General features: G+C 43.4%; 2 protein-coding genes across 5 annotated transcripts; both read left to right on the forward strand.

Moving 5' to 3' along the window:
- The first annotated feature begins 17,863 nt into the window (after positions 1–17,863).
- On the forward strand, positions 17,864–80,683 carry LOC147619479 (putative L-ascorbate peroxidase 6, chloroplastic/mitochondrial). 4 transcript variants are annotated; one of them, XM_086773160.1, is made up of 11 exons: positions 17,864–18,256; positions 18,575–18,724; positions 19,019–19,139; positions 35,249–35,349; positions 35,483–35,570; positions 35,656–35,723; positions 35,811–35,897; positions 75,461–75,535; positions 75,716–75,793; positions 77,139–77,243; positions 77,344–77,541. In XM_086773160.1, the coding sequence occupies exons 1-11, from the start codon at positions 18,080–18,082 to the stop codon at positions 77,374–77,376; spliced, it is 1,083 nt and encodes a 360-aa protein (XP_086629286.1). In that variant the 5' UTR covers positions 17,864–18,079; the 3' UTR covers positions 77,377–77,541. The 4 variants fall into 4 exon arrangements, with proteins under 4 accessions (XP_086629286.1, XP_086629287.1, XP_086629288.1 ...); XM_086773161.1 differs by lacking the exon at positions 75,461–75,535; XM_086773162.1 differs by lacking the exons at positions 75,461–75,535; positions 75,716–75,793; positions 77,139–77,243; positions 77,344–77,541 and adding exons at positions 80,210–80,283; positions 80,553–80,683.
- A 24,802-nt stretch (positions 80,684–105,485) lies between these two features.
- On the forward strand, positions 105,486–108,517 carry LOC147619480 (NADPH:quinone oxidoreductase). Its single transcript, XM_086773164.1, has 3 exons — positions 105,486–105,794; positions 106,699–106,887; positions 108,025–108,517. Exons 1-3 carry the CDS (start codon positions 105,614–105,616, stop codon positions 108,324–108,326), a joined length of 672 nt encoding a protein of 223 aa, XP_086629290.1. The 5' UTR covers positions 105,486–105,613; the 3' UTR covers positions 108,327–108,517.
- The last annotated feature ends 35,662 nt before the right edge of the window (positions 108,518–144,179 follow it).

Genomic DNA, 144,179 nt, shown 5'->3' on the forward strand with positions numbered 1-144,179 from the left:
GAATGCTTGCTAGCAACACTATCAACTTTGATAGTGCTTGCTAGCAGCACTATCAAAGTACCAGACATGCTAATCTACTAACATGATCATGTATAGAAGGATTATATTTACACTGCGTACAATGAATGCTTAATCATCATGTGCATAGTTTGCTGACTTCTTCTTTTCAGCACTTGGTTGTGCTGATGCATTAGCCACCACAACCATGCCTGACTCTTTTGTCTTCTCCTTCTCCAGTCTTTTTCTACATTCATTGATGTAATGGCCTCGATTCAGTAGAGTTGAATTTGCCTTTCTTCTTAGGCTTATCACCCCCCTTATCGGCATCCTTTCCAGAAGACTGAGTTTTTCTAGTACGCACTCTCGATCCATGGACTTCCGTCCATATTCCCATTATGTATTCCCTAGTTGTAGTATCATCACCTAGCAAGCGCCTAGACAACTCCTGACTTGAACACACACTTTTTTCTCTACTATTAGCAACACCCCTCGAAGGCGTATTGCCCATGCGAGTTGTTTAGTAGCACAAAAATTAACTCATTGTAATGGAGTAGAATAAATAACATCTAAATCACCAGCATCCTTATTTGACTGAACACTTTGGTCGATATCTAAAGAGGTCGCCATCACTAAAATCAAAGGAATACTACAACTAAGTATTCCCTAGCTGTAGTATCATCACCTAGCAGGCATCCAGATGGCTCCTGACTTGAATACACATGTTTTTCTCTACTATTACTGGCACCCCTCAAAAGCGATATTGCCCGTGCAAGTTATTTAGTAACACAAAAATCAACTCGTTTTAATGCAATAGAATAAATAACATCCAAATCATCAGCATCCTTATTTGACTGAACACTTTGGTCAATATCTAAAGACGTTGCCATCACTAAAATCAAAGGGTAATAAAGATATCTTGATCTTTTTCTTTTGATAATAACTTCTAAATACATCAGCCCCAGGATCCCTCGCACATTCACATAAGAGTCTTGCTTCAGGACTAAGAAATTTTATCATGGGAAATGTGCAATTAGAAGAGCCTCCCCCCCCAGGAAACAAGCATGGACCACCAACTAGAGAGAACTGTCACACCCCCAATGGATCCAAGACCAGAGATGGGACAGGACTCAGATAACCTAATCCAAACCAATCTAACAATTTGGGGATCTAACAAGGATTTGGGTAAGCTAACCTAATATGTAGGAAAAATTAATGTTAATTAATTTATGGACATCCTTATATTAATTAATTCATAGACCAGTGTGCCAAGCCTAGGTAGAGAACCAGCTAATCCAGGCCCTGAAACATCCTACCAAGGAGAGAGATCCCACCCAAAGCACCCTAGCCAACACATTGCACCCATGTATAGTAACTACCCACCTCGAGGGGTTTACCTTGGATACCATACCAATCCCTACAGAGCACACATTGGCCCACTATTGAGACATGATTTGCAGATGGAATATTACCCTCCAAGCTTTACCTTTCCACCTACTGTACCTATAACTGCACGCCAGCTCTGGCTACTGTGCAGGGTTGACACCTGAAATGTTGAAGTTAGCCATGGTGGAAATAGGGAGGAGGTAGCTTTGGGGATTGTACCACCAGTACCCACGCAACCGATGCTGTTGCCAAGACTATAATGGAACAAATCGACCCATATGTCCAAACTTATTACTAAGTTTATGGGTCAAGGGATCCCATTCCTCATCTGGAGATGTTTAACCAGATCTATGAAGCATTCATCTATGTAGAATATCAGAGTAAGTTGAGCGCCTTTGGCCTTACCCCTTAATGGAAAAGCAGGACGGTTGTTTCAATCACCAAAAACAAAAGACAAGGCTACCTTTGGTACCTTGAAAGAGGCCTTCAAAGTAGGGCATTCGAGATAGGGAACTCGATGGAGTCTGGTCGAACAATTGCATAATGTGAGGTAGAAGGAGGAAGAATCCATTGGAGACTATATCAACCGGGTGAGATATCTTCACTCTCATTGTAATGATAGGGATAAGTTCTCTCATGAAAGACTGATTGATCGATTCCTAGAGGGACTTGAAGATGTGGCCTTGCATAATTCCCTATATTCTCTTGGACACACCTCCTTTGAGTAGTGTTGTACAAGTGTCATTGATTTTGAAGACAATTTCAAGGGGAACTCGTTCCCAAGAATTGCACGAAGGACCTTCTAAAGCTTCCTTTAAAACCACAAGCATGAGGCACCTCAATCGGGCCATGAAGTGTCATTGATTTTGAAGACAATTTCAAGGGGAACACACCTTGCATAATTCCCTATATTCTCTTGGACACACCTCCTTTGAGTAGTGTTGTACAAGTGTCATTGATTTTGAAGACAATTTCAAGGGGAACTCGTTCCCGAGAATTGCACGAAGGACCTTCTAAAGCTTCCTTTAAAACCACAAGCACGAGGCACCTCAACCGGGCCATGAAGTGGCCCATCGAGGTATCCTCAGGGTATCTGGCCTACCCTTGCCACCTCCAGTCCTTCCACCACAACCTCCTTTACCTCAAGTGACCCCAATTCACTAGTTAACCTTGACATAAATTTTTAAAGAAGGTGAGGAGGGGGAGGCAACTAACAACATCGTTTTCAAGCCACGTGAGCCAAGTACCCCACCCTCCCAAATCCTGAGTCATTATGTGATAAAGAGCGAGCACATGTACCTCGTATACATAGCAGCCGCAAGATCGTGAGGGCGAGAATTAAATAGTATGTCTCAATGACCACCTATGCAATGCTATCACTGCGCTAGACCCCCCACCAAATAGTACTCTTGTGGAGTATCCCTGCCTTAACTCCCTTATGCACAGGTTGTGGGATAGACCACATGTATAAGGATTTTCCATTGAGAACGTAAGGATTTCCCATTGAGAACTGGTGTACTTGGAAAAGGGAATGAAGTTAAACCAAGCACCCGCATTAACTTGTTAAGTGTGCGGGATGGCTTCATCCCCTCACAGTGCCTTTCAATGTGACACACAGATGCAAAGCAAGAGGAGAGATGATGCTCATGCTGCTATTACCACCACTGAAGCATCTACGTCGCACAAGCAAGGGGACCTGGGACAAGCAAGGGTCTTGTCTTCTAAAGAGGTTCTTGAGCAAACATGGATGACTAGGCACACTCGAAAGAAAAGGGCCACAAAGATCGGCAAGGGAGACAGCCATGTTACTATAAAAAGTGATCTGACAAGGGGACAACTACAAATGTGTCATCATCCTCATCTAACAAAGAGAAGATACTACCATCCTCCCCTCAAACAAGGGAGTATATAGATCTCGTCACATGCCTAGGAAGTTGGCTAAATACCCAAACCCACTTAAGGAGAAGATACTACCATCCTCCCCTCAAACAAGGGAGCATATAGATCCGTCGCATGCCCAAGAAGTTGGTTGAATACCCAAACCCACTTGAGGAGAAAGGTAGGCTAAAGACTGCAGAGCTAGTCAAGGAATGTCAAGCTCAATTGGAGGAGGAACTTTAGGCAGTTTAGGTTGTAAGAAGTTCCTTGATGCCTAATATAAAACCAATTAAGGAAACCCATGGGCTAAACAAAGGACTTAACCACCAGGTACTCTTCGGAGATCTCCCTTAAGAGGGTGAACCAAAACTAGTAATGGTTCCACTTCAGGTGATCCTATTTGCTACTTATCTTAAGGATCTCAAGGATGACTACCCAAGAAAAATTGGACACTGATGTTTATGTCCCTATACCATACACTTTGAGAAGCCTAAGCATGAATAGGGATTATCCGATTCACAAGCCCGCCCTTGTTCCAAGAGACATTGCTACTCTTTCTTCGTTTTTGTCTTCACAGGTCCAAATTCCCATTCGCACCTTGCTTCAAGGTAGCCCAAGTTTATGGAAGGATTTGAAAGATTAGATGTAAGGAAGGCTTGGAGCTAGAATGGAGGAGCAAGTGGAACTAGGGAGTCCTGATGAGTCCAATGACAAAAGATCTATAGAACTAGACATAACTGCATGCATACTACGATATGGGTAAATAAGTTAGTGCAATATTTTGAAGGAGATGAACTTAATGCAGCATTGCCCTTAGCTTTTGATGAGCTTCAAGCCACCGCGCCATCCTAGATAGAGGCGCATGAGTGAGCATTGTTACTAAGTAATGCTATAGTTTTTGATGAGCTTCAAGTCACCCCATCCTAGATAGAGGCGCAGGAGTGAACATTGTTACCAAGCAATGCTGGGATAAATGGGGTAAACTTCCTATGAATGACACTACAGTGATTATGTAACTAGCTGATGCAGCCACCATGAAACCCATAGGTCTTTTGTGGGATTTGAAAATTAAGACTCTTGGAACTAGTTTTTGACACACCTTTGTGGTGATGAACTTTGTCCTGTAGCTAATTTCCTATAATTGCATCCTAGGACAACCCTTCACGAGAGAAACCAAGATGATCCATGATTGGGACATGGATCACACTTACATTCAGAAAAAAGACCAAATGCTAAAGGTGAACCTATGCACTTAGAAGATCCATCCACAATGAGTGGGGACCCGTAGTAGCAGAAGATTCAAGGACTAATGTTAGGTCTACAGCAGTACACTTGTGCCAAACATGTAACAAAACGTTGGAAGATGAAAGGAATGGTATGGAATTTGTAGCTCTCCCAGAGCTAAAAGGCTCTAAGAACTAGATGCACATTCTTGCCAACCATGGATATGCTTCCAAAATGAACTGGTACAAGATTTGCTAGCAAATGGGCAAGACATTATATCTCTCTAGATGCTAAGCACCGCATACATACGGACCATGAACCCATGAGCATAAGGCTATTATAAGGGAAATCTACCCATATGACCCCTAGAACAAGTGGTTTTAAGGGAAAAGAAGCTTATGTCTTCTCGATAGAATCCAAAGAACACTTGGTGAGGTATGTAGAGGCTATTAATGTACATTCCAACTTCTGCCAAGTCTGGGAAAAGAAGCTTGATGAGTTTCCCATTTTGGGTAATAAGATAATCACTAAAGAGGAAGAGTCACTTGACTCACAATCAGAACCCCGAAAACTCTCCCGCTCCGCTCATAGAACATGAAACAAAAAGTTGGCGGTGTAAGACGAGCGAGAAGCCAAAAATAGGATGGATAAGGAAAGCGCTAAAGCAGAGGAGACCAAACAGGTTCCAGCACTTCAAAGCCTACAAGGTGGGTGACTGCTTTGTACAATATGAGAATGTTCATAGGATCCATGATAGAAAGCCTAGAACGTCTTCTGAAGGTCCAGTCGAGGTTAAGGAGATTGCCATAATCTTTCTACCTATTCCGTTTCACCTTTTCCCTTTTTAACTTTTGACTTTTTTACTTTTGCGATTTACCGTTTTTTATTTGTGGTTTGTGGTTTTCGGTTTCACAACAACTACCTGAAAAGGGGTGGTCAGGGTTTTTGAAGTTTTTCAAGATTCCCTTTTTGACTTGGGGCCTTAATCTTGCACGCATAAAGATCCATCTCCATGGGGATTTTCTCCTTCTTGGATAGGTGACTATGGACAACACCCAAACTCATCCTTCTATGGAAAATTCCTCACTAGATGAATCACTAGTTACTCTTGGATCAAAATCATTGTTGGCTCCCAAAAGGGATGCTGCAATGCGCATGAACAGGGAGGTGATTTTGATTTTTTCTACTCGTGCAAATCTTGTTCTAAGCTTTTGTAGAAGAGTTTCCATGGTTGCCAAGGCATGGATCCAATCCTCAGAGTCATTAGGCTCTAGGAGATAAGAAAGAGCTCTCAATGCCTAGATGGAAGCAAAATGGTCCGACCTCTATTACTAATCTTAAGCAACTATGTACACGGACCGCATAGACTTTCCCTATTTGACATTAAGCACATGGTAAGGCTACTTTATATGTTGTCTTACAAAAATTAAGTGCATGTTCATGATGCGGTTAAGATGGCAAAGCACCTTAGGGTAGGTTAGGCAGGCGAAACCATGTTAACCAATGGAGTGGTTAATAGCCTCCCAAATCTTAGTATCAAGCCCATCATACTAAACAAATAGAATATTTGTTTGTTTGTAATTCATCCCCACGTGTTGAATTTGCATCCCTTCTTGCAATTGGATCTTCCCATTACTTATCATAGAACATTGGGAATTCCTATACAGACTCAGATTCCAAATAACAAACCATTGAGGCAGAAGTATCACCATTAACATTTGCTCCCAATTAACTTCTAACTATTTGTGGTTAACTATATTGATGATGCAAATTCACATAGAAATCATAACTAGCACAAACACATGCTCATTAACTTCGCTAAAAAGGAGCAGCATGAAATGTAATATAAAACCCAAATTCTTTATGGGCCCTCAAAAATAATGTAAAACTGCTAGTATGATGTGAATAACAATACAAAGATTAAATTCACTCGACAAAAAAGGGGTGTAAACAAGATCCTTTGCACATAATCCATATCCTTAATACACTCCAAATGCCATTTTGGACAAGAAACCCAAAGAAAATGACATTCCTCACGTGCATATACTTGGTTCAATAGCCACGGGTACACACATTAGCTCCCTTTTAGTACGCCAAGTTTTAACAACCCATTGTGCACACAATATGTCATGCTAAATGCCTATATTAATTGTCTAGAAGGACCCAAATGGGCCTTAAGCTTGCATGTACACAAAAAAGATACCACACACCTTTCATACTAAATGCCTATATTAATTGTCTAGAAGCACCCATAATGGCCTCAAGCTTGCATGTACACAAAAAGATACCACACAGCTTTCATGCATTTGGAGACTTCACAAAATGTGAATCTATCATGTGCTTTTGATGAAAGGGATACTTGTTGAAAATACAAGTGAATAGGGTGTGTGCGGGAACAAGCCCTTGGTTAGAGGATGTAAAAGAGAAGATGTAAATGTAAAAGAACCTGTGAAAAGGTGAGGAGAATCTACTAGGAGAGAATAAAGGGTAGCATGAGAAGATTTAGGAAGTGTGGAGATATTCTGGGAAGTGTGGAGATATTCTCGGAAAAGTGAAGAGGTGGAGAGAATCAAGGAAAAGAGGTGGAGTGAATCATGGAGAAATCAATGGGATTTGATGCTTGATGTAAACTCTATAAATTGAGGCATTGCCCTAATGAGAATTTGCTAGTTTTTGAGCATCCATGCCTACATTAATCTATTTGTTAATTACCCACTAATTACGTCTTAATTATTATCACTTTGTTAATGATGTTGATTCTAGTGTTTGATCCACCATAGCTCATCACAATGCTCAAATTTCAACATGGTATCAGAGCCATGCTAATTTGTGAGCCCATTATCTTGCTAATTATTTTGCTAATTATAATTTTTCCCTCTTTTTTCAACTCACCTCTGTACCCCCACCAGCTGGTGGAGGATTAGTAAAAAATTATAATTTTTCCCTCTTTTTTCAACTCACCTCTGTACCCCCAGCTGGTGGAGGAGCTTTAGCTCCTTGCATACTCAATCATTGGCCAAACCATTCTAGCCCAAGGTAGCTAACCCAAAGGAGCTTCAGCCAGTTGAATCTACGCAGCAAACCGCCGACGCATGAGGGAGAAATTATGAATTTGGCCAGTGCAGACTTTTCTGATGAAATTGTAGATCTTGTGCTCATCAGATTAAATTACTTCAATTCCTCTTAGCCCAAGGTGTTTTGAAGCATGCTCTACAAGCTGTGAAGACAGAATTCAGTTTCATCAAGTCTACAGTGAGATCCAAGCTCTTCATAAAATCTGCAGGTGACTTTGGTAAAACAGAGATTAAGCTTTTATTATTTGGTCAAATCTTGTGTTTCTTGGCTTAATCCTCTACTAGACTCATTGCTATTGATGCCTTTGAAAGCATTTGAGCTCATTTGAAGTCTAAGACACCAGATCTGGACTCCCCGCATACTCTATTTTTTGCACACAAAATAGTGGATTAATTTGCTAAACAGTGATTAATTTACTAATCAATGATTAATTAGTACTAATCACCGTATTTTGGTGCAATTGAGGGTTCAAATTAACCATTAGGTATCTGATACAGATCCCTATAACTTCAGATTGCAATTCGGAGTTGGTTTGATACTCCAACCATCCCGTACAAATTGGTTACCCTTGATTTAATGTAATTTCTGGTGATTTTATGTTGATAAATTTGTTGTAATCATCTATTAAACACCAGATTGAGTTGTAAAAGGGTAGACACTGCCCTTGAATCTTGAAATTGGATCAAGAGATAAGACCCCCTTCACATCACCATGAGTACAGCACAAGAAATAGCCAAATTTAATGGGGAGCAGTTTTATACATGGCAGACGAAAACCATGTATTTACTCATGAGAAAAAATCTGTGGGGGCTAGTTGAGGGAAGAGATGAATGCCCAGAGAGAGGGGAAAATGAGTGGATAAGCAGGAATGAAAAAGCATTGGGACTTATTGCACTCAGCTTAAATGATGAAATCATTCATCACATCACAGGGATACAATGGGCAAAAGATGCATGGGATGAACTCAATAAATTATTAGGCACACAAGCAAAAAAATCAAAGATAAATCTGTTAATGCAATTCTACAAATTGGACATGAAGGAAAGTGAACCTTTAATCACACACTTGAACAAATATAAAAGCATTAAGCAACAGTTGGCAGCTATTGGCAAAAAGGTAGAAGATGATGAAGCACTAGCTGTACTTCTGAAGAGTGTGGACAAAGGTGAATATGAAAATATTGTAGCAACACTAAAGAATGTACCTAAATTGAAGCTACACGAGATAGAAGCAGCTCTACTAGAGCAAGAGAGCAGAGGCAAAGAGAAGAAATGGCTCGACTCAACAACAGGAGAAGAAAAAGCATTCTTCACCCGAGGAGGATTCTCTCAAGGACGAGGACGAGGAAGAGGCAGAGTAGGAGGAAGGACCTTCACTTGCGACAACTGTGGAAAGCCAAGACACATGGGCAAGAGACTGCTACAGCAAACCCAATGGAGAAGGAACGACATCGGCAAACTTCATGGAGGCTCCAAAGGAAGTGGAGTCGAATCATCTTTTCTAAGAGAGAGAAAGGTCGCAGGCAACTATAGTAAGCCTTGGATACATAAAGAGAGAGAGTGTCAAGGACTATGAGTTTAGGGACTCGAGGCACTAGTCGCAGGCTATCAAGTAAAAGAGAAACTTGATATAGGGTCCACATGTGCTAAGATAACTTAAGGGGAGGTGTGCTAGACACTAGTCGCAGACTATCAAGTAAGGGGAGGTGTGCTAGACACTAGTCGCAGACTATCAAGTAAGGGGAGGCAAACTTGGTATAGGGTCTAGGTGTGCTAGGATTATTCACTTGAGGGGAGGTGTTGAAAATACAAGTGAATAGGGTGTGTGCGGGAACAAGCCCTTGGTTAGAGGCTGTAAAAGAGAAGATGTAAATGTGAAAGAGCCTGTGAAAAGGTGAGGAGAATCTACTGGGAGAGAATAAAGGGTAGCATGAGAAGATTTAGGAAGTGTGGAGATATTCTGGGAAGTGTGGAGATATTCTGGGAGATATTCTGGGAAAAGTGAAGAGGTGGAGAGAATCAGGGAAAAGAGATGGAGTGAATCATGGAGAAATCAGTGGGATTTGATGCTTGATGTAAACTCTATAAATTGAGACATTGCCCTAATGAGAATTTGCTGGTTTTTTAGTATCCATGCCTACATTAATCTATTTGCACTAGTCTTAATTATTTTCTAATCACTTTGTTAATGATGTTGATTCTAGTGTTTGATCCACCATAGCTCATCACAATGCTCAAATTTCAACAATACTAATCCTACGAGAGGGTAGAAAGAGGCCTTATTTTTTTCAACACATTTGAGAGCTTGTGAGGGTCCTCCTTTATTTGTCTTTGCACCTAGTGTGTGCTCCTCCATGCCAGGTTGCGTATTGCTAGCCTCCTTGCACCTTGGTTGCCTTCAGCTTGGAGCTCCCTTCTTGACCCTTCTCCGATTGGATGGGGATCCTTTCTAGTTTGATACACGTCATAGGCTAAATATTTCAAAGAGAAACATTGGTGATGTGAATTGAACAAAGCACATAGTGATAGAATGAAAAACATAAGAGACTCTATGGCCATCAAACTACAAAGGAGAGGGCTACCCTTAATCCTAGAGGGACTTTTCTTCCATGTGAGTTATTACCCATAGCTTGAATGCATTAATATTATAACCACATTTTTATGCATGCCCCATCATGCATGAAAGCTATTTTTATCCACCCTCTTAGGCACCATAAATTTACCTAAGCCTTGCACACCTTACAAATTCATAAGCCATTTATTGATCCCCTTCTCTACATAAGGGAACATTTCTATGGTATATTCCTAGCTATGCTAAATAATGCAAACTCCAAAAGACGAGCTGTTTAGCCTACTAGAGTCATGCCATTGAGGGGCACATTATAAGTTGTAAAACACACCTAACAACAAAATGAACAATACACCTCCAATGTCTGGTTGCTCTCAACATGGCCTCAACTCCTAGTAATGTTTCCTCTCACACTAGGAAATAAACTAGAACAGGAACTTTAGAGCAAGAGAAAACAAGAGCACAAGCTTTAGAGTTAGAGTAAGAAGTTAGAAGTGGAAACTTTAGAACAAGAATTTGAGATAGGAGCACAAACTTTGGAACAAGAACTTTAAGTACGAACCTAGAATAACTCCTCATCACATGGGTGGCTTCATACAAAGTATGTTAGGATAACCTTAAAAGAATATTCTTCTTTTATGACTACTATACCAAGACTCTTAAGAGCTATCAACTACACAAATGGTGTCTCCTAGGTTTAAATAAACCCTAGTGGCATGTATATTAGTATCAACTCGAGAATATATATATATATATATATATATATATATATATAACATCGTAAGTTAAGGATCCATTTCCTATATATTGCCTATACTAGAAGCAGGAACGTGTACTTCCATGACTTTGAAATGGAACCATAGAATTCTCATTGGCTAGGGGGGCCTTTTCAATGCATGGGTAGCACCTCAACTTCCCCCATATATATATATATATATATATATATATATATATATATATATATATAATCTAAGATGTGAGGAATTTAGAAACACTTTCTTTAACAAAGTTATAGCCCATAATGACACCTATCTTCCCACAAAATCTCAAAACCACCAACAAGATTGCTAGTGATATATTAACTCTATAAACAACCACAGTCTTGCAATAGTCTTAGCCATAATCAACTCCCATCAGTTAACAGGGGGATATATATATATATATATTGCATCTAAGATGTGAGGAATTTAGAAACACTTTCTTTAACAAAGTTCTAGCCCATAATGAAACCTATCTTCCCACAAAATCTCAAAACCACCACCAAGATTGCTAGTGATATATTAACTCTATAAACAACCACAGTCTTGCAAATAATCAACTCCCATCAGTTATAGGGGGATTTATTTATTGAAATAAGTGATACTAGAGTGCCAAGTCACCTAGCCAAAGGAATCCCATAAAAGACAAACCAAGCAAATCCATGTACCTCGCCATATAAAAAGAGTCATTTTCAAGCAATGAAATGTGAAGCAAGATCTCGAGTCTCTTTATGAGAACAAGTCTTAGTCTTGTAACCTAATTGTGCTCGAGTCTTTTGCTTAATTAGTTTAGCGACTAATCATCATGATTATGCTTAGGCATCATCCACCTTAGATTAGCTTAGTCACTAGATTAAAGATTAGTACTAATCACACCATAGCCATACATGTGCACATAGTACCCATGTTTGCCAAATTGCCCTCTCCTCACGAGCTTCTCCATTGTACTAATCTCAGCTTTATTAGCTTAATCACATTATTAGTGTGCTTAATCCATATCTTATATCCTTCCCTCTTCTTGTGGGGCTGATCTATGAGTGGTCCATTCTCTTCATCCTCTCAATCATTTCCCACCAAACTTTGGCCACATCTTCCCCACTCCAAGGCATTCCTCTAGCCCAAAGATCGCGTCGAATGTTGTTGCTGCTCAAATTCGTCGTTGCCCTGTCCTTTACAAAAAACACTTAAATACATCGTTGTCATGTCCTTTCCAAAAAACGCTCCAATCAGCATGTGTACTTGCAATTTGGTCAAGCCCTCTTAGGGCTAGCTTAGCATTGGTAGAAGCTCTCCACAAATAAAATCTTGGTAGACTTAATTACTAAAAATTGAAGTAAGTGAGCTTCAAAATTAGAATCCTTGGTATTTTGAGGTTCTTTTGTTAAGGTTAAGCTCATCATTTGCATTGCCTATCTAGTCCTCTCTTGCATTAGACATAATCTCAATAAAATTGTAAGAAAATTGTAAAAGGGATAGACACTGCTTGAGTACTAAAATCAAGGCTCAAGGTAAGACCCCCTTCTCATCATGGAGCATGTAGAAATTATCTCAAGGTTCAATGGTGATGGTTTTTTTCATGGCAAAGTAAGACCATGTACTTGTTTATGCATAAGGGGCTTTGGCACCTAATTGAGGATGAACAAGTGGAGGTTGAGCCACATGAAAATAACAAAACATTGGGCCTTATTGCTCAGAACCTTAATGGTGATGTGATTAGTCACATTGTCGGCATCAAGGATGCCAAATCAGCATGGTAGGAGCTTAACAAGATTTTCAGCACTAACTCAAATAAGATAAAAGTTGCCATTTACAGAGGGTCTCTTTTGACACTTGCCACACCCATCCTACTCCAACTCCCTGTTAAGTAGATTAAAAATTTGGTCCACCTCTCCTCCTCCCACACAAAAGATGAATGTTCCTAGAAACATTATAACCCAATTGCATACATGCCATAAGTAGAGAGTTAGAGGTACATCCCTTAGGAGTCTGTTCTTCAAAATAATCTCCCTTCGTCCAAATTTTCATAACTTGTCTCATGCTCAAAGGATTTCAATCAAAGCCAAAAATGTGTACACCAGTTGCTTCTCCTTTTCGTACCATCTTCTACTTTTGGGTCCAAATTTAGGGTACTTTGACTTCAGATCTTTCCCTGTGTAAGCTTGCTACATATCAAAAAATGTTAGGATGCCATAGTATGTGCTAATATCCTAGCAGCTTGGACCTAACTCAACCTATCCCAGCTTCTAAGGCCTGAATTAACTTAGCAAAAAGGTAATCATATAGTTTATTTACTTAATATACAGACCAACATTGATGCACACCTATACATAAACTCAGACACATCTAGACCTCGATTAAACCCTTCTTGAAATTTCAACAAATTTCTGGAGTTCCATATTCCCAATAGACAACAATATCTAATAAGATTGAATACTAAATTAATAGCCCCTCCCTCTTTAGTCAGTCTCCTCAGCGCACAGCCAGTCCCCCAAAGTTCACCCCATGCACCCTACCACCCATTTGTCAATCTTTCCCTAGAACCCTCTAATAGCAGGGCAATCCCAAAAGGCATGTCTGCCCTCTTCAATTGCTGATCTACATCTAGGGCATAATCCAACTCTGAAATTCCTTTGCAATAGTTTGTATCCAATGGGCACAGCCCACATACAGACCCTCCATAAAAAGGTATACACTTTCACAGGAACATCCAATTCCCATATCAGTCTCCATCTCTTCATCCAAGTGTTTACTTTCCAAATTTTACTGTAGTACATCACATTAATATCACTCTTGCTCATCTCTTCATACATTGCCTTGGTAGTCACCCTATCCATTGAACTAAGACCAATCCTTCAGCCCACTACAAGCCCCATTGTAGGCAGTAGAAATCGAGTCCTTCTCGATTTCCTCTAGGACATGGCTTACACCTTGAAGATCTCTTTGCTGTATCCCAAACTCGTCTCTAATCTGATTCAATTATTTTCAGCCCACGTGAGAGCAATCCTAGCAATCCCCCAATCTTCTAAGCCCTCTGTTATTTAACTTCCTAGATATTCTTACATCAGGCTGAACCAAAGGGGGAGTGAATTTATGAGTCCACCAAACGCCAAGACTAAAGAGGGAATTCCCTGATGCCCTAGTATATCCATCCCAGTTTATCAAGCCCATCACTTCTTTCCAATTCAGACATAAGAACTTGCAAAAAAGGGGAGCTCACAATTTTCAAAGGAGCATAGGACAATAACTTATCTTTCTAATCTAGCCCAAGCCACTTGCCTTTGATATGAACATCAGACTCTTCAATCACTTCTCTGATCATTTTGGCCCCTAGATCACCTCTTGCTGAAGACATTTAGGCAGACTAGTTGCTACCCTTACTTTAGCATGAGTAGGCAAATGCAAAATCCCAAGTCCTCCCACCTTTTTGCGCAAGCCTACTTTATCCTAGGCCAGCCATGTAGAAACCTTCTTGGCATCATTATAATTTTTCCAAATAAATTTCCTGACTTGGGCCATGATACTTTTCCAATGACACTTTCCGAATTCTATCACGACAAAGAAATAATGTAGGCATTAAGGTCTGTGTTAGCAATGAACATCCTATCATGAAAAGGTACTCTGATCCCTTCCCATTTCTTTTGTTAGAAAACATGGGAGCTCAAGGATGGATTGAGCACATGATTAGAGCAAGGATTAAGAACTAGGAAGCAAGACTATGCTTAAGCATGGCTAGATTAGCTAAAGACAAATCATATGAGCATAATGACAATGTGAATAAGGCAAAAACTAAAGTATCTTCTTCATTAGATGAGGAGCCTTTAAATAGGCTGAAGTACAAAAGGATTAAGGAGGAGATTAGGATCTAATCCTAATCAAGATGCTTATCACTTGCCTAGAAGTGAGCACCCAAAGCCTAGAGTAGAGAGCAAGAAGTAGAGATTCTCCACTAAGGCATATAAAAAAGCTGAAAATAGGACCATCCAAAAAGGAGCTACTAACCCTTAGAGAAATAATCTGCTAAGGTCCAAATCTAAAGCCAAGCTACTAAACCTTAGAGAAATAATCTACTAAGGTCCACTACTAAAGCCATGTAGAGGGGCCATAAATTCCAATATCTTTATCTTGTCAAGGAACCTTTCAATTTCTCAATTTTGTTAAGTCCTTGCTTGTCACTCCAACTCCAAAAGGAACCCCCAAATGTTTGATGATCTGTCCCTTCTTTATAACTTCACACCCCCATCTCCCCATGTCAAAGCTATCCTCCTCAGTCAAACTGATAATCTTGGACTGGTGTATATTACATCTAGAACTAGAAGCATCAGCAAATAACTGAACTATTTGCAAGGCATTCCTTACATTCTCGTTATCAACCTTTAAAAATAGTAGAGAGTCATTAGCAAAACACTGAATCACTAATCAACAGCTCTCCATTCTTCAACTTCAGCCCAGTCACCATCCCTCTTTCACAAGCTTCTTCCAGAGCCACTATCAAGGGGTGAGAAGTAATAGCAAAGAGCAAAGGGGCCAAAGGACATCCATGCCTCACATAACCCTTGCTACAAAGGACCAGTGAACCCTGTCATAAGCTTTATCCAAATCCAATTAAAAGATTACACATTTTTTACTAGTTCTTTGAGCCACTTCCTTCCCTAGTGTTGCTGAAAAGATGTTGTCATATATGGATCTTCCTTTAATGAACCCAATCAGCTCTTGCAAGGCTGGACTGATCCTCAATGCAACGAACTTTGCTAGTACCTTGTAAATCACTGTAAGTAGGGTAATAGGTCTCTACTGGTTGACATATATTGATTAATATTTGTCTCAGATAGACCTCCAACCTGTCTCTTCCTCTATAAATGTTCCAATAGTTCACCCAAGACCTTCCTCTCGTGTCTCTTCTCAAAACCCCCAAATTTCAATTTCAACTCTATCTCTCCCAACTCCCCCAATACTTAAATTTTGAGACACTTGATTTTGGGTGTTGGTGGATTATTACTTAATTCTGTGAAACACAATTTATTTGATTTTGGGTAGATGACCCAAAATATTGAAGGCTAAAATAAGCATGTCTAGGATCAAATCCCCAAGCCCCCAATTCCCAACCATCAACAAGATCCATCTTGCCTCTAAGGCTTTCCCACTTCTTTCTCTCTTGACCCATCAACACTGTACTTCCTCCACACCTATCAACATGCTTCTCTACCATATTGAAGTCCCCCATAATGACACATGGGCAATGAATATCTAACCTAGCAATCTAATCCCGCATCTCCCCTCTAATCTTATGATTATAAGCTCCATATATATTGACTATCCACACCTTCTCTTCATCTCCTTGAGCCTCCACAACTAAGATTCTACCATTGGGATGATTAGCTAATACTGGGGTTTAAGTCCTTCTTATTAACAATAGTCAAAACCCCAATAAAGCTTGAATTCACTCCCCTATACAGAACAATCCAATCCCTAAAACTCTCTTTTCTCCAACACTTCAAACCACATATTATGTTCCTGAACTGCCATTACTAACAACCCCCAAGCCTTCACTAACCCCCAAAAGGCTGAGTTCTTCTTTTTGTCCCTTACCATTCCAAGTGCACCCCTTCACTTCACTTTTCCTAATCATTCTAGGGCAGTGGCCAGAACCATCTCCACTTCAGCCTTCTCTTTCCTAGCTGATCTTTCCCTTTGCCCCCCCACTCCTCGTTGGATATCCCTCCATGTTGTGTCAACTTGCCAATTAAATCCCCCCATGGAAGATGTTTCACTATCATCTCCTCATAGTGGACTAAGTGGATTGGAGAGATGGACTCAGGGATTCCCCCCCCCCCCCCCCCCCCCCAACTCCCTTCTCCTAAGTTCTGGTTTTATTTTTCCTAGCCTCCCCTTTAACTTGCCTAAGACTACTTACCCTTTAGCTCTATCTCTTACCTTAGTCCACCCCTGTTCCTCGATCTCCCTCCCTCTAGGCGTCTCCACCAGAGTGTTCCAGGAGATACACACTTTATTCGAGTGGTGCCCATTGTCATTGTCCCTCAAGACAAACAACACAGGGCCTATTGCACTAGCCAAGTCCCCCCAGGGCAGGCCTCAACCAGAGCGAAAGTCCCATGATATCGACCCACATCGGACATGCTTATTATTTACATTGAAAGTGGGGTCAAAGGGCATTGCATGCACAAGTTTTGTCCCCATGAAGAGCAAAGTCCTTCAACAACAGTTTGCCCCTTAACAAACAACACGTTAAAAAGCCTTTCCCTAAATAAAACACTGTTAAAGAAGCCTTTCCCTAAATAAAACACTTGGGACACAACTTTCTTGTGAAATACTTCATTTTATAACCATCTCCCGAGCTCCTTCTTGCTTGGCGGTTTCACTGGGCATAACAGAATAGCACTACACATAGAAAACAAACCTATGTGTCTTCTGACCAAGTCTGGGGAGATATTAGCACATACCTTCCCACTGTGGAGGTTTGCTTGCTGAGCTTGAGCATTTAGACACGAAGAAATCCAGTCTTGTTGCAACTCCTTCGCCACTCTATCACATTCTTGCTCCTTGCGATTCCTTTTCATCTCCTCTTCTGGCTCCCAATCCTCCCAACCACCATCTCCCGACTCATCGCGTTGTTGCCATGAATTTGGTTCCTACCGCCCCGCCCACATGCATGCGCGAGATGCACGTCTGCCACCCACCCTGATACGAGCGCAGGCAAACCCAATGTGTGAGCTTGAAAAGTCTTAAGCTCCAACCTGGTTTTCGCATCAAAAAAGGTGAGTGGCAACAGCACAGTGTTGACCTTTTTTCATAGTTCTATTTCGAGGAAATGAAATCAAATGAAATTAAATAAGCTTGAAAAGTCTTAAGCCCCACCCTGGTTTTCGCATCAAGAGGAGGTGAGTGGCAACAGCACAGTGTTGACCTTTTTTCATAGTTCTATTTCGAGGAAATGAAATCAAAATATAAAGAATGTGAGCTAACATCATCCGTGACTCTTACCGCTTGCCCTAGCCTGTTCTGTGCTTTATACAATAACAGATAACAGAAGAATTGTCTCTCTTAAGAACCCATCTGTTTGGTTTGCGTGAAACCCATTTGTTTGTTCTTTCTGTGAAGCACTTCTGATCGATATTTGGTGCAGAGAAAACTCTGATTTTGCATCTTTCCTGCATAGGCTTTTCTGCACATCTTCTATGGCTGTCTCTATAAAGGGCACTTTCATCACTTTACCCTGGCTACCCACCCACAATGGCAGCCCAAGAACTAGCCCCATTTCTTTTCTTTCTCTTACCAATGAGAGTTCAAGTTTTGAATCTCTCAATAGCTCTTGCAAGCTTGTAACTGACTTTGTCCCTAGAATGCCAAGCCTGGTAATTAGCCAACATTAGCATATGAATGCCCCAAACCTTATAATTGATCAGTACAGATATGAATCACGAATTTATTTTTGCAGTTTTACACACACATGCAGGGTTGCACGCACACACATACATGCCTGCATAAATACCTATATACATACAACAATAATTTGGAAGAATGTATGTATGCATGACCTATGTGTATGTGTGTGTGCATGTGCATCCACAGTTACACTCATACATTATGTATGTATGCATGTATGAATGTATACAGAGTGTGCACATGCGTGTGTGTACATATGAATGTATGTATGTTTAATACATGTGCAGATTTTGAACCCCGAAAGAAAGGGCCTTACCAAGGGTGTCAAAGGAAAAAGCCTTGCCATCAGCAATTTTGCATCAGACCCAGAACAGCTTAAGAATGCTAGAGATGATATTAAGCAGCTGATTGAGAAGACCTTTTGCAATCCAATTTTGGTAAATCCATAATTCCTTCAGAGTCAATCCTGTGGCTGCTAGAGTGATCTAATAATGAAATTAAATAAATTTTTTTAGCTGCTAGAGTGATCTAATAATTCCTTCAGAGTCAATCCTGTGGCTGCTAGAGTGATCTAATAATGAAATTAAATAATTTTTTTAAAGCTTTGAGAAGGAAATTATGACCATTCACAGGGTATTTTCTTTGTCTTAATAACTATGGAGGCACTGTGCAGAAGTCTAATAAAAAAACCAAGCAAAGCTTTTGAACAAAATGGCATTTTGATTCTGCAGATAAGGCTGGGTTGGCATGATGCAGGCACGTATGATAAGGACATAGAAGAGTGGCCAGCAAGAGGTGGTGCAAATGGTAGCTTACGATATGAGATTGAATTGAAACACGCTGCAAATGCAGGTATGCCTATGCTGAAGTTAACACTCCACTGTGTGTGCATGCATGCATATTACGCATAAATGCACACACACATGTATATGTATATATCTATTCAATATATCTACCTCTTTCTCTCTATATGCGTGTGTGTGTGTGTGAGAGAGAGAGAGAGAGAGATTGATAGATTGATTAATGACCACATGGCCAAGGTAGTGGCCTTAGAAACATAAACATAAAACATAAGAAAACATACAATATTTCTTTTGAAGGCTAGGTCATCATGCAAGAGACTTGACATCATTTGATGTTGGTTTGGGGCTGTGGAACCTCTGGATGACGGTCCTTTCCTCCCGATAGGCTGCTCACTTGCCAGCCTTGTGGACTGCTTGGACTTCTATCCAGGGCAGCTAGGTCTTTGTTTTCATTTTGTGCCCAACTTTTGTTTTCACTAGTGGTCCATGTCCCAGGCACCTCCTGCTTATTGCCAAAACTGCCCAGATCAGGCCGTACTTTGCCTAGATGGCAGCTGCAAGCAGGAAGTATGTCCACATGGCACTCACATGGTGATGCATGTGGGAGTAGAAGAGCAACTTGTTAGTGGAGGTAATCCGTCAATCCATTTTGGCGAGTGGCTGGCGGTTTTTTTAAAGAGTGAGCGGAGCCCCGTGAAGGAGATTCCCTTCTTACTTGTCTCCATTGCGCAGGTATGAAGTCCCGTGTCTTCTGTCCACACCCAGATGGGAATCAAGGCTAGGATAGGTCTTTTCCCGCCGAGCTGGAGTCAATCGGATGAGCTGATAGAGTTGGCAAAGACCAGGACCCAAGGAGCCACTGGGCTTGAGGAGGGTACAACCTGCAGTGGGCTGTAGCGGGTGGACAGTAGAGCGAAATAAAAGAAAATTATATCAATGTCTATGGAAGACCCAAAGGGTGTATGAGACCCAAAAGTGATGCATGTATCAATGAATAAATTGGATTTAAAAAAAAACATGAGAGATATATTAAAATTTAATGTCTTCAAGGGTCTATGAGACCAAAAAGGTAGTACAATGTGTCCATGATGAATATTGCACATGGAAAAGAAAAAACTGTGTGAAACTAGAGAGAGAGAGAGAGAGAGAGAGAGAGAGAGAGTTATATTAAACGTCTACAAAAGACCTAGGGTCTATGAGACCAAAGAGTGTACAATGATGTCCATGGAATCTCATCATCATGGCAAAAAAGCAACAACAACAAAATGTATACAATGATGTCCAGAGCCTGAGTGATGTATATCCAATTCTAATCTAAAGCATCAATCTATCAATATACATGAGTGTTACATGATGAGGTTTGATCGCAGTAATCATAGCCTTAATTAACTTACTGTAGAGATGAATTTAGATGAATGCAATGCAACTATGTTAATGATGCAAATGATTACAACTGAGATGAGATCTATGAACAGATCTATGATGCTGATGCTGACGTTGACTTCATGCTGAACTTCTGACTTGATCAACTTCTGATGGTGAACTTGATCATGACTTGATATGATGACTTTGCTCATATATTATGCTTGGGATGCAATCAGCTAGCTACATATGCTGTCAGCCTGTTGTGTGGACAATATTCACATTTAAATGCTGAAATTGTTGCGCTTTTACTTGCTAATCTTGTCACACCGGCAGCCCACTGTATGAGCACCTAGCCGCCTGCTACACAAGGTCTGCTGCCATATGACAGGGTATTGCTACCAGCCGACAGCCCCTTATGCCTTCCCATGATGGTAGTGATGATGCTATTGATGTTGCTGATGATAATGATGATGATGCTAGCTTGTCACTGTGCCACTCGGGGTGTGCACAACTCGGGGTGTGCACATGACAATGAGCCTCTCTTAACATCGGCTGAATAAGTCACCCCTGTGGTATTTGGAGCGGCTTGTCCAGGATATCCAGCATGGGAGAGAGAAGTAGAGTCAACAGTGTGTTTGGGACAGTGGGCAGCCCTGTTTCACCCCAATGGTGCTGAAGATCTCGCTTGATAATCCTCTTGGGCATCTCACTTGTCCAATGGATGATTCATTTAAGGCATTGATACCCCAGAGCATGTCAGATGGGACCCCTAGGTTCTTGAGGCGTTGGAGAAGACAGGCATGGGGCACCGTATCAAAGGCTTTGCAAAAATCCACAAAGCAGCAATAAATCTGGTGGATGCAGGCTCTGGCCTCTTGGATGATGGCAAGGAGGGTAAAAATGTAGGTTGAAGAAGATCCTGCGTGTCTAGGTGCTATGTGCCCCTCTCTCTCCACTAGTGTGTTGAGCTAGAACTCAAGTAATGACCCATAGAATTGGCCAATGTGTGACCAATCATGATAGTCCAGTATCCATGGGGTCTCGAGCTCTATGGATGGGGGTGATAATGTGGGATCACACGAAACTTAGGATACAGAAGACGGTGTGAGCATTTGTGTGACAGGATCCTCCAATACAAAGACTTCCGCTGCATATTACAAAAGAGAAGGTACCTTCGGGTCCAACTAAAGAAGCCCGGGTGAAGGTAGAGCTACCAGCAAGATCAGTCCAAAAAACAGCAAAACAGGGCTGGAAATCTTAAAACATAGAGGTAAAAGGGGCAGATTCTGGAGACGCAGAAGTGAAAGGTACCACCAAGCCTTAGATAAACCAATCGACATACCGACTACTGCAAACCACCCGTAGATGAAGAAACACAGTGCCAACAATGCTGCTGCCCTGAAACAGAGCAGGCCAACAGCTGTACAGGGGGTCTCAAGGGTCAAAACTGATGATGGATGATGACCACAAGCTACTGTGGAGAAGCGCCTGGAAGAGGCAGACTGTCCGGTAGCAAAACTGAGAAAAAAATGCAGGAGGGAGAGAAGGGAGCATCCAACACTGCTGGTCACCGGCGCTCTGATACCATGATAGAATGCACAGCGGAAGATGGAAAGTGGAAACACAGGAGAGAGAGTGAGAGAGTGAGATGGAGAGGAAACACAGGTGTATACCTGCTCTCAACATCACCAAACAAGGATACAAGTCCCGAGCAAGAGGGGAAGAAGACCTCGTATGTGAGGGACTGTAGCAAGCCAATATGCAAAGGCACTAAGGCATGCAAGAGGCACAAAGCAAGCAATGCAATGCAATGAAAATGAAGTAGGGTATGAAAATGGGAAAATAGGTGGGTAAATGATGTGAGGGGTGACCAGCCCCTCTAGCTAACATGGTCAGCCCTAAAGGCTAAAATAGGACACCACACAGGAAGCCAACAACAAGGGGATGATGTCTATGTTGGTCATGTCCACTCCTGGCTAGTTCAGGTGTGAACACAGCTTACTCACGGGCATTTTTTCCCTGTGAGTGGACACAGGTTTTTTTCCCATGTGAACACGCTTATGTGTGTTGGGCACTTTGCCCTAGGCTACTTTATGTACTCACTTGTACTTTCATGTCATTATTGAGTACATCTTTTCCAGCTCTCACGTTTCTCTATGCTTGAGGTTGTGTGTGTGTGTGCAAGCTAGCTACCCTCCTACCCAACATTGGTATCAGAGCCTAGTTAGGGTTAGGGTTACACCCTGCTGCCCCCCAACATTAGGGTTAGGGTTTGCCTCCCACTTCAGCCTATCGTGCATACACGCCACACTCTCTCTCTCTCTTTTTAAAAAAAAAACAGTCGTGTTTTCTCTCCCCTGCCTGTTGGCGACTTGTGCTGCCCGACTGCCTGGTACCTATTGCAACAGCCCAACTGTACATTGTTGTGCGCCGTCCGTACGTTGTGCTATGCGCCGCCCTGTACCGCCGTCGATTGTCAGATCTCTGCCGCCCTCGCTGCCCAGCGCCACCCGTCGACTTGTACTGTGCCGCCTGCGCCAAATCTGATAGATCTGCACTGCCGCCTCAGATTTGCACGCCCAGCCTGCCGACTGTACTCGCCGCCCTGGCGCCTCAGATCTGTGCCGCCTAGTTACCCTTGCTGCACAGTCATGCCTTGCTGCCCTGCGTAGCTCTGCAGCTGCCATCGTACAGCTCAACAATACCTACACACTGCATAATTTGAGGTATTTGAAAATTTTCAAAAAAAAATCAATCCCATACAAGTTTACATGTTAACTTTGTGAGATTTGGTAGTTTTTGACCTAAAATTGCACATTTTGCCTGTTGAAATTTGGGGCTTTTCACCATTGAGCTTGCAATTGCAACATTGGCACACATTGGCATTGATTTCAACAGATTTGGTGCATAATTGCACTAGAAATTTGGGGATTTTGCAAAATTGGCACTATTTGCAGGCATTTTGGGTATTACAGGCACATTTACTTGGCATTGGGGTATTTTTTCCAATTTTTTGGGTATTACAGACACATTTACTTGGCATTGGGACATTTCCCCCAATTTTTGGGCATTACAGCATTTGGTACAGGTGACTTCGGTTAAGATTTGGTCTAATTGGCTACCCTTAAATTGGGGCTTTTCTACATTGAGTCCATCTTTGCAGCATTCGACCAATTTACCTTTGATTTTGCCAGGATTTGAGTACTTGCCGCTTTTACAGGTGTCAGTTGATCATGTTTTTCATGGCACATGTATACATTTGTGGTTTGCTGCAATATATGTATGCCATTGTGGACACTTTGATAGATTTGCATCATCGTGCAGTACACTTGCAGATTTGGGACATGCATATGTATTTCTCATGGTGAACGAGTTCCCTTTCAGTCCATTGATTATCCTGCTATTTATCTCCCGCATTCTTACGGTTTTGCTGGGCATTGCCCACTCGTGGTGACTTGTGACAGATTTGCTATGTTATCATGGCCAATAGTAATAATGATCTCTTTGGAATGCTATCTCAAGAGGACAAGCTCAATGGGGATAACTACCCTATGTGGGCTTATATGATGCGTCATGTATTGGTTGCCAAGAATGTATGGCTATATGTGGATGGCACTGAGGAGCGTCCTCTTGCACCTGCTGCTCCAGCGGAAGGTGAAGTGATTCCCGCTCACCCTCTTGCAAGTCCACCTCCTCGTCCTCCTACTCAGCAGCAACGTACTTGGGATGCTAGGGATGCTCAGGTCCATGCGTTGATTGCTCTCTCGTGCCGCAGGCATATCATTCCGCAGATTCGTTCCTGCACCACTGTAAAGGGTGCTTTGGATACCTTGGCGGCGTTGTATTCAGGTCGCAATGAGGCTTGTGTAGCTTACCTTCGGAGCAAGCTTGAGACTGACCGCATGCTTGAAGGTGACTCTATCGATAAGTACCTTGCGCATGTGAAAGACCTACGAGAGCAGCTCATTAACATTGATGAGGTCTTGACAGATGGCTATCTTGTTCAGACAGTTTTGCGTAATTTGCCCGACTCTTATCAGACATTTGGCACCACTTTGCGGTTGTTGGCTGGCAATGCACCTAATGCGGTCATTTTTGACAACCTTGTGACTCTCTTGCTCAGTGAAGAGCAATCTCGTTCCAACAGGAACAACATGATATCTGTTGAGTCAGCAATGGCTGCTCCCTTTCGTGGAAATAGATCTGGGCCTAAACCTAGCCCATCGGATCCTCCCAAGACAGAGGACAAGCCTGAAAAGAAAAAGCGCTATAATTATTGCAGGAAAACAGGGCACACCATAAAGGAATGCAGGAAGCGTATTGAGAGTGAAAAAAAGAAGAAGCTGGCATCTTCTTCCACAGGTGCAGATCAGGCCAATTTGGCTACACATGTATCAGCCTTGACCCTTACATCTTCATCATCTACAGAGATGTCTTCTGATGCCATTGCTTTTGATGACTATGCTCTATAGTCTGTACTCCTTGGTATGCATTGTCTGGTAGATGCATTTCGGGGGGGGATTTTACTTGCCCACTTACAGTCGGTGATGCCTCATGGTCACTTATGCTTGTTGACCCTTATGCTTGTCTATGCTAGACGCTTTCTCTTATGTGATGTCTACTGGAGATGCCTTTTATGCTGTTTTCCCTTGCAGTGGGATTGTTTCTACAGTGTTGACATTGTCACTTTCTCACATGTGATGTTTACTGGGAGTGCCTTTTACACACTTGGCCAGTGTTGGCTTGCTCTCATGGTTTTGACATGTCAGCACCCCTAGCCATCCTCACCTCTCAACTTACCACTATCATACACATCCGCCGTAGCCACCTTCCCACATACTGTACCACCCAACAAACCTCCCACACATGCACCACGCCGCAAAATTGCTGGTATGATGATGAATGTTGCACCACACGTGACTGTCTCAAATGTGAGCAAGCTATTGATGTCAAATCCAAGAGCAAGATGCTCAATGGATTTACCAATATCTTACTCGTCACAAGAAACGAGCAAACTGTAGACGACGTTGGGATGAATTATACCAACTCTTAGAGCTTGGAGGATACTCAAGGAGCACTACCCACCCACCCCCATCACTTGCCCTCAATCCTGGCACTTCTATGCACAATCCCTTCACCAAATACCTCATCAGCCTCCCCTCCCACGTCCTCCACAACCACGCCCCACCACATCCACCTTCTTCACCTCCGATATCATGACCAAAGCCATCCGCAAGCTCAAAAATGGCAGATCTCAGGATCAAAGGAACCCATGGCTGAACACACTCTCATGCGGGAGACACTCTTTCAACCGAGCTCTTTCGGAAGGCTTTCCACCCACCTGGAGTTTAGCAATCCACTTTAATACTTCAAACTTTAAAGAGATGAGAGAGAGATATATGAGAAATGTACACTAGATTGGGTCCCAAATTACCCACTCAAGGGCCCCCTACCCGATAAGGAGATAGTATTTGCTTTATTACTTTAGAGAGGATGACTGTGGACTGTAGATAAGCCAAACGCAAGATCTCGGAGGATCGGAAGCCTGGCTGAACTATACACGGCTGTAGAAACACCTCAATGAATTGATCTCGAGCCTATGCACTCTTCCCAAGGGCATAAGGAAGGGCTGCACACCTGAGGTTGAGAAAGGACTGCGGTGGACTGTTCTAAGCTATGTAACTATGCTGTAAATGCTTATGAATGATATGTTACCTTCACTGGAGGAAGATAACCTCCAGTAATGCCTGCTTGAGCCTTTTCCTCAGGGGTTTTCTTAGGCTTGGATACCTTACCCCCTGAACTAGAGCTAGGACTGTTGTCTGTCTTAGTGTCTTTAGAAGACGAATTACCCTTCCCATGTTGGGGTTTGGTACTGGACTGTGATGACTGCTTGGGCTTGCCTCCGTTCATCTTCATTTCTTCATTCTGAGCGAGAGTCAAAGCCCGGTCATATGTGCTGGGTTCAAAGTTACGAACTGTGAACCGAATGTTAGGATCCAATCCACGAATGAATTGCTCCATCTTGGCCTGCGCAGATAACCCTAACTGCTGTGTTAAAGTGATAACCTTTCCGAAAAACTGAAGCACTGGGGATCCGTTCTGTCTAAGTCCATAGAACTCATCTTTCAGACCGGTCATGTACTGGGGCGGGAGAAATCTGGTCTTCAGGTCATGGACAAAGATGTCCCAGTCAAAGGCTGTGACACCTGTGGCCTGGTCTGTATGAATACTAGACCAATGCTGCCACCAAGTGACTGCCTTACCAGTGAGATGGGGAGCCGCTTAGTGGACTTTTATCTTGTGGGTATGTGATCCTAGCTCATGGAAAATGAGCATTAAACTGATGAATAAATTAATTAACTGATGAATGATCACAGTTACCATCATACTTACTTAAGTTTGGTTGATTGCAAATGACGGTGGTTGATGCTGCTGTGGACTGCGGGCTGGTGACACCTATGACTGGGGAGACTGAGGAGAGCTGCTGGTACCTCAAGTGTATGGCCTCCTTTTCCCGTTGGTGCTTGAGTAACATACGTTCTCAATCAAGCTCACGTTGGTGTTCCCGAGCAGCGAGTTCAACCTAACGCCGGTCTTCATCGAACCTGCGTTGGGCTTCCTCATAGTCCTGTCTTTCTGCTTTTTTTTCTTTCCTTCGGACCTCATCCTCTCTCCTTTGTTGTTCCATCTGAAAGAAGAGGAAGATGTAGTCGGGTGCTGTTGGAGGCGGAGGAGAACGTGTTGCTGCTGCCTCCAAGAGTTGGAGACGCTCCATGAGCAGCTGGTTCTCAGCTCTCAGCAGAGCTATGGTGTCTGCTGTAGGCGGAAGGACATGGTCTCATTCGGGGGAGACATCTTCCGACTGATGAGTACTCTTTTTTGTAGACATGATGCTGAAGTCGGTGGTCGTGCCGGAACGCAATCTAACCATCCAAGGATGCCCCCACGCTAGGATACGGTGTGTGGGGACAATCTGAATCTGATACCAATGTAATATGCAGCGGAAGTCTTCGTATTGGAGGATCCTGTCACACAAATGCTCACACTGGCTTTCGTATCCTGAGTTTTGTGAGTTTAGCAATCCACTTTAATACTTCAAACTCTAAAGAGATGAGAGAGAGATATATGAGAACTGTACACCAGATTGGGTCCCAAATTACCCACTGAAGGGCCCCCTATCCCGATAACGAGATAGTATTTGCTTTATTACTTTAGAGAGAATGACTATGGACTGTAGATAAGCCAAATGCAAGATCTCGGAGGATCGGAAGCTTGGCTGAGAAAGGACTGCGGTGGACTGTTCTAAGCTATGTAACTATGCTGTAAATGCTTATGAATGATATGTTACCTTCACCGGATGACTGTTGCATGTATGGATGATGCACATAGGCGGAGAAACTGATGTAGAACTGCCCTATGCACTCTTTCCAAGGGCATGAGGAAGGGCTGCACACCTGAGGCTGAGAAAGGACTGCGGTGGACTGTTCTAAGCTATGTAACTAAGCTGTAAATGCTTATGAATGATATGTTACCTTCACCAGATGAGTGTTGCATGTATGGATGATGCACATAGGCGGAGAAACTGCTGTAGAACTGATGCATGATGCAGGACTGAAAACGCAGGTAGGACTGCTGTAGAACTGTAAACGCAGGGCTGGATTGGACTGAATAGCTGCCGGCTCTGATCTGTGCACAAACGCAGATGTATATACTGTTCTGGGGCGTGAAAAGGTGCTGACTGGCTGCGCTTATGACCTGTATGGCTGCGCCTAGATCTGCAAGGGACTGTAGAGCTGCTGAACTGCTATATGAGACTGCTGAATTGCTGCGTTAAACTGCCGTGGCTGCTGGAAGCAAAAACGCAAGCTCCCCAGGGTGGAGAAGCAAACGCAGAAGCTCCAATAGGGTTGGATTAGTCTAGGGCTGAAGGCGGGGATGCTCCTAAGGCTGAGGATGAAGGCACCTAGCTTACTGAAGATTGAATGGGAGAACTAAGCCCTATGCAAGCCTATTTATACTAACTAGGGGCTGGTCAAGTTGGCTGGTCATTTATTTAATAAAGTTTATGTTTATAAATGACAATAAATGCTAAATAAATACCATAAAATATGGAAAAAATACCAGATAAATCCTAGTAAATTCCCTAAGGCTTTTGAGATGTTCTAAATGATGCACAGGCCTATGAATGCATATTATGCAAAATGCAGAGTGCTTTCTGATGCAAACCCTAAGGCTTCTACTGACTCTACATGCATGAATGATTCTCTCCAAGTGGGTTAAGGGACTTGATTGACTGACTGACTGATCCGCTAAGGCTGAGGAATGACCTACATAGCTCGTGCCTGACTTATCGTGGACTGAGGATATACAATGGGGTCACGACGTACGACAAATATCATCCTATTGGGTTCTAATAATGTACAAATGTTGCACTGCTGATGATGAGCCATCTTGTCACCATGCACTGAGTGCAGAGTGCATGTGACATTCCCTCCTGCTTAGCTTGGCGGCAGGTGCATGGCTTCCAAGTAGTCCACCAACAACTGGGGGTACTCCTTGAAAAACTCCTCGTCTAGCCATACGGCTTCGTGGGTATCTCGATCTCGGAATTTCGTATAGAACTGACGTATCCGTCGACCGGAACCATGCTTCCATCGATGAAGAAGGATCTGCTCGAGCTCAATAACTTCTGCTTCATCTACCACGTTTGGCTGCTGTTCATTTGAAACATCAAACACTTCTGGACCAACATATGGTTTTAGCCAAGAAACATGGAAAACATCATGCATTGTCCAACTGGTAGGCAAATTTAACTTCATGGAGACATCACTTAACTTCTTAACTATTGGAAAAGGGCCAAAACTACGGAATGAAAGCTTGGGACAATGTTTGCCCACTTGTTTCAATCTTTGTTTCATGATGCACTGATAGACCCAATCCCCTTCCTGGAAGTGGATATCTTGTCTAAACTTGCTTGCATGTCTGTGAACTGAATAATGGCCAGGCTCAAAATTGAGGGCCAAACTGGGTTGAGTACCAAACTCTGCGGAATTGACATACTGATCTTCTATGCTTGCTAAGTCTTTTCCAGAGATGTTGAGAATGGTAGACTCCTGACTGGACGGGATGCTGGTCTTTCTACTAAGAACATCTGCTACTGGGTTATGCTGACCAGGGATGTACTTGATCATTTCTCCAACCTGGTGGAAGAGCTGACCCTGTCTAGTGTGCTGAGCACTCCACTGGGCACTTGGCATCGTTGGGAGCCACTTAAGTGCTTGGTGGTCTGTGATGACTGTAAAAATGCGTCCATAAGGAACAGGTTTCACTTGTTTGAGAACTGACTGCTATTCTAGCTCGCCCTTGAAAGTCTTGGAAAGACAAGAGGGAAACTTGCTAGGAGGTACTGCTAACTGTGGGATACTGAGTGGGAGATCATCCTTAAAAATGTCTGAATGAGAAAGGAGATCTGCCAACTGAGGGACTGAAGAAGATGTGACAGCGGTTATCGATGAGATAGAAGCTGTCTGAGCATAAATCAATGCTCCTTCTGCTCCCTTGTGGATAGCTTGTTGATGCCAAGAATGCTCCTATCCCTCCGAATCATGACAGGCTCAGGAAAACCTTTAGAGATAATAAAGGTGTCCTGCCCCCAATTGGGAATAGGTTCATACTGACGAAACCATTGGATTCCTAAGATCATGTCACATCCCAAAAGAGGTGAGACAATGAAATCTCGCTGGAATGAGGCCTTTTGAACTTGAAAAGAAAACTGTTGTGCCTTCTGGGAAATGTGGGTGCGGAAACCAGGTGTGAACCCGTCTACCTCCAAATGATAGGGCACTAAGGTACAGCTCATGTTGGTAGCCAATTGGGGAGAGATGGCGTCCTCAGAACCGCCCATATCAAAAAGGATGATGAACTGTTGACCCTTGGCAGAGCCATAAGCTCGGATCAGGCTCTTCTGTGTGGTTGTTGCCTCACCCTCCTGCTTAGCATCAAGTACCACACGGATGGCATGGAATGCATAGAAGGTAAGATCTGAACTGCATTTGTGGTAGCAGGCGGGTCTGGAGGAGCAGGAGATACTGTGGCAGAAGGCTCTTTGGAGGCTTGCTCCGCTTGTCTTTTTGGACAATCCTTCTTACCATGCCCAATGGTATGACAGAAAAAACATCGGTTTTCTGACTGATACTGTCTTTGCTCCTCTGGAGCTGGGGAGACTGAGGAGAGCTACTGGTACCTCAAGTGTATGGCCTCCTTTTCCCGTTGGTGCTCGAGTAACATACGTTCTCAATCAAGCTCACGTTGGTGTTCCCGAGCAGCGAGTTCAACCTAACGCCGGTCTTCATCGAACCTGCGTTGGGCTTCCTCATAGTCCTGTCTTTCTGCTTTTTCTTCTTTCCTTCGGGCCTCATCCTCTCTCCTTTGTTGTTCCATCTGAAAGAAGAGGGAGATGTAGTCAGGTGTTGCTGGAGGCGGAGGAGGACGTGTTGTTGCTGCCTCCAAGAGTTGGAGACGCTCCATGAGCAGCTGGTTCTCAGCTCTAAGCAGAGCTATGGTGTCTGCTGTAGGCAGAAGAACATGGTCTCCTTCGGGGGAGACGTCTTCCGGCTGATGAGTACTCTCTTCTATAGACATGATGCTGAAGTCGGTGGTCGTGCCGGAATGCAATCTAACCATCCAAGGATGCCCCCATGCTAGGATACGGTGTGTGTGGACAATCTGAATCTGATACCAATGTAATATGCAGCGGAAGTCTTCGTATTGGAGGATCCTGTCACACAAATGCTCACACTGGCTTTCGTATCCTGAGTTTCGTGAGTTTAGCAATACACTTTAATACTTCAAACTCTAAAGAGATGAGAGAGAGATATATGAGAACTGTACACCAGATTGGGTCCCAAATTACCCACTGAAGGGCCCCCTATCCCGATAACGAGATAGTATTTGCTTTATGACTTTAGAGAGAATGACTGTGGACTGTAGATAAGCCAAACGCAAGATCTCGGAGGATTGGAAGTCTGGCTGAACTATACACGGCTGTAGAAACACCTCAATGAACTGATCTCGAGCCTATGCACTCTTTCCAAGGGCATGAGGAAGGGCTGCACACCTGAGGCTGAGAAAGGACTACGGTGGACTGTTCTAAGCTATGTAACTATGCTGTAAATGCTTATGAATGATATGTTACCTTCACCAGATGACTGTTGCATGTATGGATGATGCACATAGGCGGAGAAACTGCTGTAGAACTGATGCATGATGCAGGACTGAAAACGCAGGTAGGACTGTTGTAGAACTTTAAACTCAGGGCTGGATTGGACTGAATAGCTGCCGGCTCTGATCTGATGCTGTTCTGGGGCCTGAAAAGGTGCTGACTGGCTGCGCCTATGACCTGTATGGCTGCGCCTAGATCTGCAAGGGACTGTAGAGCTGCTGAACTGCTATATGAGACTGTTGAATTGCTGCGTTAAACTGCAGTGGTTGCTGGAAGCAAAAACGCAAGCTCCCCAGGGTGGAGAAGCAAACGCAGAAGCTCCAATAGGGTTGGATTAGTCTAGGGCTGAAGGCGGGGATGCTCCTAAGGCTGAGGATGAAGGCACCTAGCTTACCGAAGACTGAATGGGAGAACTAAGCCCTATGCAAGCCTATTTATACTAACTAGGGGCTGGTCAAGTTGGCTGGTCATTTATTCAATAAAGTTTATGTTTATAAATGACAATAAATGCTAAATAAATACCATAAAATATGGGAAAAATACTAGATAAATCCTAGTAAATTCCCTAAGGCTTCTGAGATGTTCTAAATGATGCACAGGCCTATGAATGCATATTATGCAAAATGCAGAGTGCTTTCTGATGCAAACCCTAAGGCTTCTACTGACTCTACATGCATGAATGATTCTCTCCAAGTGGGTTAAGGGACTTGACTGACTGACTGACCCGCTAAGGTTGAGGAATGACCTACGTAACTCGTGCCTGACTTATCGTGGACTAAGGATATACAATGGGGTCACAGCGTACGACAAATATCATCCTACCGGGTTCTAATAATGTACAAATGTTGCACTGCTGATGATGAGCCATCTTGTCACCATGCACTGAGTGCAGAGTGCATGTGACATCTTCAGCATTTTTCCTCATATGAGGTGTGGAAGCTGGTCAGCCTGAATTTTTAGGTTTGAAGCCCTCTGGTTGCCTTCGTTTTCTTCTCTAGTGGACACATATCACATGCAAAGGGGTTTTGTGTGGATTGTGGCTTTGGTGGCAGTTTGGTATTTGAGGAGGACACTGGTATTTGAGGATTTCAGTGAGCGTTTTGCTGATTTTGGAGCATCTACACCTGCGTTTTGTTCCTGGCCTACACAGTTACCCGGTTTCTTCATATTGCTTGCCTTCTGTTGGTAGTGGAGTGCTGTTTTTTGCTGGACAGCAGTGTGTTGGCTGCGTATTACTTCCCAAAGGAGTTTTCTACACTTAGAGGGGGCCCATCTCTAGCTACTTCACTTGAGGACAGTATTTGGGAGCTATTTTGTATATGTGGAGACTTTCTTCTTTGATAGAAGTTTACAGAGTTTGGAGGAGAGTAGTTCTTTCTTGACGAGAGTAGTGATCTTTTCAGAGATCCTGAGTAGAGTTTATTTTGTCCAAGCCTATGTTCTTTGCAGTGTTTGCAGAGAAAGGAGGGTGTTTTGCCTGTGAGGTGTGATCCTTTCACATGGATCACTTGTTTGTTGTTGCTGATTCTTGGGATCTGATTCTACTTATGGAAGAGTCTTCTGCTATCAGTGATGCTCTTGAGGACTTTGTTACCATTGCAGTTTATATTCTTGCTTCCTTTCCTCATTGTGAGGAGTCTACCTCTACCTCTCCTTGTGATGCTTTTGAGGATGCTTCTTTCCCCTGCCAGTTCTGCATTGGGTTTCATGCGGTGTGCAGGTTTGTTGTTTTGGAGGATGGACTTTTGGACCCGGTGGGATGCTTTGGATCTGTGGTTGCTAACCGTGCCTGGGGCACAGTGGTACTTCCAGAGTTTTTTGGATTTGGATCAGAATCAGGTTGGGCTTGTACCAGTGTGCCAACATCATTTTTTCAGAGGGGAATGCGGAGTCCTTTCATCTGGCGATGCCCACCTCAGTGGAGTGTGCTTACGTGCAGCATTGGGCAACTCATGGTATGGAGTTTGAGCAAATGGACCCCATCTTTTCTTCAGAGTCTTTACAGCTTGCGATGCCGACCTTTCTAGAGGATGCTTCTTTTCAGCATTTGGCAACTCTTGTTACAAAGTTTGAGCAGAGAGACTTAGAGGGTTCTAGTGAGGAGTAGCCTGCATCTCCCAGGATTGATTATCTATAGGATCTGATCTTGGTTGGTTGTGAGGTTTTTTCATGCCTTCTCCAGGCTGGAAACACGACACACGACTTCGGGAAGTGTTCTTACACTTGGGTTTAGCACCATTATTTGGAGCGGCATGTCGCAACCTACTTGGTTGTTTTCTTCCAGAGGAGCGGTATACTCGGTAGCTTGTTCTGTTGCTTTTGTAGCTGAGTTGCTGAGGAGATTGCTTGTGGAGCTTTCTTGGTACCTGTTTCTGCAGTCTTTCATCTATGATCGACTTCGGGGAGTGTTCTTACACTTGGGTTTAGCACCATTATTTGGAGCAGCACATCGCAACCTACTTGGTTGTTTTGTTCCAGAGGAGCGGTATACCTGGTAGCTTGTTTTGTTGCTTTTGTAGCTGAGTTGCTGAGGAGATTGCTTGTGGAGCTTTCTTGGTACCTGTTTATGCAATCTTTCATCTATGATCGAGGACGGCATCTCTGGCTTCTTGGAGTACACTCACCATCCAGTGCTGAGAGGGGGTGTTAGACATCATCTCCTTGCTGTTGCCTTCCTGTGTGGTGTCTGATTTTAGCCTTTAGGGCTGACCATGTTAACTAGAGGGGCTGGTCACCCCTCATATCGTTTACCCACCTATTTTCCCATTTTATGGAGTCATGGGCATTCATCCCTAGTCGTGAGCTGGCCGGCTGCCTCTACATGAGCATATATATAGCCGGGCATACCCTCCCTCATTTTCATTGCATTGCTTGCTTTGTGCCTCTTGCATGCCTTAGTGCCTCTCCATATTGGCTTGCTGCAGTCCCTCACATACGAGGTCTTCTTCCCCTCTTGCTCGGGACTTGTATTCTTGTTTGGTGATGTTGGGAGCAGGTATACATCTATGTTTCCTCTCTCTCTCTCTCTCACTCTCTCTCCTGTGTTTCCACTTTCCATCTTCCGGTGTGCATTCTATCATGAGGGTGGTGTGGGGGCAGGATGTGAGTGAAAGAAAGATAGGTGTGGTCAGCTTTGAGTGGGTAGGATGGGATGGTGAAATCAGGTATCAGAGCGAGGCTAAAGCCAAAGACCCCATCAAGTAGTCAACTGTGCTAGAGCCCCTGCTATGTGGGAAGGATGTGAGTGCACCTGACAGGACATCCGGTTATAGATGACGAGTCCATGGGTGGCTCCCAAATCCAGGAAATGTCTCCCAAAAGATGTGACTGCACCTCTATCTTGTGATGCTCTGTGAAGCCCATGTCCTCTGGGTCCATCTCCTGCATGATGGGCTCCTCAAAGTCAAATATCGACACCTGCTCACTTCCGGTTCTGGCGTTCAAGTCTTTGAGAGAGAGAGAGAGAGAGAGAGAGAGAAGGCAGGGGGGGGGTGGAGGGAGGGAGGGATAGAGGCTTAGTATGCAACAAGGAGAGCATAGAATTGGTTCATTTTTTGCCTTTTTTTCAGGTCTTAAAGCTGCTCTTGACTTGCTTAGTCCTATAAAAACCAGGTATCCGAGAATCACATGGGCTGATCTGTTTCAGCTTGCAAGTGCCACAGCTATTGAGGTCGTACCTTATCAAAGATCTCTCGTTGGATCATAAGCATAGAAGTTTTGGTAATTGCTTAGTACTACTAATGATTAGGAATGGCATTATGTTGCTGGTTCATCTCTCAACTTTCTTGTCCTTGGATGGTCAGGAAGCTGGAGGTCCAAAAATTCCCATGAGATATGGGAGGGTAGACATAACAGATCCAGAGGGATGCCCACCAGAGGGCAAGCTTCCTGGTACACAATACTGTTATGCATTAGCTCTTTGATCCTATAGCTGGCTGTATTATGAGTGTATGCTGACTATCTCATTGAATTACAGAAGCAGGCCCCCCTTCACCAGCAGATCACCTTCGCAAGGTTTTCTACAGAATGGGATTTGATGACAAGGCAAGAAGCAAGTCTAGTTTATCAAACTATTTAGTATTTTTTAAAAATTAATCAAAATGCTTTCACTAAAACTTGCCATGACTGCAGGAAATAGTGGCCTTATCAGGTGCTCATACCCTAGGAAGGGCAAGACCAGAACGGAGTGGTTGGGGCAAGCCTAAAACACAGTTTACGGTGGGTTTGACTAAAGATTTTTCTATAATTTTCAAGCCTGGTTCCATTTGACTGGCCCTCCAAGATATGGATGTGCTCCATACAATGCATATAAGCCCAAACAATTGCAAATGTCTAGGTGTCCTAAATCATTTCCTGTGCATGAGGATATGCACTAACCCACATGACAGACACGACGTCCATGACCTACTGCATCACATTATGTATGTCACTGATGTGTCCACATGTTCTGCTGCTGTATTGATGCATGTCAAAGTGTGCATGTCCTAGTTGCTAAAAGAAAAAATCAGTATTAAGTAAACTGGTTGGCAATGGGTCAATAGTGTGATACATGCGTGGGATGAAGTTTACTCTCTGCTCTATCGTTATCACTAGATGTATATGATGTAAGTCTCTGTGTAAGTGCTAGTGAATAACAGACAGAGAAGTTCAAGCTTAATGTTGCAAACCTGTCCAAAATCTGGATAAAAACTGAAAGCTGAAAATGCTACTTATCACTTACAAACTGCCGAAGACGAACTTGAGTCTTCTGAAAACCTGTGTCTGTAAAAGAATACTTGCTGCTACTGTCTTCTGCAACTGCTTCAGGCTGCTCATAGGCTGAGGCGGCGGCAGGACAGCAAGAGAAGAAGTGTAAATGATTGACGATGAAAAGAGGAAGGGCAACCGTTTCCCAGTTGCATAGTGTCAGGTTGGCCTGCTCACGACCAGTCTGATGTGCAGTTGTGTGTCCACACTTACCAGTTCTGGCCTGGATTTGGTCCATTCTCTGGCATGACTGCTTGTGCCATGTCCTGAGTTGTTCAATGCCATGTTGCTTCAAAAGGTGTGAGCAAGTCCACAAGGTGCCTGGGACTTGGACCAACCTGCATAGACACATGAAAACGCCTCAAATGCCTTGCCGGTGGGCACGTGTCCTTGACAGTAATGTTGTGTGTCGAGATGCTCGAAACTTGCATGATCCATACTACTATTAGGAGACCAATTCTTCCCAAATTATTGGACAAGCTCTACATATATGTATATATATATATTTTGTGGAGAAAGATCGTAGTGTCTCTTTGCACTACAGGCTGGTCAAGGAGATCTTCAGCAGCAGTGTGTGGGCTGTGATTTGACGTCTTCATTTCTCGGTCACCTTTTGTACTGGAGATTCAGTTGTAACACTTTCTTCTTGTATATAACACAGATCAATAATTTAGGACTCTTGTAACATGCGGAAGCTTACAGACGAGGATTATACTCTAATAAATACTTTCAGCCCTTGGTTCTTGACAAGGAATAGCACAATGTAGAGGAGAAGATAAGAGTGGAGAGAGAGAGAGAAGAGACAAATACACAGTATTGGGTACCCTCTGAAGGTCCCCCACCACATATGGTGTATTTGCCGCATTGAATGAGTAGAATAACAGACTTCTGGCTGTAAATAGCTGATCTGACTTTCAACAGCTTCCCTTGGCTGAGACCTTTCAGCCTGAAGACAGTCCCTTGATCTACGCCTTTCCACCTTGCTTTGGCCCTTCACTTGGCTTGTCTACAAACCTTGGACATTCAACACTTGCAGATTATGAGATGATTTATGCCTCTTGCTGCCCATCCCTTGTATCGTGCCAATATATGCTAGTCGGTTTGTTTATGCAGTTGTCGGCCTTTTTCAGCAGCCCACGACAGGATTAACTGTGCTGGTTGACAGGTATTGTGTTGGCCAACTGGGCTTATCTTGGCCGACAGGGCTGCAAGGGATCAACCAATGATATCCCAACTTCCAGGTTCCTAAGTGTCTGTTGGACAGCCCTTACATGGCTGTCCCCGAGACACACCCCTATAGGGTCCATCTCCTGACCCTACCTTGGTTCCCATGCATCCGGTTGGAAGCTGAATAAATGCTTGGTACACCTCTACATCATTCTAGAGAGTGACAGATGTGCGGGACATGCACACCTAACCATGACCCTCTACGGTGCGTCTTGGTTGACTTTCCCTGATAGGCGCTCACGAAGGGCCAGTTAGCACTCTAAGACTTGCACCTACTGTACATATATGGCCACGTGGCATCCAAGTGCGGCACATGACATCCCTTTTTGCTAAACTTGACGGAAGCTTCATAGCCTCCAAATAGTTTGTCGGCGGGAGGTTTGGCATAGTGCTTCAACTAAGCAACATGAAACACATCATGCATGGGCCAAGTGGAAGGTAACTTCAACTTCGTGGACACCTCATTGATCTTCTCTTTAGAATGGGAGAAGTCCCGAAACTCTGAAACGATAACTTTGGACATCACTTGCCCACCTGTTTCAACCTTTGTTTCATGATCCTGAGATAAACCCAATCCCCTTCTGAGAATTTGACATCCCTTCTGTCATTGTTGGCTTGCCAAGAATAGGCCTCCTACGTTTTGGCCAATCTATCTTTCATAGACTCCAAAATCTCTTGGTAAGTCTTTGTTACACGGTTAGTAGCGGGCACTGAAGACGATGTCTTGGTCAATAAAGGCTGGAATGGTCTTCCAAGTGTTGCCTGATATGGAGTCCTGACAATAGCTAAAGAAAAAGAGTCATTTAAAACAGCTTGAACCAAAGGCAAAAATTGTTTCCACTTGCCCTGTTGATCACGGATACAACACTTCAGCATGTTGAACGCCAATTGATTGTGAATCCCCCCCCGGGGGTTCGCAAACCTGCAACCCCTCTCCCCTGTCCTCCTCCTTGCTGCCCCTGCCTCTCTCCTCTTCTGCTCGCCATCGCCCTCTCCCTCCCTCCCCTTCTCTTGCGCGCTGCCTCCCTTGGGCTTTTCTTTCTGCCTCCTGCCCGCCATTCTTCAAGTACGCCCTTGGCCTTACCCTTTTTCCTGCTGCAAGAGTGCCCTTGTTTTTTCTGTTTTTTCCACCTTGTTGCCCTTGCTCTTGTGCACCCTTGCCTCCATTTCATTTTTCCTCCTCCTTCGAGTCTCTCTTGCAGTCCTTCCTCCTCCTCTTTAGCGCTTCTTCTCCGCAGGTTTTTTTGCATCCGGGTAGTTTCCGTTTGGGCAACGTCTGGTCTTTCAACACCCAAGAGCACTCCATGGCAGCCGTCTTGTCATCCTAGACTAAGGTTGCCGCCCCTTGCCTCTTTTTCTGAAGCGGACCTTCAGCTCCTCGCTTCGACAGTTGCATCAACCTTGGTATGCAAGATTGTTGGTAGCCACTTGATGCGCGAACAGCTCAGGGATCTGTTATTCAAGCAAGCTTTCTTGGCGCATCTGGAAAGATCACTGATATCCATCCCTTGGGGCATGGCTACTATCAAGTTGAGTTCGATTCATCTGCAGCTACAAAGTCATGTAGCTGAGCTGCAGCGCACTGCGTACGGACTAGGCCTCCTTTGTGAGTTGGTAGCACAGCTTCGACCCAGCGTTGGACCCTTTGGATGGCGCCTTAGGCTTTCTCGTGATAGTTTGCTTTCTTGGTCTCAGGAAGGAATACCTTCCTCTCCTCCCGGTGATTGGTGGTGCTATCGGGAGGGTGATGAAACCCCCTCCCACCGTTGCTTCTGTTCTTGCTTGAATGACTGGGATTCCATCTCTGCATATCTTCATAGCTGGAGGCAGTGCCTCATGCCATATCGCTTCCTTGCCTCCCGGGGGACCCTATTTTGCAGAGAGTCGAGTACTATGGCATCCCAGGTCAATGGTTTATTTGCCGACAAATGGAACACCTTGCTAGAGCTTGTTCTCTCCATCAGTCCAGGAGGGCGCCTCCAGTGGGTCCCCCCTCCCCTCCCTTTGGTTTCCACTTCAGATCCTCCTTGGGGGGTGGGAGGGATACCGGCCTCTAGGCCCGAGAGCACCAAGACCCGGCCTCGGTCGATCCCGGTGCAGGAGTGGCAGATCGCTGGCCTGAGGCGGAACCACTGACAGACTTCAAGAGCAGAGGAGCGCCGCTAGGCACGCCAAGCTAGCAGGACATAAGAGGATACGGTTGTGTCAGAGAACCATTACGAGCATTTATCTTAGCATTGTCACGTGCATCCCGCACTTGGATGCCACGTAGACATTTCTGTACAAAAGGTGCAGGACTTGGGACGGTGAACTGGTCCCATGTGAGCCCAGTTTGGGACGAGTCAGCCAGGGATCCATCTCAGTAGTCCAAGGTCAGGTGTGCATTGTCCTGCACATGAGTCCAAGGTCAGGTGTGCACTGTCCTGCACATGAAACGGTGCCAGTCCGCGTTGTGAGTCTCCCTCTAGAATGATGTCAGTGATTCTGTGTATCTGGTATGGTACCGGATGCCAGATCAGTGTAGTTAGTGTTTAGAACAAGGGGCCAGCCCATAGGGCTACCCCGGATCTTAGTGTGGGCATGGGAATGGTGTAGAACCACCCCCATGAGGGCCAGGAAGGCCCAAGCTGAAACCACCAGCCATGGAGGGGCTGTAGGACAGCCCTAGGCCAAGAATAAGGCAGATTCTAGGAGATTACAGCCTTTACATGGCTGTAGGGCAAGTATGGGGCAGCCCATACAGGCTGCCCAGCCCTTGGATTGTGGGCAAAAGCTGTGCCCAGCCCTCTGGAAGCAGGCGCATCATGCCCAGCCTTTTAGGAAAAAAACGCAGCATTTTATGGGATTTTATTTAGCATTTATTGCTGAATATTCACAGTCGTGGGACATTAAATGCTGGCCGACTGGTTCTATGCTGGCCGACTGCTCCTGTGTGGGTAGTATAAATAGAAGTGTCCATAATCCCATTCATTCATCTCATTCTCCACCAAGAGCTCAAGCATAAGAGGCTAGACAAAGCCAAGAGGGTGCTAAGCAAAGGGGTGAAGGATTCAGGTCAAGGGCAGGGTGTATTCCCAGCCAAGAAAAGGTCCAAGATTGCTGTATTTTCTTTCAGATTTCTCATCATTCTAATAAAGCAAATACACCATCCGTGGTGGGGGCCCTACAGAGGGTAATTGGGATCCAATACTGTGTCCTCTCCACCTCTCCCTCTCTCTCTCTCTATTTTCTGCACATCTCCTTTCAGTTTGTGCGTTACTGTCCATCGCGAAAAGAGTGCTGAATTCTGAGTATTGAAGTTACCGATTCATCTCCGAAGCTTCCGTATATTACAGTGGTATCAGAGCCTACTTCAAGTACAAAGATTCAGCAAAGAAACCAGAATTTTTTCTCGCTCGTGTGGTTGGTTTTTAGACGTCGGTGGACTACCCCTTTCGGAGTGACTCCTGTCCCTCGAAGGACGGTTGGTTTTTAGCCTCTAGAAGCCTCGGGACGTCTCCCACACAGATAGTGGATGGTCAGATTGCGTTCGGGAAAGGAATTGCATTTTCTTGCTATGGCGAGCTTCGACGACGAGAGAGACCAAGAACCATGGGACCAGAGTGCACCAGGCAGCCCAGCTAGGGCATCAGGCTTGAGTGTCACAGACATGTTCCAGCAGATGATGCGAGCAATCGCAGAACAGACAGCCAAGTTGGATGAGCAGAAGGCGCGGATCTTGGCTCTAGAGGAGCGTACCCGCTCTCCACTGTCGCGTTTTCCATCTCCTCTTCCCTCTCCTTCCGTATTCCAGATACTAGATCCTCGACACAGGGAGCCTCTCGCGGGGTCACAGCCACAGCCAAGCTCTTTGCTTGAGTTGCAGATGCGTGCATTGGACAACGAGAAGACGAAGCCATGCGACGCGTGGAACACGAGCGTTACCTCAGAGCCTTGGATGCCAGATTGACACCGACGGCGCCCTCGAATCATTTTCGCGAGAAAATGAACTTCAGTAAATATAATGGTAAACTCGATCCCACAACTCTTTATTCATGGTTACATCAATTTGAAGCTTACTTTGCCGCAGTTAGGAAAACAGATACTGACAGAGTGATCTTAGCCAGTTGGTACTTGGGAGGTGACGCCATTCCTTGGTGGACTCAGTGGGCTCATGCTGCCCACACCAGAGCAGGTATGGCAGCTTATGTGTGGGATGAGTTCGTCCGCGACCTTAAGCAGCGGTTTCTACCGCCCCACTACCTTGAGGGACTCGAAGACGAGTTCAGGGGAGCGCGTCAGAACGCGCAACCAGTCCTTCAGTTTGCCAATAGAATTTCGACTTTATGTCTACAATTAGGCTTATTTGATACGGACAAGAAAGGGCAGTTTTTGTATGGCCTAGACACGCAAATCCAATGGGAGGTGCGTATGTTTAGGCCAGCCACCTTTGAGGACACACTCTCGCTTGCGCAGAGTGCAGAAATGAAACATGATGGTGGCAAGCCCAAGACTTCCCAGCCGGCTTCTCCCAGGGCTAACGCCTTGGGGGGCAAAAGCCAGAACCAGACGGGATCTTCTCCAGGACAGAGCCTGGGAGCCTCTGGCTCCAAGAACTCGAACAATGCGTCTAAGCTTATTCCAGACCAGAAAGCGGAGGCAGGCAAGACAGGTGGCAAGTTAAGTGTTGAGGAGCTTTCTCAGTACAAGAAGGAGAGTAGATGTTTCTTTTGTCATACAAAAGGACATACTTCTCGGGATTGTCCGAAGAAGCCTCCAAAGGCCGCCGCCTCCTCCACAGCTTCCGTGGTGAGCTTAGCTCCCACAAAGACCCCAACGGCTACCCCTAGTTCTTCAACCCCCGATGCTTCAGTTGGAGCAATTATTAGCCGGGAGCTCGAAGATAAGCAGAAGGGCGCCCATGACTAGGAGCATGAGTATGAGCGCAACGAATTGCTCAAGTCCTTTGGCTACATAGGTGGCTAGAGAGTTGTTGTCTTGTTTGACAGCGGCAGCACGGAGGATGTGGTCACGGAAGAGGCTGCTAGGCGTGCCCATTTCGACCTGACTTCGGTGGACAAACAGGTTGAGGGTTTTAGCGCAGGCATGACAACGAGCGTCAAGTATGAAGCTCTAGGTGCTAAGTTAGTTATTCAGGGCTGTGCGCTTTTGCCGCACGAGTCGTAGCTGGGGACTTGCCGAGCACCGTATGCGAGCCACGAAGGGCTGCAAGCATACAACCAGGAAAGCAAGCTCAAACAGAATGCAAAGGTGTGTCACTCACCGCTCTAACCGCCGCCGTGAAGGATTCCCGAGTCGCAGCAGTGAAGGAGGAGCCGCCGCGTCGCCGCTCTACCGCCTCGCCGCCGCCGTGCCGCTACACAGTGCTCGATCGCTCTCTCACTCTCTCTCTCTCTCTCTCTCTCTCGCACACACGTAGGAGAAGGAAACCAAGGAGATAAGGCAAGAGCACTCTTGTATTCAACACATGAGAATGAGGGTTTTAGGGTTACATTTGACTCTTATAGGTGACTTAGCCGTTCACACATGGGCGTCCATACATGGCCGGTCGATCCTATCCCTTACCCTGCTGATATTCAAGGTGTGCCTCTCATCGGCGATCACCCAATCCCTTTATCCTTAACATATGGTGCCGACAAGCCCGGCCCATGACTCAGAATATTTAAATTAATGACGTAAAACATAGTACGTCTCAATGTCCGTCATAGGTTAACATGTCCCCCTTCCTGATGTAGATTCCGTCCTCGGAAGCTATGGTATGGTAAGCTCGATAGGGTTTGTTGTGGTAGACCGTCTGCAAAACAGGGAAGTAGAGTGAAAGTATGCTGGAATTCAAAAGATATAAAGTGTAATAAATTCAAGCATGTTAGACCACAATGGATGTTGCTATGAGAATTTAGTTTAAGGGGTCACATGAATGAGCTAGTGTAGCAAATTAACAGGAGTTTAAAATTATTGAAAGTAAATCAAGAGTTAGCAAGGTGTCAAAGGTTAATCAAGGTTTATAACTGGCCTAAGTCAAGGAAAATAACCAAGCTTAATAAATAAACAGATGACCACACTGTGTCTACTCTAAGAACAAGTTAATACCGCGAGCCTAGGGACACAAGAAACATCAGAGTTACAGGAGCCTTTTGCCTTTATTTTTTTATGCACGTGACAATTTTTACACACAATGGCGACCTTCCTAAGGTAAAACTAACATCGATTCTGGTACCATGTTTAACACAAAGCATTATCCAGGAATCTATTAGTTCACCTTAGGCAAGGCTACCCCCTACCAACCAAGGCATCGGTCTGGAGTAGAATACTCCTCGCCTACCAAGTATCAATAGGGCGATAGGCCAACATTAAAGTACATCATAAACTTGTATTGCCATTTATTGTAGGCTTTTTTAAAAAAAATTTTATTTCTTTTGATCTTCGCTCCTGAACTATAATTTGTCTTGCATTCTTTCGACAAAGGGGTAAAAGCTATGTCCTAGAGGTCAACACACACATGGCCAGGTGTCAAACATTACGATGGTTTGACCCTAGACCTAAGACAATCGTATTCCAAGGTTAACTAAAGACGTCATGCTGCCTAGGAATATATCCAATAAAGTTAAGCTCATTAATGATTTACACTAGCACGTCAAGCAATTTCAAAAACTAAGTAGTACATTGATAATTTTCATGTGGTCATGCATTATAGTTCATGCAATTAATTGAACAGTAAAAACGAAAGAGAGTGGGTATAGAAGAATTATACCTGTATTTTGGAGATCTCCTTGATTCGATGAGAAAAATGCCTGCAATTTGATGAGATATTTGCGGCTATCTCAGGACTTGAAAGCGAACCCACCTCAAACTTTTCCACCTGTACAACCAACTAATAAGCACTATACCTCGAGAGGCACATCAGTGTGAAAAATTAAAGACTCGTTTAAGGAATCCAAACTAGAAAAAACTTGAAAACACTAACCTACCTACCAGTCACCACACTACTACTGAGGATACGGTAAGAGGATGTTGTAGAGTCCTGGCTCTAGCCCTAAGGCTAAGCCTCTATCCGCATCATCCAAATAAATAAAGTCAACCTCAGTAGTGCCATGAGTTTCATCTGTCCATTCATCATTGTCAGATATTTCCTTTTCATTTTCCCATCCACATAAACTCATCAAGAATGTAACCATGCGAGGATAGTCATCTTGTGGAAAAGGAAAGCATTGGGCTATCGGGGATATGTCCTCTACGGAGTAGGGGTCAGTCATGGTCAATAGGCGAATTAGCCATTCTAATTCCTCAACATTTTCCTCTCTGGCTAGTACATCTATATGATCCCATTCAGTTTCAATTACAGGATAGTACATGTGAAATATCTGAGAAAGGTACAGATGATACCTCTCACCAAAGGTGGGAGTGGATGAAGTGTATGATGATCGTGCATCTGCCATATCTGCAAACACAGATATAGCATCAGTAGGTTTATGACAGGTCAATCTAGTCTTGATTGTATATACGGATATTTCTGCTCTTAACGTGCTTTTGCTTTTTTTTACTATTTTTTGCTTTCCTTTTCTTTTCTTTTCTGTGTACGAAGCTATATATATACATCTCCTTGAATTTGGCAATTACATGGTCAGGGGAGAAGGTTAAGGAGGAAGCATTAGAATGTCGAGCGTGAGTACATGCTCCCCCTTTCCTTGGGTAGATCATATTTTTTGCAATGATGTTGCAGCCTCTTGGAACCAATTTGTCCAACGGGTCATAGGTTGTGATGTGGGCAGATAGCTTTTTATGACCCTTGTGGCCACATCCAATTGCAGAGATGTTAGTGTACGCTTCCATTGACGTATGGAGGAAATGGTTTCCGACGATACTATTACAAGGAGAGACGTAGACTCATCGGTCTTTTGTTGGGTGTTGACAAGAGTAGGTGGAGAGAATGTAGAAACTTCTATATCAGCGTGTGCCTGGCATGAGGAGCTAGAAGCTTCATGTGGCTCCCCCCTTCCTGAGCTAGGTGGTAATGATCGATATCGTTTGGGAATCCAAACTAACTCTGGAAGAAGTGGTGCGGAGCACTCTGTTACCTTTCCCTTACCACGGTCTTGAATTGTCGTTGGGGTGGCAACAATTGGTTTGCAAGGTTTTACAGGTGATGTAGAGGGATTCAGCTTATGTTTAGGGACCCAAATATGGTCATTCCCCTCGTAGTACTCTTGGGCTACTAATAATTTTTTAGGGATCCATCGTGATGTTACATTGCCCTTTCTCGGGTAGGTAGCTGCTTTCTTCCTATGAGGCTTCTTGTCTGAACGAGATTGAGCAGGGGAAGTAGCTGTTAACGAAGCTTTTGGGACCCATTTGTATGTATTTTTTGGCATAGTAAGCGGAGCTTTAGAGACCACCCTGCATGTTTCCACTCTTGGCGTTGAAGCGTTAGAGGGGTGGCAAACAATCAAAGATGGTTTTGCCACTGGACTTTCTGATTTTTCATTATCTAACATTTGAGTGGATGACTTAGGTGCGGGATTTTGAGCGGTCAGACCTAGTGTTGGTTCTTGCGTTGTGACTCCTCTGGTTGCCCAATCGATATTGCACTTGGTGGCCATCATCCATTTGCGCCCTAAGTTTACAGTCCCTTCCATGGTACCCGCAGGCATAACCAAAAAACTTTGAATTACGGTCTCCTTGTCATAGGCAACCGGAGTGTGTAGAATTCCTGAGACAGGGGTTTTCTTCTTGTTGATTCCTTGAACTTGGATAGCACTCTTGGATAAAGGTGGTTTTCCAAGTTGACACCACACGCCATATGATAACAAATTGTGTTGAGCTCCTGTATCCAATAATGCATTATACAGCACCTCCCCGTAAGGACTCTGTAACTCAATTGGGTATCTTAGAGGTGGGTCAGATTCCAGTGAATCCTCATCTGCCTCCTCGAAAAATGCTTGTGTAATCCCCAATTTGGCTTCTCGTTGGTGCCTAGCACGCTGTTGTTGACGTTCTTTGGCTTCAATTCTTGCTTGTATCTTTTTAAGCTCAGCTTGTTCTTTAGCTGCCTTCTTTTGATGAATTGCATGTAACTCCTCTTGGCTTAGGGGGTCATAGTACCTTTTGAATTTACTCCCATTAAGGAATCCAATGGTTTCAACTCCGTCGAGAGTCTCCACTCGGATGGTACCTTGCGGGGTAATTTCACATACTCTGTACGGTCCCTTACCAGCATATTTGAGCTTCTTCTTTTCGTTACGCACTCCATACATCAGGACTTTATCCCCAACCTTGATGTCCTTGTCCTTCAGGTGGCGATCAAACCATTTTTTCCTTCTATCCTTCTCCACAAGGGCATTGTATATAGCCAATTGTCTTTCTTCGTTTAGCCGCTCAAGGATATATAGACGCTCTACTAAGGGATTACCATCCCAACCCTCTTGAGTAGCAACACGAAGACTAGGAATGACAAATTCCCACGGCATGACTGCTTCTTGGCCATATACCATTTTGAATGGTGTGCAATTAATAGCCACTTTGTACGTAGTACGATAGGCCCATAAAGCTGTTGTAAGCTTTAGATCCCAATCCGTGCGATGAGCTTCAACTGTCTTTGTCAAAACAGAGATTAAGGTCTTGTTGGTACTCTCGGCTTGGCCATTCGCTTGCGGATAGTAAGGAGTAGATTTATGATGGGATATCATGAAATTTGTTGTGAGCTCCTTAATCACTTCATTTATAAAATACGTACCATTGTCGCTCACAAGTTCAAAAGGACAACCGAAGCGTGTGATTATATTTTCAAAGAGGAACTTGGCTGTTGTCCTTGCATCTGCCTTACGTGTCGCTTTCGCTTCAGCCCATTTAGTCATATAGTCAGTGGCCACAATAATATAGCGAGATTGTGTGTTGCGGGCCGTTGGGCTAATTGGACCTACAAAGTCTAAACCCCACTTTTCAAATGGTTGGTTTACTTTGATTGGGTGTAGGGGCATCTGATCTTTCCGCTGGGGTTTCTTGTAGCGTTGGCTTTCATCGCAACCCTTCACAAAGAGTGATGCATCTTGGAACATAGTGGGCCACCAATACCCCGATTGTAAGATCTTTCGCGCAGTTAAGTCTCCTGAGAAGTGACCACCGGCTACACCCATATGTGCCTCTTGCAAAATGTATAGATACTCATCCTCTCGGGCACAACGCCTAAGAACGTCATCCTTTCCTCTTTTATAAAGAGTCCCGGCTATCAGGCAATAGGGTTCGCATTCTTTGATCAGCTTTCGAGCTAGATCTTTACGAAGCTCCTTGGGTGGAAAGCCATTAATCAAAAAGTTAACAATCTTCTAACTCCATTCAGGCATTGTCTCCACCATGAACAGGGAAGTGTCAGGTAAGTCATCATCAACCCCCGTAGGAGCCTCACCATTAGGTATGCGAGACAAATGATCAGCCATAATATGTTTTTTGCCAGGTCTCACAACAACAGTGAAATCAAACTCAAGAAGAATCAATAGCCATCGTGTGATTCTTCCTGTGGAGCATGGTTTGTTTACCAGATACAACAATGCTTGATGATCCACATAGAAAACAAACTTGGTGGCAAGGAGGTAATAACGAAATTTCCTTACTGCATATATCATTGCCAACCCTTCTCGCTCCGTAGTGGTGTAGTTCATCTCAGCATCGTTCAACTGGCGACTGGCAAAGCTAATGGGGTAGTCTAGCTTGTGTTCTCCAAGTTGAGTTAACACACACCCAATAGCAAAGTTTGATGCATCAATATGCACATGGAAGAGTAAATCCCAGTTAGGCATTCTCAAGATTGGAGCACTCGCCAAGGCCTTCTTTAATAGCTCATAGGCACGGTCACATTCTTCGGTCCAAATAAACTCGATGAGAAGCTTATACAATGGTCGAGCTATCTCGGCGAAGAATAGAATAAATCTTCGATAATAACCAACGTGGCCCATAAAGCGTTGGACTCCCTTATAGTTGGTGGGTGGGGGTAATTCCAAAATGACCTTGATTTTACTCTCATCAGTGGAAATCCCATTTTTGGACACTATATGTCCTAAGATAACTCCGTGTTTAATCCAGAATTGGCATTTGAAAAGATTCAATGAGATGCGATATAATCTACACCTTTCAAATATTTTTTGTAAACACATCAAGTGCTCGTCCCAAGAGAAATGAACACAAAGATCATCTAAGAAAGCTTCACAGAAGTCCCTTAGATATTCCTTAAAGGCCGTGTTTATCAATCGTTGGAATGTTGCAGGTGCATTGGTCAAGCCAAAAGCCATGACGCAAAAGGCAAACACTCCAAACTCCGTGATAAATGCTGTTTTAGCTTGGTCCTCGACTGCAATTGTGATCTGATTGTAACCCGAGTACCCATCTAAAAAGCTATATGCCTCCTTGCCTGCCACTCTTTCAAGCACATGTTCAGAATATGGCAAGGGGTAATGATCCCTTCTGGTGGCTGCATTAACCTTTTTGAGATCAACGCACACTCTGAGTTTCCCATTCTTCTTTGGTACGATGACTATCGGAGAAACCCATTCTGAGTGCTCAATAGGGTATATGAATCCACATTTTACAAGCTTTTCAATTTCCTCTTGTACAATCTTTGCGTACTTAGGATTCATTGGGTAGGGACGTTGCTGGACTGGTTTAGCAGTGCTAATCATTGGAATCGTGCGTTGCACCACCGAGGGTGGAACACCCTTCATATCATGATATGTCCAAGCAAATATGTCCTTGAATTCTTTAAGAAGCTTCTTAAGTGCAGCTTCCTCTGACTGGGTGAGGTCTTGAGCAATAAAAACTGGTTTAGACTCCTCACCCGGATCTGCTAAGTCTATCTCCTTAACTACCGTAGGGCCATCGTAGACACCGCTACTCCCATTGGTAGGCGTTCGTTGGGCTTTTGTGTAGACCACTTTACGTTCCCCTGTGGTGAATGATTTGAAATGCTCGGGTGCGGGGTGTAAGTCTACTGGTTCTTGTTGTGCCAGGCTTTTTTCTTTCAATTCCGCCTCCTTTTGTTGCTGAGCTAACTCTTGGTTTTGCCGCCTTCTTGCAGTACGACTTAGTTTCGGCTTCTCTTCGATCTCTAATTGGGCGACGTCATGAGGTTGCGGAATACACCACATGACACTTTGGAGGTATTGTCCCCAATTATCCGCCAACTTCCGATGAGCGTCGATAGCTCCTACAAAACTAAGCCATTTTGCAGTGGATCTCTCCTTGTTTATTGTGGTTCGCACATTAGCTCGATAGCGTTGGCGCTTATGTCTCGTTTTCTTCTTACCAAGTTTTTGATTTTTGTTTCTATCAGATTCGAACTCACTTGGTCGATCTTCACTTGTGTCCCCCTCACTCTCGGATGAACTGTAGGAGGTCACTGTCCTAGGCCTTGAGCACCTTGCTTCCACATTTGGGTGAATATTTGATTCATCCCTCCCATCAGGCTCAGAGTCAGTTTGTTCTTGAGATTCATACTCAAAGTTACATTGGTCAGAGTCTTCGCTACTGTCAGTTGAGTTTGTCACTTTCTTGCCATCAGGAGTCAAGTGCATAACACCTATCATGTTTATTGGCACTAACGGTGGCATATCTTGCCCCTCAGGTGTTACCCAACTTGTGCCTCTATTTTCCCATGTGTCTATGGTTGCCGCTAGGTGTACCCAATCCACGTTATCCGACTCAGTCATACCCGGTAGGACATCCATTTAAGGAGAATCTTTCCTATCATCAGTCTCTTTTTTTTGCATGTATAGCAATACCTTAATGGGGCGGAGTGAATAGTGGTATCCGATCGATTATCAATGATAACCTTGCTTCCTAAAGGATGTGCACGACCATTCTCAAGATCAACTCGAATGACAGAGTCCTGGAATTGTAGGTAGACATGGTTTTTCGACCAATCATGCACCATTTATGCTTCCCTCATGAAAGGACGTCCTAAGATCATTTGATATGACATAGGATGCTTGGAGAAATCCATTACAATGAAGGTATGTCTTACCTTGTACCCAGAACCTTGATCTTAAGGTCCCTTAACATTCCAATAGGTTTAGCAATAGTTCCGTTTGCCATCTTAACCACTATGTTTGTGACTTCAAGGTGAGGTCTCCCCATAGATTCCCAACAATTTTTAGTCACAATGCTCACGCCAGCACCACTATCAAGAATTCCCTTTAGAGTTAATCCCTTGGTAGTAATGGGGAGGGTGACATTAGATTCGTCACCTTCAAAGTACTGTCCCAACTTGTTCACAGGTATTTCAACGACCGAGTCTTCATCTAGGTTGGGTTGTAGATCCCAATGTTGCCCTTCATCTTGAAGCGTGTCGGGTCTATCCATATTTGCAAATTGTGGTAGCCCCGCCTTTAGTTCTCCATTGAGAAATGCCCGAAGAGCTAAGAATAGCTCAGGATCTCTGTATAATTTTGATATGATCGTGGTTCTGATTTCAGATGACATGAAATCCATTAGCTTAGACACATTCAACGGTACTTTTCGAGACATCGCCCCTTGACTAGGGACTGGTGAAGATGGAATCACTTCCTCTTCGATGGGGTCAGGCATTCCCTCACTAAACATTCTTTCAAGCAAAAAGGGTGTTTGCCCACTTCCTGATGTCCTATCCTCACTTTCTTCCCGAATGATACTAGGTATAGCTAACGGTTTATGTTCCTGTGAGGCTGAACTTGCGTAGGAAACACTGTGTCTGGAATTTTGATTTTTCTCGGGTTTGGCTCCAGTTCTCTTTGTGTTTCTTCCACCAAACCCCTTAAGTGTTGCACTTGTTCAATCTCCTCAACTGGGTTCGGGTAAGTTCCAATCTTTTTCTTGAGGGTCTTTGGCCCACGTGGCTTGTCTTGGGGAGTCTCAGTCAGTTTGGGTGGTCGAGAGGGCATTAACTGACTTGGTTGTGGGGCCGAGGAAGTTTTCTTCTGTTTTTCCCGATTTATGTATTCACTTGATTCTCCTTCGTTGAGCTCCCGAGTGGGTTCCTCCCTTAAGGTAGTGGCTTTGGTCCCCATGGTTTCTATTGAATCAGAATCATCTTCAGGATCATTCATATACACGGGGTCGTCTCCTGTCCCTATGTTAGTCTTTGAACTAGGCTTGGAGCTCGTGGCATTAAGCGATCTCTTCCGCCGCGTTTTCTTTTTCTTTGCTCGAGCAATTGATGCAGTATCCCTCTCTTCGAGAATGTAGTTTTGATTTTGAAGCATTGACCGTGTAACTACATTCGTGGGTACGACAGGTATGGTTCCTCGTGCCTGGTTGGTGACCTCAACCAAATTCAATGGCGTAATCTTGGGTGCATTAGGATTATGTGGACATTGAGCAATCAAATGATCTATGCCACAACGATTACATGTAAGTACCGGCATTCCCGATGTGCTCCCTTGATTTGGTTGCATCTGAGTAGCGATCTTCCCTAGCCTATTAGGGCACTCCGCTACACGATGCGGTCCACCACACTCGTAGCATTGAAGAGGTGGTCTCCTCGCCAAGGTATTAAGGTTTTGCCCTCTTGTGGCGAGAGCAGCCGCTTGATATACAGGCTTGACTTGCCCGAAATGATCCTCCATGTAGTACTGGGGAGTCATTTCAAACGTATCAATCCCGTATGGAGCAGTGGGGTCTATCTCTCTTCATAATCCCCACACGCACTATGTGACTCACAACCCATCTGGTTTACAGGGGTAATCCTTGGATGTGGAGGTTGTGGTCCTAGCACTGGCGGTGGTAACGGCACAGACTGGACTACATTCGGATTCCTTGGAACTATGTGCTGTGACGGTTGCTCGACAGGTTGTGCAGGCATTAGCGTGGGTACTTGAGGTGTGTTTGACCAGGCTAGTGGTGCCTGATTTGCCAACATTCGCTTAAGTACTAGGCAATCTTTAGATTGATGGCCATGCTTCCCACATGCATTGCAATTCCCATTGAATTTGACTCTGAATGTGGGACATTCACTCGTGCTATGTGGTCCTAAGCAAACCGAACACCATTGTTGCTCTCTTCTTGGGTACATGTGGCTATTTTGAGGAGCTCGATTACCCCTGAAGTATTCTTGGAGAGCCTTAGTAAGGTCGGTCACAGACATTTCGGATATCTTGGGCTCCTTGGCAATAGGTTTTACCGTCATTGGCTCGTGCCGAGATACTTGCGAACTAACGGATTTTGTCTCCGAAGACACCTTTTTACCTGCAATCATCAAGTTGTCTTCTAACTGGATTGCATTGGCAGTGACTGCTTCCCACGTTGTAAGACCTCTAATGACTAGGCCATTGTATATGTCCTCGTGGCGCTATCCTCGGATGAATCTATCGAACAGTTGGTTATTATTGAAGCGCTCATCGGGAGTGCAGCGAGAATTTAGATGCTTCAATCGACTTATAAAGTCTCTCACTGACTCCCCTTCCTCGCGTTCAGCTTTTTGGAGTTGAGATGCTACTCCCCAAAGCACACCCTCACGTATGTATTCTTTCAAGAACAATCTCTTGAGAGTGGGGTAGTGAGTGCGCTCTTCAACCCTTAAGGTTCGATACCAATCTCCGGCCTTCCCACTCAAGGTTAAGCCTAAGGCTTTACACTTATGCAGCTCATTGTGCTCTTCCAAGGAATCACACACGTGTTCAAAGACTTCAATGTGCTTCCTAACATCCTCGTTACCACTGAAGTTTTGAGTGAGCTTAGCCACTTGTACTGCCTTGCTTCTAGGTTCTCTCTCAGGCATGCTCCGCATGTTTTCCGCAATAGATCGTCCGATCGTCTGAGCAAACGCTGCGAGATCACCTAGGTGAGCAGGTATAGCTGGTGGAGGTACTTTTGGGATAGCCTGGTTGATAGGAGTTGGCGTTGGTCTTGGTATGTAGGCAGCTGACGTAGGATGTGATATGTGATTAGGCCTAGCTCCTCTTGGATAAGGGTGGTGATAAGGCGGTCGTGGAGCATACGCCATTGGCATACTAAGAGGCGTAGGAGCTACATGAGCATGAGTAGCGATAGGTACATATGGTTGATAGGCACTGGCACGCACTGTTGTAGGTACTGTTCTACTAGGTAGCGGTGTCGTACTAACTACAGTGGTAACAGGTGCGCCTTCCGTCATGCTCATCATCGGAGTAGGCGTTGTGGATTCCCTAATGGAAAGTTGAGCCAAGGTTGGAAAGCTAAAGTTACTGCTCGTGGGCTCAACCTGCATTGAGACTCTAGGCGAAACAACATACGAAGGGTCTATGGGACTCACCGAGGGAGTCTCCAATTGTGATAGGGTTGGTTGTTTGGCCTTGCCCGTATCCAAAAATCTCATAGGGCCAGTGGAAACTAAGTTCACTCCCCTATTTTGCCTCTCAATTTGGATAATTCTATGAATAACCTCACATATCATTTGTTGTTGCTCCTCTAGATTAGTGGCGCTAGATGTAGATCGTAGGACTTCTAACCAACCTACATGGTATGTGTAACCCGTGTATAGGTCAGTTAGAGTCTCTGTGTGTAGATCATATTCCTAATTTTCATTGAGAAATATCCCATCTAGACTTGGTGTGCCAAACGGTTCTCTTGAAGTGGACGCAATGTCACTTCTTATGGATTGGCTTCTAGGGACCTCTACTTTAGGAAGAGCATCGGAAGGTGGTAGCTCAGTAGGGCCCTCATTAAACGAAGTGGGTAGAATATCCACATGGACACTCTTTGGGAGGGTAGGATCCACATGAGATGTGAATGGCGAATCCACTACCCCTCCTTCTTCATTTACTTTGCTTGTCGCATGTTCAGAGCGTGTAGCTCTACTAAAGGTCTCTATTAAACGACTAAACATGCTAGATCCGGGTTGTGGGGCCCAAACTGGCATGTTTTGGCTTGTCTCCTCAAGGTTCTTGGTAGGGTGCCCTTTCATGGCTTCTGAGTCAGAGGACGAATCACTATCCGCTATTCGTGGATCTTGGGTTGCACTTCCCTGGGTTCCAACTGAAGGCCAAGATGCCAACGTGGAGGGATGGTGTGAGCCTGCGTAAACTGAAACGCTTTCTAGTGGCTCAGGCTCTAGTACCCGACCAGAGCGTAGATGCATGTGACGTGGATACCCTACGGGCGTTGGTGACTACCTTTGAAGCCCACCCAAGTGGTCTCTCGGGTGTTTCACACCCCGTTTTTACTTGTTTTTGTATTGTTTTTAACTCATTTCTAACCCCCTTACTTATGGTCAAACCTGAACTAGGGCGTGTGATAGCTCGAAACGAGCGTATCGTTTAAAGGGTCCTAGCGTGCTTTACAGCACAGTGTTTGCCTATCCAGAGCTCCTATGGTCCTCAAAACAGTCTGTTTTCTTGTGGGGGAAGGGGTGAAGGCCTATTTGCTTGTGGAGGAAAGGGTGAAGGCTTTATCTCACATGCTCACTTCACTCCTTGGGGAGTGGGCTACATATAGGACTCAACTTCCCATAAGCTCTCACTTGAAAGAAAGCTATGGAGGCTCACTCTCCTATATCAAAAGACCGAGACCGAGACCGAGACCGAGACCGAGACCGAGGCCGAGGCCGGGGCCGGGGCTGGGGCCGGGGTCAATTGGGAGTTTTTCTTTTCAAAATTTTTTTCTCCAAATAAAAAATCTTTCCTCTTAACACGTTTGGTTTTTTTCTGTAAAAAAAATTTTAATTTTTTATTTTTATTTATATATATATTTTTTAAATTAATTTTTTTTTTTGGTTTGGGATAAGTTTTCTAGAGTTTCTTTCTAGGGTTCAGACTTTGCCGCAGCGTAGTTCGCACACAGCACAGGCCTGGGGATTCAGAAATCCCCCCTCGTACGCAGAAAACCAGAGAACAGAACACACGCGGAGCGGAAAAATAACAAAAGAAACAGAATTGCAGAAGACAAATTGTAGAAACAGATTGCAAAACACGGAAACACCTCAACAACAAACACACATTCGCCTTTCCTACAGTGTAAATTTCACTTCACGCAGCAGCCCGAGCTACAAACTGGTGCTTGGTGCAAGGCATCTCCCCGGCAGCGGCGCCAAAAATGTGCGCTTTTGCCGCACGAGTCGTAGCTGGGGACTTGCCGAGCACCGTATGCGAGCCACGAAGGGCTACAAGCATACAACCAGGAAAGCAAGCTCAAACAGAATGCAAAGGTGTGTCACTCACCGCTCTAACCGCCGCCGTGAAGGATTCCCGCGTCGCAGCAGTGAAGGAGGAGCCGCCGTCGCCGCTCTACCGCCTCGCCGCCGCTGTGCCGTTGCACAGTGCTCGATCGCTCTCTCACTCTCTCTCTCTCTCTCTCGCACACACGCAGGAGAAGGAAACCAAGGAGATAAGGCAAGAGCACTCTTGTATTCAACACATGAGAATGAGGGTTTTAGGGTTACATTTGACTCTTATAGGTGACTTGGCCGTTCACACATGGGCGTCCATACATGGCCGGCCGATCCTAACCCTTACCCTGCTGATATTCAAGGTGCGCCTCTCATCGGCGATCACCCTATCCCTTTATCCTTAACATATGGTGCCGACAAGCCCGGCCCATGACTCAGAATATTTAAATTAATGACGTAAAACATAGTACGTCTCAATGTCCGTCATAGGTTAACAAGGGCATAGAGTTTGTGCGTGATTTTATGGTTGCCCCTCTTGTAGGAGCAGACATAATTTTGGGTATTCAGTGGTTTCACAAGTTTCTTCCTGATGTCAAGTGGAACAAGCACACGTTCCAGATCAATCGGAATGTGTCAAACGCCCCAGTGACCATTAAGTGCGAGCCAGGAATTCCGAACTTTCCGCTCATAAGCCACTTGCAGGCTAAGCGAGCAGTCAGGAAAGGTGCACAGTGTGCGATGATTTACATCCAGACAGCCCAAGCGGTGGCCAGTGCTTCCGAGAAGTACTCGGTTCTCCATGAAAAGTTCCAAAAGATTTTTCTTCGGGACAGCCTCCTCCCCAGCTCCCCCTGTCCCGTGCAGACCGGAGGACGATAAGATTGACCTCCTCCCAGGCGCGGAATCCCCGAGCAAGTTTCCGTATCGTCTTTCTAAGGCAATGGAATCGGAGTTGGACCGCCAACTCCAAGAATTGTTGCAAGCTGGCTTCATCCGCCCCAGCGTGTCGCCATTTGCAGCACCGATCTTGTTTGTCAAGAAGAAAGATGGGTCTTCCCATTTGTGTGTTGATTATCATGCACTCAACAAGGTGGCTATCAAGAGGAGATTCCCGATGCCTCGAATTGACTATATTCTCGAGAGACTGAATGGAGCAAAGGTGTTCTCAAAATTGAATTTAAAGAGTGGGTACCACCAGGTGCGGATTGTGGAGGGGGACATCCCCAAGACAGCCTTCCGTACAGAACGGGCCCACTATGAATTTGTGATCATGCCATTTGGCTTGACGAACGCCCCAGCTACATTTAACCGCATGATGATGCGTGTTTTCGGGGATTTGATTGGACAGTGTGTGTTCATATTTTTGGACGACATACTGGTATTTTCAGCTACGGTTGAACAGCATGACATTGATGTGGAGAAAGTCCTTAAGTTGCTGGAAAGCAACGAGCTCTATGTCAATGAAAAGAAGTCAGAATTTTATTTGTTCCAAGTGCATTACTTGGGATATATAGTTAGTGCTGAAGGCATTCGACTTGATTCTTCTAAAGTGGTCGAGATTGTCAATTGGAAAGTACCTCAGACAGCCTATGACATTAGATCATTTGTGGGTATATGCCAGGCATATTCCACCCACATCGACAAGTTTTCTGACCTCTCGGCAGATCTCACCGATCTGCTAAAGGGGGTGAAAACAAGAAGGCAAAAGATTCGAATGACTCCATGAGCGTTGGAGGCATTCCAGAACCTCAAGTGGCTTTATCAAAAGCACCTTGTTTAGCACTTGCCTCTCGTAGGACGATCCATTTCAGGTGATCACCGATGCGAGTAACATCGCAATTGGAGGTGTATTGCAACAGAATGGTCATCTAGTAGCTTACATGTCTCGTAAGTTACTGCCCGCCGAGAAGAACTACTCAGTTTATGATCATGAACTCCTAGCAGTAATACAGGCCTTGAAACATTGGAAACATTTCTTGTATGGCCGTGACTTCAAGGTTTGCACTGACCATCAGGCATTACGCTGGATTCAGACAATGCCAAGTGCACAGTGGAGTGATCGACAACACCGCTGGAGTCAGATATTCCAGCAGTTCGGTGATATGATTGAGTACCTTCCAGGAAAGGCCAATCCAGTGGCCGACGCTTTGAGCAGGAAGGGACAAGTGTCTACGATTCAGACCACTAGACTTGACCTTGTTGGTACAGGACTAGAGGACATGAAGCATACGTACGTGGATTCCGAGGAATTCGGTACTCAGTGGGAATAGGCATTGGATGCCACAGGACCATGCCATTTTCTGATATGCGATGGTTGGCTTTTCTACAAAGGCCGACTATGTGTCATGAAGTCGTTCAGGGCAGCTCTTCTCCATGATGCCCATGACGCCATTACAGGTGGTCATAGGGACATGAATTCGACTCTGGAGAAATTAGAACGGCAATACTATTGGCCAAAGATGAGGCGTGATGTGTTTACATACGTACAACGCTGTGACATTTGTCAGAAGGTGAAAGCTCCTCGTGGAAAGAAGATAGGGTTGTCACAGCCCTTGCCAATTCCTGAGGGTCCTTTCCAAGACATTTCCATGGACTTTGTCACGAATCTGCCTCCCAGTCCGAGTAAGCGTAATACGTAGTGCTTAACTATTGTTGATAGGTTTAGCAAATTTGTTATGCTTATTCCTTGCAGGGCCAATGTGACCGCCGAGGATGTTACTCAGTTGTTCATTCGGCATTGGTACCCGATTGGCGGGATTCCTAGGACCATAGTGTCAGACTGAGATGCCAAGTTTACTAGTCATTTTTGGAGGGCATTGTTTGATAATTTTGGTACTAAGTTGAAATTTTCCTGTGCATTCCACCCACAGACAGACGGCCAGACAGAGATATACAACCAGCTGGCCTTTGATGTGCTGAAGTGTTATGTCCACGATCAGCAAGGTAAGTGGGAATCGTATTTGCCTTTAGTTCAAGCGGTTTTGAATGACTCTTTTTCTTCAGCTATTGGCAGGACTCCATTTGAGGCAGCGTTTGGAAGACCTTTCCAGTCGTTGTTAACCAGGACTTCGTCTTCAGTACCGGAGGCGAACAGAGTGACGGAGTCTTACCAGGAGATCTTAGAGTCGGTAAAAGACAGACTGGCTAAAGCGCAAGAGGCCTACACTCGACAATCCAATAAAGACCGAAGGGATATGAAGTTTTCGAAAGGGGATTGGGTTTATCTTCGGATTATGAAGCAAAGACTGAAACAGGTGGGCAAGCGATGCCCAAAGTTGGCTTTCAAGAGCTTCGGACCTTTTCCTATCCGGAAAAAGATTAATGAGGTGTCTATGGACTTAAAGCTACCTCCGAGTTGGACTATGCACGATGTATTTCATGTCAGTTGGTTAAAGCCATATGCAGGTCCACCCCCTTCAGAGGTCAAAGACGAAACGGAACCAGACATTGTTGATGAAGCAGAAGTTATGGTTCCAGAACAGATCCTTTTGCACCGTTTCAAGCATGGCTCAGGCCAAAGACTACGACAGTTCCTCACAAAGTTTAAGGACAGAGGAACCCATGAAGCGGTATGGCTCGACAAAGAGTTTTTCGAAGACTATTCGGCGTTATTGACGGATTATTTGGAGGCTATGCGGCTTCCGTCAAGTTAAGCAGAAGGGGATGTCATGTGCATCCCACACTTGGATGCCACGTAGACATTTCTGTACAGAAGGTGCAGGACCTGGGATGGTGAACTGGTCCCATGTGAGCCTAGTCCGGGACGAGTCAGCCAGGGATCCATCTCAGTCGTTCGAGGTCAGGTGTGCATTGTCTTGCACATGAGTCCAAGGTCAGGTGTGCACTGTCCTGCACATGAAACAGTGCCAGTCCGTGCTGTGAGTCTCCCTCTAGAATGATGCTAGTGATTCTGTGTATCTGGTATGGTACCGGATGCCAGATCAGTGAGTAGTTATTGTTTAGAACAAGGGGCCAGCCCATAGGGCTACCCTGGATCTTAGTGTGGGCATGGGAATGGTGTAGAACCACCCCCATGAGGGCCAGGAAGGCCCAGGCTGAAACCACCAGCCATAGAGGGGCTGTAGGACAGCCCTAGGGCAAGAATAAGGCAGATTCCAGGAGATTACAGCCTTTACATGGCTGTAGGGCAAGTATGGGGCAGCCCATACAGGCTGCCCAGCCCTTGGATTGTGGGCAAAAGCTGTGCCCAGCCCTCTGGAAGCAGGCGCATCATGCCCAGCCTTTTAGGAAAAAAACGCAGCATTTTATGGGATTTTATTTAGCATTTATTGCTGAATATTCCCTGTCGTGGGACATTAAATGCTGGCCGCCTGGTTCTATGCTGGCCGACTGCTCCTGTGTGGGTAGTATAAATAGAAGTGTCCATAATCCCATTCATTCATCTCATTCTCCACCAAGAGCTCAAGCATAAGAGGCTAGACAAAGCCAAGAGGGTGCTAAGCAAAGGGGTGAAGGATTCAGGTCAAGGGCAGGGTATTCCCAGCCCAGAAAAGGTCCAAGATTGCTGTATTTTCTTTCAGATTTCTCATCATTCTAATAAAGCAAATACACCATCCGTGGTGGGGGCCCTACAGAGGGTAATTGGGACCCAATACTGTGTCCTCTCCACCTCTCCCTCTCTCTCTCTATTTTCTGCACATCTCCTTTCAGTTTGTGCGTTAATGTCCGTTGCGAAAAGAGTGCTGAATTCTGAGTATTGAAGTTACCGATTCTTCTCTGAAGCTTCCGCATATTACAAGCAACCCTTCGATGGTGATGCCCCGAGGAACCCGCCTTCGGCCCCCCCTATCCAGAGACCGTTGCCTCGTCGAGACCTCTCTCTAGGCATTCATATACCCACGAGGCTCCTTGGCACTATAGACCACCTATGTGGTTATTTCCCCCTCCTCCCATTGTATGAGATAGCCTTCTTCTTATAGAGCAGGCAGCTGGAGGAGAAGTGCATCCTTCCCCGTCATTCTGTTCCTTGATTCTCCCTCCATATATGGAGTCGAAGTTGTACTTAGCCTTTGAGGCTGTTTTTGTTGGTAACTAATAGAAGGGATTTTTTTTTTGGGGGAAAAAAAATGACAGGTAAACTTGGCATTGTGATTTAATACAATGGTTCTAGGTACCAATAACGCCGAATAAACAGTTTTGCAACACCTTCGACAGTCACATTAGCCCTGCAAGGAATAAGCATAACGAACTTGCTAAAATGGTCAAGAACCGTCAAACCCTATGTTACGCTTACCTAGAGTGGGAGGCAAAATTGTCATGAAATCCATAGAGTTGGCAATGGTTCTAACAAAGCCGCTTTTTTCCCATGCGATGCTTTCACCTTTTGATGAATTGGGTGATGTTGCACATATGTGAACACGTTCCACCTCATTCTTGGCGAGTGGAATTGCCTCTCAATTTTCTCGTCCGTTGAGTTTATGCCCCTATGGCTACCAATGATGGCGTCATGGGCATCATGGAGAATCGTTGCCCTAAATTGCTTCAAGGCACATCATCAACTTTTGTAGAAAAGCCAACCATCATGTATCAAGAAATTTATGACATGGTCTTGTGGCGTCCAATGCTTGTTCCCACTGAGTACCGAATTCATCAGAATCCGCGTACTTGTGCTTCATTTTGTCTAGTTGTGCACCAACGAGCTCCATCCGTGTGGATTGGATGTAGGAAAATGTTCCTTTCTTGCTTATTGCATTGGCCACTGGGTTTGTCTTTCCTGGAAAATACTCAATCATGCCACCGAATTAATCTGTCTTCAGCGGTGCTTCCGGTCACTCCATTGCGCACTTGGCATCGTCTGAAGTCAGTGCAAAGCCTGATAATCAAGGGCATGACCACAAACTTGTAGCCACTCTGTCCCAAGCCTTGAAAAGTTGCCTTCTCTCTGGTGGTGTATCATCCTGATGTTGAAGTTTCTTTGGCAATGCATTGGTTTGGGGTGGTTAGCTTCTTGGTTTGGCCTGTCAGGACATTTTACAACCGTATGTTCCTTCTTCCCACATTGGAAACACTTTCCTTCTTTAACATATTCTTCAAGTTGCTTGCGGGATAACTTCTTTTCAATAAAGTGGAGGTTTATCCCCACTCTTGTTCTTCTTCTCTTGTGACTTGTTCCTTGATTGAGATCCTCCTTTGAACCTCTTGTTTTGGGATGGATCTCGATTTTTCATTCTTTGATTTGCCCACCATCCAAGGCATGCGTATAGGGCTTTGTCTTAAGCTTCTTCCAAGGTTTTTGGTCCCACCATGTAAACTGCTGGCATAAGCTTAGGTTGCAATCCATTGACAAACTTACGCATTTCGATTAGTGATGGAATGGGAGTATAAGAAGTAAATTTCAACGAGACGGCTGAAATATTATTAAGGTAAGTTGCCACATTCTCACCAACTTTTTGTTTTACCTCATTCCATTCCTTCTGCACATCTGCTTTAAATTTGCGGGAAGGAACTTCTTGTTGAATGTAGTCTTGAAGTCAGTCCACGACTTTGGCTTGGCCTCATCTTAAACTACCTTACATCTTGTAAATGCATACGAACCATGTGGAGATAGGACTTTTCGGAGAAGTCCTCGCCTCCAAAGGCGGCATCAAACTGCTTGATGAAGGATAAGGCTTTTTGGGTGTCCCACTTTCCATAAAAGGTATCGAACTTGCCACTCTTCTCTCTTGGCTTGAAGTCCACTTTGCCGGTGGAAGGCTCCTTTGCCTTCTTTTCCCTTGCTTGTCCTGAAGAGGCTGCATCTGAAAGAGCGGGCCTAGGGGTAGTCTCTCTATTTCCTCCATGGATAGCGGATCGGGTAGCTCTGAACTCTTCTGCAATAGTGATTCCTTTGGCTCGAAGGTAGGCTTTGGCGGCCTCCACTCCTTTGGCTTCGATGGCTTGATCTTTGATGAAATCTTCGAACATCTGAGCCCTTCTATGATCTTGTTCTTTCATGGCTCTCCAAGCTAAGAACTTTTAATCTTGGAGAAATTGTCTAAACTGCTGAAAATCTTGATACTCTCCTGATGTCATGACCGTGGTTTCATGAGAAACAGATTGTCGTCTTGGGTTCCCATCTTGAGGTCTTGTATTAGCCTCATAGTTGTTCCCTTCTTAGGGCCCTTGATCTCCCTGTGCTCTTGACATGGCTCTGTCACCCCAAGAAAGTTTTCTTCAAGAGAAAAACCTTGCTGTAATACCACTGTAAGCCCAATGGGGCGTGCAGTGATGGATTCAACCATGTGTCCAAGAGATAAAGATAGAGAGAGGAAGAAAGGGAGAAAGAGGGGTATAGGGATTTTGCATAGTACACCACACTGAGTAGGGAACAGGTCTCGCCCCCTTTCAGGAATTTATTCAGAATCAATCCACGGGTTTTTCCAAGCTAGGACCAATACAACAAATGAATACAATATCAAACAAGTATGTGTCGATGAAGAAGCCTGGGCTGAAGTCGGTGTCGAGGCACAAGATCTCTGATGCCGAGCACACCACAAGGATGACCCACAAGAGTCTCACTGGGCTAGTACCAATGTCCAAAGTCCAAATCAAATCTTGAACCTCACAGATGTCCGAGAGAACTTCAATACCCAATCTGGAAAAGAATCTCAAAAAAGCTAACACCAGGGTGTGGTTATGTAGCCTGAATGGCAATCCCCTCCCGCTGAGGTTTTTGGAGAAGCTGACGGCGTTGCTCAAGGTGGTGGCGGTGCTATATCACAAGCAGCGATTGAAGGACAGGTGGTAGCGGCGCCAACACCAGCGCTGGCCGTTGTTGGGCAAGGCAGCGCTCACAGGTGGCGACGGTGCTGCTGGGTGGCATGCGGACATATGTTGGCAGCGATCACAAGGCAGTTGTGGCAGCGCTCATAGGGCGGCAGTGGAGCAGGCGTAGCACTGGTGGCATTGGCAGCGCAATAGGCGGCGTGAGCGGATCAGGCTTTGCACTGGCGGCTTTTGGGCAGCGCAACCGGCGGTGAAGGGCAGAGCAGGGCGCTGCAAGACGGCTTTTGGGCGGCGCAATCGGCAAATCAAGCGCTATAGGGTGGCAGTGCGGTGGAGAAGTTGGCATAGTTGGAAGAGTAAAGCGGCAATCTAGTGGCGGTGGTGTAGGTGATGGGGATGAAGGAGAATGATTCTTTTGCTCTTCCACCAAGTTGATCTTCAGAGAGTTGATCTTTACAGGGTTGATCTCCACCAAGTTGTTCTATATCATCAAAAGGGATATATGCTTCTTTTATACTTGAAGGGGGTCCCCACTTTTTACCATGCTTTGCTTTTGTCTTTTCTCCTTATAATATTTTAATAATAATAAAAAATACCCCAAAGTTCTTGATTTATGCTTTTCTAGCTTCAGGGCCTTGCTTTTTGGCCTTGGAGCGACTTTTTGGAAAAGTGGCTTTTAGCTTTTTGATCCAGTTCAGTGTCCTCTTTCCAATGGTGCCCTTGGCTTGCAGTCAACACAGTTTGACTTTTTGCTTTTTCTTGCTTTTTGACCAAGACTGGTGCTTTTTCTTGTGCCAGCTTCATGAACCCTGTTCCCATGCTTTGATGATTCTGTCCATGTGTCCGGGCATGAGTTCCATCATGTCAAAAGAGCTAGGAGGGCCAAATAGTTACAGTCTACTTTCTTGGTCTCAGGAATTGGTGGTGCTATCGAGAGGGTGATGGGATCCCCCCCACCGCTGCTTCTGTTCTTGCTCGGACGGTTGGGATTCCATCCTTGCATATCTGCATAGTCTTCTGGAGTTGGTGCCTCATGCCATATTGCTTCCTTGCCTCCATGGGGAGCCTATTTTGCAGAGAGTTAAGTACTCTGGCATCCCAGGCCAATGGTTCATTTGCCGACAGATGGGACACCTCGCTAGAGCTTGTTCTTGCCGTCAATCTAGGAGGGTGTCTCCAGTGGTCCCCCCCCCCCCAACTTTCCACTTCAGATCCTCCTTAGGAGGGCAGGAGGGATATTGGCCTCCGAGACGTGGCCTCAGTCGATCTTTAACTAGAGTGGGAGGCAAATTCGTCATGAAATCCATAGAGATATCTTGGAAGGGGCCATGGGGAGTTGGCAACGGTTGTAACAAAGCCGCTTGCTTCCCATGTGACACTTTCACCTTTTGATGAATCGGGTAATGTTGCACATATGTGAACATGTCCCACCTCATTCTGGGTGAGTGGATTGAGTTCATGCCCCTATGGCTACCAATGATGGCATCATGGAGAATCGTTGCCCTAAACTGCTTCAAGACACATCATCAACTTTTGTAGAAAAGTCAACCATCCTGTATTAAGAAATGACATGATCTTGTGGCGTCCAATGCATGTTTCCACTAAGTACCGAATTCATCAGAATCCACGTACTTGGCTTCATTTCGTCTAGTCGTGCACCGACAAGCTCCATCCATGTGGATTGGATGTAGGAAAATGTTCCTTTCTTGCTTAATGCATCGGCCATTGGGTTGGTCTTTCCTAGAAAATACTCAATCATGTCTCCGAATTGTTGGAAAATGTGGCTTTAGCGGTGATGCCGGTCACTCCATTGTGCACTTGGCATGGTCTGAAGTCAGTGCAAAGCCTGATGATCAAGGGCATGACCACAAACTCGTAGTGGGCCCATTCATTCCAGAAGGGTGCCTTGGGGATGTCCCCTTCGACAATCTGTACTTGATGGTATCCACTTTTTAGGTCAAGCTTTGAAAACACCTTGGCTCCATTCAGCCTCTCTAAGACATAATCAACTTGAGGCATCGGGAACTTGCTCTTAACTGTTAGCTTGTTTAGAGCACGATAATCCACACAAAGTATGGAAGATCCATCCTTTTTCTTGACAAAAACCATCGGTGTTGCAAAAGGAGACATACTCGAATACATGAATTGTGATTGCAACAATCCTTGGAGTTGGCGGTCCAAGTCGGATTCCATAGCCTTGCTCAGGCGATGCGGAAACCTACTTAGGGGTCCGAGCCTAGGAGGAGTTCATTTTTCTGATTCTCCAGTCTAGAGGAGGGAGCTTGGGACATAGATTGTCCCGAAGGAAAATCTTTTGGAATTGGTTATGTAGGACTTGGTACTTCTTTGAAGCACTCGTGATGGTTTGGGCAGTTTGAACATATATCAACGCACGGGCGCACCTTTCCTTTATTCTCGTTTAGCCTGCATGTTGCTGATGAGTGGAAAGTTAGAAATGTGGGATTCACACTCGATGATGACCAGGGTCTTGGACAGGTTCCACAAAATCCGAAAAGTGTGCCGTTCCCAATCAACGCCGAGGTGAAATTTGTGAAACCACCAAATCCCTAAGATTATGTCTTGTCCTTGTGACAAGAGGGGCAACCATGAAATCTCGCACAAATTATGTGCCCTGTATGAAACTTAGCACTATGAGCCTAAGCTTGATACTCGTGGTCATTCTTGTGCTAAATCCCTCAACCTGTATGAAACTTAGCACTATGAGCCTAAGCTTGATACTCGTGGTCATTCTTGTGCTAAATCCCTCAACCTGTTTGTCTACAGAAGTTAGTGGGAAACGGGTTCGCCAAGTGGCCTATTCCATGATCACATCCTCTTGACTGTCTGTCGTCGAACAAGACAATGACTCTGTGGCCACCTATGTAGCTAAAGGTCTTGAGCAACTCATTGCACTCATACTCCTGGTCATGGGTGCCCTTCTGCTTATCTTTGAGTCACGACTAATAATGGCGCCAACCGTGGGGTTTAAAGAACTAGCGGCGTCCTGGGTGGTCTGTGTTGGAGCTTGGCTCACCACTAAAGTGGTTGAGGCTGGTGATGTGGTCTGGACAAGGGGTGTCTTAGGGCACGCCCTAGAAGTATGCCCTATTGTATGGCAATAAAAGTGTCACATGCACTCTGCACTCAGTGCATGGTGACAAGATGGCTCATCATCAGAAGTGCATCAGTTGTATAGTTTTAGAACCCAGTAGGATGATATTTGTCGTACGCCGTGACCCCATTGTACATCCTCAGTCCAGGATAAGTCAGGCACGAGCTACGTAGGTCATTCCTCAGCCTTAGTGGGTCAGTCAGTCAATCAAGTCCCTTAACCCACTTGGAGAGAATCATTCATGCATGTAGAGTCAGTAGAAGCCTTAGGGTTTGCATCAGAAAGCACTCTGCATCCTGCATAATATGCATTCATATGCCTGTGCATCATTTAGAACATCCCCAAAGCCTTAGGGAATTTATTGGGATTTATCTGGTATTTTTCCCATATTTATTAGTATTTATTTATCATTATTTGCATTATTGGGCATTTATAAGTATTAACTTTATTAAATGACCAACCTCCAGTTAGTATAAATAGGCTTGCCTAGAGCCTCTTTTGCTCATTCAGTCTTCATTGTGCTAAGAGCTCTCCTCTCTCTTGCTTTCAGCCCAAGACTAATCCAGCCCTAGAGCCCATAAGCTTGCTTCTCCAGCCTTGAGAAACCCTAGCTTCATTCAGGCCTAGGTGCTTGCATTCAGCCCTGAATTCAGCACTCAGTTCAGGCCCAGATTCAGCATACCCTTCACCCTCAGTTCAACGCCAGAATCAGCCTGCATAGACCTGCGTTTTTACACAGCCGTACAGCAGCAGTGCTGCGTTTCTGTTCCAGCCGTACAGCAGCTCTGCAGTTGCCTGATTCTCATGCGTTTCAGTCCTCAGCCCTCTCTACAGCTCAGCGTTTCTGTCCACAGCAGATTCCAGCCTTGGAGGTTCAGTCTACAGCAGTTTCCAGCCCTGAAACAGTTGTTTGCATTAGTGTCCAGCCTTCTGTGCATCATCCACACATTCAGCAGTCATCTGGTGAAGGTAACACAGCATTCATATGTGTTTTCAGCATTCTAACAGTGTGTAGAACAGTCCACCTTCTTCTTCTTTGAGCCTCAGGAGTGCAGCCCTTCCTCATGCCCTTGGGAAGAGTGCATAGGCTCGAGATCAAGTCATTGAGGTGTTTCTACAGCAGTGTACAGATCAGCCGCTCTCCGATCCTCCGAGATCTTGCGTTCGGCTTATCTACAGTCCAAAGTCATTCTCTCTAAAGTAATAAAGCAAATACTATCTCGTTATCGGGATAGGGGGCCCTTCAGTGGGTAATTCGGGACCCAATCTGGTGTACAGTTCTCATATCTCTCTCTCTCATCTCTTTAAATTTTGAAGTAATGAAATGGATTGCTAAACTCACGAAACTCAGGATACAGAAGACGGTGTGAGCATATTGTGTGACAGGATCAACCAATACAAAGACTTCTGCTGCATATCACATTGGTATCAGATTCAGATAGTCCACACACACCGTATCCCAGCGTGGGGGCATCCTCGGATGGTTAGATTGCGTTCCGGCACGACCACCGGGGGGCAGGACACTTTTACTATTTGTAAAGGTTTTCCTGAGCCTGTCATGATTCGTGGGGATAGAAGCATTCTTGGCATTCCATTGATTTCACATCTCCAGGCCAGACGAGCTATCCGCAAGGGAGCAGAAGGAGCACTCCTTTATGTTCGTGCTCAAACAGCCCCTCCCTCATTAGTAGCATCCATTACATCTTCAGTCCCTCAGTTAGCAGACCTCCTATCCAGACACCAGGACATTATGCTAAGGGACGATCTCCCACCCAGTCTCCCACCCTCTCGCCTTGAGGACCATCACATTGATTTGGTCCCTGGATCAGATCCTCCTAGCAGGTTTCCCTATCGTCTTTCCAAGACTTTAGAGGGCGAGTTGGAAAAGCAGTTATCTGAGCTTCTCCGAGCCGGATTCATTCGGCCTTCTTCCTCCCCATTTGCTGCACCTATCCTATTTGTCCAAAAGAAGGACAAGTCTGCACGCCTTTGTGTAGACTACAGGGCATTAAACAAACTCACTATCAAGAATAAGTTTCCTATGCCCAGGATAGAGTACATTTTGGAGCGTTTAGACGGTGCTAAGTTTTTCACTAAGATCGACCTCAAGAGTGGTTACCATCAGGTCCTCATTTTTGAAGCTGACATTCCAAAAACAGCTTTCAGGACAGAGCGTGGTCACTACGAGTTCGTAGTCATGCCTTTTGGGCTTACAAATTCACCTGCAACGTTCAATAAGATGATGTCTAGGATTTTCGCAGTCCACATTGGGAAGTGTGTTTTCATATTCCTTGATGACATACTAGTCTTCTCAGCCACTGCGGAGCAGCATGAGAAAGATGTGGAGAAAGTCTTGCAACTTTTGCGAGATAATCAGCTCTACATAAACGCCAAAAAGTCTATCTTTGGTGTTGAAGAAGTTCAGTATTTGGGCTACATCATCGGTTCCGATGGGATTAGACTGGACCGATCAAAGGTTCAAGAGATCTTAGATTGGGACATTCCTAAGACCGCCCAAGAAATCCGTTCATTCGTAGGTCTTTGTCAGGCCTATAGCACACATGTCCATCAGTTTTCCAACCTTGCAGCACCTCTTACCGACTTGCTCAAGGGGGTGAAAACTCGCAAGCAGAAAGTCTCAGTTACAGGTAAGGCACTTGATGCATTCCGTGCACTCCAGAAAGCTGCCTCAGAAGCACCTGTATTAAAGTTAGCATCATGGGACGAACCTTTCGAGGTCATCACCGATGCCAGCAATGTAGCCATAGGTGCAGTCCTCCAGCAGGACAATAGACCCATGGCATATTACAGCAGAAAGTTGGATGTCGCTGAAAAGAATTATTCGGTATATGACAAAGAGCTTTTGGGTGTGATCACAGCGCTCAAACATTGGAAGCCTTTTCTTTATGGACAGGCTTTCACAGTGAAAACAGACCACCAAGCACTTAAGTGGCTTCAGACTATGCCAAGTGCCCAGTGGAGTGATCGACAGGCCAGGTGGAGTCAAATCTTCCAACAGTTAGGAGGTATGATTGAATACATCCCTAGTAAGCATAACCCAGTAGCAGATGCTCTCAGTCGAAAGTCCAGCATCCAGGCAGTCCAAGAAGCTACCATTCTCGAAATCACGGGGAAGGACTTGGATAGTATGAAAGACCAATATGTCGACTCCCCTGAGTTTGGTACTCAGTATAGTTTGGCCCTCACTTCTGAGCCTGGCCACTATTCAGTACAGAACGGTTGGTTGTTGTACAAGAACCGTCTCTGTGTTACTTGGGAAAAGCGTTCCGCTCTTCTCCACGATGCCCATGACTCCTTAGTTGGAGGACATAGGGGTATCAACAGTACCCTCGAGAAATTAGAACGGTCCTTTTATTGGCCAAAGATGAGGCGTGATGTCTATGCACATGTACAAGCCTGTAAGATTTGTCAAAAAGTCAAGGTTCCCCATACAAAGAAGGCAGGTTTACTTCAACCTTTGCCTATCCCCGACGGACCTTTTATCGACATATCTATGGACTTTGTAGGGCCTCTACCAGCATCCACTGGATCCCGTAACACTCAGTGTTTTACCATTGTGGATCGCTTTAGTAAGTTTTGCATGCTCATCCCATGCAAGCATACGGCCACAGCCGAGGACGTAGCCCGTCTGTTTCTCAAGCATTGGTATCCAATTTGTGGTTTGCCTAGCACCATAACATCAGACAGAGATTCCAAGTTTACCTCGCATTTCTGGAGGGCATTATTTGAAAACTTTGGAACTAAGTTGCAGTTGTCTAGTGCATTCCATCCCCAGACAGATGGCCAGACAGAAATTTATAATCAGTTGGCCTTTGATGTCCTCAAGTCATACTGTCATGACCAGCAGTCCAAATGGGAGCACTATCTTCCATTGGTCCAAGCTATCTTGAACGACACTCATTCATCCAGTGTCGGACGGACTCCATATGAAGCAGCCTTTGGTCGTCGTTTTTCTTCTCTTTTGACGAGAATGGTGTCTCCATCTTTAGAGGCTAATAAAACCACGGAAGCATTTTCCGAGATCATTGAGTCAGTTAAGGACCGCTTGACCAAAGCTCAGAAAGCATATAGCAGACAGGCAAATAAATCTAGACGAGATGTCCACTTCAAAGAAGGGGATTGGGTCTATTTGCGTATCATGAAACAAAGATTGAAACAAGTGGGCAAACGTTGTCCCAAGCTTTCATTCCGTAGTTTTGGCCCTTTTCCAATAGTTAAGAAGATAAGTGATGTCTCAATGAAGTTAAAGTTGCCTGCCAGTTGGACAATGCATGATGTTTTCCATGTTTCTTGGCTAAAACCATATGTTGGTCCAGAAGTGTTTGATGTTTCAGATGAACAGCAGCCAGACGTGGTAGACGAGGCAGAAGTTATTGAGCCTGAGCAGATCCTTCTTCATCGATGGAAGCATGGTTCCGGTTGACGGATTCGTCAGTTCTATACGAAGTTCCGAGATCGAGGCACCCACGAAGCTGTATGGCTCGACGAGGAGTTCTTCCAGGAGTATCCCCAGTTATTGGCGGACTACTTGGAAGCCATGAACCTGCCGCCAAGCTAATTAGGAGGGAATGCCACATGCACTCTGCACTCAGTGCATGGTGACAAGATGGCTCATCATCAGAAGTGCATCAGTTGTACAGTTTTAGAACCCAGTAGGATGATATTTGTCGTACGCCGTGACCCCATTGTACATCCTCAGTCCAGGATAAGTCAAGCACGAGCTACGTAGGTCATTCCTCAGCCTTAGTGGGTCAGTCAGTCAGTCAAGTTCCTTAACCCACTTGGAGAGAATCATTCATGCATGTAGAGTCAGTAGAAGCCTTAGGGTTTGCATCAGAAAGCACTCTGCATCCTGCATAATATGCATTCACATGCCTGTGCATCATTTTTAGAACATCCCCAAAGCCTTAGGGAATTTACTGGGATTTATCTGGTATTTTTTCCATATTTATTAGTATTTATTTATCATTATTTGCATTATTGGGCATTTATAAATATTAACTTTATTAAATGACCAACCTCCAGTTAGTATAAATAGGCTTGCCTAGAGCCTCTTTTGCTCATTCAGTCTTCATTGTGCTAAGAGCTCTCCTCTCTCTTGCTTTCAGCCCAAGACTAATCCAGCCCTAGAGCCCATAAGCTTGCTTCATTCAGCCCTAGGTGCTTGCATTCAGCCCTGAATTCAGCAGTCAGTTCAGGCCCAGATTCAGCATACCCTTCACCCTCAGTTCAACGCCAGAATCAGCCTGCAGTGCTGCGTTTCTGTTCCAGCCGTACAGCAGCTCTGCAGTTCCCTGATTCTCATGCGTTTCAATCCTCAGCCCTCTCTACAGCTCAGCGTTTCTGTCCACAGCAGATTCCAGCCTTGAAGGTTCAGTCTACAGCAGTTTCCAGCCCTGAAACAGTTGTTTGCATCAGTGTCCAGCCTTCTGTGCATCATCCACACATTCAGCAGTCATCTGGTGAAGGTAACACAGCATTCATATGTGTTTTCAGCATTCTAACAGTGTGTAGAACAGTCCACCTTCTTCTTCTTTGAGCCTCAGGTGTGCAGCCCTTCCTCATGCCCTTGGGAAGAGTGCATAGGCTCGAGATCAAGTCATTGAGGTGTTTCTACAGCAGTGTACAGATCAGCCGCTCTCCGATCCTCCGAGATCTTGCGTTCGGCTTATCTACAGTCCAAAGTCATTCTCTCTAAAGTAATAAAGCAAATACTATCTCGTTATCGGGATAGGGGGCCCTTCAGTGGGTAATTCGGGACCCAATCTGGTGTACAGTTCTCATATCTCTCTCTCTCATCTCTTTAAAGTTTGAAGTAATGAAATGGATTGCTAAACTCACGAAACTCAGGATACAGAAGACGGTGTGAGCATATTGTGTGACAGGATCAACCAATACAAAGACTTCCGCTGCATATCACAAAAAGCATCGCCCCTCCTTTTTGTATTGGTTCTACTTATCTTGGTTGGGCCTACCACCGGTCTTGCTTGCTTGTGCTTTCTGTTCTGTAGTACGTTTTCGCACATTAGTTGAGTTCTTGGAGTCAGAGGCTCCCGTGCTTTGGCTTGGGGAAGGCCGCACTTAGCTCTGGCCCTTGTCGCTGATAGGAGCTACCTTGGAAGTTGGGCACTGCGGGTGTGAAGTGTTGGGCTTTCCACTGTCGTACTGCATCTTGGCACTTTGTGTGAGCGCTAGGGCACGTTCGAAGGTCGGTAGTTCAAGTATAACATCCCATTGAATTTGCATGTCCACACCATATAGGAATTGCATCTTGCTTTGATTTTCGCAACTGTAAAGCTAGGTGAGTGACCTTATTGGCAAATTGGAGGATTGGTTGTCCGTTTTGGTGCAATCCCCTGAACTCATCCTAGGGCTGCTCAAGATAATGAGGCGGTAGAAGCCGTTTCTTGAGATTGGCGGTGACAAAGTGGTCCCATTCATAGGCAGCAACCCGAGAATAGGTGAGAGAGAGAGGGGGGGGGGGATGGGTGAAGATGAATATGGAAGAGGTAGCTACTTCTCGAGGGCCTGAATCAAGGCCTTTTGCTCAAGCAGTTGTTCCCCCTGTTGTGTCATGATACATATAAATTGCCGGAACATTGCTTGCATCTGGTCCCCACTGGAAGCTATGCTTCCCAATGCAGTTTCTGCAGAAGTAACAGTCTCTTCCGGGATCTGGTGTTCTCTTTCATCGTCGGAGTTCACGATAGTGGGAGTGGTCAAGTCATTCCTTGACCGCAAATAAACCACCCACTATGTGTGTAGGAGATGTTTCTGGCCGCTTCCGGAGGCTATAAACCAACCGTCCTTCGAGGGACAGACAGGAGTCACACGGCAATGGGGAGTGCTACCGGCGTCTATAAACCAACCAAACGGGGAAAAAAATCTCTTTTTTTTTTCCCTTGGCTGAATTTCTTCACCAAAAGGCAAAGCTCTGATACTAGTGTGACATGCAGAAGCTTACAGATGAGGATTACACTTCCAGCCCTTGGTTCTTGACAATGAATAGCACAATGTAGAGGAAATAAGAGGTGCAGAGAGAGAGAGAGAAGAGACAAATGCATAGTATTGGGTCTCGAATACCCTCTGAATGGCCCCACCACGTATGGTGTATTTACATTATTGGATGAGTACTCAGTAGAACGACAGCTTCTGGCTGTAAATAGCCTGGACTGAACTGACTTTGAACAGCTTCCCTTGGTTGAGACCTTTTAGCCTGAAGACAGTCCCTTGATCTACACCTTTCCACGTTGCTTTGGTCTGGCTTGTCTACAGCCCTTAGACATTCAACACTTGCAGATTTTGAGATGATTTATGCCTCTTGCTGCCCATCCCTTGTATAGTGCCAATATATGCTAGTTGGTTTGTTTATGTAGCTGTCGGCATGTTTCAGCAGCCCACGACTTGCATATTTCAGCATTAAATGTGGTGCCTTTCACACACGTGATTAACTGTGCTGGCCGACAGGGATGCATGGGATCAACCAATGATATCCCAAGTGCCTAAGTGTCTCTTGGATAGCCCTTACATGGCTGTCCCTGAGATAGACCCACAAGGTCCATCTTCTGACCCTACCTTGGTGCCCATGCATCCGGCTAGAAGCCTAAAAAAGGCCTGGTACACCTCTACATCATTCCAGAGCGTGAGAGACGTGCGAGACATGCACACCTGACCATGACCCTCTATAGTGGATCTCTGGCTGACTTGTCCTGGACTGGGGCTCACAAAGGGCCAGTTACCACTCTTTAAGTCCTTTACCCGCTGTACAAATATGGCCATATGGCATCCAAGTGTGGGATGCACATGACCATTTTTGTGTGTGCTATATGCGTGGAAACAAAAAACGTGTTTTGTCCTCACAAAATGGACAAACATGAAATGCGCAGAAGGACATGAAATGCGCAGAAGGTTTCAAAAAACCTACGAAACCTCCCATAAAACTTGTTTCGCCTAAATTTTTAAGGAAAATTTTATTTTCTTGTCCGGTCTGATCGCGTTTTGCTTGTGCCTGTTTACGAGCTGTTTTCATGAGTGGGAGAAATCTGAGTATCAATATCAGTACATGTGCAAGCACAAATACAAAGGGGCTCATCTAGCGTGATGTCCTCCTCATCCATCTAGGATATTTAGCATAGAGGAATCTATGACTATCAAGAGGCTCGCCATGCTTTCGTCTCGGAAATCAATCTCTGTGATGATGGAGAATCTCCCTAATCTGGGGCTGCAGTGTGGGAGGCTGTTGTGGGCAGGCTCTGCTATCCTGGAGGAGTGGGTCTCAAGCTCCATCAAGTAAAGTCCTAGGCAGTGCTGGTCCAGAAGTCAAGAATCTTGGATAACGGGCCAAATCCTTCCCAAAAAAGATCATCAACATTTGTTTGAGTTCAGCCTTCTCCAAATGCCTGTAGAGATCATTACAATGGTAGAATTAGGTTTCCATTTGTGCTGGTGTTTGCTATCTTCTCTCTGCTATACACGAGCACTTTTTAGATAGATATGTGGCTTGCTTGCATGGTAATGAAATGGATTCCACATTCTATGATATCTCTTTTAAGGCCTTCTTCAAGAAGCCGAAGGGAGACATGAGCTATTCCTAAGAAAAGATCCTTCAAAACTTTTAGTATGCACACAGCTGGATATATTCACTCTTGGTTGAAGGTTTTGATATTCTATCGGATATACAGTGGCTGTGCACTTCAATATATGAATGGTACTAAGTAAGAAGAATGTTCAGAAAGCATGAACACTTTTTTTTTTCCTTTTTTTTTTTCATTAATAGACCATTGAGCAGTGGTACTTGCTATTTACTCTTTTGCTTGTTCATGCACTTACGTGCGTGTGTATTGATGTTAGAAAGATGGACCAGGTAACCCTGGAGGCCAGTCATGGACTGTACAATGGCTGAAGTTTGATAATTCCTACTTCAAGGTTGGATACATTAGTTGAGTCTTTTTTTTTTGGTTGGTTGGTGTGTGTGTGTGTTTTTTCGGGGGGGTGGGGGGTGATGGGGGGTTAAGCTGAAAGAGGTTAATCTCTGCAAGACAAGCAACTAAAACATGGGTTTTTGACCAGGATGTAGAAGCAACTAAAACATGGTTTTTTGAATAGGATGTGAAAGCAAAGACGGATGCAGATCTTTTGGTACTACCGACGGACGCTGTACTCTTTGAAGATGCTGACTTTAAGGTACTTGTCTTTGATTCATGTAAGACAAGTTGCAATCCCCCGTGGGCCCCGTGCGAACCCACCCACAAGCATTCCCTTCTCTTCTTTCTTTCACACATGCACAATGAAATGCATACACTACCTCTAGCTGAGATGTAGGCAGCAGTAGTAGAAATGGACCTGTTGCACAGCACTAGGAGACACGCAGGTTGTTTCCGAATACGTACCACAAATCCTCTAAGTAGCTCTAGACCCCCATATACAATGTTGCACTGTCGCAGCTACTTGGCATCCGGGCAGGCAGGGTCTACTCCAAAAATAGCCCTCCACTGATTAGTTGGAAGGCCACATGTAAGAATAACCAAAAGAAGTAGGAGACGTGTATGAGTGCCAAAGTCTGTGGAAAAACATCATAAAGTGAAAGGAAACATGAGCATTTTTCATTTTTCTTGTATCCCCCAATGAATCATTGACTGATAGGGTTACCTAGCTTTGTCAGGTCTTGAACATGCACATATAATATGCATACATACACACATACCTACATGCATGCATATGTACATACATACATGTGAATTGTGTCCCCTCTGTGATGATGCCACGTGTCTGAGACACCAACATGACTTGAGTCAATCATAGGGGGCCAGCCACCAAAGAAATATGTGATGGATGTCTGGGTGGTATCCAGCTCCCCTCTCTGTAGTCTTTGCAAAGCCTCTTTGTGATGATGCAGCTCAAGCACGTAAAGGCCAAGCATTCCTGATCTGTGTAGTGCATCACCCATGGCCAAAACCCTGTTAGGAGATAGTGGAACTTCCTTTTATCTCATAATAAATTGGGCATAAGTGTCACCATTTGGCTGCCCAACTGGTCATTCCCCATCTTCGTCGCACCTTACGGGAGGCCAAACGTCCTTCGTGCCACCGGTAATGTGACCAGGACTTGGATTCTGAGTGCTCGGGAATCCCAAGTGTGTGTTTCCATAAACGGGAAGCCATGGCAAAGCACATTTGCACACATGTTTGCATGCCTGAAACTGTTTTTGTGTGAAGGCGTGCTATGATGTGCCCAGTTCATAGGCTGGGGACACCCGCCGGTGGATCTTGAGTGTGCCTTTCTTCTGACATGTTTTGTGGCATGGGAACAGGTGGTAAGTATTGCCAAGAACCTTTATTTTATTGTTTATAAGGCATTGTAGTGTTTATAAACTTTGCAGGTTCACATTCATTTTTGCTTGCTACAGGCAACCATTTGCAAATTGAACCCATATCTGTGATCCTCATTTCATAAGCATCCTATTCATGCTATCAATTCTTAGTTTTCTTGTTATGTGCTAAGAGAGAGAGAGATGGAATCGTTGTATCAGGTGTATGCTGAAAAATATGCAGAGGATGAGGAAGCTTTTTTTTACGACTATGCACAAGCACATGCAAAGCTTAGCGAATTAGGTGCTAAGTTGGACCCCCCTGAGGTAATCATCCAACCCTGAAAATTTTGAAAGCAAATTTTAGAAAGCTATACAACTGTGCACATGTGATGGGATAACTAATTTTTGCTCACCGATCTTGCAGGGATTCATTATTGATGAGGCTTCACATGCTTAGTAGAAGAACTCTTTTCTAAAGAAGCTACTAGCTCAGGGAATAGATGAATCTACTGAATGTTGTCAATTATATTGATAAAGTTTGCTTTTAGAGACCAAACATGCATAGGTTATGTGTAATTATTACCCCACAAGGGATAAAGCTGCAAACTGTTGTATACGAAGAGTGGTGTCAACCATAGTTGTTTCTCGTACCGGTACGAACCCATTCGTACTGTACGGTTCGTACGGTGCGATACTGTACGATATCGTACGGTATTGTACGGTACGAGTGTTTTTTTTCTCTCTTTTTTTTGAAAAAAAATAATCCAAATGCTTTAAAAAAATATAGAAACCCTGCTTAACGAAGATCCCAAATGCTCGCAATACTTCGCAACTTTCGTGTCCACTCAGTATTCCATATGGGGCTGTTGAGAGACCCAAAAAATTTGGCAAGGTAGACTGGTAGTGTATACTTGATTGGTAGGATGAGAGAATCTTGCTACATCACTTGGAGATTCTTGGTATAGGTAGGCTAGACAGTTAGATTCTCAAGTTATGTACGAGGGAGAAGATTTGGACATGGCCATTTTGATCTAGAGAGGAGTTCCTAAACCTATCACCCTAGATGCACTGCTCATATTTGTGCAAGGACGGTCCCTTAGCCATAAACGCTACATTGGGAGACCTTTGGTATTACATTACCCATCCAGGTTCTTTTTTGGAGACAATCGGGAGATCCAACTAGGAGAGACACATATCCATGTTTTGGTTCCTCAAGCATTGTAGACTCCTTTCCTCCCAACCTTTCCTCACATTCAAGCTTGAAGCTCCGTAGGTTGTAAGTGTAAAAAAAACTATATTTTATTGTACGGTATCCGAAAATTTCATATCGTACGAAAAATTCCCGTATGGTATCGTATTTTTGTACCGTGACAACTATGGTGTCAACTGTGACATCCAGTGCACATCCTTCAAACTGTGGCATCCACATGAATTGCATGTTCAATTTCTTTCAAAAGGACGGATGATACATGTTGGTGGTTAATCATAAAGGTTATCTGGTTCGGGCCATGGCCTTTATATCTATATAATTGTAAAGTCTTGTCTTCTTCTCCCAACCCAAACATATTGAAAGCATTGCAGTCCATGATAGAATATCATGTCAGCCTATGTCCACCCATCTCATTTGGTAAATAATCCACCAACAAGAAGGGAAGTTATGGAGTTCCTTGAACTTTATTTCAACCAGTCAAACCAAGCTTTGATTATATTACAATCATGGACACAAAGTAGAATTTTGGACCTTGGGTCTTGGCTTTTGACTTTCTAGCTAGTGTATTTATGGCTCCTGAATTCCTACTCGTGCTCCTGTTCTTAGGTTCTTGCTCCAAGTTCTCACTCTTATCTTGCTTCTGCCTCAAATTCTTGCTCTAAAGATTTCCATTTGGAGTCTTGCTCCTAATTTCTTGCTCCTGTTTTGAAGTTTGTGCTCCTATTCCTACTCAAGTGTGACTTTATTTCCCAGTGTGACAGGAAAACTTGCTAGGAGGTGTGGCCATATTGAGGGTGGCTGGACATTGGAGGTGGTTTTTTCATTTTGTTGTTAGGTGTGTGCATGTAGGTTTATGATATGTCCCTCAATGGCATGAATCCAACAAGCCAAACGGCTCGACATTTGGAGTTTGTTTGCATAGTATATAGCATAGCTATGAGTCATAGCATAGAAATGCTCCCTCAAGTAGGGAAGGGGATAAATAATTTGTAAGGTGCACTAAGGCTTAGATCAATTTGTAGTGTACGAGGGGATGGATAAATGTGGCTTGCATGCATGGTTGGGGCATGCATCGAAGATGTAATTTTCATGCATTCAAGCTATGGGTAATACCTCACATTAAAAAAGAAAAGTCTCCCTTCGATTTACAAACTTCCTCTACTTTGTTGTTTGATGCCTTAGCTTGTACTTGATGATGGTCTCTATAACTTCCAACCTATCCTCTTGCGTTGGTATTTCTCAATTTGTTTTCAATTCGGTTAATCAACGTGTTCTTGTAAAATGTGTGCACCTATGGTCAAAGTAGTAACTAGCTAGGATCTCCTTTCAATTGGGGATAGGTATTAGAAGGACCGCCACCAAGAGAGCTCCAAGTCTAAGGAGCCCAAGGTGCAGGTGGCGGGTAATACATAGCCTAATGTGGTGGTCAATAAACATGTAGATGTGTAATTTTTGGGAGGCAAGCAAGCTAGACTCAAATTAATCAATTACTCAAATGAGTAACTAAGTTAATCACAATAACAATTGAACACAGATAGAGTGTTGGACCCAATGAAGAAGACATAAAATTACTTGTATTACTTTGGACGATAGCTTTACTATACAAGAGTTTAATTAAGCTTAATATGTGTCTCAATCCCATCCCAAATCTGCTCACAAAGTCGTGTTGAGATATCGAGCTCAACTAGTGCTATAGCGGATATTGATGACCCGCTTGGGTGATAACTTTTGCATCTACGCCACTAGCATGGTTGGTGAGATTAAGGGTGATATGCGGCCAGTGGGATGACAGGCTGTGTGAGCCATTTTGGATTACTAGAGATTGGCATAGTTATAGTGTCAGCTCATTTAGTCGGGTTCACATTATGGACCGACCCTTGTATGTTGTAGTAGTTGAGTACTAACCCATATAGTGTGTACTCTTATCTTTATGTTATGTTGGTTGAGTAGAGAAGAAGAAGATAGAAGAAAATTTAGCTATCCATCTCTCTTGTGTCGTCTTGCTCTCTTTTGTGTGTGTATGTTTGCTTGCTAGGGTTTGAAGCTCTCCCTCTTTTCCACATTCTCTTTATGGTATCAGAGCTTGGTTCGTGTGAGAGCTAAGGAGGCAAGCAAGAGGCAAGAACAAGCAAGGAAGGAAGCGGTACTACACAGGTAAGAGCACCATCATCTCTTTTCTCATCTTAGTTTAGGTACAACACCCCCTCACAGTAGCTCTGGGAGCTATATATCTCCGATTGAGGAGCTGTCTTCGCGGGAGTGGACCTACAGGACAAGTATATAGTCATGTTGAACAAAGTTTTTCAGCTAGATTCGTATTTTAGGCGCGTTACGGGTCTCGTTTTGTCACTGCAGGGTATTTTCGATAATTTTCTAGGAGTTCTGGTAGAGAATTGTTTATGCTTGAAATCTGGTTATTGCAGTGCAGCAATGCATTTTGGAAGTGCAGACAGGGTTTGTAAATGTACTGTTGATATTGGTTGTATGTATATGTACTCTGGTAACATTTAGTGACACACAAGCTGTACTGAAGTACCGTTGCTACAGTAGTTACATGAGATACTGCTGTATTACAAGTTGTATACAGAAGTTGTCTGTATGTAGGTTATTTGATTGCTGCAGGAAAACATGTCTTACGAAATTAATCAGATTGTTAATGAGAAGCTGGATAAGAATAACTTTTATGCTTGAATGATCAATTTTTTAATGGGTAAAGGATTTTAGGATTATGTAGAAGGAGACAATAACGAGCCTCCAGAGTTATCTGAGGAGAATGCCACTCCTGCAAATATAAAGGCATTCAAGGATTGAAATCACGGTGCAAGAAAAGTCATGTACTGGCTTTCAATTAGTGTCACAGACACTATGATAGGACACATACATGATATAATCACTCTAGCAGTTGCATGACAGAATCTGGTTCAGATGTTTCAGACTAACACAAAGGCAAGGAAGTTGCAGTTAAAGCAAGAGTTGCATACTGTGGAAAAGAAAAGCATGTCTATCAATGAATATGCCTTAAAAAGATCAAGGGTATTATTGAATCCCTTGGGTCTATCAATGTATCAGTGGAGGATGATAATTTGGTGAGTGTCTGTCTGAATGGGCTTGGCAAAGAGAGTACAAGCCATTCAATATCTCCATTGTAGTTAGGGAGAATATTCTCAACTTTCGAGACTTAATATCTATGCTGATCATAGAAGAAAAGGCTTTAGGTGAGGATTCTTCTTCAAAAAGCAAGAACACATCGGAACAGGCCTTCTACTCTAATTAAGGTAGAGGTAGAGGTAGAGGTAGAGGCTGTGGTCGAGGCCAAGGTGATGGCCGACAAGAAAATCAGAATTCTGGACAACAATAGTCCAATGATTGACAACAGCAATCATACACACGTGGAAGAGGCCAATCTAGAGGCAGGGGGGAGCCAAAGAGGCCGAGGTGGTTAGCAAAGAAATCAAAATGTAAATAGCATAGAGTGCTATTACTGTGGCAAACCAGGACACATGGCAAAGGACTGCTACAAAAAGCAGAATGACATTAAAAGTGGGAAGTTGCAGCTAGGCAACATGCATCATCTAGCAAACATGGGGGTGATGATAGAAGTGAGCAGCTGTTTGTGATGCAGCACATACTTAGTTTCATAACAAGGGATGTGTCAGGACTTCAAGATATATGATATGTGGATTCTGGCGCCTCTAACAACATGACCAATCATGCTGAGTGGTTTAGAGATAAGTAGAAAATGAAAAAATCAAGTTATGTAGAAACATGTGATGATACTGTGCATCCCATTGCACATGTTTGTAAAGTGCCATTGCCTATGCAAGATGGCAAAATGAAGTATTTGGCTGCTGTTCTTCATGTTCCGAATATTATAAAGAACTAAGTTAGCAGGTGATAAGATGAATTAAGATGTGATAAGATGTGTATGAGATGAGGTAAGAAGTATATGTGATAGGATGCATCTGATCTTTCCTCTGGGGTTTCTTGTATCGTTGGCATTCATCGCAACCCTTCACAAAGAGTGATGCATCTTGGAACATAGTGGGCCACCAATACCCTGATTGTAAGATCTTTCGCGCAATTAAGTCTCCTGAGAAGTGACCACCGGCTACGCCCATATGTGCCTCTTGCAAAATGTATAGATACTCATCCTCTCGGGCACAACGCCTAAGAACGTCATCCTTTCCTGTTTTATAAAGAGTCCCGGCTATCAGGCAATAGGGTTCGCATTCTTTGATTAGCTTTCGAGCTAGATCTTTACGAAGCTCCTTGGGTGGAAAGCCATTAACCAAAAAGTTAACAATCTTCTCACTCCATTCAGGCATTGTCTCCACCATGAACAGGGAAGTGTCTGGTAAGTCATCATCAACCCCTGTAGAAGCCTCACCATTAGGTATGCGAGACAAATGATCAGCCATAACATGTTTTTTGCCAGGTCTCACAACAACAGTGAAATCAAACTCAAGAAGAATCAATAGCCATCGTGTGATTCTTCATGTGGAGGATGGTTTGTTTACCAGATACAACAATGCTTGATGATCCACATAGAAAACAAACTTGGTGGCAAGGAGGTAATAACGAAATTTCCTTACTGCATATATTATTGCCAACCCTTCTTGCTCCATAGTGGTGTAGTTCATCTCAGCATCATTCAACTGGCGACTGGCAAAGCTAATGGGGTAGTCTAGCTTGTGTTCTCCAGGTTGAGTTAACACACACCCAATAGCAAAGTTTGATGCATCAATATGCACATGGAAGAGTAAATCCCAGTTAGGCATTCTTAAGATTGGAGCACTCGCCAAGGCCTTCTTTAATAGCTCATAGGCACGGTCACATTCTTCGGTCCAAATAAACTCGATGAGAAGCTTATACAATGGTCGAGCTATCTCGGCGAAGAATAGAATAAACCTTCGATAATAACCAACATGGTCCATAAAGCGTTGGACTCCCTTGTAGTTGGTGGGTGGTGGCAATTCCAGAATGACCTTGATTTTACTCTCGTCAGTGGAAATCCCATTTTTGGACACTATATGCCCTAAGATAACTCCGTGTTTAACCCAGAATTGGCATTTGAAAGGATTCAAGGAGATGCGATATAATCTACATCTTTCAAATATTTTTCGTAAACACATCAAGTGCTCGTCCCAAGAGGAATGAACACAAAGATCATCTAAGAAAGCTTCACAGAAGTCCCTTAGATATTCCTTAAAGGCCGTGTTTATCAATCGTTGGAATGTTGCAGGTGCATTGGTCAAGCCAAAAGCCATGACGCGAAAGGCAAACATTCCAAACTCCGTGATAAATGCTGTTTTAGCTTGGTCCTCGACTGCAATTGTGATCTGATTGTAACCCGAGTACCCATCTAAAAAGCTATATGCCTCCTTGCCTGCCACTCTTTCAAGCACATGTTCAGAATACGGCAAGGGGTAATGATCCCTTCTGGTGGCTGCATTAACCTTTTTGAGATCAACGCACACTCTGAGTTTCCCATTCTTCTTTGGTATGATGACTATCGGAGAAACCCATTCTGAGTGCTCAATAGGGTATATGAATCCACATTTTACAAGCTTTTCAATTTCCTCTTGTACAATCTTTGCGTACTTAGGATTCATTGGGTAGGGACGTTGCTAGACTGGTTTAGCAGTGCTAATCATTGGAATCGTGTGTTGCACCACCGAGGGTGGAACACCCTTCATATCATGATATGTCTAAGCAAATATGTCCTTGAATTCTTTAAGAAGCTTCGTAAGTGCAGCTTCTTCTGCCTTGGCGAGGTCTTGAGCAATAAAAACTGGTTTAGACTCCTCACCTGGATCTGCTAAGTCTATCTCCTTAACTACCGCAGGGCCATCGTAGACACCGCTACTCCCATTGGTAGGCGTTCGTTGGGCTTTTGTGTAGACCACTTTACGTTCCCCTGTGGTAAATGATTTGAAATGCTCGGGTGCGGGGTGTAATTCTACTGGTTCTTGTTGTGCTAGGCTTTTTTCTTTCAATTCCGCTTCCTTTTGTTGCTGAGCCAACTCTTGGTTTTGCCGCCTTCTTGCAGTACGACTTAGTTTCGGCTTCTCTTTGATTTCTAATTGGGCGACGTCATGAGGTTGCGGAATACACCACATGACACTTTGGAGGTATTGTCCCCAATTATCCGCTAACTTCCGATGAGCATCAATGGCTCCTACATAACTAAGCCATTCTGCAGTGGATCTTTCCTTGTTTATTGCAGTGCGTACATTAGCTCGATAGCGTTGGCGCTTATGTCTCGTTTTCTTACCAAGTTTTTGATTTTTGTTTCTATCAGATTCGGACTCACTTGGTCGATCTTCACTTACGGATGAACTGCAGGAGGTCACTGTCCTAGGCCTTGAGCACCTTGCTTCCACATTTGGGTGAATATTTGATTCATCCCCCCCATCAGGCTCAGAGTAAGTTTCTTCTTGAGATTCATACTCAGAGTTGCATTGGTCAGAGTCTTCGCTACTTTCAGTGTCAGTGGAGTTTGCCACTTTCTCGCCATCAGGAGTCAAGTGCATAACACCTATCATGTTTATTGGCACTAACGGTGGCATATCTTGCCCCTCAGGTGTTACCCAACTTGTGCCTCTATTTTCCCATGTGTCTATGGTTGCCGCTAGGTGTACCCAATCCACGTTATCCGACTCAGTCATACCCGGTAGAACATCCATATAAGGAGAATCTTTTCCATCATTAGTCTCTTTTTTGCATGTATAGCAATACCTTAATGGGGCGGAGTGAATAGTGGTATCCGATCGATTATTAATGATAACCTTGCTTCCTAAAGGATGCGCACGACCATTCTCAAGATCAACTCGAATGACAGAGTCCTGGAATTGTAGGTAGACATGGTTTTTCGACCAGTCATGCACCATTTGTGCTTCCCTCATGAAAGGACGTCCTAAGATCATTTGATATGACATAGGATGCTTGGAGAAATCTATTACAATGAAGGTATGTCGTACCTTGTATCCCAGAACCTTGATCTTAAGGTCCCTTAACATTCCAATAGGTTTAGCAATAGTTCCGTTTGCCATCTTAACCACTATGTTTGTGACTTCGAGGTGAGGTCTCCCCATAGATTCCCAACAGTTTTTAGTCACAATGCTCACTCCAGCACCACCATCAAGGATTCCCTTTAGAGTTAATCCCTTGGTAATAATGGGGAGGGTTGCATTAGATTCGTCCCCTTCAAAGTACTGTCCCAACTTGTTAACAGGTATTTCCACGACCGAGTTTTCATCTAGGTTGGGTTGTAGATCCCAATGTTCCTCCTCATCTTGAAGCGTGTCGGGTCTATCCGTATTTGCAAATTGTGGTAGCCCCGCCTTTAGTTCTCCATTGAGAAATGCCCGAAGAGCTAAGAATAGCTCAGGATCTCCGTATAATTTGGATATGATCGTGGTTCTAATTTCAGAGGACATGAAATCCATTAGCTTGGACACATTCAATGGTACTTTTCGAGACATCGCCCCTTGACTAGGGACTGGTGAAGATGGAATCACTTCCTCTTCGATGGGGTCAGGCATTCCTTCACTAAACATTCTTTCCAGCAAAAAGGGTGTTTGCCCACTTCCTGATGTCCTATCCTCACTTTCTTCTCGAATGATACTAGGTATAGCTAACGGTTTATGGTTCCTGTGAGGCTGAACTTGCGTAGGAAACACTATGTCTGGAATTTTGATTTTTCTCGGGTTTGGCTCCAGTCCTCTTTGTGTTTCTTCCACCAAACCCCTTAAGTGTTGCACTTGTTCAATCTCCTCAACTAGGTTTGGGTAAGTTCCAATCTTTTTCTTGAGGGTTTTTGGCCCACGTGGCTTGTCTTGGGGAGTCTCAGTCAGTTTGGGTGGTCGAGAGGGTATTAACTGACTTGGTTGTGGGGCCGAGGAAGTTTCCTTCTGTTTCCCCTTATTTATGTACTCGCTTGATTCTCCTTCATTAATAAGCTCTCGAGTGGGTTCCTCCCTTAAGGTAGTGGCTTTGGTCCCCATGGTTTCTATTGAATCGGAATCATCTTCAGGATCATTCATATACACGGGGTCGTCTCCTGTCCCTATGTTAGTCTTTGAACTAGGCTTGGAGCTCGTGGCATTAAGCGATCTCTTCCGCCCTATTTTCTTTTTCTTTGCCTGAGCGATTGATGCAGTATCCCTCTCTTCAAGAATGTAGTTGTGATTTTGAAGCATCGATCGTGTAACTACATTCGCGGGTACCACGGGTGTGGTTCCTCGTGCTTGGTTGGTGACCTCAACCAGATTCAATGGCGTAATCTTGGGTGCATTAGGATTATGTGGACATTGAGCGATCAAATGATCTATGCCACAACGATTACATGTAAGTACCGGCATTCCCGATGTGCTCCCTTGATTTGGTTGCATTTGAGTAGCGATCTTCTGTAGCCTATTAGGGCACTCCGCTACACGATGCGGTCCACCACAATCGTAGCATTGAAGAGGTGGTCTCCTCGCCAAGGTATTAAGGTTTTGCCCTCTTGTGGCGAGAGTAGCCGCTTGATATACAGGCTTGACTTGCCCGAAATGATCCTCCATGTAGTACTGGGGAATCATTTCAAACGTATCAATCCCGTATGGAGCAGTGGGATCTATCTCCTCTTCATAATCCCCACACGCACTATGTGACTCACAACCCATCTGGTTTATTGGGGTAATTCTTGGATGTAGAGGTTGTGGTCCTAGCACTGGCGGTGGTAACGGCACAGACTGGACTACATTCGGATTCCTTGGAACTATGTGCTGTAACGGTTGCTCGACAGGTTGTGCAGGCATTAGCGCGGGTACTTGAGGTGTGTTCGACCAGGCTAGTGGTGCCTGATTTGCCAACATTCGCTTAAGTACTAGGCAATCTTTAGATTGATAGCCATACTTACCACATGCATTGCAATTCCCCTTGAATTTGACTCTGAATGTGGGACATTCACTCGTGCTATGTGGTCCTAAGTAAACCGAACACAATTGTTGCTCTCTCCTTGGGTACATATGGCTATTCTGAGAAGCTCGATTACCCCTAAAGTATTCTTGGAGAGCCTTAGTAAGGTCGGTCATCACAGACATTTCAGATATCTTGGGCTCCTTGGCAATAGGTTTCACCGTCATTGGCTCGTGCCCAGATACTTGCGAACTAACGGATTTTGTTTCCGAAGACACCTTTTTACCTGCAATCATCAAGTTGTCTTCTAACTGGATTGCATTGGCAGTGACTGCTTCCCACGTTGTAAGACCTCTAATGACTAGGCCATTGTAAATGTCCTCGTGGCGCAATCCTCGGATGAATCTATCGAGGAGTTGGTTGTTATTGAAGCGTTCATCGGGAGTGCAGCGAGAATTTAGATGCTTCAATCGACTTATAAAGTCTCTCACTGACTCCCCTTCCTCGCGCTCAGCTTTTTGGAGTTGAGATGCTACTCCCCAAAGCACACCCTCGCGTATGTATTCTTTCAAGAACAATCTCTTGAGAGTGGGGTAGTGAGTGCGCTCTTCAACCCTTAAGGTTCGATACCAATCTCCGGCCTTCCCACTCAAGGTTAAGCCTAAGGCTTTACACTTATGCAGCTCATTGTGCTCTTCCAAGGAATCACACACGTGTTCAAAGACTTCAATGTGCTTCCTAACATCCTCGTTACCATTGAAGTTTTGAGTGAGCTTAGCCACTTGTACTGCCTTGCTTCTAGGTTCTCTCTCAGGCATGTCCCGCATGTTTTTCGCAATGGATCGTCCGATCGTCTGAGCAAACGCTGCGAGATCACCTAGGTGAGCAGGCATAGCTGGTGGAGGCACTTCTGGGATAGCCTGGCTGATAGGAGTTGGTGTTGGTCTGAGTATGTTGGCAAATGACGTAGGATATGATATGTGACTAGGCCTAGCTCCTATTGGATAAGGGTGGTGATAAGGCGGTCGTGGAGCATACGCCATTGGCATACTAAGAGGCGTAGGAGCTACATGAGCATGAGTAGAGATAGGTACATAGGGTCGATAGGCACTGGCACGCACTGTTGTATGTACTGTTCCACTAGGTAGCGGCGTCGTACTAACTACAGTGGTAACAGGTGCGCTTTCTGTCATGCTCATCATTGGGGTAGGCGACTCCCTAATGGAAAGTTGAGCCAAGGTTGGAAAACTAAAGTTACTGCTCGTGGGCTCAACCTGCATTGAGACTCCAGGCGAAACAACATACGAAGGGTCTATGGGACTCACCGAGGGAGTCTCCAATTGTGATAGGGTTGGTTGTTTGGCCTTGCCCGTATCCAAAAACCTCATAGGGCCAGTGGAAACTAGGTTCACTCCCCTATTTTGCCTCTCAATTTGGATAATTCTATGAATAACCTCACATATCATTTGTTGTTGCTCCTCTAGATTAGTGGCGCTAGATGTAGATCGTAGGACTTCTAACCAACCTACATGGTATGTGTAACCCGTGTATAGGTCCGTTAGAGTCTCTGTGTGTAGATCATATTCCCAATTTTCATTGAGAAATATCCCATCCAGACTTGGTGTGCCAAACGGTTCTCTTGAAGTGGACGCAATGTCACTTCTTATGGATTGGCTTCTAGGGACCTCTACTTTAGGAAGAGCATCGGAATGTGGTAGCTCAGTAGGGCCCTCATTAAACGAAGTGGGTAGAATATCCACATGGACACTCTTTGGGAGGGTAGGGTCCACATAAGATGTGAATGGCGAATCTACTACCCCTCCTTCCTCATTTACTTCGCTTGTCGCATGTTCAGAGCGTGTAGCTCTACTAAAGGTCTCTATTAAACGACTAAACATGCTAGATCCGGGTTGTGGCGCCCACACTGGCATGTTTTGGCTTGTCTCCTCAGGGTTCTTGGTAGGGTGCCCTTTCATGGCTTCTGAGTCAGAGGACGAGTCACTATCCACTATTCGTGGATCTTGGGTTGCACTCCCTTGGGTTCCAGCCGAAGGCCAAGATGCTAACGTGGAGGGATGGTGTGAGCCTGCGTAGACTGAAACGCTTTCTAGTGGCTCAGACTCTAGCACCCGACCAGAACGTAGATGCATGTGACGTGCGTACCCTACGTACGTTGGTAACTACCCTTGAAACTCACACAAGTGGTTTCTTAGGTGTTTCGCACCCCGTTTTTACTTGTTTTTAGATTGTTTTTAGATTGTTTTTAACTCGTTTTTGACTCCCTTACTTACGGTCGAACTTGGACTAGGGCGTGTGATAGCTCGAAACGAGCGTATCGTTCAAAGGGTCCTAGTGTGCTTTACAGCACCGTGTTCGCCTATCTAGAGCTCATGTAGTCCTCAAAACAGTCCGTTTCCCTTGGGGGGAAGGGGCGAAAGCCTATTTGCTTGTGGAGGAAAGGGTAAGGGCTTTATCCCACATGCTCACTTTACTCCTTGGGGAGTGGGCTACATATAGGGCACGACTTCCCATAAGCTCTCACTTGAAAGAAAGCTATGGAGGCTCACTCTCCTATACATATATATCAAAAGATCGAGATCGAGGTCGGGGTCGTGGGTTGTGGGTCGTGGGTCAATTGGGGTTCTTTCTTTTCAAAAAAATTTTCTCCAATTAAAAAAACTTTCCTCTCCACACGTTTGGTTTTTTTCTTTAAAAATATTTTTTTTTTATTTTTTGGAATTTTTATTTTTTATTTTTTATTTTTGAGAAAAGTTTTCTAGGGTTTTTTTATGGGTTTCAACCTTGGCCGCGGCGCGGTTCGCACACAGCACAGGTCTGGGGATTCAAAAATCCCCCTCGCACGTAGAAAACCAGATAACAAAACCCACGCCCACACGTGGAGCGGAAAAATAACAAAAGAAACAGAAATGCAGAAGACAAATTGCAGAACAGATTGCAAAACACGGAAACACCTCAACAACAAACACACAGTCGCTTTCCTGTAGTGTAAATTAAACTTCACGTAGCAGCCCGAGCTGTAAACTGGAGCTTGGTGCAGGGCAACTCGCCGGCAGCGGCGCCAAAAATGTGCGCTTTTGCCGCACAGGTCGTAGCTGGGGACTTGCCGGACACCGTATGCGAGCCACGAATGGCTGCAAGCATACAACCAGGGAGGGAAGCTCAAACAGAATGCAAAGGGTGTGTCACTCACCGCTCAACCGCCGCCTTGAAGGATTGCCGCGTCGCAGTGAAGAAGGAGCCGCCGTCGCCACTCTACCGCCTCTCTGCCGCCGTGCCGCTACACAGTGCTCGATCGCTCTCTCACTCTCTCTCTCTCTCTCTCTCTCTCACACACACGCAGGAGAAGGAAACCAAAGAGATAAGGCAAGAGCACTCTTGTATTCACAACACATGAGAATGAGGATTTTAGGGTTACATTTGACTCTTATAGGTGACTTGGCCGTTCACACTTGGGCGCCCATACATGGCCGACCGATCCTAACCCTTATCCTACTGATATTCAAGGTGCGCCTCTCATCGGCGATCACCCAATCCCTTCATCCTTAACATATGGTGCCGACAAGCCCGGCCCATGACTCGGAATATTTAAATTAATGACGTAAAACATAGTACGTGTGTCTCAATGTCCGTCATAGGTTAACAAGAAAATAAAGACGCTATCCAAGAAAATAGACCATTGAGGAATGGGATAGGAAAGCGAGGATCTTTAAGTTTTGTTATCAAAGGTATAAAAATTTTAAAAATAAACTACGCAAACATTTGCTTTTAAGATTTATCCAAAATGTTTCTAGATTATCCAATCTTTCAAGAAACAAAAAATTTTCACACAACCAAGGTATATAACTACGGACTACTGTTTTGCATATGCCAAAATTTTAGCTTCTTTGTAGTTCAAATTCATGTATAAAATCTGTGAGGAGCCAACAAACATTGAAATGATTCCACCTTTGTCAGCACTTGCTGGTGGATAAAATCATGTATTGCAGCATCTAAGTTCAGGACCTGAATGAAAACAAAGTACAAATGTTTGCAAGGGATAGGTTCCGCGATTCATCTCTCGCAGTTGGAAGTCTTCACACAAATACCTAGAGAACTCAAAAATTTAAAATAGAATATATGACATCCTTTACTCTAGATCCCGATGTATAAAAAATATATGACACATTGAAAGTAACAATCACTTCTTTTGCCACCTCAGCCCTAAGATCTCCTCTATTCTATCTTGAAAATCTTTTGTGAGCTTGCTCCTCTAGCAAACGAAAAACTTGTTCATTCCTATATCTTACATGCACGGCATTAGTGGGTCTTGTTGAGGATGGCATGTGGTTATGTGATACACCTACCACACCTGTGGTGGCTAATGATGTTTGCAAAACAAAAGCATAATGATTCAACTATGTTATCTCATCCATACTCAAGTGTGTATCTGCTACAATCGACCAGACCCTCCTTGGAGTTGGACCGAGTGGACCAATCACAGGGGGGATGTGTCAACATTCCATGCAAGGTTGATACTTGTGTTGTAGAACCATATGTAGCTCTCCTTAACACGACCTGGGTAAGATCGTTGTCCCCAGAAACTAGGGGATGACACTCTAACATCTCTAGATCTTATGCAAGATTGATGAGGGTTTTCAACGAGCACCTGTCTCCACGTTTTTTCCAAAAGCTACTATTCAATGATATTGTCTTCATGTGATTCTTTGCTTGCTTTGTGGTATGCTTCCCTTTTCATCGACTTACTATCTCTCACCATTTTCTCACTAAGGAAACATTTTGGCGCAGCACTCTAATAGGGGAGAAGAACTTCTTGCAAAAGCTATATTAAGGCAACTTCTTGCCAACTCAGTGCAAAATCAACTACATCAATAGCATGCCGCACTAGGCTTAGCAAATGCTCCCCCTCTCCCTAACATCGTTCCGAACTGAATGGCTAACCAAGGAGGACAAAACAAGTACCTGACCTACAAGGGTAAGAAAGTTGACCCCAACACACACATCACAAAGGAGGCTAAGATGGGTATCCCAATATGACCCGGACCACTTCCACACCTTCCATGTGCTCAAAGAGGCATTCCTCATTCAAAAGGTTCCGGGGACTGTCAAAACTAACTCTAAACTACAAGACAAGCTAAGAAGTCTAAAACAAAAGACACTGCTAGTGGAAGACTATGTAGCCAATGCTAAATTTGTGAGGATAAGAGGAAATGTGACACAATGACTAGCAATCAAATTGAATGAAAAAGTTTAAAACAAAATCAACACTGTTTGTATTAGTGAATCAAATGAGATACAATAAATGACAATTCTGACTCTAATTTGGAAGGGCAAATCCCCACAATCCTATCCTAATGTGAAGGAGCTCAATCAGCTCAGATATTACAATTAGTACAGTGCTATGAGTGTTAGGCTTAGGCTACACACTCAGCAGATGGCTTTTGCTCACTATCTTATTCACTTCAGTTCACTGTCAAGAATTTTATAATGATCTAGGTAGCTCATCACTGATAGCATATAGGTGAGTCGTGATTGCAGCTTCATCTCCGTAACCTTATTGTCGATGTAATCAGGTAGGTGTGACCATAAATTTTGTAACTTAAATTATGCCAATTAGACAGAAGTGCTTCCAGAGAAGACGACTTGCAATTCCTCCTTTGATGTAGGAATTGCTTTTCACCAAACAAGTGGCACATTTTAAAGGATTTAGAAACCTTATAAATGGTGTGAAGCTTGCATATTTTAACGCCTTTCGTCAAGATCAATAACATCTCTTATCCTTTATTTAGATAGTTGACTCCGTAGGTTAGAAGTTGACTCTGATAGACTGATTCAGTTAATTGATTTAGTTAGCTAATTCAATCACTTGATTTAGAAACTCTGACAAACTCTAGGAGACTCCGCAGGTCGGAAGCTGACTCGAGCTGATTCAGTTAGCTAACAGCTGACTGATTTAGATAGCTAATTCTGACAATTGACTCATGTCTACAAAATGAAAAATTAAAAAATCTAAAACATGTTTATTTTGTGGAAGACTATTGAGCCTTCCTTTGCTCCTTCCCTTACTCCTCCAACACCTTTCCTTAAGGGAAGCTTCATCATGCCAAGGCCTGCTCTATGCTTGAAAAAGATCTCTTTGCCTAGGGATTCAGTGAAGTCTAAGGCAAGAAACTTCCCATTCTTGTCTCTACCATAACTAGTGATGTTCCAGATACTTTAGCTCATGACCATGTTACTATTCTAGCTGAAGTCACTAAAACTATTAAGCGAGCACAATTGAAATACACCGCTCAAGCCAACAAGAAATGACAACCAATGAAATTCAAAGAAAATGATCTAGTTTGGCTATGCATAGAGAAAAGACGCTTAAAGAATATTGCCAAGCATCCTTAGATCAAGTTGTCTCCTAGATTTTATGGACCGTTCACAATTATCCAACAAATTAATGAAAATGCATTCTGCTTAGGCATTCCCACTCACTAGAAGATACATAACTCATTCCACATTAGTTTATTGAGACACTTTAAGCAACATTCTCTTTGGTATTGCAATGCTGCAACACTATGTCACTTGAGTGTATCTTCTCCCTCATGAAATGTTCTCTGAATTTATTATGTTTGGTCCTTTGATGCATGAAGGCTTCAACTAATATGTTATCACAAAGAATAGGAGTAGGAACATCAACTCCATAAAGACCAAGTTCCTGTAAACATCTTTTCAACCATATAGCTTCAGAGGTTGAGGTGGTTAAAGATTTGTATTTAGCCTTTGTAGAGGAAAGGCTGAATGTATTTTGCTTCTTAGAACACCATGAAATGGGTCCTGCACCAAGAAAGAATGCATTTCCAATGATGCTTCTTTTGTCCATCAAACAGGGTGCATAGTCAGAATCTCTAAATCTATGCAGACTTAGTGTGTCACTTGCATATAAGATATCCCAATGCTGAGTACCTTTCAAGTATCTAAGCACTCTTTTGGATGCACTCTAATGAGACAATTTGGGGTTTTACATAAATTGAGTGAGACTATTTATTGCAAAATTATTGCAAAACAGAGGTTAGGCCTAGTGATAGTCAAGTAAATGAGAGAACTAATAAGTTGCCTATATAAAGTAGTATTAGAAGGATGACTTGTTTCATCCTTTGTCATCTTCAAAGTGGATTCCATTGGTGTAGACACTGGCTTACAAATCTCCATACCAAACTTCTTTGAGAAAATTCTGTAGGTACTTTTGCTGAGAGATGAAGATACCACCTGATGTGGCCCTGGCTACGTCAATCCCAAGGATATAGTGCAGGTATGCAAGGTCTTTCATGTCAAACTTAGTTGAGAGTTTGGATTTGACAGCTCCAACTAGGGATTCATTGCTTCATGTCAAAATCAGATGATCAACATATAGAAGAACAAGAACAATGTCCTTTCCTTTCACCATGTAGTAGAGAGTATAATCTACATTACTCTTCTGGAATCCTTGAGCTTTGAGATGCTCATTAATTCTACCATACCAGGCTCTTGGAGCTTGTTTTAGACCATACAAGCTCTTCTACAGCTTGCAAACAAGATACTATGTTCCTTTTTAGACATAACATACAGGGTGCTACATGTAGACTTCTTCCTCAAGCTGGCCATTGATGAAGGCATTGTTGACATCCATTTGCCACAATTTCCACTTTATAATGAAAAGAATTGACTAACTTAATGGAATTCATCTTGGCTACTTGTGCAAAGGTCAACCCCCTATTTTTAAGCAAAACCTTTAGCCAAGTCTTACTTTGTACCTATCTATCTTCCCTTCCTTGTTGTACTTCAGCTTGTAGATCCATTTGCAGCCTATTGCTTTCTGTTGGGTGGAAGCTCACAGAGATCCCAAGTGTGATTATTGTGCAGTGCAGTCATCTCTTTATCCATTGTATCTGTCCATTCTTTCTTATCATAGGTATCCTCCATAGAAGAGGGGTTCATCATGTTTCATAGAAGAGGGTTCATCATTCTTTCTTACCACATGTATCCTCCATAGAAGAGGGGTTCATCATGCTACATCAATTATGTTAAGAGAGCATAATTTGTTTGTTCAAAGTCTGAATTGTTACCTCTGTGATATGTTAACCTTTGGGGCCGCCTTTTGTCTCTGGTAGACCTTATGAGGGCTACGCAATAGGCATCAACTTCTTCCTCCAGTTCTTCAATGGAGTCTTCTACTAGAGGTGCTATCTCTCCTTTGAGAGTAGTTGATGTGAAGAAGGGGTGTTTGCATCTTATGTATGAGATGAGATCCAACTGTGGCAGTCTCATCAAAGATCACATCCCTTGACATAAATGTTTACTTTTTGATTGGATCATAGAGTTTGTAAGCCTTATGCTTACTACTATATCCAATAAACACACACTTTCTTCACATCAAGCTTATTTCTATTTGCATTTGGAATATGAGAAAAAGCTAAACAACCAAATATTTAGACATGATGTACCTGAGGCTTGAGTCCATAAAAAGTTTCACATGGGGTGATGCATTAGAGTGCTTCAGTTGGGGATCTATGTTAATCCCATTTTGGATTAACAAGTATGCTCCCCCAATAAAGGACATTAATAAGTGTCATGAAACAGCACTATAAAAGTTATACATTATGAGATATTGGCCACCCAAAGCCTAGTTAAGTAAGTTTTGGGCATCCAAGTGTGAATAAGGGCCAGATGTATATAAGGCATTTTCTCATAATGAAAATACACAATCCCCCTTTGTGCTATAGAGAGCTCTTCTTTGTGTCTTGAGAGAGATTGAGAGAGAGCATTCTAGCATTGTGCCTCTTCTATGCTTGTATGATTCATGCATGTGTGGGAGAGTGAGAGAGAGTGATTGCCTTATGCGACGGTGTGAGCGACTCTACGGTGACAGTGTGGAGGTGGAGCTTGGAGGTTTAGAGCTCAACAAGTGAGCTTGGAGGCCTCAAGGGACTCAAGTTTGAAGCATTGGTAAGTGCCCTATGATGGTTGTGATCTATTGCTCATCCTTTAGGAGAATGCACATTGAGTTCCCTCTTGGAGGTGTGGTAGCCTATAACATTTTTGGCACCCTTGTGGGGGGAAACACCTTTGTTTCTTCCTTCATCTTGGAGTTTCAGCTCCCATTACATAAGATTCATGATTTCCTTTGCATTCTAGTAGTACATTGTGTAGGAAATGAATGGATAAGAATTGTGTGAAAGTAAAAAATCATGTGAAATTGGTTGTGTTTGTTGTGTATATGTGTGGTGGAGTGGTCTGAGCTTCACTGTTTTTTCTAGTTAATTTTGATATTTGCATCATTGGAAGCATCAACGTGAATGATGGGCTTCAATTATCCAGAGTTTCCAACCAGGATCCAATATTAACTAGGGAAGGAAAACATTGTGGTAGATGCTTTAAGTAGACATCATAGTGTCCACCACAACATCACCCTTAAGTCCTATGAGAGAGTCCTATGAGCATGACCCTAATTTCTTTAAAGTTTAGACCAAGCTTAGAGATAATAATTAGAACCCTATTGGTGATTACTTAAGTCATGATGGTTACCTCTTCTTTTAAAAGAGATTATGTGTTACAAAACCTTTTATACAATTTGTATTTAAGAACATGCATCAACCACCATACATGGGTCTCATCAAGGTGTTTCTGCTAGTTTATAACTAGTATTTTGGCCTTATCTTAAACAAGATGTAGCAAAATTTGTGACTGAATGTTCTATTTGCAAAAAAAAAAAAAAATTTATAAAGGTAAGATCCAAGAAATTCTCACACCTTTACCAATCCCTAATGATACTTGGGAACGGATATCAATGGACTTTATTATGGGTTTGCCTACTACATGACATGATTTGGACCATCTAAGTAAGCAAGCCTATTTCTTACCTTATAAGGAAATTTTTGTATTCTCAAAAAGCCGCGCGATGATGTTTATCAAGCAAATATTTGTGCATCATGGTTTGCCAAAAGTCATTGTTACTAATAGGGACTCTAGATTTTGTAGTAATTTTTAAATCACTCTTTTCTCTAACTTAGGCACTAAGTTAGACTGCTTTCCATCCAAAAATGAATGGACAGATTGAGGTTACCAATAGCACTATCTTGGATCTATTAGAGCTTATGTTTTGCCCAGTTCAGGGGATAAGTACATTCATCTTTTGTAGTTTGCATACAATAATACTCCTCATTTTGCTACTAGTCGAGTACCTTTCGAGATTATGTATGGAAAAGATTTGCCTATTTGGCTACAAGAATTTTCTACAAAATCAAAGCTGCTGATCAATTCAATCGATTTTAGTGGTACTTTAAGTGAGGTAAGACACTTTATTGCACATGCTCAAGAGTAATATGTTAAGAAAGAAAATCACAAACGTAAAGCTATATCTTTTGAAATTGGAGATTATGTACTTTTGGGAATTTAGAACCGTAAACTCAAGAAATTCCTATCTATTAAGCTCATCCCAAGATTTTATGGACCTTTTTAGGTGATTCACAAAATTAATGATGTTTCTTAGAATGATCGTATAGATTATAATTACCTTTTCATTGATAGATTCATAATTTATTTTATGTTAGTCTACTTAAACCTTTTAGGGGATTGCTTCCCACTCATCGTGTGTATGAAGATCCACCTCTTATTAAGGGGGCGAGGAAGAAGTTTTGGTTCTAAATACTATTATTAACCAACAAATTACATTGACCCGTACTGGTAATCAATATATTAAATATTTGTTGACTTTCAAAATCAACCTCATGAAGATACGAGATGGGTGCCTAAGAATATTTACGTGCCTTCCCTAAGATGCTATGTTCTTTTCAACAAATCTGCAAGGCAATTGTAAACTCAAGCAAGAGGGAATGTTATGAGAATGTATTTTAGGCCCTCTTAAAATATTATTATACCCTCTTAAATAATTCGGGACACCTTGATTGTCTTTAGGTTATGCCAAACTATGTTAATATCATGGGCGATGTCATTTTAAATATTAATACATTTGGTGCACATTAACATATGCTTGTGGCTTCCTATCTTTGTTGCAGTTAGTTCATATGGCAGGGTTATTCTTAGAGTACTTACACATGCACATGTCTTCGGTGATGGTTTGTATGCCTATGGAATAATTGTTTACCAATTTATTATTGGATATTTTATAGGTGAAGATTCTTGCAACTCTTAGATGGGGATCCTTATTCTTGAGACGGACATGTGTGTGATGATGGTTTGTATGCCTATGGAATAATTGTTTACCAATTTATTGTTGGATATTTTATAGGTGAAGATTTCTGTAAATTCTTAGATGGGGATCCTTGTGTCACAAGACCTTAAGATCAAAAGGGCCCATGGTACTTCGTTATTGCCTCTACTAACATCTTACACACTACAACATCTAGCCTTGCGGTTGATCTTTCTACCTAATGAGCTTTGTTGCCTAGATGCCATAAGGGTCATGTTTTGAGAACTTTATAGTCTAAAAAGAATTGTCTCTTCTTGCCAATTGGGGAATCATCGATGAACCATATTATTCAAATTTGTTTGAGTACAAGACAATAATTTTGTTGGTGAAATGAGAACTGATGACAATGAATAATCCAATAAATGTGGCATTAATGAAGTCCCATTCCTTAATGAGAAAGTCTTTTATATCATTCAAGGCTTACAATATACCTTTGGATAGAAACCCCCCTCTTAATAAAGATATGCCTTTAGATGGAAGCCTCCATCTTATGAAGATAATTGACACTCAGTCCTAAGGCTCTACGGGATAACCCTTGGGGTAATTTTGAACCATGAAGAAAAACATAGTGTCCTTGGTAGGCTTGTAAGAAAAAGACACAAAGCAACTTTGGAAGAGTAATAAGCTATGTGTGGGGTATGTGTGTTGTATGTGCTCATTGATTGAGTAGTGGAGTAGGTAGAGGACTCATTGGATCTGCCCATTCCCCACCTCCAACAAATCTTGAGAGACACCATCACCAGGATGAGGGGGGCAAGATGGCATTCCATTAATGAGAGAGAGAGAGAGAGAGAGAGAGAGAGAGAGAGAGAGAGAGGGAGTAAAAGAGAAATCTAGAGAGAGAGCTAGATATAGATACCCTTGATAAAAAGGTGACAGCTCTAACCAATACAACAAAGGGAGCATCGTGACATCACAACCTTCAAATGTTTTATTATTCTTGTCCCCTTTGCGAACCCTAGAAGCTTATGCACTCACTAAGATAAAAAAAAGCTCCGTTGATTTTATTGACTCCATGCTAACTAAACGTTAAGCCTTTTCAAGCTATGTGTGTGGCCCTCATACATAGGTACTTTACCTCACATAGACTACATTTGTTGTAAAAAACATCATGACGTGGATACCAAAATGCTCGTCCTAGAGAGATTTTTTTTTCATGCTACCCTCATGTTTGATTATGCTAATAGTGGGACTAAACACTTAAGCTTTTACTAAACATCGATTGCATAGATAGTGGGATTGAACATTGAAGCCTCTTAAGCAACATTACGGATATTAAATGTTAGTGGGACTGAACACTCAAGCCTCTTAAGCAACATTATGGGGATTAAATGTAATGTCTTTTTATGCTCTTAAATGATATGAGATCTTTATCTTCTGAATGTGCACTGTGTAGTAAAAAAAAATGGGCGGAATGGGGGAGACTTTTCAAAACTACATTTATGATCCAAAATACATAGTTGTCATGCTGGTAAGAAAATATACGATATATTCAAAAAGAGGAATCATCTCCTCAACCATGACTTCTAAACAAAAAGAGAAATCATATCCTCAGCCACCATGAGTTCTAAACAAAAAAACTATCATAGAGTCCCCTATTCACCTTCATTCTCATCATCATCATGTCATCATCAAACTAGAAAAAAAAAAAGAAATTACATAGAGAACTATGATGTTGTTAGAAAAGATAAAAGAGAATATGAAAGAATATTAAATTCACCTCAATGGGAGTTTGAACTATGACCCCCTTTTCAAGAAGCCATTGCTATGTTTCTTTTTCATTGTGTCTTAACAATAACCATCTTCTTCTTCAGCGATTAGCTTCTTATGCTTTCTAGAAAAATAAATTGATCGTCTTAAGCAATTCTAAGCATAAGATAAAGAGATGAATAATTTGAAAAAATGTGATTCATAGATGCATATGCATTCTATGCCTATATGCATGGGGGCCTCTTGTGCATAGAGGTCTTTCACACATTATCTATACATAGATGCATAGAGGTAATGCATATGTACAGAGGCATCTTATGTATTCTCTATGTATAGAGGTCTCCACACATAAAGGCCTCTTTATGCATTGAGGAAATGATGCATAAAAATTGCAAAGATAAAATCCCCAAAGCACATGAGGATTGGAAAATAATATAGATCATACCTTTTTGACAACTTTATGACTTGTGCTTGATGTCACAGAATGTGGATATGGTGTACAAAAGGCCCCTACATAGAAATAACAAGGCAAAGTATGTCAACGAGGCATTCTCTTTGCATAAGGTGTACAAAAGGCCCCTAAATATAAATAACAAGGCAAAGTATGTCAACAAGGCATTCTCTATGCATACATGCATAGAGGCCTCTTATGCATTCTATTTGCATAGGTGTAGAGGCCTCTTATGTATTCTTTATGCATAGAGGTATCTATGCATAGAAGCCTTTTTATGCATTCTCTTTATGCATTGAGGCAATGCATAGGCATATATGTCTCTTTATGCATTTGTGGTGGCAATGATGCATACACAATGCATAGAAATAAAACTCCCAAAGCACCCGAGGATGCAAAAATAATATAAAGCATAGGCACACCATTTTGACTCTTATGCTTGTTTGTGGAATATGGATATGGCATACAAAAGTCTTATCTTGGTGTCTAATTTCTAATCATGGATTATCTTGTGTGTTATACCCCTAGCACATCCTAGTTTCTTCTTATGGTATTAGAGCCATGCTAGGTTCTTAGGTATTGGTAGAGAGTTTAGAGTAGATTTGCTCATTGATTCATTTGATTAGGGTTTTATGTGTTTAGTTCTTTAATTTTGGAGAATTAGCACACTCATATCATTAGGGAGATCATTGTGTGTGAGATTGCTTCTTTACATAGTCCATTGGAAGAATTAGAGGTTCTTCAATGCTACCAATAGAGTCTACAAGTGGAGATCTCAACAACATGAAGACATTGGAGATTGTGCCATCATCAAAGAAGCTACCAAGAAGAGAGTTTCATCAAGAAGGTTGGTTTATTACAATTTTTCATCATGAAGTTTGATTTGGGCATAGGAGAATACTCAATTTTAATAAGGGTTGCTAATTGATGGGATGAGTGGATCCCGTGGCTCTTGCACTTGGGCAAAGAGCATGAGAAGGTGTAAGCTTATCCAAGAGAGAGATAAGAAGTTATGGGCTAAGATTGCAATCCATAGTTTTGCACACCAAAAGTATTAGAATTTTTCATCATGAAGTTTGATTTGGGCATAGGAGAATACTCAATTTTAATAAGGGTTGCTAATTGATGGGATGAGTGGATCCCGTGGCTCTTGCACTTGGGCAAAAAGCATGAGAAGGTGTAAGCTTATCCAAGAGAGAGATAAGAAGTTATGGGCTAAGATTGCAATCCATAGTTTTGCACACCAAAAGGGGTTGTGCTTGGTAATTTGCTCATCAAAGAAGAGAAAAGTTACATGTGGAGACCATCGAAGGTTTTTCACTGTGGTTAGCACGTTTGGTTTCTTGAGAGAAACTTTGTGGAGAAGCACCCTTTAAAGTTCTAGCACGTAGGGAGAAAGCATGTTTGGAGCTCAGTTGGGAGATCAATGTAGCCATAATAATGGCTGTGTAAACCTCAAATGGGAGGTTTGTTGAGGCAAATTGAAGCAAAAAGGGGCTACATTATTGTTACCAACAAAGATGGTGCTAGAGGAATTCATAGAGCTGGCCAAGTGTAGCCAAGGAGTCAAATGGCAGACTTTATTAGAAGGGTCCCAAAAGCAAGAAGAAGAGAAGCTTCGAGCATGAAGCTTTTTGAAGACTTAAGCAAAAGAAGTGATAATGAGCCATATTAATGAGATCAGGGCCTTGAGAAAGAGGTTTCAGGAGTAGGGGCCACAACATGCACACCCACAAGGAGAAGTTGGAGAAGAAGACTCCAGTGAAAAAAGCATGGTAAATAGCCAAGGAGATATTCAGGCGGCGTTAGTCTACAGGGTATGGACAACACATGACATTTCTAAAAAGGTAGGGATGACATGGAATAGAAGGAGCACAAATTTATGAAAGGCAAGCAACAAATGTAGAGTTTGTAAGAGTTGAGCAACAACCTAGCTGCTAAAGAGGGAAGCTCTTGGGTGAGAGAGAAGATTAGCTCATTGAGCTAAAGCAAGAGGATAGTGCTCCACACACAATAATAGCTATGGAGGAAACTAAAGGTGCAGGTCATGGCACAATCACCATAGTCAAGAGCTGAATAAACAAGTAGTACATGCTCAGAGCAACGGCAACGAGATTTTATCTAGTGTAGAAGTCGTGAGCCAAAGAGAGGCTCAACGCACACAAGAAAGTAACCAATTGATAAAAGAGGTTAGGGTAGCTATTGTTGTAAGGGAAGTGGCAATAGAGTGGAGCCCACGTAGGAGAAGAAAGCTTTCCTCTCACTAGCAGTAGATGCTTCATAAACATAGAAGAGCAATCAACTTTAGTAGCATTAAAGCAAACACAAATTTGCTTTGTGAAGATAAGGTTTAAAACCCTTTAGCACATTATTGGATTTAATCAATCCATGTTACGTCCTTGTTCATATGTTACTAAGCATTTGTATCACACTAAAAAATGTCCCATCAACACTTGTCCATACATGGTTCCTCTGCCTGGCTATGGCTGGCTATGGCCAAAATGAGACGTATATTTCTTAGTCCTCCATGTGAGATAAACCACCCGAGGGGTGATGAGTCAAGTTCTTGTTTACAAGTGCTATTGTACACACTTAAAGTGTGTAAATGTGCCACCAAGGGGTCATGTTGAAAAATATAGCGTCACCATGTATGTGTTTGAGGGGGAGTACTAGTCACTCCCAATTTAACATTGTGACGGGGAGTGTTGAGAGATAAAATTTGCATCTGGTGCAATGCAAAATTGCAAGGATAAAAGGGTTCTTGATAAAGGTATTTGTGAAAGCCGAGAGTATGTGGAGTGTGGTCACGTAGTGTGAAAGGTGGCAAGGATAAGGATGCCACATGTGAGGGTATCTATATTAGAAGCCTCTCATTGTATGGTTAACAAAAAAGAAGAAGCATAGTGCAAGATATTGTTGAGTGTTCATATCTTGGTGTCCACTTTATAGTCATGGATTATCTTGTGTATTATAAGCCTCCCTAGATCTAATCTCTCTCTAATCACCTCTCTACCATGCCTACCCCTAGCACATCCTAGTTTCTTGTCATGATGGAGCTTCATTTCTTCCTGGAGTGGGGGAGGAATGCCTTAGTTGCTTGCTTGCTTGAGTGGGGGGGACATTGCCTTGATTGCTTGCTTGCTTGAGTGGGGGGGAGATTGCCTTGATTGCTTGCTTGATAGAGTGGGGGGAGATTAGATAGGAGGGATTGGGGGGATGTTAGATAGGAGAGATAAAGATTGAAGAGGGGACTTGGAAGAGGGAAGAGAAAAGATTTCTTGCTTGCTTGTGGAAGGAAGAGGGGAATGAAAGTGATTAGATAGAAGGGAAATAGGAGATAAATGGTAGATTCTAGGTGAGTCCATGCATGAAAGGAATAAGGGAGGACTTTATCAAGAAAGGGATTGGTTGTACACGATGTGTGCAACAGTGTGAGACGGCATCAAATTCTAGTTTTTACGACTAAAAACATGGCTACTTTGCTAGGTGAGCTATGTGTATAATCACGAGCTAACCACATTCGTACAACAAGATAATAACCACTTCTCTCACTCCCTTCTCTCTCTAAATTGTATGATTAAGCTTCATAGCTAGAATTCACATTCTCTTGTAGTGGTTGAGCATTGAGCGCCCATGTGCCTAACCTTAAAGGGCCACCTTGTCGAGTTGAGAAAACACAAGCACTACATCGTCGACATTTGGAAGGTGGGTTTGGAGCTGAAGATGGTCTCGTGGAATACCACATCTTGGAAAGGGTTATCCTTGCACTTGTGCACTTTTGCCTCAATCTTCCAAGTCCTTTGCACCTATAAAATGTCCAACAACAAATTGGTAAACAATTATTCCATAGGCATACAAACCATCACCACACACATGTTCATTAGGTGTAAGTACTCTAAGAATCACAACAAACATAGGAAGCTACAAGCATGTGCACCAAATGTATTAATATTTGAAATGGCATCACCCATGATATTAACATAATTTGGCACAACGCAAAGACAATCCAAGCATCCTCGAATTATGTAAGAGGGTAATATTTTTAAGAGGGCTTAAAATACATTCTCATAACATCTTAGGCCCTATAAAGTGCTCAAAAAATGATCCTTACACACATGTGAAAGCAAATTCTACTGGCCTCTAGGCTAACAAAGCTCATTACGCATGAAGACTAGCCCCAAAGATGGATATAGCAATGTGCAAGATGTCATCAACAAGGGGGAGTACCATGGGCCCTTTTGTTCTTGAGGTCTTGGGTAAAAGGTGTTCAAAATACTTGTGGGTGAGTGTGTGAGAGACCTTGACCATACAAGAATTAGTGGACATAAGCCATGTTACACAAAGATGTTTTCGCAAAGGTGCCTTGGTTTTTAGAATCTACATCATTGAGGGGGAGTGTTGAAAATTAGCTTGGATGGCAATGCCAAATTATATGGTGTTGATTAAAGGTTGACTGGTCTAAAGTTAGATTTATGTGGTGATTGTAATGTAAAAGTGTAAATTCCAATGATGTCATGGGTGAGGTGAGGTCGATGAGGTCATGGGCCACATGGGTAGGCCACTTGTGGAGGTGAGTAGGATGGGTAAGTTGTGAAGTGAATAAGGCCAATATACGAACATGAAGCCAAGGGCCTATATAAGGATTACACTTGTTTAATCAAGTAATTTAGCGATAGGGACTCTTAACACCCCACCATCCTCAAGGCTACATGACCCCCTTGGTGCTACTTGAAAAAAATAATGTTGATAGGGAGACACAATGAGTGGAAAATTTAATTCATTAATTAATAAGATTCTTGCAACTTTTTAATGTTGAATTTGATAAGTTTTTTTGCGAATCATATACTTAGTTAACTTTTAAATAATACGATCGTCATCATACTATCAGCACGATGAATGAGAAAGAGAGAATAGAATAGAATTCTCGTTTAGTGGAAAATAAGATAGTATGACGCCTAGTTGGAGCATCAACTTCTTGGATTGGTATCATTTGATAAATTAAGCCATAGCAAGCGTTCATTCATAAATTAAGCCATAGCCTTAGCATTCATTCATAAAATAAGCCATAGCCTTAGCATTCATTCATAAATTAAGCCATGGCCTTAGCCTCAAGTGGATCTGAAATTTTTGGGGGTGATGCCTTATAGACTGGTCCGTTTCACAGACGTGCCATGGCCATGGCGGCCTTGCGAGCAGGAAGTTTGTTACAGCAACAACACAGGAGCATCATGTCGAAAGCCTACACGATCCGGTGTTCCAGCCTGCACTCCGACGCCCCCTCCGTCATCAAGATTGTCGCCATCGCCGGATCCTTCCGTCGGGCTTCCACAAACCAGGGTTTAGTCCGCGCAGGTATGGCTTTCCGGCAGTCTTCCATCGTATTCTCCGGCACATTTTTTCCGTTATAAGCGGCTCAAGACCGGTAAATCCAACGGCCGCCACCACCGTCCCCCACCACCACCACACCCAGCCACCCACCTTCCCTTCCAGCTTATGGATTTTTTCTTGCTTGATTTCTTCATTGGATCATGAGTATCTCTACATTGCAAGTTTCTCGAAAAATACTATTGCATTTTGTTACTTTATCTGATGATTTTCCCCTCTTCTCTGATCTGCCAAATGCCTCAGATCTACTTCTCCATGTTGCAGTTTTTCTCCACAATGATACCAGACGTCTTTTTATAATGCCTTTTTTTTTTTTTTTCTGACCGGCCTTAAGCCCAAGATCCTCCCATCGTTACCATTTGTCACCGCCCACAGGCACTTTTTATAACCCTCCAGTAGTTACCATTTGTCACCGTCCATAGGTGCTTTTTATATCCACCTGTGGATGATGTCGCCAAGGAAGCACCATGTGAGGTTTTGAACCCAAGGCCCTCCTGGTTCTACCACTTGAGCTATCACCTCAATGCTTCTTAACCTTAGACCTTTAGCAAATAGCAGGAAACACCCAAACGTTTTTTTATAATGCCTTTTTTTTCCTGACTGTCCTTAAGCCCAGGATCCTCCCGTAGTTACCATTTTTCACCGGCCATAGGGGCGTTTTTATCGACCCGTAGGTGATGCTGCCGAGGAAACACCATGTGAGGTTTTGAACCACCCAAGACCCTCCTGGTCCTAGACAACACCTCTACTGCTTGAGCTATCACCTTATTGGCTTTTTATAATGCTTCTTAACCCTCAGACCTTTAGCAAATAGCAGGAAACACTTAGTTTTTGAATATTTATATGATCAGACTTTTGGCTTCTTTTGCAGCCATTGAAGTCTCCAAGGACATTCCAGGTTTGGAAATCGAGCAACTTCAGATCAATCAGTTGCCTTTTGTCAACACTGATCTCGAGGTAGATGGCCGCTTCCCAGATGCAGTCGAACAGTTCCGCTCTCGGGTACTGCAAGCCAACAGCGTCCTCTTTGCATGCCCAGAGTACAACTATTCTGTTCCGGGTCAGTCATTCATCTCCCTGCCTAATCTTATCATTGTTATGATTTGCATGTTTTTCTTGCCAACCTTAGAAAAGTATTTGTTGCAAATCTGAACATAGCTGGCCAACTGTTTTCTAGTTTGTCTTGCTAACCTGTTGCCTAGAAAAAAACTATGTTCAAAAGCTCCACCCGCATTCCAGCCCATCAAATGATCTGAGACTGTAGGCACTTGGTCTTCAGACATGCACATGGCTGCCAGCAGCTTTCACAGGCAGGTTTTATTTTGAAAGGGGTGCACCAGGGCGGGCAGGGGTGCGCGGGGGGGGTTTGTGTTGGTTTGACATGTTGTCTTGACATCTAGAACACCTCAATCGGCTATCTTTACATTGAACGAAGCCTTCCGAATCCTCTCAATCATAGCTTTCATCTGGTAGTTTTTGTGGCGATGTTTACTCTAGCATCTCCATCCTTCCGCTGTGTATGCATTGCATTGGACCCTTATAGTTGGTATTATTACATCATTAATACTGGAGCATATGCAGCTCTTGCTGAGGAACTGTGTCACATCAAGCAAAATGTTCTCCTTGGACTTGATCGTGATTGTTTTTCTGTTCTTCTGATCTTTTTGTTTCTTGCACTTGTGTTGGCTAATGCTGTCCAAGCAGTATGGTGCTCTATCTAGTAATTGGCCAACCAGATTTGAGAGTCTCGGATAGCAGAAAAACACCATTACCTAGATTTGCTAAGGCCAACAAAAGAAACTAAGTTTCTAGGGTCACCCAGAGAACCCATTTCTTCCTGCAGCATATTCCAATACTGTAGGCCCTTGGACCATTGGAAATGCTCACAGCTGGTGGATGTCAGCACATGTGGGTAATATAGCTTTTATAGGCAACTCGGATTTATCTGGCTAACATAGTCTCTCTTGCTTAACTAAACATACTTGGCTAACAAAGATTCTCTCGCTAACCTGGGCATGTCTAGCTACCAGTCTTCTTGCCCAGAGAGTCACATTCATCTGCTTCTCAGCTAACAGTATAACATTTTCAGATTTCTTGCTCACCTGGAGAGAGTCGCATTCATCTGTTCCTCAGCTAACTTATAACATTTTCATTTTATTTCTTGGAAACCCTATCATGGATTGCCTTTAACTTGCAGGTGTGCTAAAGAATGCCATTGATTGGGCTTCCCGGAGCCCGAATTGCTGGGCTGATAAGCCAGCTGCGTTAATGAGTGCCGGAGGTGGAATGGGAGGAGGGAGAAGCCAGTACCATTTAAGGCAGATAGGTGTGTACCTGGATCTGCACTTTCTGAACAGGCCAGAGCTTTTTGTCAGATCGTTCGAGCCTCCCACCAAGTTTGATTCAGATGGCACTCTTGTACATGAAGACACAAAAGAACGAATCAAAGCCCTTTTATTGGCATTGCAGGAATGGACTCTCAGGCTTCAAAGTAAATGAAGCTAAGTTCTGTGTGTAACCCACAGGGATATATGTACTTTAATATGTTGTTATCCTTTCTTTTCCCTCAAGGTACTTTGGAGTTCTTTCTTTATCCCAAGCTTTGTTTTTCTGATTTTTGTCTATTTGATCTTGTTGATGTAAGCCTAGCACTTTTAGTGAAATTGAAAATCATGTTGACGTTTTTGTCATCACAGTGGTGTACTTAAAAGATGCCACTACATAGTACTGGTTATGGGTCCCTCTTTTGGCAAGGCGATAAGTTTTTTGTGCTGTATAACCTGAGGTAATAGCTTATATTAATGAAATGGCCACATCAAGCGGCATTTAATTAATGCACCTCGACAAAATGAGTGAAGAGATAAATACCCATGCACATAATAAGTGTGCTTATATTGAATGTGTACACCAAGGCAAGAGTTAACCATCCCGTAGGTTTACATGGTTTAACCAGTTGACCTATTGTAAGGTGTTCTACTATCTTACTTGCTCTTAACTTTTGTAAGATGAGAATAGAACATATAAAGTGGCCTTATCTTGAGCTTAATATCAAATAGGGAATGTCTACGGATGTAGTGCACATAGTTGCTTAGAACTAGTAATAGAGGGATGATCATGTGTAACAATGGAGTAAAAGGACACAACGGACGAGTTAGTGCACCTACATTGGGAAGTTGCATTTGTGGCTTTGAGACAAGACTCAATAACACATGTCAAGGCAAAGCTGAGATAAGCTCTTAACTTGAACATAGTTGGCACTGTTGTTAAGGACTAGCGTAGAACTTTTTTTGTCTATTCCAAGCTATTGTGAACCTAATATTGTTCGGTAATATGATTACGAGGTCACATTCCGAAAAAAATATGGTTTTGAAGCCATTGTTTGTTGCTTTTGGTTCTTCTTTGAAGTTTATTTGTACTAGAGCATTCTATAATCATTTGTTGGGAGGACAAAGTTATGGTTCATTGGTGATTTGCATAAAATAAGAGTCTAAAAGCTTAGATTTCATTACTTTGATCCAAAGATTAGTTTACTAATTGTGATAGAAGTGGAATTCACTCCGAAGTGTCAATTTTTGTTCATGCATTTAAAAAATAAAATAAAAATAATACATTGTTGAATTAGTAGCTTAGATGTTATGTGTATCTCTCACTTAGATGCCACATGGACATGTTTGTACAAGCAGGTGTGCAGGACTTAGAGTGGAAATTGGTCCTTGTGAGCTCTAGTTCGGACGAGTCAGCCAAGGTTCCACTGTAAGCATCCAAGGTGAGGTGTGGAAGTCCCACACACAAAGCAATGCTAATCCGTAATGTGAGTCACCCTTTGGAATGATGACATGTGTTTTGGGTATTTGGCTTGTAGCTTGATGCCAAGCATCTGGGGAAGCATGTAGTTGCATTTAGAAATGTATGTAGAGCAGGGCCATGGGATTACTCATGTTGTCCTACTCTTGGGCTACCATTGGGGGCAACCCATGGGCTATGGCATTGGTCCATAACAGTCTTTAAAAAGGGCTTTTGCCTAGTCGGCCAGCCCAAGTTGGGGCCAGGTTGCCTTGGTTGACCAGGCCATAAGGCCTAGGTAGCCAGTCGGCTAGCCCTAGAGAGGCTAATGGCTTTGTCGACCAACCCTTAAGGGTCATCTCAGTAGGCGGCCAGGCCATGGGCAGCAATAGAATCAAGGTGGACAACTCCATGTGAAAAGTGCCTATTTATAGGTTGGAAAATAGGTCGCAAGGATTAAGTAAACAATCCGATGACCTTCTAGAATGCATTGACCAACCTCCTTGAAGACTATAGAAGCATGACTTAAGGCATAATCATCTTATATTCACAGAAGTGCTAAAGGTATTCAAGGGAATCCCTATCGCAAAGGTGAACTTGAAGGTCAAGAACTAGGTCATCTTCAAGCTGAAAGTTTTGTTTGTGAATCTCGGAACCTTAGGGTTCATATGTTCAACTACATTTTCTTGGTTTACCCCTTCGGGTTGCACGATCCCTAGAATTCAGTGTTTTTCTCATCACTCATCACTCAACTCATCCACCGCTTCTTGCAACATTCGAATGCAACGAATGCTAGAGTAGGATTTCTTTCTCTTCGCATCACAATCTGCATGCCATTGCTCTGCCTTTTCGAGCAAACCGGAAAATTCTTTCAACTCCTCCTATGCTTCCTCCATTTCAGCATAGTCGGTTGCATTGCGGAAGTGCTTGACAATCTGGTACAGCTTCTTGCATAGATGTGGCATGCAAAATTTGATGCATACCCCTTCCTTGAGACATGGGTTACGCATGTATGGGCATTCCCTAGTGGAATGATCTTGGTGCAAGCAAATAGTACACTCTTTCTTGTTCTTTTTAGCCATTCAAGCAAGACTAGATTATGGCAAACCGGCATTCAAACCTGAGATGGTCCATGGCTGGATTGTGAGAAAATCTCCTCCGGCATCTGAACTTGACCTAGCTTGGGGATTCCCACTATGGCTTTGAACCGGGACTATGGCAGCTGCCCTCAACATTCGGATTACAGCCCAGACGCAGCAATCTCCTCCCGCTCGTCAAACCGTGGAGAGGCTCAGTATGATGAACGAGATGATTGCGAAACTGGCTGCTCCACCTTTGGATTCATCAAGCGGACGGCTTGATCCGGAATGCCCGATCCGCTTTCGGGTTTGTAAGCAGAATAGCAAGCAAGACAGCTAATACCCAACTACAATGAGAGCGATGGCTTCTCCTTCCTGCATCCTTGTGTCTTCTTCCACACCTAGCTTCATCGCCAACAGGGTGTTGCAGTCGGGGTTGCTAGCAACGTGGGTCGCCAATGTGTTAGTGGCCTCAGCCCTAACAGAGAGAAATACTTGGGAAGAAACACACAGAGAAAGAGAAGGAAGAAGAAGACCCAGCTTTTTCCATTGCAGCCCTTTTGCTCACAGAAAATCCATCGTCGTGAATGCCCATACAACAAAAAAACATGAGGGAAGACCCAGCGTTTTCTATTGCAGCCCTTTTGCTCACAGAAAATCCATCGTCGTGACTGCCCATACAACAAAAAAACATGAGGTGGGTGAAGACCTAAGGTAGGTGAAGTGTTATGGCGGCTAAGGGTGATTCACATCATGGAGTGCGCGCACACGGGCTAACATGCACATACACCCTACGCATGCCCACACATTCATGTGCACATGAACGTGCACATACAATTGCACTTACACATGCATCCATCTTCATGCACGTGCGTATGCACATTTGCATATTACACCGTGTCCATACTTTTGAATTCATGCACATACACATTGTTTCCCCCATGTACGTGCACACATGCATGCATGCATGCATTCAAATACATACATCCACATTTACACGCGCTAGCACATGTGCACACATGCATACACATGCACGTGCACCTCGTCACGCGCCATACACGCCCACACGTATTTGCATGTATATTAACGCCCTCCTCCCTCTAAAAATTAATCCCACCCCCACACACACACGGGCACACCTATCCATTGCCCATGCACGACACTTGCATATTTCACTATAGGCATGACAACTTTTTCATTTCTCACATCTCACATCTCATAGCACACACAAATACATGCACCTGCAGCTAACCTTGTCAATGCCAACCCTGCAAGTATATCTCTAGATTAAATCCAGTCATCTAGAATTGAGCATAGGTGGCTAGTATCTACTGTCCCACAACTACAGAAAACAGGGAAAAAATACAAGGAGATGGGGAAAAATGAGAAAAGGTACAGGGTGGGCACACCCACAACAAGGCCCTCTGTGAAATAATATACAGACATGAGATGACTACTAACACCCCCTCTCAGCTCCTGGATGTAGGACTAACCCCAGTGAGCCGGAGTGCTGTCGAAGCATAGCGTGAGGTAGAGACTTCGTGAAGAGGTCCGCCACATTGTCCTCCGTCAAGCAAGATGTCATCAGCAAAAAACTTCTCACGAACAAAGTGACTCTAGATGACCGTGGGTTTCTCATGTGAAAACCCAATCTCGCCAAGTAACCTCTTCAACCGCACCACCTCACAAGCAGCACCACAAGCAGCCCGGTACTCTGCCTTTGTAGACGACAAGGTAATAGTTGGCTGCCTCTTGCTGCTCCATGAAATAGCTCCTGAGCCGAGGATTAAACAATAGCCTGATGTAAATCTCCTCATGTCTGGATCTCCTCCCAATCTGAATCACTCCAACCATGGAGTCTGACTCCATCTGTCGTTCCCTCTCTAGTATCATAGCAGAGTCCAAGATCCTTCGTACACTGCAGAAACCGCAAGATCTGCAATCCTACGTCCCAATGAGCCTTCAAAGGCGTCCGAAGAAATGAGCTCAACAGCCCCACCGGGAAGCTCAAGTCCAATCTGGTGTTCAACAACCAAATCAATGAACCAAACCGCTTTCGAAACAAAGAGGCATCAACCTGCTCACAAGGATCATCAACTGTAACTTTGGTATGCCAAGTCCTGGGAACCTGTTGAAGACCACACAAGGCCTTCTGGAACCTATAAATCACCCCCTCTGAACCTGGAACCTCAAAGCCTAGAGGATGCGCAACATCCACCTCCACCTGCAACAAGTCACCATCTTCCACTTGGCTTTCCTACAAGTCCCCTGGGAAAGAGCGTCCTCAATTGTAAGAAGCTCTTTGTCCCAATTGATATGAGACATCAGAGCATAGTTCACCTGTAAAGAATCCTTTGACTGATGAACACAAGAACTGGAATGTTCCTGCCTACTGCTGCCAACATCTGGCAAGCCATCCACCATCTGGTCTCGGAAAGCCTGGTGAAGCGTATCCACATTCAAGTGGTCATCACACGAAACTGCCACCCATCACCTGTAAGAGAGTGCTGAGAGTTTGTAAATCCCATTCTCCACTCCACCTTCCCAAATAATCTGGCATGTCGCTTTGTTCCGGAGAGCAACAAAATGCTCCTCAAACTCCACCTGTATACTAGTCTTGCAAACCTCATGCACTGACAACACATGAAAACCAAGAGATGAGACAAAAAGAACCTGGGAGGAATGCTTCTCCCCTCTGCCATCAAGAACGATCTCTAACCTGCCCTCACTGTGAATAAGGACAATGGACTTGTCACCAATCAAGATGTGACATGCATACCTCCGAAGATCATGTAATAACTCTCGGGAAGGAGTAATGTGCCTGGAAGCACCACTGTCTAGAATCCAATCCCGAGTGTCCCTAGTATTGAGTCTAACCGCCTCCCTGCTCGAAGAAGATGAAACGCCAGTGTCCATAATCTCTAAGTGCACAAAAGCTGGGGTCTTCACTCACAATTACTGTTGAGGAATCTTTACTCTTCTCAGTGTTCCGCTTAGGACATTTTCTCCAATATTGGACTTTCTCGCCAATTGTTATAGGTCCTCTTTGCCTTAAAGGCATCACAATCCACGTCGGGCTCCTGCTCGGAAGACTTCTCCTGTGAAGACTTCCCTTTGCCCTTGCTGCGACCTTTTAACTGATGGCCAATTAAGGCCTCAGAACCTCTGCCCTCCTGTGGAGGGTTCGTAAAACGCTCTTCCTAGTCCAAGACCATAGGGACAAGCTCCTCCCACGTGATGGTGTTGAGCTGTCACTGGTGATCAAAGAGGAGTAAAATGCTGAGTACTGAGAGGTCAAATGAGAGAGCAAAGTGATGGCCATGTCCTCTGAAGATATCTCCTTCCCAGCTTGAAGAACCTCCTGCTAAAGAGCCTACAACTTGTTGATGTGCTTCCACATCGTCGAAGACTTTGCAGGATCCATCAGCCGCATCTGAACTTCCAAGGAGATCCGCTTCATGGGTGATACCATGTTATACAGAGAAGCCAAATACTGCCAAATCCCTCCGACTAGTGTCATATGTTTTATATGATTAATCACCTATGCTGTGCAATTTAGGAAGATGAAAGAACGCACACGAGCACATTGACACGATCCAATGGTTGGATCCACCCTTGGTCTTTGAGGAATTGCTCCCCCCCTACCTAGACCTCGCCCTCTTCCTATGTTGGCTCTTCTAGGCACCTCCGGTCTATGGGATGGTCCTACCGTTGCAATTTGGAATGGCTCATCATTAGTTGCCTCCTTTGTACGCCTTTGCAGAATTAAGAGTTCCATGTCCTGTAGGAATGTAGGATGATTGATCATCTGCTTGATGTCCTTTATGGTGTACAGATGGTCCTCCACTTTGCCCGTCGCTCTTGCTAGGTTATCCTCTTCTTCTAGGGTTACAAACCCTTCCTCCGCTTTGGGCTCTTCATTTATGGGTTCTAAGTTTGGAATTTCTCTCTCACTTCTTCCCATGACTATTTCCGGCTCCTTACCCCGTGATTGGAGGAAGTTTACACTTCCCATCTCCTTTTGTTCGGCTCTCGCCCTTCGAGTATCGAGCTCTTGTTTCCTTAAGCTCAACTCTCTTAGCTACGGTTCCACTTTGATCATTTTTAGATCTAACTCTACTTCCTCTGAGGTTAGGAAGAATACTTGACCCGTCCTGGCCTTACTTTCCATCTCTTCTCATTCATGGGGTGCCAGTGTTTGACAGCCTCGAATTTGACATTTGGATGGGCACTTCTTGCCTTAGACCAACTCCAAGTGTTGGTTGATGGACCCATGCCCGCAAATTGCGCTTCTTCGTCATGGCTAGTTTGGAGACCAAAAAATCCTTGGGCGATATCAATGATACCGTTGGATCTAGTTGGGGAGGGTGGTTTCTCCGCTTTCCCAAACCTAGAGTATCACAGCCCTTCTTCCATGGATTCTTCACTACTAGTTTCAACTGTGGTCAGATTTCTTAAGACACTCAAGTGAGTGCTTATACTGAGTAGCCTGAACCCACACTTTTTTTATAAGAAGATCCTGGGTGATTTGATGCACTATCGTTAGGTGTAAGATCGTCTCTGCTGAGCTTTCCAGACCTTAAGTGCATGTATGTATGATTTGATAAGCTATTTTGCTATCTCGATAAAATTTTGATCAGATTCTGTCAACTTATTTCTGAGGCCGTGAGGTTGCAAAGAATAGTTCACGGTGGCGTGAAGTGTCAAAAAACAGTTCACGTTATGAAAGATTTTCTGCACTTTCACATGTTTAAAATTTTTTCTTTTGGAATCAGAATTCCATGTTACCTTGCTATGGGTTTCAATTTTTCCAAGACTTCCTTAGCCTTAATCTGACTATACGAAGTTCGTGAGTTTGATTTGATTAAGGCGTGAAATTGCAAAAAAAGTTCACGTCGTTGAAGAGGTAAGGTTTCATGTAGTGAAAAGTAATTGGTTCATGTCATGAACTAAAAAATATTTCACGTCGTGTGAAGGGTTCTAAAATGGGTCACGTCGTGTGAAGGGTTCTAAAATGGTTCATGCCGTGAAGTGTTCTGAAATAGTTCACGTCATGAACGATTTTCTGCACATTTACGATTCTTAATTTTGTTAGACCTTGTGGTGTCAGAGGTGTTAGGATAAGGCTACCTATTTTTGGCAAGGTGTTAGGATAAGGCTACCTATTTTTGGCAAGGTAACCCCATGAATTGCGACGTTTAATCGTCGTGGCATTAATGCCGGGAGTGGTTCACAGCGTGAAGTTGCAGAAAACGGTTCACGTCATGAACGATTTTCCTGGAGTTGCATGTGGGAACTTCCCGCGTTGACTAATGTGATTCTGGGTGCAAAATACTTCCAACTATTTCCAAAATGATTGTGCCACACCTAAGGAGTGTATTACAAGTTCAAGGCACAATCAATGACTCCTTATTTTTTCACTTTTTTATGAATTTTTGAAAAGAAGAAAAACAGAACACCAACCTACTCGTTCACGTTGATGATTCCAGTGATGCAAATATCAAAATAAACTAGAAAAAATAGTGAAGCTCTCTTCCAAGACCACTCCACCACACACACACACAACAAACAACCAAAAGGTGTATAGACATGGGATTCATAGTGCTTGGAGTACTTTGGGGACTTGGTGTAGGGTCTTGTGAGGACCCTCAGCAATTCAATGTGTGCCTTTCCATGATTGCATTGGTGGGCCTACGTATCATATTATTGAGGTCTCTCTTTCAAGTATTGCATCGATGGGCCTACGTACCATATTGTTGAGGGTGTTCACAAAACTCGTTGGGGCCTTGTGGTTTCCCTTGGGGTGACCCTGCCAATGCTAGCCTAATCAATTGCAAACTGTTTGTCGATGCATCTACCTCATGTCCTTCACAATTTACAAAACAATTTATGAGGGCTATTTTTGGTGTAATTAGGCTCCCTTAGTCGATGCATCCCCTATCATGAAAGGTACTCAACCAAATACATAATAGGGTTCTCTATAGTGTGAACCCAACTAAATGAGCTGACGCTATAACTATGCCAGTCTTTAGAATGGCTGTCACACACAGCCTGTCATCCCACTGGCCGCATATCACCCATGGTCTCACCAACCATGCCAGTGGTGTAAGTGTGGGGCCTATCCCCCAGGCGGGTCATCAGTGTCCACCGCCTCACTAGATGAGCTCGATATCTCAACATTAGAGCCACGTGTCAACCATGCATTGTGTACACGTGTCAACCATGCATTGTGGACACATGTCACACATGCATTTGTTGTAAGAATTTCACATCGTAACTATTTAATGTGTACATATGTCATTCGACTTCTCGCTTTCAGTACTTCAATTGTTATACAATCTTGTCTACACTCTGTCTACGCTTTACGGGCTCCACCTCTTCATGCTCAACACTTACTTCGATCAAGGTAACTACAAACAAATCACCACAATGCGTGATAAGACTTTCAATGTTTTTTGAATTTCCTTTTTTGTTATAGTGTGTCCGTTCATTTTATGCATTCCAATAAATTTTTCTCTGGCACATTTTTCTTTGCCTATCATTTGTGATACATTTATGAATCATTTTATACATTTGCGATACATTTATGATACACTTTTGATACATTTGTGGTACATTTATGATACACTTTTGATACATTTGTGATACATTTAATACATTTGTGATATATCCTTAAGTGTCGTTCACTATAGCAGGAAGTGAGCGGCATGATTCCACATGACTTACGTCCTCACATTATTTTTATCTTATATTACCAAGTGCCACAAAATGGTAGATATTTGTTTCTTGCGTTTGTGCATTGATTCGTTTGAACTCCTATGCATGAGAAATGGTGGTTAGGATTACATGGTGATTTTTTCAGATGTTGATAGGTTTTTTGAGCTCAAAGAAAATTCCCAAATGAAATGTCCATCCTAACCCAAGAAAAAACAAAATAAATCATGGATGTATGGTTAGAAACCTTAGAAAGGGTAATTGTTACGTGGCCATTTTCCAAAAAAAGTAAAATTAGTTGTTGCCGCCTTAGCCAATAGTGGCAAAGTACACTTTTATGTAGCAAAGAGAAACTAAAAGAAAGGCAAAAGTTGTGGGAGGCTATGGAGAGAAGCTTAAAATAGGAGACACTTGGAAGAAGAAGTCTGTAGACAGTGAAGATTGGATTTTATGTGAGCTGTACGTTGAGAAGGGAGTAGAGAAAGGAATTAAGAAGAAGATCGAAGGGGCATAGAGAGAAAAAGAATCATGAGGAGCGAAAGAGGTATGGTTTTTTTGGGATGAAACAGTTCTAGAGATGTTTGATGTGATTGTTTAATGTGAGAAGAAGACAACGCAAGCTTTGTTTGAGTTGATTTGAGTTTGCCCAAAGCAGAAGTTGCAGACTGTGAGTGGGTCTTGTAGGAGGTGGGTTCTCTAAAACCTTTGCGGTTGCAATTCTATGGATAGGACACCTATTCAAAACATATGTTGCACACATGACCACTTTTAGCGAGAAACCATGAGGTAAAGTTCTCTTAACTTTTGACCATATAATGTGTCATCTCTATGAGAGACCTATTTTCACGTTCAACTATACCGTTTTGTTGAGATGCATAGGACATAGTACATTGGTGTTTTATCCCATGATTAGCCATGTATGCATGAAACTTCCTAGACATATACTCTCCCCCTCAATCAATACATAGGGTACCAATCTTATATATAGAAGCATTTTGAACCATAGCAATAAAGTGCCTAAAGCACATAAAAACCTCTTATTTTTGTTTCAATGGATATACCCAAGTATATGTGGAATAATCATCAATAAATGTGACAAAATAGAGTTAGTCCCCAATAGATGGTGTCCTCATAGGACCACATACATCACTGTGTATAAGCTATAATTTTTGGACAGCTCTAATTGAACCATCTTTGGAAAATGATGCCCGCTGCATTTTTCCAAGAATACAACCCTCACAAACATGTTTTATATAGGGGATTCAAGATGTGGCAACTTAGACACCATGTCATGTTTATATGCAAATGTAGCAAACTACCAAAGTTTAAGTGACCAAAGCATGCATGCCACAGCTTAGCATCACCCATTGACTTTGTGGTAGAAACTATACATATACAGCATGCCTTTGTCTTTCATATATATATAGCCTGTAAAGGCCACCATAAGACAAAGTACTAGAAGCAACAATTGTATTGCCGTCACTATGATCATGAACAATACATTTGTCATGAAAATGTAGCAAACTACCAAAGTTCAAGTGGAGTCAAGATGTGGCAACTGACACCATGTCATATTTACATGCAAATGTAGCAAACTACCAAAGTTCAAGTGACCAAAGCATGCATGCCACAGCTTAGCATCACCCATTACCTTTGTGGTAGAAACTATACATACATCATGCCTTTGTCTTTCATATACATATAGCCTATAAAGGCCAAGAGACAAAGTACCAGAAGCAACAATTGTATTGTCGTCACTATGATCATGAACAATACATTTGTCATCCACAGCCAACCTTAATAATAGCAAAAATAGATAACAAGTTCTTCTTAATCCCTGGCACATATAATACATTTAAAAGCGTGATTGTTCTACCATTTGCAGCAGTGAAACAATTTTACCGACTCCTTTAACACATGATATGAGGAGTTGTTTGCATAGGTAACAATGTTTCCTTGTGGAGCAAATTCAAGTGATGAGAACAAATTGTGATTAGAAGTAATGTGCTTACTAGCACCACTATCAAAATACCAGACATGTACATCTGTAAAACAGCCATGCATACATCCTTATACGAAGGGTCAAAACTATACTGCACAATAAAAGCCCAATCATTATGTGCATAGTTTGTAGATTCTTTGTTTTCTACATTAGCTGACGCATTAGCCATACCTGAGTCTTTCTTTTTCTCCTTCTCCAGTCCTTTCTTGCACTCATTAATGTAGTGACCAGGTTTCCTACAATAGTTACATTTTTCCTTTTTCTTTGGCTTTTCGCCTTCATTCTCTATAGACTTGCTCGATGACTTTGATTTTGGCTTGTTACTACCCTGAGAAAAGGATTTACCTTTGCCTCTTTGTTGACTAGCAGCAAAAGCTTGATCTCAAGGCTCACCCTGACCCTCTTTGAAACACATCCAAAAAGAGATTACCTGGTGAACCGCAACTGTCGTAAGGATCTTTCCAATGGCCGAGCTCATAACCCTTAAGATCTCCAAGCTCTACAACTCCTTGAGAAGCAATTCCACCACGCCTCCCATAGGCGTTGTCACACCGCCGCGTTGCACTACAGGTACTCGTCCCTTCTCTCACCTCACTTCACTCACACACACTCACTAGCGTGCATTAGGGAGAGAGATTAGCAAGAGGATTAGCAAGAGCAAGACTCAATTGCACAATGAGAGAGTCTGTTGTATTATGAGAGATATTCACTTATATACATAGCCATACGTGTTCACACTCACTTAAACTGTGGTCGACTGGGCACTTTAGGCTCCTATGAGGCCTAATGCTATTACAATGACTACTCTCATAATATATCCATGAAGTACATCACTTAGGACTTCATCCTAACTTGCTACCACATGCTCTTGAAGCGAGAATCGCCATAAATACTCCGTCACACCATTATGGACGCGACGCTCGTCCAAGTTGCAGCTTTGGACACTATTGCTTCATATATTGAATGTATGACCCTTTGGTGTATCTATCGTGACTCCTTGATGTAAGATGATGGCGGTAGATCTTGTTAACCCTAGAATTGGGTTAGCATCCCCCCCTTCCTAATGGCGATCACGGCCTCGTGATTGCGTTGAAGACCTTTGTGTGGGGAGAAAATATAAGTTTTGTCGATGGCTTTAATGTTGGTGATGTTCAATGGTCTTTGTTCCTCCAGAAGGAATAAGAAAAACTAGTTAGTGAATGAAGAGGTTAGTGGTTTATTGGGAATTCTTAATGGGGTGGGGGGTGGGGTTTTTTGCAAATGCTTGCATTTTTATATTTGTGTGAGCCTCTCTCTCTCTCCTTTTTTTTTCTTTTTTTTTTTCTCGATTTGTTTTTGGCAATCATAAGCAGGGTTACATGTGATTTATGTTAGTGTGGGGACACTAAGAGATGTTAATAATGGGAAAGAATAGAGGGAAGGATCCAGAGGAACATAGACTTAATCATTAGAATGAGGTGGTGATTCTCAGTTCCTCATTTGATTCATTGAAGCGACCTTCATCATTTGAATAAATTGGCCTTCGATGATGTCCCTTTGTGTGGTAGGATACTTGTCAAATCTTGTTGAGGAGGAGGACCTATTCCTGTCTTCTTCTACCCATGTGATTTTTATGTTCTTATGTATATTTAAGTGCTCGTATGAAGCAGAGATACATGGAGTACAAGACTTGAGTCATAGAGACTCTTATTAAACTACTCTGTGTTAAAGTAGCCACTTGTTTTGGTAAGGATTGAAAGAATTACGTCGACTTGCGAGGCTAATATAGATATCTTTACTAAGGAGGACTGAAGATCATTGATTTGTGAAGATGGTAGCACTGTTTGGAGAGGTTTGTAATTTGAAGAAAAATTCCAGGCGATGAGTTGTACCTTTGACCAGGCTTTCGCCCACCATGGCCCCCCCATCCAGAGATATACCATGGCCCCCCCCATCCAGGGATATACCTGGAAGTTGGCGATGGTGAGGCTTTGGCGCTAATGTTCTCCTATACACATGAGTATAGATATGTACTCATGAAGCAGCTGGCTACATTAATTCAGCCAAAAGAATAGTAAGCAATAAGCTTAACAAATGTATAATGGCTATTGAATATCGTTGGGAAAGTGTTAATGCGTGAGATAGCTTAATCCGTTTTGAGAATGAGGCTTAAATCGTGAAAGTGCAGGTTCTTAAGCCGTAAGACTGTAACTCGTGAGAAACCTAAACTCGTGAGATTGCATGCTTTTTTTGTCGTGAAGGGATATTTTGTGAGATGACCTAATCCCGTGAGATTACAGGTTTTTTGGCCGCGTGAAGGGATATTCTGTGAGATGGCCTAATCTCGTGAGATTGCACGTTTTTTGGCCCGTGAGAAGGGATATTCCGTGAGATGGCCTAAACCTGTGAAAGTTAATCCCGTGAAATGGTGTTTTCGTGAAAGTGCAGGTCGTGAACTGGAATTCTGTGTGAAGGGTAATTCCGTGAAGTGTAATTCCGTGAGATGGAATACATTGCTTGCAGGAGTGTTCAAGGTGACTGTTTGCATGGATTCATCTATTGAATACAACGATTCACCTCTCCAAGTTCCACCAAGGATGACATCATACTCAAGGGAATCTAGGATAACATGGACTGTAAATTCCATATCGCCATTGATTGTTTGAGCAGTGTAGCTAAAGTAACTTAGAATATCAATGTTTTATCCATTGGCTCCTCTTGCAAGACTATTGTCTGTAGGGATGAGTTTAGGTTGTCCCAATGACACCCAAGTGTCTATTGTCATGATGTTATGACTAGCGCGAGGACTAATCAATGCGCGTTTGTGCTTAACATCATTGCTTGTAGGGAAATCCAACCATACCCTGATAGAATCTACTAACAAAGAAACCATGGATATTTCAGTTTTTGTTTCAGCTTTAGATCCCGTTTTTGTTTCATATTCCCAATCACTTTCATCCTCATTTTAGCTCTCAGGTTTTTCAAGGGTACCAAATGTGTACACTAGCACACTTGGCCCTCCGACAATTCTTAATGAGGTTTGTTTGGAAACCTGCGAATCCTCATAGTCCTGTTCTATGGAGTTCTTTATGTCTTGGCATAACTCAGGTTGAGTCCTTAAAGGTGCAAGTGCTGATGTGATGCTGGCTTCATCATGAGAGAAGAGCATTCCTCTAAATGAGGTTTTGAGAGACTGTTTTAATCTTGTAAGGAAATTATAGAATTTCTCACGTGCTTTCTCAAGTGTATAGTTCTCGTGCAATATGTCTCAAAGGACTCGTTGGGTGGGTTCTAGTTTCTTGATTGGTCTATGTGGTGCACTGAGTGAAGAGTAAGAACTTGTTTTATCCTCACTTAGTGACGTACTAGAACTTGTTTCATTTTCTGACTTTCTTTAGTTTGTCAATTTTTCATTATGTTTACTCATGCGATAAGATTGAATTTTCTTTTGGGCTTTTGTATTTTGTGTCGCACATATGGGTTTTGTGGTTTATGTGGTGGTCTTTGAGGTGGATGCTTCTACATCTTGTATAGCTTTTGGCTCTTTTGTGCTTATGTCCCCTTTTGGATTTATGTCCTCTACAGGCTCCTTTTCCCTGTTTTTTAATTCGACCTTGGTTTCGATAGTTTGTAGTCCCTTGTTTTTCTTGGGTTTAGAAGGTTTTTCTTTTTCTTTCGGGTTCTGCTTTAAAGCATGTTCTTCTACCCATGTTAAGGTATTGTCTTTTGCATTCTTTTTTACTGTTTCTCATACCTTGGCTTGTAAATGTGTAAACACATTCAAGGGCACCGTGGAAAATTACCCGTTTTGCACACTTAAGATGTTAAGAGTTATATTTTGTGAGACGAGTTGCATTGACGCAACTCATCTTGGGCAATCTTAGAATGTGTGTTCAATGCTACATCATTTACACATGGGTCGCAACAAGTGGTCAGTGGCTATGGGCATGGAAGTATTCCAAACTATGCAATTTGCCACCTTGTGAGGTCCACGACAATAGAAACACTAAAGTGTTTGATTAATTGCTTCCTAGGCAGTTTCTACCCTTTGGACTGTTTCTATTTGTTGCACGAGAGATGGAGGTTTTGAGTCAATTATGGATGAAGTGGGATACTTTTTAGTATCGTGGTCAAGGGTCTTACAATATATGCAGTATAGAAGAACGGGAATGCACAATGGGTATTGGGATGGTCGTTGTGATTGCACTCAACACAAGGCATTTCGTTCCTCACTTGTAAAGGCATTAAGGATGTCTGGTTTTGAAGGTTTTCATCCTCTCTTAGCTGTTATTCTTCAAACCCATCATGAAACATCTCTTCAATTGAACATCGTTTAATTTTTCCCATGACTCACAACGTGAGTCCAAGAGTTTTATCCGAAGAATAAAATCTCTAATGGATTCATTTGGTATGCTCAATTGAATAGAGTTCTGTTGGTGCACTCCACCGATCACCTTGTCTGGAAAAGCCATGTATAAAGGTTGATTTCAAGGTTTTGAAGTTGGTCTTGATCGTAGGCATCAATGTGATGAACCATCGACTAGCTTTTCCCTCCACCGATTACCTTGTCTGGAAAAGCCATATATAAAGGTTGATTTCAAGGTTTTGAAGTTGGTCTTGATCGTAGGCATCAATGTGATGAACCATCGACTAGCTTTTTCCTCTAAGCATAGGTTCAATGAATGTACCTTGGTGGGACAATTGGGATTTCCAAAGGCTTCACATCTCTGGTTCAAACATTTGAATGAATTGAACAAGGTCTGTTGTTCCGTCATATTTTCCCATAATTTTGGAAATTTGTACGGTCGTATTTCTGTATAAGTCACTAAGTCCATATGTGAGTGCCCTTACTGGGAGAGACTCACTGAGTCCTTGGGCTACCCCCCTTTCTAGGCTAGTCAGTATGTCCAGGGTGTGGGCATCCAGGAAAGGGTTCGTACCTATAGAATTTTTGGAGATGTTAGATAAGGGACCAAGCTCGATGGGATCGAAGAGATAGGGGGTGTAAAACTCGATGACACATTTGTTATAAGCATAGCCAATGCTATCGGGATGTGCATTTCCGGCATAGATCTTAATGGCTCAAAGATGTCAGCCAATTGGGTTCAGTCCTTGTGTGATCTCTGGCAATCCCTTTATCGTGGCCATGTCGGAGTGCCTAAATGCTCCTTTAATGAGCAAACACATGTTTTTTTTTTTACTTTTTATATTCTCCCACAGCCCGTTTACAGCCTCATGGGGCTTGGCGTTCTCTTCATTGGGTCAAACGGGTGTCCGTTTACCTTAATTAGCTTAGGCGGTATACGTACACGAACGACCTCTTAGAGATAATTTTTTGAAAAAAGCGTATATTAGTAGCTTCCCAGATGGAAGGCGAGGTCCTAAAACCTATTTTCCCATCACTGTCTCAAGATGAAAAAAATTTCAATAATTTTTTTTCCTTTTTCGCAACATTTTTTTTAGGGTGTTCCCAAAGGAATTTTGAAAAACTCTGTATGAGGGAGTTGTAGTATTTTTGGAGTACTACAACTTTGTTTCCCTGAGTCGTCCGTGATTTTGTCATTTGGACTCTTAAAAAGTAGCCCGAATATGGCCAAAAATACTACAACTTTATTTCCCTGAGTCGTCCGTGATTTTGTCGTTTTTGGACCCTTAAAAAGTAGCCCGAATATGGCTCGTCATCGTTTTCGTGCTATTTTCTATGATTTTTCGTGGTTTTTGGGTTGTTTTTTGTCTCAATTTTTGGGTCAAATTTTGAGGATGGTGGTCGGAGACCAAAATGATCGATTTTGACTTCGAACTGCCAAGTCCAAAGTCAAAGAGCTCGATGTCAGCTGTCCGATGAGCCCTAGAGAGCCTTCATTGGATATAGGGTTTAGGATATATGGGCCTCCAAACAGGGGTATTTTTTTTAAACCGACGGACCCTTGTTCACGCTGTGAAGTGAACTTCACAAGTTTTATAAATTTTGATTGATTTTTTTTGTAAGGTCGCATGAACGAAGGGTCTCACGCCGTGAATCCTTATCGGTTCACGTCGTGAACCAGACTTCACGAAAAAGTTAAATTCATTTTTTTTACGTGGTTCTCGGAGGGCGTGAACCCTTAGGCCGTGACGTTGTAGAAAATGGTTCACGTCGTTAACTGGACTTCACGGAACTATTAAATTCGATTATTTTTTTATGCGTGGTTCTCGAGGGCGTGAACCCTTAGGCCATGAAGTTGCAAAAAATGGTTCATGCCGTGAATCAAACTTCACGGAACTATTAAATTCGATTTTATTTTATTTTTATTATTTTTTTAATGCATCAACCTTTTAATGACACTCCTTACACCCTTCATAAATGATCCCCAAAATGGATAAATTGACAACTCATGAGCATCTACTCATTAAATGCTCATTAGTCTTAATGAGTTATGTAAAAAAAAGTGATTAAAGATTAATCCAAGATTAATTCTTTCACTAATCTTTTCCTTGTTTACACTAATCAAGGACTCTAATTAACCACTAATGTCTAATTAATTCACACAATTGAGCACATCATTGGATAGAGCAAGGGAATGCTAATCTTTGTGCATCAACAAATGTGTAAATTAATCTAAAATAGAAGATTAATTAGACTCTTAATTATGGTCTCCTCTTTTAAGGCAAAATTAAGCAAAGAGAGTCAAATTTCTCCAATTAATGAAACATTTGATGTAATTAGGTGTTTTAATGTATCTAGATGTTCTCAAAACACTCAAAAACACCAATTTCAACTACTCAAATGATCAATTTAGACCCATTAACATATTTTCTTAATTTTTTTTACCTCTTGAGCAAGATTAATCACCCTTAATGACAAAAACTAGTCCATTAAGAGAATTTAGTCAAATTTAAGGATTTTTTGATGGTTTTAAGAAATTTTTGAAAGATTAATCTACTCCTGATGCTTGCGAACACTCTAATCTAAATAATTTCAATAACAAACACACAATTAAACTAAAATTAATGATCTTAGTTCTATGTTTAACACTAAAGAGAGCTAACATTCACTAAAAATTGCATTCTATTGCATTGTTTGATGCAATGGATGCAAACTAAGCCCAATACAAACTATGTGGAAGCCCTAAGAACATGAAAAACCACAATAATAATGATAAAAACAACAAATTAAGCTTAAAAAAATAAGCAAAAGGCATTCTTTTCAAGAACAAAAAAGAGAGCTATTCTACACCAAATCTCATACAAATCACCATCAAATCCACATCTTTTTCATGGAAAACCATTAATCAAGATAATGGGCAATGGATTATGCGTAAATTAGAGAAAAAACGATCGAAAAAGCCAAGGGATGGTTCCTCGGCACAGCGATGCCAAAAATGTAGAAAACACTAACTCCTCAAACTTCAAGGCATTTGGATTGCCTTTCATCATCATGAGTCTGATCGTATAAAAGCAAAACCTTGATACAAGTCTGACAATGCATTCAAGACAGAAAGCACCAATGAATAGTTAGGATATACTTCATCAACACTAGCCACCAACTGCTCCTTAAAATCCTTGATTTTTCAAGGAAACTGTCCATGGAGTCTCCCTCATCCATATGCTCTTGAGTATATAAGCAACACATGCTTCACAATGATGCAAGTGTATCCCAAGCATGTTTAGCAGTCCTTCATGATCGAATGTGAGGAATGATACTCCTCTTTACTGACAAAGCAAGTAATGCATGTGCTTGCGCATCTCTTCCATTCCACTTTGTTTGTTCCTACGTAGGAGGTATGCTATGCTGTGATAATGCACCATGTGAAACTAAGTCCGTGTCTACAGATGTGCCTTTTGCATCATGTTCATCAGAGGAATCGAGACGTTTCTTAGTACTGACCACAGCATTCCACATCCTTTTGGCTACCAATACATGCTGCATCATATAGCACCATAACGGGTAGTTAGTCCCATCAAGCTTATCCTCAGCAAATAACATCCAAAATACATCACTATCTACCATTTTTTATAATACCCAAACAATTAATCACGCAACCTGCAAAGTGCTTAGTGCTCTTTGATGCAACCAAGGTGGCTACTAATAAGGTCGTTGACAATGGTGACCTGCAAGGTGTCTGAAAGAAATACATAATATAGTGAGTAGAAATTTTACTCGTAAGATTCAAAGATCAATATCACTGAAGTAAAAACCATAAACAAGATCTGGTGTGGTGAGTGTTTGTTAATGCTTTCTTGTGTATCTACACACTCGTCTATAGTAGATCTGACAAAACTACTCCAGAATTTGATGAATAGTACAAATCCAGTCCCTGAAAATATCTACAGAAAACCAAAAACCGTACAAACGGTCCCCAAAATGCGCCCGAAAGAAAATCTGACCAACAAACTTCATGGTCCTCTTTTTTCTCCCAGAGGGCTCCTTGATCTGATTCAAGAAGACAGGAGACTCGGGGTGAAGGATAGGCAGCAACACAAGAGCAAGGAGCATAACCAAATGTTGGAAATAGGGTTGTACACACACACACACACACACACACACACACACAAAGTGGAGAAGCTGAAGGGATCACACAATCAGATGATAGATAGATAATGAATGTGTGTTTTACAAAGAATATAAGTATATCCCAAGATAGGTGCATAAAGAAGAAAAAGAAAGACTCAACATCTAATGCAGAAAATAAAGAATCTACAAACTATGATGATTGGGCTTTCATTATGCAAAGAAGTTTTGACCTTTTGCATAAGGATGTGTGCAAAGCTATACATGTGTGGTGTTTTGACAGTGGTGCTAGTAAGCACATTACTTCTCATCAGCAGTTTGTTCTCATCACTTGAATCTGGTCCACAGGAAAACACTCTTACATGTGTAAACAACTCCTCATATCATGTAAAAGAAATTGGTAAAATTGTTCTTATAGTGCTATAAATGGTGGAACAATCATGCTCTCAAATGTATTATATGTACCAGAGATCAAGGAGAACTTGTTATCTATCTTTGCCATGACTATTTTAGATTAGTGGTTCAGTTTAAGGATGATAGATGTATTGTTCATGATCAAAAATACAATTGTTGCTTCTAGTACTTTGACTCATGGCCTTTATAGGCTAGAGACATATGAAAGACAAAAGCATGATATATGGACAATTTCTACTACAAAGGCAATGGGTGATGCTATGCATGCTTTGGTCACTTAAACTTTAGTAGTTTTCTACATTTGCATAAGCATGACATGGTGTCTGAGCTGCCACATCTTGAAGCCCCTACCTATCAAACATGTTTGTCAGGACTCAATTCTTGGAAAAATGTAGTGGGCATCATTTCCCAAAGATGGTTCAACTAAAGCTGTTAAAACATTATACCTTATACACAATAATGTATGTGGTCCTATGAGGACACCATCTATTGGGGCTACCTCTATTTTGTCACATTCATTGACGATTATCTCAAGACATTCCTGGGTATATCCATTGAAACAAAAATCAAAGGTTTTTATATGATTTAAGCACTTTGTGCTATGGTTGAAACATGTAAGATTATACTGATTGAGAGGGGGAGTATATGTCTAAGGAGTTTCATGCATACATAGCTGATCATGGGATAAAGCACAAATGTATTTTTCCCTATACACCTCACCAAAATGGTGTAACTAAACGCAAAAAAGGTCTCTCATGGAGATGGCACGTTATATGGTCAAAAGTCAGGAGTTACGTCATGCTTTATGGCTAGAAGCAATCATGTGTGCAACATATGTTTTGAACAAGTGTCCTACAAAGGCTTTGCATATAATTATGCCTTTTGAAGCTTGGAATGGCAGAAAGCCCTCTATGGCTCACTTACACATTTTTGGTTATCTTGCTTATGTACTTGTGCCTGAGAAAATTCATAGCAAGCCTGACGATAAGGCTATTGAATGTATTTTTGTGGGGTATAGCTCAGAAAGTAAAGTTTATCGTCTCTATTATCTTGCTACCAAAATCCTGCTACCAAGTAGATTCTTGTGAGTAGAGATGTTTTATGTGTGGAAGATGTATTTCAGTCCTTGCTTTCATGTAAAAAACAACAAACTGTATGTTCACAGGACACCCTTTAAGTTTCTTCAAAAGATTCATATAGTCGATGGGATTCTTCTCTTTAGAAAGAGCTAGTTTGAGTGAGAGATCATTCACTATCTTTGCAAGGGATATAGATTCAGAGCTCTTGTCCAAACCACTTTTAATAATCACAACTTTGTTGTCCTTGACAAAATGATCATACGTTACATTTTCACATGCTCTTTGAGGTCTTCTTCTTTTGGACCTCTAGTTGTGGTCCTTTATCCTTTTCCAAGGCTACTCCTATAGCCTTTGGAGCTTCGCCTCAAGCTCTTTAGCATGCTACCTTCAAAGTTAAAGCTTGAGCTTTTTGCTTCTTTTTTTCCTTGGATGTTTCCTTGGCTAGTACCCTCATCTTGGCTTGGAGCCCTGTGATGGCATTAACGGGGACAATTTATATCCCTTTGTCTCCAAGCTTTGACAAGGCTAATAGAAAGTGATATAGGGTCAGTAACGTCATGTGGTACAAGGTTGCCATGTGTTGCCATACATATATAGGCAGTGATGTGTGTGAACACACTTAGGACCGCCGGGGCACTTTTTCCCTCGTTAGGAGGTTTTTTCCCCCGGCTTGTATATACGCCCATCCTTCTAGGGCTAACTTATCTTTTGTACATTGACACAATCTAATACATTGTGTGTTGTGTGCATTCTTGCTTCTTCTTCTCCAAGCTTTGTGTGCTTTCCTGCAACCCTAATTCTAACAATTGGTATCAGAGCAGGCATCGGCTCCCAGGGCTACGCCGTCGGCACCCTCCGACTCACGTTCTCCGATTGAGGTGAGCTTTCACGAGCACTTGCAGGTCCCTATACTCTGCAAATGCGCCCATAGGGCTTGGCGTTCTCAGAAATCGCATCTGAGGTCGTTTCGGGCTCCGTTTTTGCATTGCAAGTTCTGTACAGGTGTTTTCGTCATTTTCTACAGAAATTTTGATAGTGCTGTTTTTTACAAAACGATATTCTATTGTAGACATTCTGTTCACTCTTTGCTTCATTACAGGCAGCTTTTGCATCAGTTTTAGTTAGTGGCCATGGCTGATAACAGCAATGATGTATTTTGCATGTTGTCTGCTGAAGACAAACTGGATGGAGACGGCAACTACCCACTTTGGGCATACATGATGCAGCATGTTTTGGTTGCAAAAGGAGTGTGGAACATTGTGCAGGGTATGGATGTACGTCCAGGTTCTGTGGATGTAGGATCTGTTGAGGATGTTGCAGGTTCTAGCAGCTCTACTATTGCTGCTGTTTTACCCACTGCTGAACAAGCTCGTTTTGGGATGGTAAAGATGCGCAGGCTCATGCCTTGATTGCACTTTCTATCAAACGTAACATCACCCCATATATTCGTTCAGCTAAAACAGCAAAACAGGCTTGGGATATTCTAGCTAGTTTGTATGCAGGTCGTAACGAGGCCAAAAACTCTTACCTGCGTAAAGAGCTAGAATTGAAGATTATGCAGGAAGATGATGACATGAATGTTTTTCTTGCTGAGATTAAAGATCTCAAAGAACAATTGATTTCTGTAGGTGAGATTATTCCTGATCATTCTCTTGTGCAGGACTGTTCTTGATGCTTTACCTGAGACATATCAGACTTTTGCTTCCACGTGGAGACTTCTTGCTGAGGACAGACCTGATGCTGTCAAGTATGATACTTTAGTCAACAAGCTCTTGCAAGAAGCGCAGTCCAGGCAAAACAGGGCTAGGCAGCATGCAGTTGATCAAGCATTTATTGCTGCCAGCAGAGAAGAAGTGGTAAGGAAGCCCCTTCCACTGTTTCTTCTCCTATTAGTAGGTCTGCAACTTCTTCTCCTTCCACAGGTAGCAACAATAAGTCTGAGAAGGCTCTTGATAAAGGCAAGAAAAAGACCAGGTGCAACTATTGTAAGGTAAATGATCATGTCATTAAGAACTGCCCTAAGCTAAAGGCTAAAGAGGCAAAGAAGAAAGAGTCAAATGCAGCCACAATAGCGGATGCTTCTACAAATGCAGATTCTGCAAATGTTGTGCAGGATACAGAATTGGCGTTTAGCGTGTATTGCCAGTATGACCCATCTATACATGATGCATGTTTGGCAGTTTCTGTTGACTCTAATGTATGGTATTTTGACAGTGGTGCTACAAAGCACATTACCTCGCATCGTGATATGTCTCTTGAGGCTGTCTCTAATGGGAATACTGTCACATGTGCCAATAATGCTTCTTACCCAGTGAAGGGCGTTGGTAAAATTATGCTTACTGCTGCAAATGGCAACGCTTTAACACTTTCAGATGCTTTGTATGTGCCAGGGATAAAGAAGAATCTATTGTCTTTCTCTGCGCTTGCTAGACTTGGACTTGTAGTCAAATTTGTGGATGACAGATGTATTGTTCATGATTTGACTTCTGGTGATACGATTATTGCATCTGGCATCTTGTTTCGTGGGCTGTATAGGCTCAATTCTTATGACAAGTGTGTGGAAGATTCAGTAAATGCGGTTTCTGATGAAAAGGCAGTTTCAGATGCAAAACTTGGCATGCTCGTTTTGGTCATCTGAACTTTGCTAGTTTGCTGCATTTGCAGAAATTTGATATGGTTGCTTTATTGCCCCCTCTTGAGGCACCATTGAAACATGTTTGTGAAGGCTGTATTTTGGGCAAAATGCAGCGTTCTGCGTTTCCAAAGGATGGTTCTGTGCAGGCCACTCGCAAATTATAACTTGTACATAGTGATGTATGTGGGCCTATGCAAACTCTGTCATTTAGTAAACACTTGTACTTCGTGACTTTCATTGATGATTACTCAAGGCATGCATGGGTATATCCACTGAAGGCAAAGTCCGAAGTGTTTTTGTGCTTCAAACAGTTTTTTCTTATGGTTGAAAATGTATCCAATTGTACTGTGGGCACCCTCCGTTCTGATCAAGGGGGGGAGTACTTGTCTAAAGAGTTTGATGCATTTCTGGCTAGTCGTGGGATAAAACACCAATGTACAGTGCCGTATACCCCTCAGCAAAATGGTGTTGCTGAGAGAAAAAATAGGTCACTTATGGAGATGGCACGATGTATGGTCAAGAGCCAAGCTTTGCCACATGCGTTTTGGCTTGAGGCTATCATGTATGCTGCATATGTACTCAATAGGTGTCCCACTAAGGCCTTGCAATCTATTACTCCATACGAAGCTTGGCATGGCAGGAAGCCTTCTATTGGTCACTTGCGTGTCTTTGGTTGCTTGGCCTATGCTTCAGTGCCTGTGCAACAACGCAGAAAATTGGATGATAAGGCTGTCAAATGCATTTTTGTTGGTTACAGTGCTGAGAGCAAGGGTTACAAATTGTATCATCCACAGTCAAAGCGTATCTTGATTAGTCGAGATGTTGTTTTTGTGGAAGATGCTGTGCAGCCTTTGTTATCATGTACCAAAGAGACAGGTGTGAGATCACGGGATGTATTTGATACATTGTTGCCTCTGTTTACAGGTGGGAATTCAAATGTAAGTCCTAATGAGGCAAATATTTAGCCTATGCAGATTTCAAACGACATCATAGGTCAGCCTATTTTTTATGCAGATTTACAGGATGTAATTTCTGAGGATAGGGCTGAAAATGAGCAAGCTAGAGGTATGCCTAAATGGCTGGTGCAAACCTTGCGTGATAGTAAAATTGATGCACCTATATCTAGTCATACTCGTTCAGGTTTTCAGCATGCCTCTTATGCATCAGATTGTTATGCTTTGGCTGTGTCTAGTATGTGTGAAGAGGAAGAACCTCTTTCATTTGATGAGGCACAAAAATCAAAAAATTGGTTGGCTACAATGCAAAGTGAATATGATGCTATAATGAAGAATGGTACATGGTCTTTGTGTGATTTGCCTATTGGTAAAAAGGCCATTGGATGTAAGTGGGTTTTTAAGTTGAAAGGAAAGCCAGATAGCAGTGTTGATCGCTATAAGGCTAGACTTGTTGCAAAGGGTTATGCTCAAGAAAAGGGCATTGATTTTGATGAGACCTTTGCTCCTACTTGTCATATGGCTACCATTCGTAGCATTTGTGCATTGGCAGCTCATAATGGTTGGAATGTACATCAGTTGGACATAAAGACTGCGTTCTTGAATGGAGATTTGCATGAGGAGGTGTATGTATCGCAGCCTCGTGGTTTTGTTCAAAGAGGGCAGGAAAACAAAGTGTGCAGGTTAAAAAAGGCTTTATATGGTTTAAAGCAAGCTCCACGAGCTTGGTATGAAAAGATACATGCATATTTGACTGCACATGGTTTTTAGAATAGTCCAACAGAAAGCACTTTATATGTTAAATGTGTGGATGATGTACATCTAATCATTGCTCTCTATGTCGATGACATGCTGCTCACAGGACCAAATGAAAGTCATATTGCTGATTTTAAGGCTAATTTGAATGCCTCTTTTGAAATGTCAGATTTGGGGCATTTGCATCATTATTTGGGGATACAATTTAAGCAGTGTGATGGAGGTATTGCTTTGTGTCAGACAAAGTATATTGAGACATTGTTGCGGAGATTTGGCCTTGAAGACTGCAAGCCTATTGCTACTCCAATGGAGACAGGTTTGAAGTTGAGTCTTCATGATGCTGGAGATCACTTTGATGTCACACTCTATTAGACAGCTGTTGGTTGCCTCATTTATGTATGTATTACGAGGCCAGACATTCAGTTTGCAGTCTCACAGGTGAGCAGGTTTATGCATAGCCCAGGGTCTCAGCATTGGAAGGCAGTTAAACGCATCTTTCGCTACTTGAGTGGCACCATACATCTTGGGTTGTTTTATCCCAAGGGGAGATCGTTGCCACCAGATTTACATGCTTTTTCGGACTCAGATTGGGCTGGTTGCTATGACACAAGAGTGTCCACAAGTGGTTTTTGTTTCATGCTCGGTAGCTCATGCATATCTTGGTTGAGCAAGAAGCAACCTACTGTGGCCACTTCTAGTTGTGAAGCTGAGTACAGGGCAGCTTTCACAGCTACGGTTGAGTGTGTGTGGCTCAGACGGTTTATGGCTGACTTGGGTGTTGGACAGGAGTCTGCCACCTCTATCTTCACTGACAGTCAGAGCGCATTGGCAGTTGCGAGAAACCCAGTCTTTTATGCTCGCACAAAGCACATTGAGGTGCATTATCACTATGTCAGGGAGAGACTCTCAGCAGGAGAGATCAGCTTGGCCTATGTGCCAACACAGGACAACCTCGCCGATCTTTTCATAAAGGCACTTCCTCGTGAGAAGTTCGAAGCTTTCCGCAAAGCTTTGGGCTTGCTCCCCTTTGTGGACTGATCTACTTCGGGCATGGCACTCCCCTATACATGAGTGCCAGCTCTCGTTCACACCATCACTCCCAGGGGGGATTTGCTGCCATACATATATAGGCAGTGATGTGTGTGAACACACTTAGGACCGCCGGGGCACTTTTTCCCTCTTTAGGAGGTTTTTTCCCCCGGCTTGTATATACGCCCATCCTTCTAGGACTAACTTATCTTTTGTACATTGACACAATCTAATACATTGACACAATCTAATACATTGTGTGTTGTGTGCATTCTTGCTTCTTCTTCTCCAAGCTTTGTGTGTTTTCCTGCAACCCTAATTCCAACACCATGTACATCCCTTCGTTTAATGGGAAAGTCAACAATTTATATCCCTTTGTCTCCAAGCTTTGACAAGGCTAATAGAAAGTGATATAGGGTCAGTAACGCCACGTGGTACAAGGTTGCCATGTACATCCCTTCATTTAATGGGAAAGTCAACATCAACACTAATGATAGTGTCCCCCCAAATCTCATACGAGGACAAGATGATCTTAATCTTGAAATTCCATAGAGGATAAGTGGTGTTGTTGATCTTTCCATTATCATCAAATGGTGGTGGTGGTTGTCTAGGTCTTATGAGCTATTTCTCATGAAGCATTGGTAGACAGTAACTAGAAGTTTTGTATCAACCCAAAGTGCTAATAACATTTAAGAGAATACAATATATGGTGCATAAGCGCTAAGAACATGTAAGAGAATACAAGGTGTGTTCATAAGAAGAGGAATTTTCATAGCATAAAACTTTAAACTCAAGCTACACTCACAAGAAGATCTACTAATATAAATTAACATTATTTATATGAATTATAGAAATCATACATGATGTATGTATCTTTAAAATTATAGTTACAAAGTGTCAGTCATTATCTGTGGATTGATAATGTGGTTATTAGTAGTTTGGAATTTTTCTTGATAGATGGTACAACCCACCCAAATAATTCATGTGTGTAACCGCTTATGAAGGGTAATAATATGCAACAATGAAGCACTTTGTTACAAATGTGAAACCACTGATCTGTTGCAAAGCAGTTTATCAATAGTACCACCATATGTGCGTAGACACTATACCACATCTTCGTTGCAAGATGTTTAAAAGTTTATTGGAAGGACTCAAGAATATAACATATGATATTAAACAAGGTCTAGATTTGTTCTTGGACCTATGACACTAGCGCGTAGTCCGCTTGAGAGTTTTTGAGGACAAAAACCTTTCTTAAGGAAAAGGAGAAATATCCTCAAATATCACATAAACTGGAATAGTTGTGTGAGTCCAGACAATACTTGAAAAGATGTGTCTGGTAATAGCAACAAAGAGTTGTAAGTGATTGGATGTAACTCCAGACACTCGTAGTGGTGCAAGAATCCTTATCAAACATCTCCACATACTATATGGTTTGCTCGCATATATAGTATGGCATAAGAGATAGGAAGTTTGATTGTTATATTTGAAGGGAAATTTTCAAAACTTACATTTACTCTGAGTTAGACTGGAGTTTAACCATCCGTAGATTGATGGTAGTTAGAAACTCAACAAAATTCTAGAGCATATGCTTGTGCAACAATGTTACTCTAAGAGAGAAAGTATCTCTCAGCTTTGGAACTAATCCTTGTGATGCATGATTAGATTGGCTCTAGTTTATTTCTCCTATGGCCGTAGAGCTTTCCAAGGAGAAGTTTTAACAAGTTGGTGAAGCAACATGGTAGCGTAGTCTACAAATATCTAGTAGCATAGTCTAAGAACTTGCGCTACTAGAGTGCTCTCCAGTACATTAGCTTCTGTGCTAATGACATGATGCAAAATCAAGGCATGAAATTTGCCTTAAGGTTTTGGTTGAAATACCAAATCATGGCTTGTTTGAGCATGATCCTGTCTTTACAGAGGTCTGGCGCGCTGTATGCGTACGCACTTTGTCACAGCCTCGCCCACCTTCCTCGCCGGCACGTAATGCTAGTCCGAAGAGACTGGCCGTAGGTGCGGCGGGTAGCGAGGCGAGAGTTAGTCCGGAGAGGCTAGCCGAGCCTTTGAAGTATAGTTTTGATAGTCCAAGTGCGGGTCATCCTGGGATTCAGAAGACCTATGCACTAGTAAAAAGACAGTTTTATTGGCCTAGTTTGTTTAAGAACGTCCAGACTTACGTGCTAAAATGCAGTAAGTGCCAGGTCAATAAACATGAACGTTTTAAGGTTGGAGGACTACTCCATCCGCTGGAGATTCCTCAAGGGAAATGGGAAAGCATTTCCATGGATTTCATTACCGGTTTACCCAAGACGAGTCGAGGGAATGACTCGGTGTGGGTGGTAGTGGACAGGTTAACTAAAATGGCAAAGTTTATTGCCACGAAGAAAATTGTTAAAATGCCAGAGTTGGCAAAACTCTTTATTGAACATCTCTACAAGCTATATGGCCTGCCCGCAGATATAGGGTCGGTTAGAGATAGAAAGTTCAACAGCCACTTTTGGAGGGAAGTCTTCAAAAAGCTGGATACTACTCTGTGAGTATGAGTACGGTGGACCATCCGGAGTCTGATGGTCAAACAGAAAGAGTTAACCAAATTCTAGAGGATATGTTGCGTTCTTATGTTAGTAAGAAGCAATCTAATTGGGAAGAGTACTTGCCCTTATTGGAGTTTGCCTATAACAGCTCCAAGCATTCAGCGACTGGATTTACACCATTCATGTTAATGTATGGATTCCAGCCAAGATCTCCGATGGCTGTAGGCCTAGAAAAGGAGAAGATTCAATCTGTCAAGGATTTCCTTGAAGATATGAATGATATGCTCAGAGCCGCACGTGAGAGCATTCATAGCACTCAGGATCACGCTAAAAACTTATGCGGATAAAGGACGCAGACAAGTGACCTTTGCAGAAGGTGACTTTGTAATCCTCAAGGTTCCTGCGCAGTCAGAAACCATGAAAACGAGAAAGTGTAATAAACTTTCTCCGAGATACTGTGGTCCTTTTAAAATCCTTAAGAAGATTGGGGACGTAGCATATAAACTTGAGTTACCGGAGAGTTCTCAAGTCCATCCTGTCTTCCATGTCAATAAACTAAAGAAATCAGTTCACGGGTTAGAGAACGCAGTTTCTCCAGAGATACCACATGAACCGAAAAGGATTCTTGGGTCTCGAGACAGACAAACCCGACATAAAGTGTACCAGAAGGTACTTGTTAAATGGACAGATAGGGATGAGGAGGTAGCAACCTGGGAACGCCGTAGTGCAATTTCTAAAAGGTTTCCCCAGTTTGTTTTCGAGGACGAAAACTCTTCTTAAGGGGGGGGTAATGTCACGTAGGCTGTAATGCCTGTGACCGACGGCAGACCGGATGGCCATGTCCGGGGTTCAGTGGGAGAGGACGCCCGTGCGGAGTCATGGGCGGCCAGGCTAGTGTGGACGGCAAGCCACACACTATATAGCCTGGGGGATGAGGGGCAATCCTCATTCTTCCTCTATGGCTGGGTGGTGAGCCAGAGGCCGTCCCCTCTTGTGGTAATGCCCGTAGCGGCGTTACGGGAATGTAACAAGACGAGTATGTCTTCCCCTTGGAATAGGCTCACTCTGCTTGCGCTAGGGGGCACTTTGCAACAGATATCACTGCTCGTAAAATCCTCACGACCGGGTTATGGTGGCCCACTTTAATGGCCGATGTTGCTGAGTATGTCAAACGATGTGGTGAGTGCCAGCGTACGACCATTCCACATTTCAAAGACCATATGCCCCTGGATCCTATAGTGTCCTTACAATGGGGCATAGATTTCATCAAACCTATTAGTCCAACAGTCAAATACACTCAAGCACGTTATATAATTACTACTACTGACTATTGCACTAAGTGGGTAGAAGCTCGCTCAACCCGCAAGACTGATGCTTGCCCAATGGGTAAATGTCTTTATGAATCAGTAATCACATGCTTTGGTTGCCCCCTCGAGCTTATTAGAGACAATGGAACGCACTTAATGAGATAATCAAATTCCTCTTATTACAAGAGTTCTTTGTCACCCACAGAAAGTCCTCCCCATATTACCCACAGCGAATGGCCAAGCCGAAAGCACAAACAAAATTATGTGTGCCATTTTAACCAAAACCATGGAGGCTAGCCCCAACAATTGGGAACAAAAGTTGTCGGCTGTACTTTGGGCCTATAGAACTTCATATAAGGCAGCAACCAATGCTACCCCTTTCAGTTTAACTATAATACTAAAGCGGTCATGCCCATGGAGTTCCTGGTCCCTAGTTTGCGTGTCGCCATGCATGAAAAACTCACCGGAAATGCCCTAGGCTATCGCCTATTCAAGTTAGAAAAGCTTAACGAAACACGCCTTCTAGCTGTATACATCATGTTGAGAAGCTAAGGCGCAAATAGTGGTTTGATGATCAACTTAAGGATAAACATATGAATGAGTGTGACATGGTCCTCTTATTCAGCACTAAGAGACACACAAGAAAAAGCTTAAGCTCAGAGGCTTAGGACCCTTCCTAGTCTTTGAGATAACACCACAAGGCATAGTGCACATTGAAACACTTGATGGTGTTGAGATGGCTAGTTACTTTAATGGTAGCAAACTTAAACGCTACTATGGCCCTCTCAAATGAGGCCACCTTAAAAGCCATCCATGATTTAAAAAAACAACAAAAGAAAGACCATGAGGATATGAAAAAAGCTACACAAGAAGAAGCTAAAGCAAGGCAAGCCAAGCTAAGGCAAGGACATATCATGGTCAATATGGTCCAAGTGGTTGACTTAGAACAAGAATATTGGAAGGTAAAGCCAGCTCGGTTGTGGTGGTTAAGAATGACCACCCCAACAAACTTTTTCCAAAAGCTAGCTCTTGTTGATACAGGGACTAGTTACAATTTAATGTCTTCTGAAACATGGCATTCCCTTGGGGAACCCACACTCAAGGAGACCCTTGTCATTGTTACAACAGTTGCCTCACCGCATTTTCATTGCATAGGCACAGTCACACTCTTGTTCCACATTGGAAATAATCCCTTGGAAGGGAAGTTTTATGTGATGCCTACAAAAATAATGCGTGAAGAGGTCCTCCTAGGTAGAGGAGGGTGGATGGGACATAACCGATGCAACATCACGACTGGGATGCATGGACGATAGCCCTACAATTGGCTTTCGGGCCAAGTTATTGTTCTCATGATGGATGAGGAGCCAATTCCCCCTGCTTCCCCATGCCAAGCACTCCCCATTCCACCACCCACCATCATTCTATCACCTCACCCATATCAATACATCCCCCTAAAAAAGAGGCTGCTAATCATGCCAACCATCAATGCTACTCACACACACCCCACCACCATACACGGCAACAACCCACTCTCACATTGCTACTTCACAAGTTGTTGCCCCACCACATCACACTAACCCAACTAACATTACTTACTTCACTAATAAATCTCCAGAGGGTTTGCTATCTCGCCATTGGGTACCTTGAAAGCTTCTTGCAGTGCAAGGATATTATGCGGGCAAATCTAAGTTGTGGATCCCCAAAAGATCCAACCATCCCCCTCGTCCATAGGCACCCAAATCTCCTCGTCCCCCCAACATCATCAACACATTCGCCAACCTCAAGGCTACAGGGTACAAGAAAAACACAAGCCCAAGTGCTCTCCATGGCGTTCTAACCCTCAATCGCACCCTCAAGTCTTTCCAAAACCAACTCCCCGGTGGATCCCAAGCCCAACACTTCTACGAGAACAATCATCACATTTGGATCCCCGAATCTCCCTAACCTAAGCCTCTACCTTGTGTCACTCCACAGTCCCCTACCCTTCAATGGATGCCCAAGGTAACATCTGTTGTTAGGATTTCCCAAGAGAAGGGAGAGCAAAAGCTTCATAGTGACACCACAACCCCCATGCTGATGCTGCCGCACGCTGATAGAGCTCCTTATTGATGTACCTTCAATGTCAGCGACCCCCCACCTATCCTTGTGAGAGTGCAACCACAAAGTACTACAATGCCATCATCAACTCCTTCAGCCTCATGTACTTCCTTACCACCCGCATTCAGAATCCTTTAAGGAAGTAACCCCTACCACAAAGTACTACAATGCCATCATCAACTCCTTCAGCCTCATGTACTTCCTTACCACCCGCATTCAGAATCCTTTAAGGAAGTAACCCCTACCACAAAGTACTACAATGCCATCATCAACTCCTTCAGCCTCATGTACTTCCTTACCACCCGCATTCAGAATCCTTTAAGGAAGTAACCCCTACCACCTCGCCTTCACCTGATTGGAATCAACTCCTTACTTTGGCGAGCTGGGTACACGATCAGTACAAAACCTACAATGGGGTGTTGGCAGCATAGCCTCTGTGTACAAAACCTGCTTCAGGGTGCACACTAAAAAAAAAAGGGAAAAAAAAGAAGTTGTGGATGTTCCACATTTTCCATGCCCGTTCAAAGTTTGCCACAGTCATTCCTTTCTTAGGTTCTGGAATGACCGTTCCAAGTTTGCCTCCGACATTCCTTCTTCAACCAAAGTGCCATGCATGTTTGAAGTTCCTTGCGGTCGTTCCATTCCCATTCGGTGACCTAATGCCCATTCCCTCCTCCAACTCAAAAGCCCGCACCCGTTTGCTCTGTATATCATGAAGCCATGCTCGTTTGCTCCCACTGGCCAACAACTGCCACACCCGTTCACTCCCACTAGCCAACTGCCACACTTGTTCATTCACCTTGCCACGTACGTTCCCTACCAATACCGTGGCCATTCCTTGGACTTGCCACACTCGTTTCTTTCTCCCAAAGCTATAAATATTCCCTCCCCCTCTCTATTTCCTCACTTTCAGCTCTCACCTTAGCCAAACTATTGCCATGTTTTCTCTCGAGCTCCCTCACTCACCAGCCAGCCACCAGCAACATGTCAGAAGCCTCCAACTCCTCCCAAGAAGTTCTCCGTCACACGTCTATTAGGAGGAAGAGACCTACAAAGGGGTCGTTTCGAAGAATATGCTAAGCACCCAAATCAGTTCTCTCACTTGGGTGAAGCACTGATGAAATAGATCAATGGGTATACTGTACATTCCCTTATGAAGAACAATCATAAGGTGGAGCACAAGCTCCTTTATTACACAGGACCATGTTACAGGGTTGTGGCTCTACAAATCCAATTGTGGTATAGAAGCTAGAATAGCTTGGCTTGGGGAGACTTCCCACCTTAGAGCCCTGGGGACCAAACCTCCACAATTCCCTATACTTCATAGAGACCTATGCGATGCTAATCAGCACACTTGCAGAGTAATAGATATCGAGGGCCAGATACACCAAGTGCAGCTCAGTGTGGAGCTAGTCAAGAATGCTTTGTCACTACCACCTATGGATCAGCCATACGTCCGCCTCCTCAACAATGCATCAAAGCTCACCAAAGGTCTATATAGGGGTGGCAACCCCAACAAGGATGGTGTTGAATGGGCGAATATTGCACAAGAGGACCTTGTCATGCCCACATGAGCATTACATTTTTTACTCACCACCAGGGGGACAGATCGTTTCAGCATGCAGTATGTCTACTGGTTTGGGTCCACCAGGAAAAAATGGTGAACTAGGTGGATTACCTTTTTAGAAAACTGCACGCAGTTTGTTCAAACCCCCAAGGGAAGCTGGCGGCTGCTACTTTTCTTACTAGAGTACTTTACTACTCTCCTAATCCACCACCAGCAAAGAGGCCACACCACGAGCCAACAGTTACAGCACAGGCTTTGCCGCTCGCCCAGCCCAAGACCCACACAAGAAGAGCTCACAACAGGTGCAGAAGCCACTAAGAAGGTCGCGGAGGAAGAGAAAGAGAAGCAAAAACATGATTTATTCAATAGGTGCCTCTTTGGAAACACCCCCTCCCAAATGCTTCAACGAAATGCCATCATATTCACACGTCGACCCTTCTTCCCCCAATGATACACAAAACACAGTCAATACTCTCCATTGGGCACACTCGGGTAGCTTCCGTTCTACTCAAGCTTATGCAGAGAGCGTACATGCGACCCACGGAGATGTACCCAATTTTGCGCTTGGCTTCTCTCTCATGACAAGTGAGCTTATTACACAAATGACCGATTGTATTTACGAACAGCAGGAAGTGGCCCAGATGTCCCAGAGGGAGATGCTATTAGCCAAAGCCCATGAGAGAGTTCTGTCTAAGGACCTATACTAGACAAACCTCCAATACATGCAGTTGCAGAGAAGAAGTTCGGTGAGAAAACTCAGCAATTTGGCACTACCATTGCCAGCATCATTGAGCACCAGCAATAGGTCACCCAAACCCATGCAGCGGCTGAGTGGGCACATCATGAGCTTACAGTCATCAAAGGCCTGCATTGTGAGGTGGGATTTCTATCCGAGGAAGGGACATGGTGCCTTGAGGGTATGCTAGCCCGTCCCGAATAGTTTGCCTCTATATGGGGAGGAGGTGCAAGGAGAGGCAAAGCACGGACCCATGGTAGGCACCCATGGAACCTCACCCGCACCCGCAAAGGCCGAACGTGCCTACCCAGTGCGTGAGTGCGTTCCTAAGGTGCCTACCATGGGTCTGTGCTTTGCCTCTCCTTGCACCTCCTCCCCATATAGAGGCAAACTATTCGGGGTGGGCTAGCATACCCTCAAGGCACCATGTCCCTTTCGGCGGATAGAAATCCCACCTCACATGCATTAGGATGCCCAGACTACAGAGGATAGTCTTGCCCGCACTCAAACAGATTTTATCAAGCGGGAGCTTATAGAGGCCACCATCCGCACCTTGCAAGAGCATCTCGGAGATGCTTAAGCTAGGGCAACCCAACCTCCTCCCAATCCTTCTACTCCCTCATCCAGTACCTTAGACAAAAAGGTGGATGCCTTGATGGATACGATGACAAAGCTCTCGGTCTTGGCCCTCCCACTGCAAACCCCTTACCAGCTCGTTGATCTCTAGTTCAGGAGCATACGCCTCAACCTTTTGCAACACAACCTCTACATCGACGAGCCGCTCTCCTGCCAACACTTTACCTAAACCCTCACCAAATTTCCCATTACCTCTGTAACTTTGATCCCCCACTTCTACTTCAAGGTCTTTCACTTCTTCCAGCACCCTCACGACTTTTTTGAGCACCCCCAGCACCCTCTCTAGGCAATCTTGACAAGTTGAAGCCACCTCCTTAGATTCGGATTCCCCTGTGACCCTGCCTTTCTAGCAGACCTGATTAATCTATCCATACTTGAAGACCTTTTCCCCCAACCCTACCCCTCGCAAATTTCCATAGGAGCCCTCTAGTACCTACAGACAATCGGGTGGCATGTTGTCAACACCACATACCTATCTCTTCAGAAGGCTGACCCTCTCCCACCGTACTCCATGGATGGCTTGCTGGTCCTCTACCGTGCCGCCAGATGCTTTTTATAGAT

Source organism: Cibotium barometz, chromosome 33 (genome assembly GCF_041138505.1).
Source record: "Cibotium barometz isolate CiBa-2024 chromosome 33, ASM4113850v1, whole genome shotgun sequence".
Taxonomy (NCBI): Eukaryota; Viridiplantae; Streptophyta; class Polypodiopsida; order Cyatheales; family Cibotiaceae; genus Cibotium; species Cibotium barometz.

Bases quoted from the DNA above. Each gene is read 5' to 3' on its own strand.
- LOC147619480 (XM_086773164.1), top strand. From the start codon at position 105,614: ATGGCCATGGCGGCCTTGCGAGCAGGAAGTTTGTTACAGCAACAACAC. The intron at 105,795-106,698 runs GTATGGCTTTCC...CTTCTTTTGCAG, and splicing joins CCAGGGTTTAGTCCGCGCAG to CCATTGAAGTCTCCAAGGAC. The intron at 106,888-108,024 runs GTCAGTCATTCA...TTTAACTTGCAG, and splicing joins GTACAACTATTCTGTTCCGG to GTGTGCTAAAGAATGCCATT.
- LOC147619479 (XM_086773160.1), top strand. From the start codon at position 18,080: ATGGCTGTCTCTATAAAGGGCACTTTCATCACTTTACCCTGGCTACCC. The intron at 18,725-19,018 runs GTAAATCCATAA...TTGATTCTGCAG, and splicing joins CCTTTTGCAATCCAATTTTG to ATAAGGCTGGGTTGGCATGA. The intron at 19,140-35,248 runs GTATGCCTATGC...CCTTTTTTTCAG, and splicing joins GAAACACGCTGCAAATGCAG to GTCTTAAAGCTGCTCTTGAC.